General features: G+C 46.3%; 1 protein-coding gene across 3 annotated transcripts; it reads left to right on the top strand.

Moving 5' to 3' along the window:
- The first annotated feature begins 34,789 nt into the window (after positions 1-34,789).
- On the top strand, positions 34,790-111,544 carry LOC140211864 (zinc finger protein 687-like). 3 transcript variants are annotated; one of them, XM_072282056.1, is made up of 10 exons: positions 34,790-35,243; positions 46,290-46,392; positions 73,797-75,874; positions 77,887-78,065; positions 79,126-79,302; positions 92,028-92,190; positions 92,285-92,548; positions 95,396-95,508; positions 98,395-98,527; positions 108,469-111,544. In XM_072282056.1, the coding sequence occupies exons 3-10, from the start codon at positions 73,817-73,819 to the stop codon at positions 108,907-108,909; spliced, it is 3,528 nt and encodes a 1,175-aa protein (XP_072138157.1). In that variant the 5' UTR covers positions 34,790-35,243; positions 46,290-46,392; positions 73,797-73,816; the 3' UTR covers positions 108,910-111,544. The 3 variants fall into 3 exon arrangements, with proteins under 3 accessions (XP_072138157.1, XP_072138149.1, XP_072138165.1); XM_072282048.1 differs by lacking the exon at positions 34,790-35,243 and adding an exon at positions 35,716-35,828; XM_072282064.1 differs by lacking the exon at positions 34,790-35,243 and adding an exon at positions 35,965-35,985.
- The last annotated feature ends 5,372 nt before the right edge of the window (positions 111,545-116,916 follow it).

The raw sequence follows: 116,916 nt of genomic DNA, 5'->3' as shown, positions 1-116,916 counted from the left end.
CCATTCTGACATGTCTATCCACGGCCTCCTCTACTGTAAGGATGAAGCCACACTCAGGTTGGAGGAACAACACCTTATATTCCGTCTGGGTAGCCTCCAACCTGATGGCATGAACATTGACTTCTCTAACTTCCGCTAATGCCCCACCTCCCCCTCGTACCCCATCTGTTATTTATTTATATACACACATTCTTTCTCTCTCTCTCCTTTTTCTCCCTCTGTCCCTCTGACTATACCCCTTGCCCATCCTCTGGGTTCCCCCCCCCTTTCCTTCTCCCTGGGCCTCCCATCCCATGATCCTCTCCCTTCTCCAGCCTCGTATCCCTTTTGCCAATCACCTGTCCAGCTCTTGGCTCCATCTCTCCCCCTCCTGTCTTATCCTATCATTTTGGATCTTCCCTCCTCCTTTCAAATCTCTTACTATCTCTTCCTTCAGTTAGTCCTGACGAAGGGTCTCGGCCCGAAACGTCGACTGTACCTCTTCCTAGAGATGCTGCCTGGCCTGCTGCGTTCACCAGCAACTTTGATCTTCTGAGTCAACTACTTCCATATCTGAGAATGATTCGGGATGCAGAGGTCTCGGAGAGGGGGTAGAAAAGGTTTATCAGGATGCTGTCTGGATTGGAAAATGGGTTATAAGAAGAGGAGGGCTGAATGGGTTGTTTTCTCTGGTGTGGTGGAGGCTGGGGAGAGACCTGACAGGAGTTTATGAGGGGCACAATGAGAGTAGAGAGTTTGAGTCCTTCTTCCCCCAGGGTAGGAATGTTAAATACTGAAGGACATCAGTGTAAGATGAAAGGAGGGTAAATTTAGAGGTTCCTTGGAATGTAAGGGAATGAGAGGTGTTTATGGAAGTGTTTACAATCATGAGAGGCAAAGATAAGGTAGATGGTAATTGTCTTTTTCATAGGTTCATCATTATGACAGACGATTATGGTCTTTTGACCATAATAGTTCTTGGGAAATTTTTCTACCCAAAGTGGTTTACCATTGCCTTCTGGGCAGCGTCTTTACAAAGTGGGTGGCTCCAGCCATTATCAATACTCTTCATAGATTGTGTAACCAGGACTTGTGATATACACCAGCTGCTCCCATGGCTTCACATGACCCTGATCTGGGGGGGCGGGGGGGTGGTCATAAGCAGGTGCCCAAGGGTGACCTGCAGACTAGCGGAGGGAAGGAGCACCTTACGGGCATATCTCCACCCCGCCACCAGACTCCCAGTTTAGGGGAGCCTAGGACTATGGGATATCGGTTTAGGGTGAGAAGGGTAAGATTTAAAATGGGGCAACTTCTTCACAAAGAGGGAGGTGAGCGTATGGAACGAGCTGCCAGAGGAAGTGATTGAAGCAGGTATAGTATGTTGTTTAATAAGCATTTGGAAAGGCAGTTGGAGAGGTGGGATAGGGGGATATGGGCCAAATCCAGGCTATTGGGACTAACTGGTCGGGTGCCAAGTTTGGCATTGACTGGTTGGGCGGAGTATTAGTTTAACTACATTTTCCTATACCTGGGAGACCAAGACTCCAAGGTGTAGCCTCACCAATATTATACAACCAATTCTTCTACTCGATAAACATAGAAATTCTGCAGATGCTGGAAATCAAAAGTAACACGTACAAAATGCTGGAGGAACTCAGCAGGTCAGGCAGCACCTATGGAGATGAACAAATAGTCAACGTTTTGGGCCGAGACCCTTCTTTAGGACCTGAAGGGGGGGGGTCTCAGCCCGAGGCGGCATCTGTTGATTCGTTTCCATAGATGCTGCCTGACCTGCTGAGCTCCTCCAGCATTTTGTGTGTGCGTGGCTTCAATACTCAATACCTTGACTGATGAAGGTCAGTGTGCTAAATGCCTCCTTCACCACCTGTCAACCTGTGATGTCACTTTCGACAAGCTGTGTCAATCTCCCCCAATAATTCAGGCCTCCTGGCAACTTCCTCGTAAACCCTTCCCGCATTCTTTCCAGACTAATGACATCTTTCCCATAGAAGGACGACCCACACCACACGTGGAATGGCTGGTGGTGAAGTGGCATCAGGACTGGACCTTAAAGCGGTTGGTCCTGAGTTTGAATCTGGCCGGGTCCCGTCGTGCGGAAGAAAGGCCTGGCTATCGACTTTGTATCTTGCCATGAATACCCAGTAGACACCTACACTCTCCATAGGGTCACCATGCGCTGATGATGACTCAATGGCATTCAACAACAACAACATGTATTCCACGGACCAGCAAATCCCAGCCGGTTTAGCGAGCAGAGCGGCGGACACCCCTGCTGAAATCTGGAGGAAAACACACAGAGGATGCAGAGGGGGATCACAAAGCCGAGAAAAGAGGACCGGGTCGAGACAACAGAGACTTTTGGAGAAGAGGAGTTCGGTGGGTAATACCGTTCCGGCTGACCGGAAGTGCACTGAGAGCGGTAAGCATAAAGGAGTTGGGTGCTTACTGTTCTGGCTAACAACAGATGGTGCAATCTGGGTCATATTACGATTGAGGAACGTGTTTGCAGACTGGATATTGAACTTTTTACTGTTGGACTTCAGCCACATTCCACCAAGGTACAACACTGGGCGGCACGGGAGGTTGTTCCAGCCTGTGGCCATCGAACGTGCAGCTCCTCCCGTGGAGGGTCAGACACCCTGAGCAAATAGACTGGTCCTGGACTTATTTTCCATCTGGCATAGTTTGCATTTTGTTGTTTGATTGTTTGTGGTTTTTGTATTGCTGTATTTACGCTCTATTCTTGGCTGGTGCGGCTGTAACAAAACCAAATTTCCCTCAGGATTAATAAAGTATATCTATCTATCTATCTATCATTACACAGTACTCCCAGTTCAGGTATATCAGTAGCTTATTCAACTGCAGCATAATGTCCCAAATATAACCAGTGCCTTAACTGGTGAAGGCCATGAGCACTACACTTTCTACATAAGAAACCATCTTCAACAAACTGTGCGCTTGTACTCCTAAGTCTCCCTGTTGCATTATGCTCCAAAGTGCCCTGCCATACATAAGTTTAAGCCCTATACTGGTTAGACTTTGTAAAATGCATCAGCTCATATTTATCTGGATGGAAATCCATTCCCCACTCCTCTGCCCACTTCCTGAACTGGCCAAGATCCGTCTGTAATCTATAATAATCTTCTTCACCATCATCACCACTTGCTAATTTTGTGTCTCCTACAAACTTACTGATTAATTGTGATTCACATCCAAATTATTATGATCTATTCTACAGTTAATAGATGGCATTCCAAATAGCATTCTATTGGGAATACATAGTGGCCATTTTATTAGGCACACCTGTTCACCTGCTCATTAATGCAAGTGTTTAAGCAGCCAGTTGTGTGGCAGCTCTCAGATGCATAAAAGCATGCAGATGTGGTCAAGGGGTTCAGTTGTTTTTCAGACCAAACATCAGAATGGGGAAGAAATGTGATCACAGTGACTTTGACCGTGGAGTGACTGTTGGTCAAGCAGGGTTGAAGTCGGCAAAGACGAGAGTGGAGGACGGGCGGATGTTTGGCGTCATCTGCCTGCATTTGACGGTTGTTGGAGAGTGAAGGAATCTTGGAACCCATGTACAGGGTTTGATCGGCGAGGCTCGAGACCGTTAACACATTCTGGGGGACTTTGAGGTTCACGTTGCATGAGTCTTTGGATTCTGGTTGCTCCTTGTTTGCTGTTTTTGAGCAGTTTGATTGTGGCCAGGATCCATTAAGGCCTGGGACTCTTTGGCAAGGACTGGTTCTGCGGACTGCAGTCGGCTACTGGCATCAAACTGAACTAAAACAAATACTCCTGGGCTCCTGGTTCGACGTTTGCTGTTCTCTGTGTTGTTTGCACACTCTTTGCTGTTTGCGCAATTTGTTCTTTCTTTTGCGTGTTGGACGGCTGATGTTTTCTTGAACGGGTTCCGCGGCGTTTCTTAGTTTCGTGGCTGTCTGTGGTAAGATGAATCTCAGAGTTGCATTCTGTATACATACTTTGATAATAAATGTACAAGGAATCTTTGGTGCCAGACGGGGTGGTTTGAGTATCGCAGAAACTGTTGATAATCTGGGGATTTTCATGCACTATAGTCTCCAGAGTTTACAGAGAATGCTGTGAGAAACATCCAGTGAGCAGCAGTTCTGTGGGCAAACACATCTCATTAATGAGACAGGTCAGAGGAGAACGGGCGAGCTGGTTCCAGCTGACAGGAAGGTGACAGTAACTCAGGTAACCAGGTGTTGTAGGTGGTGTGCAGAAGAGCTTCTGTGAACACACAACTTTAAAGTGGATGGGCTACAGTAGCAGATGACCGTGAACATATACTCAGTAGGTATATACAGTACATTAGGTACAGGAGCTACTTAATAAAGTGAGCCTGCAGACAGGTATATGGAGGAATTTAAGGTGGGGGGGTTGTATGGGAGGTAGGGTTTAAGGGTCAGCACAACATTGTGGCCGAAGGGCCTGTACTGTGCTGTACTATTCTATGTTCTATGTTCTTATGCCCGTTCAATTGGTGGCATTCCGAATACCAAGGCATAAGGAAACATTGATAGATGTGAACTCAACCCTCACTATCATCATCCATTTTCCCTGCCCTCAAGTTTACCTGGTCCATTTTCCCTGCCCTCAAGTTTACCCGGTCCATTTCCGACACCTCCCTCCCCTTTCTAGATCTTTCTGTCTCTGTCTCTGGAGACAGCTTATCCACTGATGTCTACTATAAGCCTACTGACTCTCACAGCTATCTGGACTATTCCTCTTCTCACCCTGTCTCTTGCAAAAACGCCATCCCCTTCTCGCAATTCCTCCGTCTCCACCGCATCTACTCTCAGGATGAGGCTTTTCATTCCAGGACGAGGGAGATGTCTTCCTTTTTTAAAGAAAGGGGCTTCCCTTCCTCCACTATCAACTCTGCTCTTAAACGCATCTCCCCCATTTCACGTACATCTGCTCTCACTCCATCCTCCCGCTGCCCCACTAGGAATAGGGTTCCCCTGGTCCTCACCTACCACCCCACCAGCCTCCTGGTCCAACATATTATTCTCCGTAACTTCTGCCACCTCCAACGGGATCCCACAACTAAGCACATCTTTCCCTCCCCCCCTCTCTCTGCATTCCGCAGGGATCGCTCCCTACGCGACTCCCTTGTCCATTCGTCCCCCCCATCACTCCCCACTGATCTCCCTCCTGGCACTTATCCGTGTAAGCGGAACAAATGCTACACATGCCCTTACACTTCCTCCCTTAGCACCATTCAGGGCCCCAAACAATCCTTCCAGGTGAGGCAACACTTCACCTGTGAGTGGGCTGGGGTGATATACTACGTCCGGTGCTCCCAATGTGGCCTTTTATATATTGGCGAGACCCGACGCAGACTGGGAGACCGCTTTGCTGAACACCTATGCTCTGTCCGCCAGAGAAAGCAGGATTTCCCAGTGGCCATACATTTTAATTCCACATCACATTCCCATTCTGACATGTCTATCCACGGCCTCCTCTACTGTAAAGATGAAGCCACACTCAGGTTGGAGGAACAACACCTTATATTCCGTCTGGGTAGCCTCCAACCTGATGGCATGAACATCGACTTCTCTAATTTCCGCTAATGCCCCACCTCTCCCTCGTACCCCATCTGTTACTTATTTTTAAACACACATTCTTTCTCTCACTCTCCTTTTTCTCCCTCTGTCCCTCTGAATATACCCCTTGCCCATCCTCTGGGTGCCCCCCCCTTGTCTTTCTTCCCGGACCTCCTGTCCCATGATCCTCTCATATCCCTTTTGCCAATCACCTGTCCAGCTCTTGGCTCCATCTCTCCCCCTCCTGTCTTCTCCTATCATTTCGGCTCTCCCCCTCCTCCTCCAACTTTCAAATCCCTTACTCACTCTTCCTTCAGTTAGTCCTGACGAAGGGTCTCGGCCTGAAACTTCGACTGTACCTTTTCCTAGAGATGCTGCCTGGCCTGCTGTGTTCACCAGCAACTTTGATGTGTGTTGCTTGAATTTCCAGCATCTGCAGAATTCCTGTTGTTTTTCCTCACCATCATATTCACTTATATTTGAAATTCACCTTTACAATATTTAAACCTCTTGCTGTCTAAACTCAAAGGATTTGAAGTACATTTATTATCAAAGAATGTATAAATTATGCAACCTAGAGATTTGTCTGCTCACAGGCAGCCACAAAGCAAGAAACCCTGAAAGAACCCAATTTAAAAGAAAAAGACTGACCCCCAATACACAGAGAAAGAGAAAAATATACAAATCATGCAAACAATAGAAGCAGGCATCAGAATTCCAAACCAAATTGAGCCCATGGATCTGAATGACTGGAGCAGTCAGAGTAGGCCCAAAGCCTCAGTCTCGGTTTATCATATAGCGGTGCAAATCGCTGCGAAGCTCACTGTGCTTATTCCAATGAAACCAAATCTTTACTCAGCTTATAACCAAAATAAAGACCTTCATTTTAATCTTTTAATCATTTCAACTGTTCCTTCATCAATATTTATAATTTGGTGTTGCTCTTTTAGATTTGGATCATGAGGACACTCAGTCCTCGTTTATTGTCATTTAGAAATGCATGCATTAAAAAATGATACAATGTTCTTCCAGAATATCACAAGAAACACAGGACAAACCAAGACTAAAACTGGCAAAACCACATAATTATAACATATAGTTACAACAGTGCAAAGCAATACCATAATTTGATGAAGAGCAGACCATGGGCACGGTAAAATAAAGTCTCAAATTCCCGATAGCCCCATCATCTCACGCAGGCGGTAGAAGGGAGAAACTCTCCCTGCCATGAACCTCCAAGCGTCGCAAACTTGCCGATGTTGCACAATTGGAAACACCAGACCGCAGCGGACTCTGAGTCCATCCGAAAACTTTGAGCCTCTGACCAGCCCTTCGACACCGAGCACCATCCTCTGCCAAGCGTTTTGACCCCGCCCCGGCCACCAAGCAACAAGCAAAGCCGAGAACTCGAGGCCTTCCCCTCCAGAGATTTCGGACCACACAGAAACAGCAGCAGCAAAGCAGGCATTTCAGAAGTTTCACCTGATGTTCCTCCATGCTCTGACATCCATCTCCAGCAAATCAGGATTGTGCACGGCACCCTACTTGACAAATAACAGACATCACCACTGGAGTGTCCGCTGCGATCTGCGTCGTGCTGCCATTTTCTCCTCTCCTTTAGCTTCTTAACTAAGATCAATTTGAATATGGCACAATACTGAGGTCATGTCTCAGATTTAGTTTTTTTTGTAGGTTTTTAGCCATGGTTTTGGGTATAGACTCAGGATGCGAGTACGCGGGTAGCGGTCAAAATATCCCTCTAGTCTAGCGTTTGTAGATCTCGTACTGGAGATGCAGTATCACTTCACCCTGCCATTTTGTTTTTGGCCCACGTTGTCATCATCTCGGTCCCCGACTTGCCTTTATTGGGATCTTCCTCCTGGTTAACCTCCGTTCTGGAGTTTATTTACAGTGGTGGAGTTATTGCCTGTGGATAGCATTGTGTGGGGGGGGTGGGATTATAAGGAATGGCTGCTGTGACCTGGGGGTTGTGCAGTGACTGCTTGAGGGCTGTTGTGGGTGGGACAGGACCCGGGGTAGAGTTAGGTAATGAAGGGTGGAGGTTTCACGGCGATAGGAGGTGCGGTGGGAACTGGCATTGCGGGTGGGGGTGGTTTGCAGGACCTTGCAGCAGGGGGGATGGCTGAAGGGGGAAACGAATTGCTGGTGATGTTGGGTGAATTTGGCCCCTTGGTGGGGTGAGGGCTTGGGTTTATGGGGGTGTGTAGGAGGGTCAGAGATGTTAGGTTTAGGGGTAGGGCTGAGGACTGGGGATGCGATAGGGGATGGTGAGGGCTGGTGTAACTTAAGCCCCTTTGTGGGGTGTGGTTATTTGGGGTGCTGTCCGGTTTAGTTGGGGTGCACGGTCCATTGGAATTTAGGATTAGGGTGAAGGGTAGGGTTAGGGATAGGGATGTTTGTGGGGTGGCGCGGTAGTTTTAAACTGGTGATGTGGGGGTGAACTTGGCTCCCTTGTGGGGAGAGGGCTCGGTTTTATGGGGGAGTGTTGGAAGGCTGGAGGTGTTAGGTTTTGGGGTATGGCTGGGAGGTGAGGCTGCGGGACCTTGCCGTGGAGAACTTGGCTCTCCAGTGGGGAGAGGGTTCGGGTTTATGGGGGAGTGTAGGAGGGTTGGAGGTGTTAGGCTTAGGGGTATGGCTGGGGGGTGGGGGTTAGGGGTCAGGTTAGGGTTTGGCCACAGGGATGGTGATGGTGGAGAGTTGGGGGAGTTAATAATCAGGCTGGAGTCTAGGCCTCTGCTCCTGTGGACGAAGACCAGCAAGGGCGAGGGCTGCTGACCCTCCTGACTGACGAGTCCCTCCCCTACCCTGCTGGGTCCCGGGATTGGAGGCCAGTATGGACAGAAGGCACAACTGCAAATATTGTAACATCAGAACAAGCTCACACGAGTATTTTTCTCCATAAGTTATCTGGTCTTCAGCTCTTCACTTCTCCGCTCTCTTAATATTTCTGTGGACACAAACAACATTCAGTCACCTCAAAATCACCTTCCCACTCCTGGTGAACTATTAATAATTCTCTGCCCAGAGAAGCAATAGAGACTGCCTCGTTACACATAGTTAAGACACAGTTAGATCGATTCTTGCGTAGTGGGGAGTGGAGGGTAATGGAGAAAAGGTGGAGCTAAGTCCGCGGTCACATCAGCCATGAACTTACTGAATGGCGAAGCAGATTTGATGGGCCACAGGGCCGACTCCTGCTCCTATTTCTTATAGTCAATGTCAGTTCTCGAGTTCGGAAATTTCACACCACGTGCATCTTCCTGTCAGATTTCCAACGAACACTGCAGGTTCCTCCAGCGACATCAGGCAATCCTTCTAGGCTTCCGAGTCTCCGTCACTGAAGCCCTGCTACCATCCTGACTCCTCGGCCGCGACCTTACTGAATGGCAGAGCAGGCGCACCGAGCCAGGAGGCCAACTCCCGCTCCTGTGTTTGTCTGATATTACATACTGGTGGGGACAGAACATCAGTTAAATAAAGGCTGTCCAAACCCACAAACAAGTTTGCAAGCCAGTTCATTCACCCCCACCCCAATACCCGCCTGTGGCTAACCAGACTATTTATAATTAAGGTAACCGCTGCTCTACAGTGCGCATGCGCTGGTCGTGCATGCAGCCTGTTACAGCCGTTCCGACCAGTATTCCTACTTTTTTCTTCTTACTTTTTAACTTACGTTATTTTTTGTATTTTTTTTCACGGTAAGACGTCAAAGCTGCACCCTCTCTAACGTGCTGGTGGAGAGTTTTATTTGGGTTTTTAGCGCTGGAAATAGTTACATTCGGACACGTCTCATTAGCGGGGCAGCAGTATGGTCGCATTGTTTATTCCAGGGACCAGCTGATTGTGCTTATGCCGGCCGGTTTAGCGAGCAGAGCAGCGGACACCCCTGCTGAAATCCGGAGGAAAACACACAGAGGATGCAGAGGGGGATCACAAAGGCGAGGAAAGAGGAAAGAGGACCGGGTCGAGACAACAGAGACTTATGGAGAAGAGTTCGGTGGGTAATAAAATGGACGAGTTCACGGTGCTAGCCAGGTGTCAGAGAACGTTTCGGGAGAGCAGTGTTATGTGTTTCACTGGAACCTGGCTGCACGAGGACATACCTGATCAAATCTTTTCCATGGATGGCTTCCAGACTGTTCAGGCTGACCGGAAGTGCACCGAGAGCAGTAAGCGTAAAGGAGTTGGGGGCTTGCTGTTCTGGTTAACAACAGATGGTGCAGTCCGGGTCCTATTACGATCGAGGAACGCGTTTGTGGACTGGATATTGAACTTTTTGCTGTTGGACTCCGGCCATATTCCACCGGAGATACAACACTTGACGGCACGGGAGGTTGTTCCTGCCTGTGGCCATCGAACTTTGCAGCTCCTCCCGTGGAGGGTCAGACACCCTGAGCCAATAGGCTGGTCCTGGACTTATTTTCCATCTGGCATAGTTTGCATTTTGGTGTTTGATTGTTTGTGGTTTTTGTATTGCTATATTTATGCTCTATTCTTGGTTGGTGCAGCTGTAACGAAACCTAATTTCCCTCGGGATCAATAAAGTATATCTATCTATCTATCTAATGAGATCCACTCTGCCCTCATTCTGGTATATCCAGCTTTTAACTGTCCGAGTCTCTATTACCTTATGACATGTGTTGATGAACTTATGACACGTTAAATCTTTGGACTTGATCACTCCAACAGTACCTTTGCTTTCTCCATTCTGTAAGATTGGCCAGGTAAAGCTCTAACAAGACAGAATCATCAGATGCTGGAAATCCAAAGCAACCCACGCAGAATGCTGGAGGAACTCAGCAGGCCAGGTAGCACCTATGGAAAAGAGTAAACGGTTGACGTTTTGGGCTGAGACCCTTCTTCAGGACTGAGAAAGAAAGGGGAAAGATGCCAGAATAAAAAGGGGAGAGGAGGGGAAAGAGGCTGGATGGAAGGTGATAGGCGAAGCCAGGTGGGTGGGAAAGGTCAAGGTCTGGAGGAGAAAAAGTCTGATAGGAGAGGAGAGTGGGCAATAAGAGAAAGGCAAGGAGGAGGGGACCCAGGGGGAGGTGATAGGCAGGTAAGAGGGTTAATTTGGGGAAAAGTCAGAGGGGTAAGGGTCTGCTGTTTTTGACCTGTCGCTCACCCTCAGCCTGCAGGCATTCTCACCTACACTCTACCCTGTTAAGCAACACCAGTTTTAAAGTGTTCACCCTGTCCTCACTCCAGCGCTGGTTCTCACCTCACTGGATTGCGGGCAGAGAGCAAGTTTCATGGTGAACCGTCTCCAAGGTGCTGCCCTGTGACCAGACTGCACATGGACTCCAGCTGTGGCCCAGCTAACACTACTGCAGGGTCACTCCTCTGCTCTTCACCAGGATACCTATCCCTCCTCCGCTCCTCGCCAGGATACCTATCCCTCCTCCGCTCCTCGCCAGGATAACTATCCCTCCTCCGCTCTTCGCCAGGATACCTATCCCTCCTCGGCCCTTCGCCAGGATAACTATCCTTCCTTCGCTCCTCGCCAGGATACCTATCCCTCCTCTGCTCTTCGCCAGGATACCTATCCTTCCTCCACTCCTCGCCAGGATACCTATCCCTCCTCCGCCCTTCGCCAGGATACCTATCCCTCCTCCGCTCCTCGCCAGGATAACTATCCCTCCTGCACTCTTTGCCAGGATACCTATCCCTCCTCCGCCCTTCGCCAGGATACCTATCCCTCCTCCGCTCCTCGCCAGGGTACCTATCCCTCCTCCACTCCTCGCCAGGATAACTATCCCTCCTCCGCCCTTCGCCAGGATAACTATCCCTCCTCCGCCCTTCGCTAGGATACCTATCCCTCCTCCGTCCTTCGCCAGGATACCTATCCCTCCTCCGCCCTTCGCCAGGATACCTATCCTTCCTCCGCTCTTCGCCAGGATACCTATCCCTCCTCCGCTCCTCGCCAGGATACCTATCCCTCCTCCGCTCTTCGCCAGGATACCTATCCCTCCTGCGCTCTTCGCCAGGATACCTATCCCTCCTCCGCCCTTCGCCAGGATACATATCCCTCCTCCGCCCTTCGCTAGGATACCTATCCCTCCTCCGCCCTTCGCCAGGATACCTATCCCTCCTCCGCCCTTCGCTAGGATACCTATCCCTCCTCCGCTCTTCGCCAGGATAACTATCCCTCCTCTGCTCCTCACCAGGATACCTATTCCCCCTCTGCTCTTTGCCATGACTGATGAAACCATGTATCCCGTATGCCTTATTAACTACCTCTACTCTTCCCTTCAGAACTCATTGTCATAGAGCACCACAGCACAGAAACAGACTCTTCAGCCCATCAGCCTCTGCTAGCCTGGTCTTCTGCCTAGCCCCATCTACCTGCACCTGCACCATATCCCTCCATACCTCTCTCAGCCATAAAACCACAAGGTCATAGGACAGGATCAGAATTAGGCCATTCAGCCCATCGAGTCTACTCTGACATTTGACCATGTCTGATTCATTTCCCTCTCAATCCCGTCCTCCCGCCTTCTCCCCGGAACCTTTCATGCCCTGACTTATCAATAATCTATCAACCCCGGCCTTAAATATACCCAATAACCTGGCCTCCATACTGACCTGTGACAATGAATTTCACAGATTCACCATCCCCAGGCTGAAGGAGTTCCTCAATCATCTCCTTTCTAAATGAGTGTCCCTCTATTCTAAGGCTGTGCCCTCTCCTAGCCTCATCCACCATATCCACATCCACTCTATCTAGGCCTTTCAACATTCGATACGCTTCAAAGATTCCCCCTCACTCTTCTAAATTCCAGTGAGTACAGGCCCAGAGCCATCAAACATTCCTTACAGATGAGCCGTTCACTCCCAGAATCATTTTTGTGAACCTCGTTTGAACTCTTTCCAATGTCAGCAAATCCATTCTTAGATAAGGGGCCCAAAACTGCTCATAATACTCCATGTCTCTACTTTCTGCGAAGGCTGAGAAAAATCCATCTCCCATCCTCACCACATTCTACAGAGGATGTATCGAGAGCATCCTGAGCAGCTGCATCACGGCCTGGTTCGGGAATTGCACCGTCTCGGATCGCAAGACCCTGCAGCGGATAGTGAGGTCAGCTGAGAAGATCATCAGGGTCTCTCTTCCCGCCATTGGAGACATTTACTCCACACGCTGCATCCGCAAAGCAAACAGCATTGTGAAGGACCCCATGCACCCCTCATACAAACTCCTCTCCCTCCTGCCATCTGGCAAAAGGCACCGAAGCACTCGGGCTCTCACGACCAGACTATGTAACAGTTTCTTCCCCCAAGCCATCAGACTCCTTAATACCCAGAGCCTGGACTGACACCTACCTCATTTATTATTATATTGTAATTTATCCTCTACTGTGCCTATTGTCTTGTTTATTAATTATTGTACTGCCCTGCACTGTTTTGTGCACTTTATCTAGTCCTGTGCAAGTCTGCAGTCTAGTGCAGTTTTTATGTTGTTTTACGTAGTCTAGTGTAGCCTTGTGCTGTCTCACATAGTCTAGTGTAGTTTCATATAGCACCATGGTCCTGGAGGAACGTTGTTTCGTTTTTACTGTGTACTGTACCAGCAGCTTATGGTCGAAATGACAATAAACTTGACTTGTGAGGCCTCACCAGGGCCTTATTAAGCATTACATTCTTGCTTTTATATTCTAGGCCTCTTGAAATGAATGCTAACATTGCATTTTCTTTCCTCACCACACAGTCAACCTGCAAATCAACCTTTAGGGAATCCTTTGCAAGGACTCCCAAGTCAGATTTTTAAATTCTCACCCCATTGAGAAAATAGTCTACACTTTTATTCCTTCTAGCAAAGTGCATGATCATACACTTCCTGACACTGTATTCCATCTGCCACTTCTTTGCCCATTCTCCTCATCTGTCTAACTCCTCTGGCAGACTCCCTGCTTCCTCAACACTACCTGCCCCTCCATTTATCTTCGTATCATCCGCAATCTTGGCCACAAAGCCTTCAATTCTGTCATCCAAATCATTGATATACAATGTAAAAAGAAAGAGTTCCAGCACCAAACTGAGTCGAACACTGCCAGTCACTGGCAGCCAGTCAGAAAAGGCTCCCTTTATTCCCATTCTTTGCCTCCTGCCGATCAGCCGTGCTCTATCCACGCTAGAATCTTTCCTGTAATACCATGGGCTCTTATCTTGCTACGCAGCCTCATGTGTGGCAGCTTGTCATAGGCCTTCGGATAATCAAAGTACACAACATCACCAATTCTCCTTTGTCTATCCTGCTTGTTATTTCTTCAAAGAATTCCAATGGATTTGAGAGGCAAGGTTTTCTCATAAAGAAAACATGCTGACTTTGGCCTATTTTATTGTGTGCCTCCAAGTTCCCCGAAACCTCATCCTTAACAATCAACTCCAACATCTTCCCAACCATTAAGGTCAGGCTAACTGGCCTACAATTTCTTTTCTTCTGCCTCCCTCACTTCTTGAAGAGTGAAGTAGCATTCTCAATTTTCCATTCCTCCAGAACCATGCCAGAATCTTGACAGAGCTTTACTAATGCCTCCACATTCTCTTCAGCTACCTCTTTCAGAACAGCTGGTCCGGGTGACCTATCTACCTTTCAGCTTCATAAGCACCTTCTCCCCAGTATTCACTTCTGCCCCCTGGCACTTCCGAATTTCTGGCTGGTGTCTTCCACAGTGAAGACTGATGCAAAATATTTATTCTTGTTCCCCATTACTACCTCTCCAGCCTTGTTTTCCAGCGGTCCAATATCTAGGCTCACCTCTCTTTTACACTTGATACATCTGAAGAAACTTTTGGTAACTTCCTTAATACTATTGGCTAGCTTACCTTGATATTTCATCTTTTCCCTCCTTTTGGATTTTTTAGTTGTCTTCTGTGGTTTTTTTAAAAGATTCCCAATCCTCAAACTTCCCACTAATTTCTGCTCTATTATAGGCCATTTTTCCTTTTGCTTTGATGTTGGCTTTGACTTCTCTTCTCAGCCTCAGTTGTGACATCCTGCCTGTAGAGTACTACCTCTTTGGGATGTATATATCCTGCCCCCAGAAACTACAGCCATTGATGCTGTCAGGTCTGCTGGTGTCTCCTTCCAGTCAGCTATTCTCTGAAGCCTCTGTAATTCCCTTTACTCCACTGTAACACTGATACGTCTGTCTTTAACTTCTCCCACTCAAGTTGCAGAATGAATTCTATCACATAATGATTATTGCTTCCTAAGGGCTTCTTTACCTTAAGCTCCCTAATCAAATCTGGTTCATTACACAACCCAATCCAGAATTGCTGATTCCCTAGTGGGCTCGACCTCAAACTGCCCTATAAAGCCACCTTATAGGCATTCTACAAATTCTCTCTCTTAGGATTCAAAATCAGCACTCCGATTTTCCAAATCTACCTGCATATTGAAATCTCTCATGACTATCATAAAGTTGCCCTTTTGACATGCAATTTCTATCTCCCATTGTGATTTGTAACCCACGTCCTGGCTACTGTTCAGCCTGTATATAACTCCCATCAGAGTCTCATTAATGGCTAGAATCAACTCCTGCCTCAGCAAGGACCTGGACCCACTGCAGTTTGCCTATCCCCACAATAGGTCTATGGCAGAAGCAATCTCACTGGCTCTCCACACTGCCTTGGATCATCTGGACAACACAAATACCTAAGTCAGGATGTTCTTTATTGACTATAGCTCGTTATCTAACACCATCATTCCTACAATTCTGATCGAAAAGCTTCAGAACCTGGACCTCTGTACCTCATTCTGCAACTGGACCCTCAATTTCCTAACCCGAAGACAACAATCAGTGCAGATTGGAAATAACATCACCTCACTGACCAGTGAGAATGGCACACCTCAAGGACGTGTGCTCAACTCTCTCTACACCCATGACTATATTGCAAGGCAAGCTCAAAGACAATCTATAAATGTGCTGATGATACAACCATTGTGGCAGAATCTCAGATGGTGATGGGTGGGCATACAGGAGCAAGATATACCAGCTAGTTGAGTGTATATAACTATCACTTGGCAGCACCAGCCTTACACTCAGCTCCAGTAAGAACAAAGAACTGATTGCGGACTTCAGGAAGGGTAAAGCGAAGGAAAACACACCAGTCGTCATAGAGGGTTCAGAAGTGGAGAGAGTGAGCAGTTTCAAGTTCCTGGGTGTCAATATGCTCTCCGGTGAAATCGTATTTGTTAAATAGGGACTGTGGACAATTCTGATTTGATGGAGACAGACGTGAAAGCACAAAGGAACATCTGGAGAAATATCTGAAATGCCAGTTAGCAGCCGCTGTTACTGTGTGATCGAGAATCTTCCGAGGGTGTCTGTATCAGATGGGAAATTACCATCCAAAAAGCTTCGAGCGGCAGTTGTAGAGTGGAAGACACGACGATTTCCAGCGGGAAGAGAGATTCTGAGACGTGCAGGGTAAAATAGTGCCGGTTTGAGATTTTTTTGATAGCATTCCGACATTAGAGGTTCAAAAGTATAACCCTTTTCCCATAACCCTTTTTTCTTCTTTTGGAAGTGATTTTTTATTTACTCGCTTATAATTAACTAATTATATGTACTGATACTGTTTTTTTAATTTCATATATTTTAGTAATTTTTACTATGTAGACTAATTTACTATACTGTTTATTTTTTACATATATTAGTCTTCGGGAGGTCACCTATTTAACATATATTTTTGGAGTTGCCCCCTGCAGAAATGGGGTTAAAGTTAGTATTAGTTAGTGCTTTCTTCAGCCTTCTCTGGCTTAGTTCGGGGTTCTTGGGGTTGGGGGATGGGGTAGTCTTTTTCTTTTCTAATTTTTTCTATTGGGCTGATTCAGAACTACAAAGATGTCCGCAGTGTCGAGATTTCCGGTTCCTCTCTAATCATGTATTCCTCTTCCGATTTCATGAGCTCACATTATGGTTAACCCCTTACTTACCAAAGGGTTAATTTTCAGTTATGGCTCATACTATTAATTTTGTCTCTTGGAATACAAATGGTTTAAACCATCCAATAAAACGGAAAAAGATTTTCAAAGTGTTCCAAAGACTGAATGCTCATATTATTTTTGCACAAGAGACTCATGTAGGGAAAGAGGAAAATCAACGCTTCTTTAAGTTTTGGAAAAAACAACAATACCATTCAAATGCTCAAGCCAAAATTAAAGGCGTTTCAAATTTTTATTGATCCCTCAATTACATTTATTCATCAAGACATTATTTCAGATCCCAATGGCAGATTTCTGTTAATTACTGGGGTACTTTTTAATAAAAAGGTCGCTATGGTTGATGTTTACGCTCCGAATGTGGATTATCCTGAATTTTTTAAACACTTACTCACTTCCTTTCCTAATTTAAACGAGTATATGTTGATAATGGGCGGTGATTTTAATTTATGTTTGAATCCCATGTTGGACAGATCCATAGGTAGTCCGGCTTTACCGAATAAGTCGGCTACTATTATTAACTCTTTTATGTTGGATTCTGGGATTTAAGAAATTTGGAGATTTCTACATCCAAATGATAAGGAATTCTCCTTTTTTTTCATATGTACATTGTTCTTTTTCCCGAATTGATTATTTCCTGATTGACTCTCATTTGATTCCATATGTAGTTGATTGTAATTATGACATTATTGCTATTTCAGATCATGCTCCAATGAAACTTTCCATCAAGTTAATGGAGAATCTTCCGAGGGAAGGTCCCCAAATCCCCGGCTTTGCCTGCTCCTGGCGACCAAGGCTGAGGTCGAAGCGTTCGGATAGAGATGGTGCTCGGTACTCTGTGTCGGAGGGCTAATCGGAGCTTGAAGTTTTCGGGCGACTCAGAGTCAGACTGTGGTCAGGCATGGCAGGGAGAGTTTTCTTCCTTCTCCCGTCTGCGTGAGATGTGGGACTTTTGAGAGACTTTGAACTTTTTTACTGTGCCCATGGCCTGTTCTTCATCAAGTTATGGTATTGTTGCACTGTTGTAACTATATGTTATAATTATGTGGTTTTTGTTAGTTTTTCAGTCTTGGTCTGTCCTGTGTTTCTGTGATATCACACCAGAGGAATATTGTATCATTTCTTAATGCATGCATTATTAAATGACAATTAAAGAGGACTGCGTGTCTTCATAATCTAATCTAAATCTAAATATCTGTGAGGACCTAACCTGGACCCAACATATCAATGCAGCTGTGAAGAAGGCAAGACAGTGGCTATATTTCATTAGGGGTTTGAGGAAATTTGGTATGTAACCAAAAATACCCGCAGAAATCTACAGCATTCTATCTGACTGCATTACCATCTGGTATTGGAGGGAGGGGGAGACTACTACACAGGATCGAAGTAAGCTCAAAGTAAGCTGCAGAGTTGTAAAACTAATCAGCTCCATCATGGGCACTGGCCTCCATTGTACCCGGGTCATCTTCAAGGAGCGATGCCTCAGAAAGGTGGCATCTATCATTAAGGACGCCCACCATCCAAGACCTGCCCTCTTCTCATTGTTACAATCAGGAAGGAGGTACAGAAGCCTGAAGCCACACACACAGTGATTCGGGAACAGCTTCTTCCCCGCTGCCGTCCGATTCCTGAATGGACATCGAACCCGTGAACACCACCTCACTACTTTTTTTTATTTCTTATTTTTTGCTCTACTTGTTTAATTTAACTATTTTATAACATATATACGTACTTACTGTAATTCACAGTTTTCCTTCATCTCTATTATCATGTATTGCATAGTACTGATGCCACAAATTTAACAAATTTCCTGACATATCCTGGTAATATTAAACCTGATTCTGCTTTTACCCTTGAAGATCCTTAACTCTTCCCACAAGGTTTCTACAGTTTCCAATCCTATGTCACCTCTTTCTAAGGATTTAATTTAATTTGCTCCAACAAAACCACACCATCCCTTCTGCCTACCTGCCTGTCTTTTTGATACAATGTGTGTCCTTGGATATTAAACTTACCAATGACAATCTTCTTTCAGCCACAATCCAGGACGCCCACAACATCATACCTGCCAATTTCTAAATGCACTACAAGACCATCTACCTCATTCCGTGTGCTGCGTGCATTTAAACATAACACCTTCAGTCCTGTATCCATCACCCTTTTTGATTTTTGTCCTGTTATACTTCCAATCATCCCACTGACTGCAAAGTTGCCCTATCGTCTGCCTGTCCTTCCTGACAGTCTCACTATGCACGGCCTCTGCTTGTATACCAACTGCCCCATCACAGCTTCCCGTCCCCTTGCCAAATTAGTCTAAAGCCTCCCCAACAACTCTAGCTGACCTGCCCACAAGGTACTGGTCCCCCTCAGGTTTACCTGTAACCAGTCCTTTTTTGTATAGGTCATAGCTTCCCCAGAAGAGACCACTACGGTCTAGAAATCTGAAACCCTACCCACTGCACCAATTCTTCAGCTACACATAAGACCATAAGACAAAGGAGCAGAAGTGGGCCATTCGGCCCATCGAGTCTGCTCCGCCATTTTATCATGAGCTGATCCATTCTCCCATTTAGTCCCACTCCCCCATCTTCTCACCATAACCTTTGATGCCCTGGCTACTCAGATACCTATCAATCTCTGCCTTAAATACACCCAATGACTTGGCCTCCACTGCTGCCCGTGGCAACAAATTCCATAGATTCACCACCCTCTGACTAAAAAAATGTCTTTGCATTTCTGTTCTCAATGGGCGCCCTTCAATCCTTAAGTCATGCCCTCTCGTACTAGACTCCCCCATCATGAGAAACAACTTTGCCACATCCACTCTGTCCATGCCTTTCAACATTTGAAATGTTTCTATGAGGTCTCCCCTCATTCTTCTAAACTCCAAGGGATACAGTCCAAGAGCGGACAAACGTTCCTCATGTGTTAACCCTCTCATTCCCGGAATCATTCTAGTGAATCTTCTCTGTACCCTCTCCAACGTCAGCACATCCTTTCTTAAATAAGGAGACCAAAACTGCCCACAGTACTCCAAGTGAGGTCTCACCAGCGCCTTATAGAGCCTTCATCATCAGCCAAATCATTCTATTCTTACCCTGACTGGGAGCAATCCAGAGATTACCGCCCTGGAGATCCTGCTTTTCTGCTTTCTATCTAGCTCCTGAAATTCTCTCTTTAGGACCTCCTCCCTTTTCCTATCTATGTCATTGGTGCTGTTACAAGCATATACGCCTTAGTAATAATGATCAGAGAGGCACAGAGAGAATCTGTGATTAACAACAAGCACCTTTATTGTCTCAATAGAAGAGCATGTGAACTTTCACAACCAAATGCCTGTGTGTACACCTACTAAGCTTTCCCAAACCTCCATGAACAGTCAGAGAATAGAAAATGTAAGACCATTTAAAGGAGCTTATACTGGCCATTGTGTTCCTCATGGTCCCGCTCTGATCTCCACATGTTCGTGGGGTCCTCCACATCCGCGCTGGGGGTCTCTGGGGCATCTGCTTTTATATTCATTCCTTACCAGTTCAAATGTTGCACTTCAGTGTTATTGGCTATCAGTCATCCCAGCATCCATTTATTGTCCTTCTCCTGCAAGTGACAGCTGGCTCTTTGTTCTAAATCAGTTACCAAACCAGTAACTAGCTTGAATCGCTCAGGACAGACACTCACCCCATCCATTCACAAACCTGCATGCTATATCTAACCAAAGAACACCTCACAAATAACTTCTTACTCAGAAAAGATCTCTAGTCCTGCAGATTACCTGGAGCATCTACTTTAAAAGACTAATCGAGCCAAGCAACTCTAGTTCACAAAATGGAGGATGCACAGCAGCTTCACAAAATGGCAGCCTCCATCGCCTTCAATCATGTGACAAAACCAAAGACCATTGGTTTGTCTACTTCCAATGTCCTTGGTTCATTTGAATTTACTGATTTGTAGACTGCAGTTCATTCTGGCCAATAGTGCCAATATATACAAGACCTCTGGCTATTCACCTTCCTCTTTTAGAATGCCATGGATCCGAGCCATGATGCCTCTGACCCTGCCACCTGGGAGGAAATATGCTATCCAGATGTCTCTATTGCGTCCAGAGAATCTCATGTCTACTCCTCTAACTATGGAATTCCCTATCACTACTGCAGCCCCCTTCCCCCTCCCACCCCCCACTTCCCTGCTGAGCCACAGTGCCAGAGACCTGGTCATTGCAGCTTCCCTCTGGTAGCTGGTTTCCCTCTACCACCCCCCTCCCATGGCAGTATCCAAAACAGATCAATATTATTGAGGAGAATGGCCACAGGGGTATTCTGCTCTGGCTGCCCATTTCTTTTCCCTCTCCTGATAGTCATCCAGGTACCTACCTAGGGGTAACTACCTCCCTGTAGTTCCTGTCTATCACCTTCTCAGTTTCCCATATGAGCTGAAGGTCATCGAGCTGCAGCTCCAGTTTCTTAACGTGTTCTCTGAGGACCTGGTGCAGATGTGATTATCTGGCAGGCTGGAGGTCTCCCAGAATTCTCACATCTCACTCAAAGAGCATAACAGCCCCAGGAGCCATCCTCACTGTTCTAACTATGTACTAACAAATGAAGAATGAAGAAGAATCTTACCAGATACATACCTCGCCCAAGCCTGTTATTGCTGAAGCCTGATGAACCAAAACCTCCCCAGTCTAACAGTGGTCTGCTCCAACAATGGCCGCTCCATTTGTCCCTAATAATTGCTAATGAATCGCAATTTGATTGGACCAAGGGAAAAACAGCAAAAACCCACAAATGCTCCTTTTTAAGATCCCATTCATGGACCTGTGAGTTGCTTCTTCTATTGTTCCTGATTCGATTGGGCCACTGAAAGCCCACAAGCTCTCCTTTTTCCAAGTCTCACTCACGGACCTGTGAGTGGCCTCTTCTCTTGCTCCTGATTCAATGTGGCCACAGATAAAATGTACTGTGTACTTATCCAAACGTCTTAAAAGTTGAACTAGAACCCACATCCGCAACTTCTTCTGGCAGCTCATCCCACACTCATACCACTCTCTGAGTGAAGCAGCTCCCCTCCAGATTCCCTTTCAATATTTCACCTTTCACCCTTAACTTATACCCTCTAGTGCTAGTTTCACCCAACCTGAGGGAAGAAAGTCTGCAAGCACTTTCCCTATCTATATCCTTCATGTGGGTGGTGGGGTGGAGATACATCTCTACCAAAGGAGGTGTAAGGCACTCCTTCCCTCCACTAGCCTGCAGGTCACCCTTGGGCAAGGTGTAGCACCTGCTTAGACCCCGGATAAGGGTCATGTGAAGCCATGGGAGCAGGAGCAACTGGTGTCGATCACAAGTCCTGGTTATGCAACCACTGACGCCAGGCAGACAATCTCTGAAGGGTACTGATAATGGCTGGGGTCACCCATCTTGTAAAGACACTGCCCAGAAGGCAGCAATGGCAAACCACCTCTGTAGAAAAATTTGCTGAAACAATCATGGTCCTGGGACCATGATCACCCACGTCATACGACAGTGCACATAATGATGATGTCATACCACACAGCACATAATGATGATGTCATACCATACAGCGCGTAATGATGATGACTGAATGAATGAATACTCCTTATAATTTTGTATACTTCTGTCAAATCCATCATTCTCCTATGTTCCAGGGAATAAAGTATCCCTTGACTTATTCAACCTACCCCCGTAACTCAAGTCTTGGCAACATTTATGTAAAATTTTCTCTGCACGCTTTCTGGGTTATTGATAAAATTTCATGTAGCTAGGTGACCAGAACTGCACACGATACTCTAAATGTGGGCTCACCAATGTCTTCATAACATAACATCCCACCTCCTGTACCTGATATCTGGATGTATGAAGGCCAATGAGGCAAAAGCTCTTTTCATAACCCTATCTCACTATGATGCCACTTTCAAGGAATCTTGGATCTGTCTCCTCAATGTCCTACTGTTCACGGTGTAAGTCCTACCCTGGTTTGTCCCCCTAAAGTGCAAAACCTCGCACTTGACTCCATTAAATTCTATCTGTCAGATGTATAATCATCAGACCTCATTGGATTAGGGTGCCAAAGAGCTTTGCACGTATTTGTCAATGTGGAATGGAGAGCAAAGGATGTTGGGAATGGCGAGGGTGGAGCACCACGGGAGAGGTGTGGGACAGGTGGCAGAGAGTGCCAGGGGAGGGGGGTTGGCACTTGTGCCCAGCCCTGAGACACCAGACAGGCTCATTTGATTCCAAGCAATTGGTTTATTGACCATTACAGAATGTCTCTCTGGTGCTTCCCTCTCCCAACCGTGATTCCCCTCTCCCTGTCCAACTTCCCACTCTCAGTCCACAGTAGAGACCCATATCAGAATCAGTTTTATCATCATTCATATGTCTTGAAATTAATTTTTTTTTGGCAGCAGCAGTATGGAGGAATCCATAGGTCAGGATCGCAGGTGGATGTTATGTCTTAGCTGTCTACGTATGCAAGCCAGGCCACTATAATATGGTGTAGCAGGCTCCCCCTCTCCACGTAACTGATGGTCTCAAAGAAACGGCAGAAACCAAAGCAGTTTGGCACCCGCAGCATCGCAGCTATCACCAGTCAGCGTTGAACTCAATGTCGGAATGCCTTAGGGACTCCAGCTCTGGATTTTTCCCTCAGGGTTTACTCCCGAAACCTTCCCCATGAGTGGGTACAGCCGCAAGGCAGCGGAGGTTTGAGATCAGAGTCTTCCTTCTCCTAGATGAGCTGCCAACCACGGCTGACGAGCCCCATCTGCCTGAAGCAATTGGTCTTAAGGTGCCACTAACCCACCTTTGCCCCCTCTCCTGTCAGTAGAACTAGGTCAGTCAGGCTCGGTAGCTGAGCCACACACGAAGGCCAGGAGTTGGACTTGGTTGTAGGAGGGAGCTTGCCTGTCATTGGCAGCATTTAGTAGGTAGTGGGATCTCACCACACCCGACTACATCAACCTTAAGGCAGCAGTATAGTGCAATACACAAAATTACTATGTACTATGCAAAAGTCTCAGCCACCCTATATATGCACCTAAGATTTTTCTGTATATGCTGAAGTTGTTCAGTGAATTTTCCAGTAACTATGGTACAGTTGATCCTGTATTTTTCCAGACTCTTCGGAAGCAGGTGTCACAGCACTTGAATCTGGCAATTCCATAGGTTAATTGTTATCACTGGAATGCTGTTTATCTCCAGACTGGAGATGAGATGATCATGACCTCCCTGCTCAATCTTTGGCTTTTCTGTTCTTCTCCAGCACTTCTTTCTAAGTATGCTTCTCGTTCTTACAACACTTAATAAAGCAACCGAAAGCATCGGGTTTCACACCTCTTCCTCGTTTTCTGAAGAACCTCCAGATCGCAATGACACCAGGATCCAATGGAACACCCAGTCTTCTCTGTTGCTCTAAGGAAACGGCGGTATGGCGAGGGTTAAGGTAGCGTGCAGCTGTATGGAGCAGGGGCCTTGATAGGACAGCTTGTCTTTGTACAGCATGGACCCTCAAGGACACAAGCAGACCAAGGCAAGATAAAGATGCTAATATCGACTTGGAAAGTACATACAATCTACAGGACAATAACCCTGACTGAAACTAAGGTACAATTGGTCAGATTAACAATAGTAATAATAACTTACTTATAGACCCTTTTTCATACAGACAATATAGACCATAGTGCTTTATAGTGGGATAAAGTACAAACATGAAAATAAAAGACAGAAAGGTATTAGTTCAAAAACAAGGTTGAATAAATGGGCTTTAAGCTGGTGTTTAAAAGTGTCAGCTAAGTCTGCATCCCTTATAGGCTTTAGGTATTGAGTTCCACCGTGTAAAAGCCTGGTTCAAAAAAGCAGACTTGCCGATTTTCTTTTGAGGGAGATTGTTTAAATTTAAGAGACTGGTGGAGGAAGACCTGAGAGCTCGAGCTGGATTATAAACCGAAAACGATTCTGCGACGTACTCCGGACCCAGACCATCGAGAGCTTTAAAAACAAGTAAGAGAACTTTATAATCAATTCTAAAAGATGCAGGAAGCCAACGCAGTTAGGATGGGAGTGGTATGCTTCCTCGTCCTCGTTCGGATTAAAAATCTAATAGTGGCTTTCGGAATGAGTTGAAGCTTGTCAGTAGATTGCTTTGAAAGTCCAGCAAGAAGTGCATTGCAGTAATCTAGTTTATTCAACATAAAGCCGTGAATTAGTTCATCAGCGTCATTATGTGACAGAAACGGACGTACATTTGCAATATTTCTGAAGTGTAGAATTGCTGCCCTGGTCACTTTCCTTAAGCAAATAAAGGATGAAGTAATGCGTAGTTTCATTGCAATCAGAATCAGTTTATTGTCATAAGACATTCTGAGACAGGAGCAGAGTTAGGCCGTTGAGACCATCAAGTCTGCTCCACCATTCAACTTGCCTTGAAGTTTGTTTTTTTGCAGTAGCAGGTACACACAGTGAAATACATTAAAATGACTATAAATTACAATAAGAAAATATAAAGACTAAACAGACTAAAAATATAAAGACGCCTTCACGCCCCGTTCAGAAATCAGAGGGAAAGAAGTTATTTCTAAAACATTGAGTGTGAGTCCTCGGGCCCCTGTATCTTCTCCCTGATGGTAGCAACGAGAAGAGGGCATGACCTGGATGGTGAGGGTCATTCAGGACGGACGTTACCTTCATGAGGCATCGCCTTTTGAAGATGTCCTCAGTGGTGGGGTGGGGGGGGGGAGAACTAGTGCCCATGATGGAACTGGCTGAGTTCACATCCCTCTGAATGTATCAGGAACACAACGTGATTGGCATTTGGTGTATGCTAACTAGAGATTAGGAAGGGGCACATGATTTGTTAGTAGCATTTGTATAAAATTTACAAATCTGAGCGAGGGTTTTGCAGCTGGGCCCTAAAGTGTTCTCCTTATCCACAAGACCTGAGGAGAGCTAAGGTACTGGTGACCCCTGTTTTCATCCAGGGGGTCAGTGTGGACATGGTGGAGGATTACAAATACCTGGGGATACGAATTGACAATAAACTGGACTGGTCAAAGAACACTGAGGCTGTCTACAAGAAGGGTCAGAGCCGTCTCTATTTCCTGAGGAGACTGAGGTCCTTTAACATCTGCCGGACGATGCTGAGGATGTTCTACGAGTCTGTGGTGGCCAGTGCTATCATGTTTGCTGTTGTGTGCTGGGGCAGCAGCCTGAGGGTAGCAGACACCAACAGAATCAACAAACTCATTCGTAAGGCCAGTGATGTTGTGGGGATGGAACTGGACTCTCTGACGGTGGTGTCTGAAAAGAGGATGCTGTCCAAGTTGCATGCCATCTTGGTCAATGTCTCCCATCCACTACATAATGTACTGGTTGGGCACAGGAGTACATTCAGCCAGAGACTCATTCCACCAAGATGCAACACAGAGCATCATAGGAAGTCATTCCTGCCTGTGGCCATCAAACTTTACAACTCCTCCCTTGGAGGGTCAAACACCCTGAGCCAATAGGCTGGTTCTGGACTTATTTCATAATTTACATATTACTATTTAACTATTTATGGTTCTATTACTATTTACTATTTATGGTGCAACTGTAACGAAAACCAATTTCCCCCAGGATCAATAAAGTATGACTAAATCTGGTGAGCTTCGGAATCAAGTGGAAGTGGTCAGGCCCAGCTGATTGGCAACACCACTCCCCAGGGCCCACCTCTTAATTGTGAGCGTTCTCCGGAACAGTAACATCTCACCTTTTCCAAAGAGAGCGATATTTTGTTTTTCCAAAGGTTGGCTTCATTTCTCACACGCACAGAGACGTACAGTGACAGGCGCCATTCGCGGCGACGGCCAACACAGTCCGAGCATGCGCCCGCGAGTGTAGCCATGCTTCCGATCTAACAACTTTCTACAGGAGCGCCATCGATACTGTCCTGTCCGGCGGCATCTTTGTGGGGTACGGACGCTGCAAGGCATCCGACCACAAGTCCCTACAGAGGATAGTAAAGGCTACCAAGAGGATCTCCGCAGACTCCTTCCCCCCGCCCCCACCACCACGGAGGTCTCGTCACTAGGACAGCGAGCTGTTGCTGTTTGATCTTTACTTGTGCCACACACTGCATGCACTAATGTGAGGATTTTTACTCCTCATGTATCTGAAGGATGTAAGAAATAAAGTCAATACAATTCAGTAAACCCTCACCTGTTAATCTGGTTGTCCTTCACCCAGTTTGATTCCTTCTACACCCATTTCTGTTTCAGTTAACCAGTTTAGTTCATTCAACTCATTACGTCATTGATCATTAGCACCTGTTTGTTATCTTTGTTTAATTGTGCACTGAGCTGTATGCCTACAAAGTAATCAAGTTTTTATTTGAAAAGTGACCTTTTACTTAATATGTTACCTTCTTTAACAAACTTAGATTTTTGATAAATCAGAGCATGAAAGGCTACTGGGAGAAGACAGGAGAATGGGTTGAGAGGGAAATGGATAGTGGACTTGTTGGACACTGTGCAGCATCCCACTGCAGCCACCCAGGGAAGAATGCGTCAGAAGGGGTGTGTGGTGCAACAAACGGAGGAAACGATTGGCTTGGCTGTTTTTATAGTGAGCGCAAGACCCTGTTGGACGCTGGTAGTGAAGAATACTGCGAGTCTGATTCAGTGGTGAGGCTGACAGCGGGGGAGCTGCATGGCCTTGGTTGTTGTGCGGACCGGGCCCTCGTGCCTCGGCGTGTCACCAGGCAAGGAGACTCCGGAGCTGGCTGTGTGCCACTAGATTCCGTGCTCAGCTGGGAGCCGGCCCCCTCCCCTCGGAGCTGCCCTCCAGTGCTCGCTCGGTGGAAGACAAGTTGGATTGTGTTCATCTGTGGCTACACATGTGTGGGATGAGGTACTGCTGTGGGATTGTCCTTGCAGAAACATGGCTCCACGGCCATATCCAGGCACTATCAATCTACAGACAATGACACTTGGGGACTTGGCTCTATTATTAATTTCTTATGTATTTTTTTCTGTTTCTATTCCCTACTCTGACCTCTTACCTGTTCTCACCTCCCCCTGGATCCCCTCCTCCTTCCCTTTCTCCTATGGTCCACTCTTCTCTCTATCAGCTGCCTTCTTCTCCAGCCCTTTACCTTCCCCACTTACCTGGCTTCGCCCATCACCTTCTCACTATCCTTCTTTCCTTCCTCACCCCCCCCACATTTTTATTCCGGCATCTTCCCCCTTCCTTTCCAGTTCTGATGAAGGGTCTCGGCCTGAAACCACGACTGTTTGTTCACTTCCATAGATGCTGTCTGACCTGCTGAGTTCCTCCAGCATTTTGTGCGTGTTCCTTTGGATTCCAGCATCTGCAGACTTTCTTGTGTTTATAACATATGAGGAGCATTCGATCTCTCTGGGCTTGTACTTGCTGGAGTTTAGAAGAATGAGGGAGGATCTCACTAAAAGGCCCAGAGGGAATGGCGGTGCAGCGGATGGTTCCAATAGTGAGCACATTTAGGACCAGAGGGCACAGCCCTCCTTTAGAACAGAGATGAGGAGTTTTTTTTTCTAGCTAGAGTGCAGTGAATCTGTGGAATTCATTGAGACAAGTCATTGGGTACAGTATATTTAAAACAGAGGTTGATAGGTTTTTGATTAGTCAAGGTGTCAAAGGTTACAGGGAGAAGGCAGGGCAGGAGAATGGGGCTGAGAGGGATAATAAATCAGCCATGAACGAATGACAGAGCAGACTTGATGGGCCAAATGGCCTAATTCTGTTCCCATGGCCTTATTTGCAACAGTTTTTAAAGGAAAGCAGCCCCCTGCCAGACATCCCAATCTTCACTGTACACAATTGCCACCACCGTGCAGGAACTCCCCAAAGTTTTGTCAATATACAGTACTGTGCTGTATACTGGCTCAGGCATACATATGTGTGTACATATATACATACATACACATATGCCACCAGGGAAGGTGTACGTGTGTGTGTACATATATATAAATACATATATATAGTATTTATTTATAGTAATATATTTATACTTATTTGCACAGTACTGTAGTAATTTTATGCATTGCACAGAACTGCTGCCGCCATAAAAAACAATTCATGACAGCTGCGAGCGATTATATGAGCTGTTTCCATCCAGGGGGTCAGTGTGGACATGGTGGAGGATTACAAATACCTGGGGATACAATTTGACAATAAACTGGACTGGTCAAAGAACACTGAGGCTGTCTACAAGAAGGGTCAGAGCCGTCTCTATTTCCTGAGGAGACTGGGGTCCTTTAACATCTGCCGGATGATGCTGAGGATGTTCTACAAGTCTGTGGTGGCCAGTGCGATCATGTTTGCTGTTGTGTGCTGGGGCAGCAGGCTGAGGGTAGCAGACACCAACAGAATCAACAAACTCATTCGTAAGGCCAGTGATGTTGTGGGGATGGAACTGGACTCTCTGACGGCAGTGTCTGAAAAGAGGATGCTGTCCAAGTTGCATGCCATCTTGGACAATGTCTCCCATCCACTACATAATGTACTGGGTGGGCACAGGAGTACATTCAGCCAGAGACTCATTCCACTGAGATGCAGCACTGAGTGTCATAGGAAGTCATTCCTGCCTGTGGCCATCAAACTTTACAACTCCTCCCTTGGAGGGTCAGACACCCTGAGCCGATAGACTGGTCCTGGACTTATTTCCTGGCATAATTTACATATTACTATTTAACTATTTTTGGTTTTATTACTATTTAATTATTTATGGTGCAACTGTAACGAAAACCAATTTCCCCCGGATCAATAAAGTATGACTACGACGATAAACCTGATTCTGATATGGGACTCTATTGTGGACTGAGAGTGGGAAGGGGCAGGGAGAGGAGAATCATAGTTGGGAAAAGCAGGAGGGATCGGGAAGTACCAGCGGGACATTCTGTAATGATCAATAAAGCAATTGTTTGGAATCAAATGACCTTGCTTGACGTCTCAGGGCTGGGTGTGTCTGCGCCAACCCCTGCTACTGGCACTCCTCCTCTGCCGCCTGACCCACACCCTTCCCATGGCGCTCCAGCCTCACCATTCCCGACATCCTTTGCTCCTGCCAGATTTACAAACTCACTCTCTGCTACACTCTAACAAATATTGTACTGTGCAAAAGTCTTAGGCACCCTAACTATATAAGTATCTGTGGCTAAGACATTTGCATCGTACTGCGTGTCTTACAAACCTACTTAGGAAAAGGGAGCAGCACCAACTGAAGGCCTGAACACAGTGTGACTAGGTGTTACGTTGCCATAATTTGCGATGTGATGCCAGGGATCCGAATCCGAATCAGGTTTAGCATCACCAGCAAATGTCATGAAACTTGTTAACTTTGCAGCAGCAGTACAGTGAGATACAGGATAAATAAATAAAGAGAAAAAAACTGAGTTACATCAAGTATATAAAGCTCTATTAAGTTAAAACAAACAGTGCAAAAAATAGAAATAAAAATAAGTGTTGAGGTAGCCTTCATGGGTTCAATGTCCATTTAGGAGCATTTAGGAATTGGATGGCAGAGGGGAAGAAGCTGTTCCTGAACCGCTGAGTGTGTGCCTTCAGGCTTCTGTACCTCCTTCCTGAGGTAGCAATGAGAAGAGGGCTTGTCCTGGGTGGTGGGGCATTCTTAATGATGGATGCCGCCTTTCTGAGGCATCGCTCCTTGAAAATATCTTGGATACTATGGAGGCTGGTGCCCATGATGGAGCTGACTAGTTTTATAAGTTTCTGCAACTTGAAAGCTGATTTACACTTCTATGTCAACTGCGGCATCGCCGTGAACCCTACGCAGTGCCTACGCGGATCCCTACGCTGTAGCCTGATGCGCACCTCTCCCAAAATGTCACTATGCGTCGCAGCAATGCAGACCGAACAACTGTGATTGGTCCGCTTGGTAGCATCGCATTTCCTCCTACGCTGCAATAGCTTCCCACTGGGCGACTGAAGGGCAGGGAAGGAACTCTGGCTGCAATGCTTTCCATAAAGCTTTACAGACCTCCGAAATTATGGAGGACACATTTCGCTTTTACGAAAAAAGACGCTCGCTTTAAACTTTACCCCTAGAAAGACTACCATGACCATGAAGCCTTGCACGGGCAGGTGTGTGTGCATGTGCAACGTGCACGAATTGCAGAGCGATGCAGACACAGCAACGCACAAATATAAATGCTCACAACACGCGTCAGCCACTTGCGTAGGTTACAGCGTCGAGTTGACGCACAAGTATAAATCAGGCTTTACTTTGATCTTGTGCGGTAACACCCCACCCCCAGACACACACACTCCGTACCAGATGATGATACAGACAGTCAGACTGCTCTCCATGGTACATTTGCAGAAGTTTTCAAGTGTTTTAGTTAACAAACCAAATCTCCTAAACTCCTCATGAAATATAGCTGCTCCTTTGCCTTCTTTATAGCCCTCTTCCCACTGCTACCATCAAGGAGGAAGTACAGGAGCCTCGTGACACGTACTCATTTTGTTAAGAATAGCTTCCTCCCCTCTGCCATCAGATTTCTGAATAGACAATGAACCCACCTATACTTCCTCACTAATTTTTTGCTCTCTTTTTGCGCTACATATTTAATATATTTTTATTGTAAACTATATTTTTAATTATTATATATTGCAAAAGAACAAATTTCATGACATATGCCAGTGATATTAAACCTGATTCCAATTCTGATTCTGATTATTTAATGCCCTCTCCTCATTTGAAAATCAAAAAGACTGCATCCATCATTAAAGACCCTCCCCATCTGGGACATTCTCTCTTCTTATTTTAACCACCAGGAAAGAGGTACAGGAGCCTGAAGACCCAGACTCAACATTTAACAAACATTTTTCCCCTCTGCCATCAGATCTCTGAACAGTCCATGAAGCCATGAACACTACCTCTTTTGCATTAGTTATCTACAGTATTTTGTCACGCATTGTTATTTTTTAATGTCCTGCACAGTGCTGCTGCAGCAGAACAGTAAAATTTGCAGCAAATGTCAGTGATACGGTGTTTGGAAACACAAAGGCCATTGAACAGAAAACCCTACAAAAGTAGTGGATTTGGCCCAGTCCATCACGGGTAAAGCACTCAGCACCACTGAGCACATCTACATGAAACACTGTCAAGGAAAGCAGCATCCCTCATCAGGGACCCCCACCATCTAGGCCCTGTTCTCTTCTCGGTGCTGCCACTGGGAAGGAGCCTTAGGTCCCACACCACCAGCATCAGGAACAATTATTACCCCTTCACTCACTCCATCGCAGAATTGTTCCCACAACCTCCAGACTCACCTTCAAGGCCCTTTATCTCATGTTCCCGATAGTTAATGCTTAATTATTATTATTATATTTATTTTTTCTTGGTTCAGGCTGGTAAAACCAGAGGTACGGGCAAAGCCAAGCACACTCATTTCTCAATTGCTAGGAACTTTCGGATTATTCTAGTGATGTTTAGTACTGTGGCTTTCTGGAGGTTTACTGTGCTGTGTTGTTTAATGCTGTCGTGTAGCGACTTTGGGATGATACCAGTTGTAGATATTACTGAATGTTTGATTTTGAGAAAGGACGGGGTTCATTTGCTCATTACTATCATTTAAGTTAATTGATAGATTTCCTCCACGATCTAATTATAAATTTCTGGTACTTTTTTTCTTGCTGGCGGTTTGACATAGTCATAGACATAGACAAACTTTATTGATCCCGAGGGAAACTGAGTTTCGTTACAGCCGCACCAACCAAGAATAGAGCATAAATATAGCAATACAAAAACCACAAACAACCAAACAACAAAATGCAAACTATGCCAGATGGAAGTAAGTCCAGAAGGAAATAAGTCCAGGACCAGCCTATTGGCTCAGGGTGTCTGACCCTCCAAGGGAGGAGCTGCAAAGTTCGATGGCCACAGGCAGTAACAACCTCCCATGATGCCCAGCGTTGTATCTCGGTGAAATATGGCCGGAGTCCAACAGCAAAAAGTGCAATATCCAGTCTACAAACACGTTCCTCGATCGTAATATGACCAGGATTGCATCATCCGTTGTTAACCAGAACAGTGAGCACCCAACTCCTTTATGCTTACCGCTCTCAGTGCACTTCTGGTCAGCCCGGTTTGATATTTATCTTTAGAAGCTTTTTGTATGACGCATGGCTCCAGGGTTGAACACCTAATGGTTTTTTTTTCCTGACTTTTCTTTGCTTTAGTTGAGTTATTTTTTCTTCTTTTTTTGGTCACCAAAATTTTTTTGATCTTTAAAACAATGTTTTTTTCTCTCTCTTGAGACATTGTAAGTGTTGCCTACTTCGATGTACCCTTGTTAATTTTGGATAATAATAATAAAAAGATTTGAAAAGAAAAAGTTGCAGATATTACTATTGGGACAATGAATACCCTGGTCATGATCTGTAGTTTTTGTTTCCTCTTTTAATTTAGCATATTTCTGGTGGTTTTCACTTATTGATTTCTGTAAGTTATGTGTGTTTGGAATGGCTATATCTTTTAAATAGTAAGTTTTTGTTTGTCTTTCCTGTATTATTATATCCAGGCTGTTTCTATGGATTGTCCTATCTGTGATAATAGATCAGTCGTCATATAGTTTGTAGGTCTCTGACGCAAAAACTGGATCAGGCTTGTATTTATAGTAAAGCCTTTTATCAGTTTGTATTTTAAAGCAAGATTTTGGTGAATGATGTTTGCCACTTGATTGTGCCTGTGTAAGTAATCAGATTGAGTTAAACCGCGACAGGATCCTGTAATGTGTTGGATTGTTTCTGGTTTCTCCTGGCACTTTCTACATTTATCATCTTGAATTTGTTGGTCTTTTATTATGTATTCTTGATAATGTTTTGTGTTAACCACCTGGTATTTTTGAATTGGCACAGTTTGTTGTCTTTTGCATATATTGACCGTTGGGTGTGGCCTTTCACTGGTTCTATTCTGCTTCTGGTATTTACTGTGAATGCCCTCAAGAAAACGAACCTCAGGGTTGTAAAAGGTGATGTATATGTACTTCGATGATAAATTCAATTTGAACTTTAATAAACTTGATTCAGATTCATTACAACATCTGGGTTGAGATCTTAAGCAGTCCCTCGGGTTTGAGGACTACTAGCTTCCACTCCAGATTGTTGCCTTATAGGTGACGTCTGGTGGGGTTTGGGAGGTGGACCATTCATCCTGCATCATCCACAGGGTGGAGAGTTATTCAGAGACATCAACCCAAGGTTCTCAATCCCAACTAGAATGCTGCCTCTCCACGATGTGCCAGGGATTCCAAGCAGTCAGTTGGAATAAAACATTTTGTCAGAGAACAGAGATGTCAGGGATAAGTTTTTTACGCAGAGAGTGGTGAGTGTGTGGATATGGCTGCCGGCAGCAGTGGTGGAGGTGGAAACAATAGGGTCTTCTAAGCGACTCCTGGATGGATACATGGAGCTTAGAAAAATAGAGCACTATGGGTAAGTCTAGGTAGACAATAGACAATTGATGCAGGAGTAGGCCATTCGGCCCTTCGAAAGTTCTAAGGTAAGGACATGTTCAGCACAGTTTTGTGGGCCGAAGGGCCTGTAATGTGCTGTAGGTTTTCTATGTTTCTAAGCCTGAAGTTTCCTGTCTCTGTCTGCTGATCTCTAAGAGTTACAGACCTTGGAACTGACGGCCTCTTCAGCAAACGGCTTCCAAACATTTCAATTGTGTGGCCCACTGAGTGTCCATGAAAACTCTTACCCCTCTTTCGCGCTACATTTTTTTTTGTAACTTATAGTAACGTTTTATGTTTTGCTTCCGCAAATCAACAAATTTCACGATCTGCACCAGTGGTGCTTTGGGTGACACGTCTCCACCGAAAGAGGTGTAAGGCACGCCTTCCCTCCACTAGCCTGCAGGTCACCCTGCAAGATGTAGTTCGTGTTTAGCCCCACCCCACGCCCGATCAGGGTCGCACGAAGCCACAGGGGCAGGCGGTGGATGGTCGTATGAGTAGCTGGTGCTTATCACCACGTCCTGGTTATGCGACCCCTAACGCCAGACAGACGATCTCCGAATTGTATTATAAAGACACTGCCCGGATGAAGGCATTGGCAAACCACTTCTATAGAGAAAAAAGCGCAATCACATCATGGTTGGCCACGTCATACGACACGACACATAACGAACGAACCAGTGATAATAAACCTAATTCCGATTCTTCCTCTTACTACCCTTGAGGCGGAGGGACGGGAGCCTGAAAACTCACATTCAACGCTATAAGAACAGCTTCTTTCCCTCTACCGCCAGATTTCTGAACAGTCCATGAACGCTACCTCGTTATTCTTTGCTCTATTTATTTATGTTGCAAGTATTTTTATGTATTTGCACTGTATTGCTGCTAAAGGAACAAACAAATTTCCATTCCCAACTCGAACAGGATTTGCCCCAACCCTCTGCCAACACATTCAACTGGTCTTCCACTACTTCCGGGGTGCCCTGCGCAAAATGATTGACAGTTCGAACCCAGCGGTGGCCCAATCGGAGTGGAATATCGCCCATCTGTGGGCGGGATGAGCAACTACAGGCATCATTTTTTCGTGGGACTAACGATGAGAGATTGAACGCAACTACGATGCATATAGATTGAATTAAAGGAGATGCTGATCGCCGGGATTTCGGAGATAGCGGGTTGTTAGGTAAGTGATGGACGCGAGGGATAACCCAATCAGAGAGACCGAATTGGAAAAAGGCCGTCTGGAGCAGCCAATCAATTGGCGCCATTGGGTATCAGGATTTGACTGCGTTTTTGCAGATAGTCAGGGCTGGAAAATAAATGTAGTAATTTTGATTGGAATTTAATACAGGGTAGGAAGAGAAGAAGGAGAACCATCGACTAATTTTCTTCGTGAAAGGCGGATTTAACCATCTCTAGTCAAGACAGGCAACGTATCGGCCACCCTAGATAGGAAAAAGTCAGAGCCAAAGCCAAAAACTTCCTTGACGACGGCAGGTGGGAGGAACCGCCAGTCCCGATCACGTGGCGGACGGCCAGTGGTGCAGGAGATGACGGACAGTGTCAGTTGACGGACGGACGGTTTGGCCAACAGAGCGGGGGATTTGCATGATGGACTGGCGGCGGGACCAATGAACAGCCGGCTTGTCCCTCTGAGCTTGGGTGCCGTGTATGGTTGGGGGGGGGTGAAGATTTATATTTTTAAATAAACAGGAAGCGCCTGGGAGGAAAGAGATGGAGAAAAGTGATTGAAGATAAATAATCACAGGTTAAAGTTTAATCTATTTACCCCTGTCTACGGGAATGTGGATGGGCTGGGGAGGCAGGCTGCTGATATTAATGGTGTTGCTTTGCCTCGCTTCTGAGCAGGCCTCGGGGCCAGGGAGTCACCTGACTGCAAGCCTCAGGCCTGGGGGTGGGTTGAGGTTGGTGATGTTCGTTGGTCTGGTTATCACCGAGATCTAGGCAGGAGGAGCAGCAGCAGCCTGAGTAAAATACGGGGGTGGGAGTGGGAATGGGAATGTGGTGCTGGATGTGGATGTGGCCAAGTGTTTCACCTGCCTGCAGCTCCCACGGGGTTTTGGTTCCTTGTGGGCCACATCCAATGGGAGTCCCCAGTATCTAAGGCAAGGAGTATGTGACCAACTGTTTAATCTGCTTTTCAGCTGCCAAGGGTTTTTGTTGTATGTGGAATACCTGTGGGCCACATCCGGTGGGGGGTCCCCAATATCAAAGGGGAGGGAGGTGTGTGGCCATGCGTTTTATGGGCAACATGCAGTGTGGAACGCCAGTATCTCGGGAGGTAGATATATTGTGAAATTTGCTGGTTTATGATAGGAGTATAGTGAAAATATGTAAAATAATCATTTACAGAATCATCATCATCATCAGGTGCCGTGCCCAGTTTGAGCTTTGACTGCCATGGCCCACACACTCCTGTTTCAGGCTGAGTGAATCAATTCATTGGTATTCATTTCCAGTTCTCTGGCTGCTGTCTCCATCATCATTTGTCTTTGTCTTCCTCTTGCTTTCTTCCTTTCAATCTTTCCCATAATTACTGTGCATTCTAACTCTGCTTTCCTAATCACATGTCCAATGAAGTCAAGTTGCCTTTTCATGATCTCATACATTATTTACAGAATAAATAGTGCAAATTATGAACGAGGAGGAAGTGTTCATGGACCATTCAGCAATCTGATGGCAGGGGGGAAGGAGCTGTTCTTGAATCATTGAGTGTGAGTCTTCAAATGCCTGTTTCTTCTTCCTGATGATAGGAATGAGAAGGTGGTATGCCCTGGATGGTGAGGGTCTTTACTGATGGATGTTGTCTTGAGGTACTGCCTCTCGAAGATGTCCTCGATGGTGGGCAGGGTTGTGCCTGTGATAGAGCTGGCTGAGTCCACGACCCTCTTGCAATCCTGCATGCAACCTGTCAGAATGTTCTGCATGGTACATCTGTAGAAATTTGCAAGTCTTTGGTGACATGCCTAGTCTCCTCATGGAGAGGATGTCTCTGATAATAGGAAACTCTAGCAGTGGAAGGCATGGCCTCAGAATAAAGGAGTGCACCATTCAAAACTGAGGAACAGGTTCTTCAGCTGGAGGGCTCTGAAAACCGAGTCATTGGGTGTGTTGAAAGTAGAGGTTAATAGGCTCTTGATTGATAATGGTTTTTAAGAGTTATGGAGAGAAGGCAGGTCATTGGGGTTACAAAAATCAGCTGTAATTGAATGGTGGAGTGGACTCGATGGGCTGATTGACATAATTCTTCTCCTGTATCTTATGGTCTTGGCTCCCGTCTGTGAGTTGGTGATGATGGATCACAGTCACCTGGTTGAAGTGACCACGTTTCAGGAGTTTGTGGTGGTACGCAGCTGGCCCTCTACCTTCCTGCTGGTTGACTTGTCGATGGCTGCCATCCTCTTCCTCTGGGGGGGGGGGTCCCCATAAAATCCCACTCCTCTTGGGCGCCTTGTGCCAAATGGTTTGGTGGTCCCACCGGAAGAGATGGAGCGATGTGGGCACAACTCAAGGTGATGTGATGTTGGTGGTTCTGGCAGGCAAGGATTGGGTGTTGGGAGCTTTACTTGGTGGTGTGGGTTTTTTGAGTTTGCAGGCTGTAAAGGGAAAAAGGAAGTTTTCTTTTTTTAAAAAAGGCAAGTATTGTACAAGAACTGGGAATGTAGAGCTCTGTAGATTCATTGAAAGGGTTTTCATATTGTAATGCAACAAGATTAAGAAGCAAGACATAGGCTGAATGGCTTATTTTTGGTCTTGTTGAGTCTGTGCCACCATTTAATAGTGGCTGATTTATTATCCCTCTTATGCCATTCTCCTTCATTCTCCCTATAACCTGTCAACCCCTGCTTTAATATATACAGTAGCCTGGCCTCCATAATTGTTTGTGGCAATGAATTCCACAGATTCAACACCCTCTGGCTAAAGAAATTCTTCCTCCTCTCTGTTTTAAAGGGATGTTCTGGTACTCTGAGGCTGTGCCCTCTGGCCCTCGACTCTCCCGCTATCGGGAACATCGTCTCCATGTCTACTCTCATCTAAGCCTTTCGATATCTGAAAGGTTTCAGTGAGATCCCCCTGTAAACTCCACCGAGGTTTGGTAAGCTTTTGTCTGTTGGCAATGGAATTTTACATTTTATGTGGGAGATCTGTAATCCAAACTCCCACTCTCCTGTCTCAGTTGGGATTGAGGGCTGAGTACGTGTCTGTCTGGAGAAGGTGCGGTGGAGATTCACCTGGAATTCACTTGGGATAGAACGGTTCAGCTCCCTCTCCCCTTGCATATGTCTATTGTCTCCATCCCAATAATGTCCCAAATGTTGACAGAGGGACATTTGACTTGGGGTTGACTATGAGTCTAACTGACTGGAGAAGGTGCGAGGTGCTTCTCCAGGATGTTGCTCGGGATGGAACATCTCGTCTGTGAGGGCAGACTGGATTGGCTGTGGCTGTTCTCCCGGAACAGAGGAATTTGAGGTACGTCTCTATTGAGGGGATGGATAGGGTAGAGAGTTAGAGGCTATGATTAGAGCACCACTTACTGCCTATTAGGCCACTGGCCCTTAGGACAGCAATGAAGGTCCTCCATCTCTGTCTGTATAGAAGGACTTTTCGTTGCTTTTCCGTAACAATTGTTTTTTGACTAGTCATGGTTGCTAGACCTGGGCTGAACCCATAACCTAGAGGACTGGTGGGCAACTCTTAGTTTAGCCTCTACCTTTTATTCCTGTTTGGCATAGGTGACCCTACCAAGACCCTGATTCCAGCCAACATAGCTCTCCAAGACGTTGAGGCACGCAATCCTCCAAACCCTATGACAAGGTTGTGGTCCTCTTAGAGCAAGAGTGCCACCCGCCATCATAATCACAAGGGATCCCGTGTTTTGCTGGAAATCATGAACAACACACAAAATGTTGGAGGAACTCAGCAGGTCAGGCAGCACCCATGGAGGGGAATAGACCATTCATCTTATGGGCTAAGATCCGTCACTAGGACAGGTCCTGATGAGTGGCACATGGCTTTCAATACAGGTGTGCGTTATGGAAAGCCACATCAGTGAAGGACATGCCCTGTGAATGGCAGGGCACCAGGGAGCATACTGGAACAGAGGGACTTAGGAGTGTATCTGCATAGTTTATTGAAAGCAGCAGCATAGATAGATTGGTGAGAAGGCTATTCAGCATACTGGCCTTCGCCAGTCCAGACATTTGAGTATAGGAGTTAAAACATTATATTCTCATTGTACAAGTTGTTGGTAAGGCTGTGCTTCAAGTACTGTGTACAGTTTTTGTCCCACTGTCATAAGAACGATGTGGTCAAACTGGAAAGAGTGCAGCAAAGATTTACGAGGATGTTGCCAGGGCTGGAGAACCAGAGTCATAGGGAGGGCTTGGCCAGGGAAGGTCTTTATTCCTTGGAATGTAGCAGAATGAAGGGCAGCCTTCTCGAAAGGTTTAGTATTTTGACAATATTTTCCCCAGGGTAAGGGAGATGAAAATTAGGAAGCATAGGTTCAGGGTGTGTGGGGAGAAAGATTCAAAGGGGACCTGAGGGGCAATTTATTTTTCGTGCAGAGGGTGATGAGTGTATGGAACGAGCTGCCAGAGGAAGTGATTGAGACAGATACAATAGTATTGTTTCCGAAGCACTTGGATAGGTAATTAGAGGGGCAGGCTGAGGAGGGATACGGGGCAAATGCAGGAAACTGGGCAGGCACCATGTTCAGCATGGTCTGGTTGGGTCGAAGTCCCTGTATCCCTTTCACATTGCTTTGACTCTTAACACGTATAATTCTAAGGGTCTCGGCCAGAAACATCGTCTGTTTATTTCCCTCCACAGATGCTACCTGACCTGGTAAGCATTTTCTGTGTTGCTCAAGATTTTCAGCATCTGCATAACCTCTTGTGTTTACGGTGAGAGCACAGAATTTGTAAACTCAGAGGGGATTTGAAGATTTATTTTCACCCAGTGGATGATTGAAATGTGAACGTTGCAGCCTGAGGATCTGGTGGAGGCAGATATTCTTGGGAAAATTTGGCTATGTACTGGAGATGCCAAGGTATAGATGACTGTAGGCTGAGCACTGGAAACTGGTTTATTCTGGATGAATAATTGGTGGTTTGTGTGGACACGGTGTGGGCCAAGGAATCTCGATGACTGACTGGGAAGCCTATTAGATGAGTGAATTGCATGAGGACCGTCGTCTCAGTAAAGTGGCCTTTGGTGCAGGGAGTAACATTTTTCACTCATAAATGCAGTGAGGACCAGAGAGAGCAGTCAAGCTTAGCTGTATATCCAGTCTCACCACAAGGAGCAGAGTGATTGTTCCACAGAACACAGGCAGAAACGTAAATACAGGAGATTCTGCAGATGCTGGAAATCCTGAGCAACACACACAAAATGCTGGAGGAACTCAGCAGGTCAGGCAGCTTCTATGGAGGGGAATAAACAGTCAATGTTTTGGGCTGAGATCCTCCATCAGGACTGACCTGCTGAGTTTCTCAGGCATTTTGTGTGTGTCAGAAACAGCTGGGTTAAAAGATTTGAGAAGTTTAGACAAGTAGAGTGCAATTTGTGTTCAGCTAGTATCAAGAAATTTCTTTGCAGGTGTTGGATTTGGATCCAAGCTTGTTTTTTTTTAAACTGAGTTTTCCTTATGTGTTTACCATTCCCTAAGCTTGCCTCATTAGAGGATGTTTCCTATAGTGGGGGAGTCTAGATCCAGAGGACAGAGCCTCAGAATAAAGAATGTCCCTTTAGAACAGAGATAAGGAGGAATTTTTTTTAGCAGAGGAGTCTGTGGTGGTGAATTTGTGGAATTAATTATCACAGACAGATGTGGAAGCCAAGTCATTGGGTATATTTAAAGGAAGAGGTATGAACGAAGGGTCTCGGCCTGAAATGTCGACTGTACCTCTTCCTAGAGATGCTGCCTGGCCTGCTGCGTTCACCAGCAACTTTGATGTGTGTTGCTTGAATTTCCAGCATCTGCAGAATTCCTGTTGTTTGGGTATATTTAAAGTTGAGGTTAATAGGTTCTTAACTAGGAAGGGCATCAAAAGAAATGAGGTTGAGAGAGATAATAAATCAGCCATGATGAGATGGTGGATTGGCCTAATTCTGCTCCTATCTCTTATTTTCACCTCATTCTTGACTTGCGCAGAACCTTCTAGAAAGCATTGTTTCCGAATCTCACATGGGAATGTTACCTGAACTAACAATGCAAACTCCTCTCTGAAAATGCTGAATGGATTTTCAGAATGTGAGGTGGCAGAATAAAATTTAATGTTCTGTGGTGGTCAAATCTCAGGGCTGTAAATGCAAGATTAAGATTGGCTTTATTTGTCACGTGTACATTGAAACATACAGTGCAATGCGTCATTTTGCTTCAAATCGGCAAAGATTGTGCTGAGCACCCCTCGAGTGCTACTGAACTTCCGGCGCCTGCGTAGCATGCCACAACTCACCAACCCAAACCCCTGCGTCTTTGGGACGTAGGAAAACGAGTACGTGAAGGAAGCCCGAGGAAAATGTACAAGTGCTTTACAGTCAATGGTGGGGATTGAACCCCGATCCTACACCTAACGCTACACTAATAGCGTTACACTACCTCCTCCTACAAGTGATAAATCACTTGGAGCTTCATTTGCAAATTCAGAAGAGGCTGCTTTATCCAGAGTGTGATGTACGTAAGATCTTGGGGTCCAAGTGCAAAGCTTTCTGAAAGTAGCTACACGTGTTGATAGGCTGGTACAGAAGGCATTTGGCATGCTTGCCTTTATTAGTCGAGGCACTGAATTCAAGAGTCGTGAAGTTAAGGTTTGGCATTATAAAAGTCTGGTTTGGCTGCATCTGGATTATTGCATTCAGAATTCTTTGAGAAGTCCAGGTACTAACTACGGAAGTCCATCGTGAGAGCAGAAAGGCAATTCCATGTGACACAACAGCTGTGGCAGGGTTTGCATTCTGTTACTTCCTGTAAGGCGAAACTGAACAGCATAAATGACAGTGATGCTCCACTCCCCAATGACTCGATGCTTTGAAAAGCAGAATAACATTACAGCTGTGCAGATCTTCACAGCATCCTGTGATCTCGGTCACAGAGGCCGACGTAAGAACGCCCTTCATGAAGGTGAATGCTTGCAGGGCATCAGACCACGATGGTACCCAGCAGGCCGCTGAAAACCTGTGCCAAATACCTGGCTGAATTATTCAAGGACATCTTCAATCTCTCCTTGCTGCAGTTTGAGGTTCCCACCTGCTTCAAAAGGGCAGCAATCGTACCGGTGTCCGAGATGCCCAGGGTGAGCTGAGCTGCCTAAATGACTCTCAACTGGTAGCACTCACATTTACTGTGATGAAGCGCTTTTTGAGAGTTTGATCACGGCTAGCGTTAACCCCTGCCTGAGCAAGGACTGGAGCCCATTGCGGTTTGCCTTCTGCCACAACAGGTCTGCAGCAGATGCAATCTCACTGGTTCTCTGCTTTGTAGCCCCCGGACAAGAGCAAAGCACGCATCAGGCTGCTGTTTATGGATTATTCAATGTTGTAATCCTCTCAGTATTACTCAACTAAACCAGCACCACTGTACCTTCCTCTACAAAGGGATCCTCGTCTTCTTCTCCTCCTCACTAACAATCAATACTGGTGCACCTCAAGGATGCGTGCTTAGCCCACTGCTCCACTCTTCTGACATCCAGGGCTGTGTGGATGAGCACAGCTCAAACACTATCTGTAAATTTGCAGTTGACACCCCTGTTGTTGGCAGATTCTCAGATGGTGACAAGGAGACACATGGGAGTGAGATAGATAAACACCGAATTGCTGCTACAAAACACCAAATTTCACTGTGGATGTCAATGATATTAAACGTGCTTCCGATTCTGGTAGAACTGCTCAGGAGCTTCTTGTATAGACATGGGAATGTGTGGAGAATGGTGGAACATGAGAATTGTGTCAGTAGAAGGGGTTTGTTTAATTAGTTTGGCACAGCATCATATTACAAGAACTTGTTTCTGTGCTGTACTATTCTGTGTTCTTAGATAGAGAAGTTCAAAGTACATGTATAATCACCATTTACAGCCTCGAGATTCATTTTCTTGTGGCATACATGGTAAATCGAATAACCATAATAGAATCAATGAAAGACTACTTTTACCCAATGGGGTGGACAGCCACTTTGCAAATGTAAAAAGAAAGAAACAAAAAAAAACAATAAATGAGCATTAAATATCAAGAACATGAGATGAAGAGTCCTTGAAAATGAGTTTGTAGGTTGTGGGAACATTTCAGCGATGGGACAAGTGAAGTTGTGAAGTTATCCCCTTTGGTTCAAGAACTTGATGATTGAGGGGTAATAAATGTTCCTGAACCTGGTGGTGTGGGTCCTAAGGCTCCTGTACCACCTTCCTGATGGCGGCAGCAAGAAGAGAGTATGACTTGGGTGGTGGGGGTCCTTGGTGATGCATGCCTCCTGCAACAATGCTTCTTGTAGATGCGTTTAATGGTGGGGAGAGCTTTACCTGTGATGAACTGGACGATGTCCAGTACTTTTTGTAGGGTTTTCAGTCCAAGGGCTGTGGTGTTTCTGTACCAGGCCGTAATGCGGCCAGTCAGTATAATCTCCACCACATATCTAAAGAAGTTTGTCAAAGTTATAGATCTCTTGCTAAATCTTTGCAGGCTCCTAAGGAAGTAGAGACACTGCCATGCTTTCTTCGTAATTGCATTTGTGTGCTGGGCCCAAGACAGGTACTCTGATAACACTGAGGAGTTTAAAGTTTGAAGTGAATAAACAGAAACTCAGTGAAGGGGAAAAATAAAGGAATGCTTTTGGGAGGGAGGCCATTTTGAACATGAGTACTGACAAAATATCCTGTTATCTTTTTGCAAATTTTATTCCTCTTTTGATATAACAATCCCATCTATGAGCCACAGGGTGATCTGTAAACCATATTCCTACCTGAAGTGCTAGTGTGACTCACTTCATTTCACACTGTGCTGAATGGTGGGATACCGACCAACACACACAAAATGCTGGAGAAACTCGGCAGGTCAGACAGCATCTATGGAGGGGAATAACCAGTTGTTGTTTCAGGCTGCGACTCTACATCAGCCTTCATCAGGGTCTCGGCCCGTAACATCTACTGATAAAGTGAGATTAGACTGTAATATATACATCAAAAAATACAGTGAACTGCATTGTTTGTGTCAATAACCAGCACACTCCAAATATGTGGGGGGGGGGGGAGCAGCCCGCAACTTACTAACCCTGACACCTACGTCTTTGGAATGTGGAAGGAAAGCAGAGAATAGAACGGACATAACAATCAGTATATATATGTTATCTTAAGTATTTATATTTATTATTTTTTTATTACTATTGTGTTATTTATCTTGTGATTTTTCTTTTTGTTTGCTGCATCGGGTCTGGAATAACAATTATTTTGTTCTCCTTTACCCTTGTGCACTGGAAATGACATTAAAACCCATGTAGTTATGGGGAGAACATACAATCTCTGTACAGGGAGCAGCAGGAGTTAAACTCTGATTGCTGGCACTGCTACGTGTTCGTGTTGTGGTTTCTGCCCCTCCATAGAAACTGCCTGGCCTGCTGGGTTCCTCCAGCACTTTGTGTGTGTGGTGCTCAAGATCCCAAGCGTCTGCAGAATCTCTTGTGTCTGTGAGATACTGAGTAGCTCGTCTGTGTGGGGAGTGACTGATAAGAAGACCCTCCTTCAGATGTGCCTTAAAGTGTTGTGACAGAGATATGTAGATGTCAGTTGCCCACAGGAAGATCTGTTGATGAAGTAATACGCAGGAGAGGTGCAGTAGAACTGGGGAACTGCTGTCATTGCGCTGCTCCTGTTTGAGTGTGAAGTTGTATCATGCGATCACTTGAACTTGAGAACAGAGTCTTGGCGTCTTGAGGGCACTTTCTTTCCCCCCAAGCTGCAGGGCAAGTTTTGGGAGTGGAGTTCACGCGTGTTGCCTCTGTACAAAGTCACGGAGTGCCCTCTCTGTGTTTGCCCTCAGTTCAGAATTACGTTGGTGCCACCAGCACTGCAGGTAGAGTGTAGCAACTGTACCCCCACTTCCATCTGTGATCTCGGGTGCTTCCTGTGTGGAGTGTGCAAGCTCTCACCATGACCGCGTGAGTTTCTCCCCCCCCCCCCCGCATCCTAAAGAATAACCAGCTGGTGGGCTGATTGACTGCTGTAAATTACCTCCAGTGTAGATGAGTAGCAGGCAAATGAAGGGACTGCTCATGGGCCACTTGTCTACACTGGAGATAATTTACACAGCAGGTTACAGGGAATGTTGAGGGGGGGGAGCTTCTGAGAACTGGGATTGACATGATGGGCTGAATGGCCTCATCATAGGAAAATGTGGCTGCTGTTGAGTGGGGCGGCTGTGTAGCATTGCAGTTAATATTATGCTGTCACAGTGCCAGCGACCTGGGTTGCTGCTGTCTGCAACTTTGTACGTTCTTCCCAAGACTGCACGTGTTTCCTGCAGATGCTCCAGTTTCCTCCCACGTTCCAAAGACATATGGAGTAGAGTTAGAAGTTGCTATGTTGGTGCCGCAAGTGTGGCAACACTTGCAGGCTGCCCCCAGCAAAACCCTGGACTGTTGGTCACGCATAGTGCCTGTGACAAAGCTATTGTTTTGGTATCGGTTTATTATTGTCAGATGTACTGAGGTATAGTGGAAAGATTGTCTTGCATACTGTTCATGTGGATAAGATCATGTTGCGCTCTTGCAGCATAGCAAATTGGGTTCAGTTACCGCCTCTGTCTGTAAGGAGTTTGTATGTTCTCTCTATGACCGTGTGGGTTTCCTCCAAATGCTCTGGTTTCCAATTACATTGCGAAGTTGTACAGGTTAGTTGGTTAATTGGTCACATTGGGCACCATGTGCTCATTGTCCACAAGGGCCTGTTACCATGCTGTGTCCCTAAAAATAAAGATGGTATCTTTCTGAACCATCTTGTTACTGCTTACTGAAGTTGTCCCCTTGTTCGTGGTGATGACACTCCCAGAAGTGGCTCACTGGGTGTGAAGCACCCTGGAGTTTGCAGATCACTATAGAATTGCACAGTTGACACAGAATGGTTTGTGCTCATCAGGGAGGAGACTGGTGGCCAGACAATGGTGACAGGTAGCTTGCATTTCGGTTTAATTTCACTGATGATTCCCCGTTCCGTTCCAGGTGTGGCTGTAACAGAATTGGGAGATGTGTCACCTATGGACCTGAAGTCGCCTTGCTCGTCCCCTGTTTTCCGCACCATCCTGCGCCTGCAGTTTTTCTTCAGGTACCCTTGATCCGATTGTGTACAGCATGTCTTGCTTTATCCAGGGCGGCACGGTTAGCGGAACACTTTACAGTGCCAGCGATTAGTGATCGAGGTTCAAATTCTGCCACTGTCTGTAAGGAGTTTGTACGTTCTCTCTGACCATGTGGGCTTCCTCTGGGTTTTCTGCTTTCCCACCATATTCCAAAGGTGTGCTGGTTAGAGTTAGTAAGTTGTGTTGGTGCCGAAAGCGTGCTAAAGCGTGCACACTGCCCCACCACTTCCTTTGACAGTGGCCACTATTTTTACAAATATACAAAAACTTCATTCAAGTATAAAATACGTACAAAGGTTAGGTGTACAAACCTGTTAATGATTGCAAATTAAAATATGGTTACTACCATTTATAAAATACTCAATTCCCGGGGGGGGGGGGTTACTGTTCCCAAAATCTCCCACTGTACCCATGGCAATTGCATGCTCCCTCTCAAAGGACACCCGGGCATGAACATAGCCGTGTTGGTCATTAACGCAAGAAATACATTTCACTGTATGTTTCAATGTACATGTGACAAGTAAAGACATTTGGGTTAGTAAGTTGTGAGTATGTTTTGTTGGCCTTGGAAGAATGTAAGAATGTAACTCAGTACATCTTCAGATGGTTGGTTGTTGACACAAATGTCATGATAAGTGAAGTTAATCTTTATCCCTGAAGCTCACAGGTGCTATTAAGACCATGGCTGAGGCAACATGCTGTCTGTTTTAAATTCTATAATAAGTGCTCACTGTATTTTGTGCATGTCTGAGCTAGGAGTGTATGAAAGTTCTTTTTCTAAAGAAAAAACAATTTTGAAGATTTCACAAAGAAATGTTGATTGGGACCCAGTGAAAGTTGGGATGAATGAGCCGTGAGTATAGTTATGTTTATAATGCATTTAACAAGATGTTCATATTGCAGATAGCAACAAGCAGCAGATTACATGGGGTGATGAATCTCTGGAATTCTTACCCTGGGGGTTGGTGGAAGCTGCATTAGAAGCATTTAAAGTGGTGGATGAATATTTGATGGATTGTGGTTTAGAGGGAAATGGAGAAATGGCATAAAGGTGAAGTTGAGGCCAACATTAATCAGTCATGGTCATTCTAATTGGCAGAGGAGGCTTGAGTGTGCCTAATGACCTGCTCTTTGTCCTATTTGTGATGTTGACTGAGGGAGAAGATTAGATTTAAAGATTAGCTTTATCTGTCAACACGTACATCGAAACGTACAGTAAAATGCATCATTTCGCATCAATACCCAACACTGTCAATGATGTGCTGAGGGCAGCCTGCAAGTGTTGCCATGCTTCCGGCGTCGACCTAGCGTGCTCACCCACAACTCACCAGCCCTAGCCCATACATCTTTGGAATGTGGGAGGAAACTGGAGTGCCTGGAGGAAACCCGCACGGTCACAGGGAGAACTTGAGGTCAGTACTGATATGTTTATGAGAAGTTGCTAGTTGAATAATCCAAAGGCAGGATGGAAAGAGGCACATGGAACCATGATTCCTGTTACCTTGGTTTAATCTGACATGAGGTATGGTTAGAGAGCCATGTTAAGTTGAGTTCAACTTGAAATTTAATAGGGAGAAATTTAAGTCTGATATAGCAGTATTTCAGTGGAGTAAGGGAAATTACAGTGGTATGAAAGATGAGTTGACCAAAGTAAATTGGAAGGAGCTGTTGGCAGGGATGTCAGCAGAGCAGCAATGGTGTGTGTTTCTGGGAAAAATGAGGAAGGTGCAGGACATGTGTATTCCAAAAATGAAGAAATATTCAAATGGTGAAATAGTACAACCATGGCTGACAAGGGAAGTCAAAGCTATTGTAAGAGCAAAAGAAAAGGCATACGACAAAGCAAAAATTAGTGGAAAGATAGAGGATTGGGAAATTTTTAAAAACCTACAGAGACCAACGGAATAAAATCAGAAGGGAAAAGATTAAGTATGAAAGTAAGCTAGCAAATAGTATCAAAGTGGATAGTAAAAGTTTTTGCAAGTATGTTAAAGGTAACAGAGAAGTGAGATGGACGTAGGACCACTAGAAAATGAGGCAGGAAAAATAATGATGGGGGACAAGAAGATGGCTAATGAATTAAATGAGTATTTTGCATCAGTCTTCACTGGAAGACATTAGCAGTATGCCTGATGTTGTACTGTATGAAGGAAGAGAAGTGGGTGCAGTTACTATTACAAGAGAGAAGGTGCTCAAAAAGTTAAAAGACCTAAAGGTACACAAGTCACCTGGACCAGATGAAGTGCACCCTAGGGTTCTGAAAGAGGTAGTGGTAGAGAATAGTGGTGGCATTAGAAATGATCTTTCAAAAATTATTGGACTCTGGCATGGTACCAGAGGACTGGAAAGTTGCAAATGTCACTCCACTCTTTAAGAAAGGAGGAAGGCAGCAAAGAAACTTATAAACCAGTTAGCCTGACCTCAGTGGGCAGGAAAATGTTAGAGTCAACTGTTAAGGATGAGGTGATGGAGTACTTGGTGACATACAACAAGATAGGATAAAGTCAGCATGGTTTCCATCAGGGAAAATCCTGCGTGACGAACCTATTGGAATTCTTTGAGGAGATTACAAGTAGGATAGATAAAGGGGATGCAGTGGATGTTGTATATTTGGAATTTCAGAAGGCCTTTGATAAGGTGCCGTGCATGAGGCTACTTACTGATTTAAGAGCCTATTGTATTACAGGAAAGTTAGAGCATTGGTTGTTTGGTAGGAGGCAGCAAGTGGGAATAAACGGATCCTATTCTGGTTGGCTGCCAGTGACTCATGGTGTTCCGCAGGGGTTAGTGTTGTGATCGGTTCTTTTTATGCTGTATATAAATGGTTTAGGTGATAGAATAGACGACTTTGTTGCCAAGTTTGCAGACTGGTGGAGGGGCAGGTAGTGTTGAGGAAATGGAAGGACTTAGACAGATTAGGAAAATGGGCAGAAAAGTGGCAAATGAAATATAATGTTGAAAAATGCATGGTCATGCACTTTGGTGGTAGAAATAAATGTGAGGACTATTTCCTAAATGGGGAGAAAATCCAAAAATCTGAGATGCAAAGGGACTTGGGAGTCCTTGTGCAGAACACCCTGAAGGTTAACTTGCAGTTAAGTCGGTGGTGAGGAAGGCAAATGCCATGTTGGCATTCATTTCAAGAGGTCTAGATTACAAGAGCAAAGATGTGATGCTGACGCTTTATAATGCATTGGTGAGGCCTCACCTTGAGGTTTGTGAACAGTTTTGGGCCCCTCATCTTAGAAAAGATCTGCTAGCATTGGAGAGGGCCCAGAGGAGGTTCACAAGGATAATTCCAGGAATCAAAGTGTTATCATATGAGGAACGTTTGATGGCTCTGGGTCTGTACTCGCTGGAATTCAGAAGGATGAGGGGGGATCTCATTGAAACCTTTCGAATGTTGAAAGGCCTGGACAGTAATGTGGAAAGGATGTTTTCCATGGTGGGAGAGTCTAGGACAAGAGGGCACATCCTCAGGATAGAGGGGCACCCTTTCAAAACAGAGATGCGGAGAAATTTCTTTAGCCAAAGGGTGGTGAATTTGTGGAATTTGTTGCCACATGCAGCTGTGGAGGCCAGGTCGTTGGGTGTATTTAAGGCAGAGATTGATAGGTTCTTGATTGGACATGGCATCAAAGGTTACGGGGAGAAGGCTGGGAACTGGGGTTGAGGAGGAGAGAGAAAAAAAGGATCAGCCATGATTGAATGGCGGAGCAGCTTTGATGGGCCAGATAGCCTAATTCTGCGCCTATGTCTTATGGTCTAAATTCCTAGTCTGACACAGACACTATAGCAGCCATCTAATCCTGAAAGAGGAAGCTTGGGTATAGTAGGGAAAGTGCTGCTTGTTCGATGTCTGCTCTTCTGGCTGCCCCAAAAACCTCATGTTTTCCTGGAGGGGAATAAACAGTCAACGTTTTGGGCTGAGACCCTTGGTCGGGACTAGAAAGGAAGAGGGCAGGAGCCACAGTAAGAAGGTGAGGGAGGGGAGAGGAGTTCAAGCTGGCAGGTGAGAGGTGAGGAGGAAGGTAGGTGGGTGGGGGAGGGGAATGAAGCAAGAAGCTGAGAGGTGATAGGTGGATGTGGTGAAGGGCTGAGGAAGGAGGAATCTGATAGGAGAGCACAGTGGACCTTGTTTTTAAAAAAAGCGAAGGAGGGAGGTGACGGTGAGGAGAAGAGAAGGAGTGAAAAAGGGTAACCAGAATGGGGAATGGAAAAAGGGCCCTTTCCCCCTCACCTAGTCTCGCCTATCACCTGCCAGCTTGTACTCCATCCCCCCCCCACCCCCACACCACATTATTATGGCTTTTATCCCCTTCTTTTCTAATCCCGTTGAAGAGTCTGGCCCAAAATGCCGGCTGTTCATTCCTTTCCATATTTGCTGCCTAACCTGCTGAGTTCCTCCAGCATTTTGTCTGTGTGTTGCTCAAGATTTGTAGCATCCACAGAATCTCTTGTGCTAATATTTCCCTTGTGTCTGTGCTCCCTGGCAGATTCGGGTCTGACTCACTGCAGAGTCATTCGGTGTATGTACAAGGCATATGCTGCCTTCCCACATGTTTAAAATCAATGAGAAGGCCAGCATTAATTGGACCTTAAGAAGCTGGTGATAAACATGTGAGAAATGTAACTCTTTCCCCCCTTATCTGTAAACTTCTGTAATCCTGCCAAGACCCTGCTAAATGCAGCGTTCCCAGGTTACACGTCTATCTGTTTAAATGTTTCATTAGCTACACTAGATGCCAGAACTTGAATATTAATGTCTAAGATGCTGGCCACTAACTATGTGTCAAAAACTAATTGTGTTTTTCAGTGCTAAACCCAGTACATTCATTGTAAACTGTGAAAGAGGTGTATCGTATTGAGTTTTGTGTATTTTACTTCAGTGTGTTGTGTATAGGACTGCGTATTACCAGTCCTAAAAACCTAAATTTTCAGCTCCTCTGGAGAGTCATAGAGTACTACTACACAGAAATGGGCCCTTTGACCTATGTAGTCAGTGGCAAACTAATATTCTGCCTAGACCCGTCGACCTACAACCTGGACTGTAGCCCTGCACAGCCCTCCCATCCATTTACCTATCCAAATTTCTCTTAAATGTTGCAATCCACCACTTCCACTGGCAACTTGTTCTACACTCTCACCACTCTCTGAGTGAAGAAGTTCACACTGGCATCCATTCTTATTGATTTGGAGTATTGTGTGCCTTTCTGGTTGTGTTACTACAGGAAAGCTATCGATCGGGTTGAAAGAGTACAGAGAGTAATTGCAGGGATTTTGCCAGTACTTGAGGACCTGAATTATAGGAAAAAGTTGAGGAGTTTAGCTGTTTATTCCCTGGTGCACGGCAGAATGAGGGGAGACCCTGTAGAGGTATACAAAATTATGAGGGGTAGAGAGAGGTGAATACTTAAAGGTGTTTTCCCCTCAAGTTTGGTGAGACTGGAACTGGAAGTTGTAGGTTTAGGGTGAAAGGTGAAATATGGACTTTTGGTAAGATGGTGGTGCATTTAAATGCAGCTGTTTCGGCAGTGTCAACCAAAGGTGATAATGTCCTTTTTAAGAGCATTCTTTACGATCACAAGACCCTACTGGGCTTTAAGAACTTAAATTACTGCATGTCTACCCCATCAGCGAGTTGCTTATTGGCAGAGTAAATGCAGGAGCTGGATTTGGTGTGGATCGTGCTGCTGCTGCACCGGGGAGGTGAGCAGTCTAACAGTAATTCACTGTCTCGGTCACCTTTCTTGTGATCGCAGGACTCCGTTGGACATTGATAATGTGGAATGCTGCGAGTCCAATTCACTGACTTTTTGGTGGACGGCGGGGAAGCTGTGTGGCCTGGGTCATAGCGAGGAGTACACCTCTAGCTGCGGTGTCCCCTGTTTTACAGCTGCTCAGGAGTGAGATATCAGGTCAGTGCACCTCCACTAGGGGTGGAGTGGCATGGCATCCAAGCTAGAGTAGGTGCTGCCCCCATCCCCCAGTGTATCCTCAGCAGAAGCCCAGCTGTATTATGGTCGATTGCAGACTGTTGCAACATTCATGCACCTGGGGACTTGGACTATTTTTTTTGTGTGACTGTATTTTACCGATATCTTGCATGTGCTTCATGTGCCTTGTGCTGTGTGTCACTGTACTGCGTTTTGCACTTGGCCCTGGAGTAACGCTGTTTTGTTTACCTGTATTCATGTGTTGTGTGGGCACGTGGCCAAGTGGTTAAGGCATTGGACTAGCAACCTGAAGGTCGTGAGTTCGAGCCCCAGCCGAGGGAACGTGTTGTGTCCTTGAGCAAGGCACTTAATCACACATTGCTCTGCGACGACACTGGTGCCAAGCTGTATGGGTCCTAATGCCCTTCCCTTGGATAACATCGGTGTCGTGGAGAGGGGAGACTTGCAGCATGGGCAACTGCTGGTCTTCCATACAACCTTGCCCAGGAGAGTGAAGACTTTCCAGGCGCAGATCCATGGTCTCGCAAGACTAACGGATGCCTTTACTATTCCATGTGTGGTTGAATGACAATTAAACTTGAATTCAAACCTGAATTTAAGAGGAACCTGAGGGAGAACTACTTTCACTCAGAGTGTGGTGCAAGCTGCTTGTGGAAGTGGTAAATGCGAGTTCAAGTAAAGATGAAGACTACCCTTATTTGTCACATGTACATTGAAACATACAGTGCAATGCATCATTTGTGTCAAATCAAATCAGCAAGGGCTGTGCTGGGCAGCCTGCAAATGTGGCCACACTCCTGGTGTCAATATAGAAGGCCGACAACTCCCTAACCCTAACTGAATGTCTTTGGAATATGGGAGGAAATCAGGGAGAACGTGCAAACTTCATAGAGATGGCGGTGGGAATTGAATCACGATTGTAGGTGATGTGAAGTTTAAAGTTTTATGCTCACTGCTACATTAATAGTTAGGAGAAGTTTAAATTGTGTATAAATGAGAGGTAAGTAGAGATATAGACAACAGGTGCAGGAGTTGGCCATTCGGCCCCTCGAGCCAGCATTGCTATTCACTGTGATCATGGCTGATCATCCACAATCAGTACCCCGTTCCTGCCTTATCCCCGTTCCTGCCTTATCCCCACAACCTTTGATTCCGCTATCTTTAAGAGCTCTATCCATCTCTTTCTTAAAACATCCAGAGACTTGGCCTCCACTGCCTTCTGAGGCAGAGCATTCCATACATCCACCACTCTCTGGGTGAAAAAGATTTTCCTCAACTCCATTCTAAATGGCCTACCCCTTATTCTTAAATTGTGGCCTCTGGTTCTGCACTCACCCATCAGCGGGAACATGGTTCCTGCCTCCAAAGTGTCCAATCCCTTAATAATCTTATGTTTCAATCAGATCCCCTCTCATCCTTCTAAATTCCAGTGTATACAGGCCCAGTCGCTCCAATCTTTCAACATATAACAGTCCAGGATATGCTCCAGGAGCATTTCAACATATGCTCCAGGAGCAGATGGAACTAGGCAGAAGACCAGGTGGCATGATCTCAGTGGGCCAAAGACCCTGTTTTTGTGCTGTAATATTCAGACTAAATGCAGGCTAAGTTTATACACTGGAAGCATCTGAAAGTGAACTGTAGGACTGCATTTTGCCGCCCTTTTGTAATTTTCCTGTAGCATCCCTTGCAGCACCCGAGGGGACAGGCAGAGGTTGGTTTAATGCCTTGTGCAAAGGCAGCTCCAACAATTCAGGGCTCCAGACCCATTAACTTGTCAGCTCTGTGTACAGCTCTCAAGGGAAATCCAGAGCAGCGGGGTTCAAACACGTCAGTGGCCATGTGCAGTGTCCACCACAGCTCAGTGGGGCACTTCAGAAACGAGCACACAAACCTAAGCTGTCTCTCCTGTGACGAGATAATAAACTAGTCTGTCTGCTTTTTGTGACACTCTGAAAAGGGTATAATATTGAAGAGAGGTGGGGCATTTGACCCCGATGTTCGGGCCAATGTTTGCATTGCAACGAACAAAACAATCTGTGAATCATTGCCATGTTGTCCATGGGAATTGGCTGCGTCCAGTATGCCTGCTGCGTTTAGAAAGTGGCAATGGCAACCTCCTTTTGGAGCTACTTATTGACTGTGAATCCTTTGGGACCTTCTGATACAGCAGAAGGTACAATGGGAGCTACAGATAGGGAGGAGTTGGTTGGGTGGGGAGAGGGAGGATCTGATGCTAGTATCTTGTGTTCCATTCTCCATGTTCACTCATGACTTGCCCTCTAACCAGCATCAACCAAGCTTGCAGCTGCATGAAGCCGAGAAATGCAGAGGTCATTTCTTTCCCGGCTTCCATGAGCATCTGCTGTTCCGGGCAGATCCAAGTACTTGCTGGGGAAGCTATCATCTGGTCACAGCCCAGATAAAGTGGGCAGCATTAATGCAGGGATAGTTTGGAGGGGGATCCTGCGTACTGACTGAGCTGTGGAAGTGTGCACCCTGTTTTAAAGTTCAAAGTAAATATATTCTCAAAGTATGTATATGATACCACATACTACCCTGAGATTTATTCTCTTACAGGCATTTACAGTATAATTGTATAATACAGTATACAATATAATCTAGGAAAAAAAACATAAGGATTGATAAGCAACCAATGTGCAAAAGAAGACAAATCGTACAAAACATAATAATGAGCATATGAATTATAAGGAGTCCTTGAAAATGAATCTATAGGTTGTAAAAATCATTTCAGAGTTGTAGTGAGTGAAGTTATCCTTGCCAGTTGAAGAGCCTGATGTTTGTAGGGTAATAACTGTTCCTGAACTTGATGGTGTGGGATCTAAGGCTCTTGTACCTCCTACTGATGGTAGCAACGAGAAGAGTACATGGCCTGGATGGTGGGGGTCCTTGATGTACGTTGCTTTCTTGTGCAGCGCTCCACATAATAAACTCAAAGCTGGGAAGGCTTTAACTGTGATGGACTGGCCTGTATCCCCCACTCTGTAGTGTTTCCCATTGGTTTTTCTATACCAGGCTGTGATGTAGTCAGTCAGGACACTCTCCGCTGTGCATCTATAGAAGCTTGTCAATAACTTTGGTGACATGCTGAATCTCTGCAAACGTGTAAGAAAGTAGAGGAGTTGTTGTGCCTTTTTTGTGATGACACTTAGGTGCTGGTAACTATTTCCGGTCCACTGGCTATTAGATGTAACCATGCTGCCTTTTAATCTCCAAGCAGAAAGAAGTAACATACTCACAGCAAGCTGCGTAGATTCGATGTGTCACCAAAAGCTTTGACCGAGTTCTATAAATGCACATGGGAGAATATCCTAACTGGTTGCCTCATGGCCTGCTGTGGAAACACCACTGTGCGAGAACTCCAAGGCAGAGTTCAAAGTAAATGGCAGGATACTTGGTAGTGTGGAGGAGCAGAGGGATCTTGGGGTACATGTCCACAGATCCCTGAAAGTTGCCTCACAGGTGGATAGGGTAGTTAAGAAAGCTTATGGGGTGTTAGCTTTCATAAGTCTAGGGTTAAGAGTTTAAGAGTCGCGATGTAATGATGCAGCTCTATAAAACTTTGGTTAGGCCACACTTGGAGTACTGTGTCCAGTTCTGGTCGCCTCACTATAGGAAGGATGTGGAAGCATTGGAAAGGGTACAGAGGAGATAAACCAGGATGCTGCCTAGTTTAGAGAGTATGGATTATGATCAGAGATTAAGGGAGCTAGGGCTTTACTCTTTGGAGAGAAGGAGGATGAGAGGAGACATGATAGAGGTGTACAAGATAATAAGAGGAATAGATAGAGTGGATAGCCAGCACCTCTTCCCCAGGGCAGCACTGCTCAATACAAGAGGACATGGCTTTAAGGTAAGTGGTGGGAAGTTCAAGGGGGATATTAGAGGAAGGTTTTTCACTCAGAGTGGTTGGTGCGTGGAATGCACTGCCTGAGTCAGTGGTGGAGGCAGATACACTAGTGAAGTTTAAGAGACTACTAGACAGGTATATGGAGGAATTTAAGGTGGGGGCTTATATGGGAGGCAGGGTTTGAGGGTCGGCACAACATTGTGGGCCAAAGAGCCTGTACTGTGCTGTACTATTCTACGTTCTATGTAACAGAAAAGCTTTAGAAAGTGGTGGATACAATTCAGTCCATCATAGGCAAAACCAGTCCCACCACTGGCTATATTTGCATGGAATGCTGCCTCAAGAAAGCAGCATAATCACCCCCCCCCAACCCCCCCATCCAGGCCATGCTGTCTTCTCATTGCTACCATCAGGCAGGAGGTTCAAAAGCAGGCAGGAGGTTCAAAAGCCTTGGGTCCCACGCCACCAAGTTCAGGAACAGTTATTATCCTGAACCAGTGAGGATGACTTCTCTCACCACAACTCTGAACTGATTCCACAACCTGCAGGCTCACTTTCAAGGGTTCCTTACAACTAGTGTTTCAGTACTTTTTTATTTGCAGTTCGTCTTCTTTTGCACGTTGTTAGTCAGTACTTTTTTTGTAAATTCTATTGTATTTCCTCTCTCTTTCCCCCCCCCCCCAGTAAATGTGCAGGACAAGGTAGTAAATGCTAACATACATATTCAAAATAAATTTATTATTGAAGGATATGTATGCCACCGTATACTACCCTGGGATTCACTTTCTTGTGGACATTTACAGTAGATGCAAAGAAATGCAATAGAATCAGTGAAAATGTGCAAGATGACAAACTGTGCAAATCAAATGTAAATACAAAGGTAAAAACCTTCTGACCTTTGTGTTCTTTGATAATAAAATTATTTTGAAATTTGTACTTATTTCAGGGCTTGTGAACTGCTTCAGAAGGCAGGGAGTGTGGAAATGTAACTCTCAACCACCAGCCCTCTTATTTCTTCAAACGCTTTCCCATTGTTGCTTTGTACAATGTGTGTGCTAGTTAGTTGTCGAAGGAGCTCGTGGAAATAAACATCACAGTTGTTTTATACAATGGCAGAAGCAGCTGTGTTTTCCGTGTCGAGGTAGCCACAGATATATTAAGCACTGATGCAGTACAAGTCATGCCATGTTGCTGAGTAACTGGTCGAGAGTATAGGCCTTTTGATTTAGGCATATCTTGCAAGGAGCATAATTGCTAACGTAGATCTTGTTTTGTTCTGTAAATTGAGTGAGTTACAACATATTAACAGACCTTTTAGCCCAAAGCCTGCCACAATCATCCAACAGCCATATTCACACTAATCCTATCCAAACTGATTTATTCTCCACCCCCCCCCCACCTTCCCATCAGCTACCCCCTAGGTTCAAGGATTAAGGGCCAGAGCTAGGTACAAAGATGCAAAACAATCTCATCTCCTGTTATTCCTTCGTACAATGGCCCTGCACATTGGATGGATGGTTAGAGACATGGATGGATGGGTAAGGGTGCAGGGTGAAGTGAATGTGACTGATAGGAGAGAACAAGTCACTTCTCCTTCTGTCATGTTAAAATGCTGGCATGTTGTGGCCGCACAGTAGCGTAGCGGTTAGCATAGCGATTTACAGTTGCAAAATCAGCATTCAGTTCCCAAAGCTGTCTGTAAGTTTGTACGTTCTTCCCATGACTGTGGGTTTCCTCTGGGTGCTCCAGTTTCCTTCCACACTCCAAAGACATGCAAGTTAGGCCTGATGACAGTGATGCCTGTGGGCTGCTCCCAGCACATCCTCGGTATGTTGGTCTTTGACGCATTTCACATATGTTTCAATGTACATGTGACAAATAAAGCTAGTCTTCTGATCTATGGCTGTGAAGGGTAATGCAAGGAAACTGGCTAAGAGTGAGAGAAACTAAGACATCTGGACATAGAAACATAGAAAACATAGTCATACTTTATTGATCCCGGGGGAAATTGGTTAAAACATAGAAAATAGGTGCAGGAGTAGGCCATTCAGCCCTTCGAGCCTGCACTGCCATTCAGTACGATCATGGCTGATCATCCAACTCAGAACCCTATACCAGCCTTCTCTCCATATCCCCTGATCCCTTTAGCCACAAGGGCCATATCTAACTCCCTCCTAAATATAGCCAATGAACTGGCCTCAACTGTTTCCTGTGGCAGAGAATTCCACAGATTCACCACTCTCTGTGTGAAGAAGTTTTTCCTCATCTCAGTCCTAAAAGGCTTCCCCTTTATCCTCAAACTGTGACCCCTCATTCTGGACTTCCCCAACATTGGGAACAATCTTCCTGCATCTAGCCTGTCCAATCCCTTTAGAATTTTATACGTTTCAATCAGATTCCCCCTCAATCTTCTAAATTCCAGACAGTATAAGCCTAGTCGATCCAGTCTTTCATCATATGAAAACCCTGCCATCCCAGGAATCAATCTGGTGAACCTTCTTTGTACCCCCTCTATGGCAAGAATGTCTTTCCTCAGATTAGGGGATCAAAACTGCACACAATAGGTGTGGTCTCACCAAATAAATTATCTTGCAGGTTGCCCTCAGCACATCTTCAGACTGTGGTCATTGGCACAAACAACACATTTCATGATGTTACAATGTACATGTGACAAATAAAGATGATAATCAGTCTCTGGTTTGGATCTGATATTACCTGGTGTGCGACACCCGTAAAGTTCATAGAGCAAAGCTTAAACTAAGGCCAACCTGGATTAATGTTTCTCAGTCTAGGCAGTACTCTTCCTGCAATTGGGGGCACATCAAGGAATAGTACTGGTCAAATGTAAACAGGCACTTGGTGATCACGTGCAATGTGTTGCAGTAAAAATCACCCAGCTGTTGTCTGGCACAAGTTGTACAACACATAATTTTGACAGCGTTCTGGCAGTAGTTAAATTGCTTTGAGTGTTGTTAGATGGCTCGTGAAAGAGTTTGAGTATGTGCATATATAATTATCTCCTTTCCCAGCCGACCTGCTTCTTCAAATATTCTCGCTAAGATGATTTTGTCCTGGGCTGTTGTCCTCTCTTCAACTGGCGGGTTCAGTCCTGGGGTCCCTGTTTACATCCACATGTGACCACTTCTTTAAGTAATTAAAAAGTGATCAGAATTGTGATCCTATCGCAAACAAGAGAAAATCTGCAGATGCTGGAAATCCGAGCAACACACACAAAATGCTGAAGGAACTCAGCAGGCCAGGCAGCATCTAGCAGGACAGGAGGGAAGAAAGATGACGAGTCAGAGTAGAAGGTGGGGGGAGGGGAGGAAGAAACGTAAGGTGATAAAGTGAAACTGGGAGGGGTGAAATAAAGAGCTGGGAAGTTGGAAGTTGATTGGTGAAAGAGACACAGGGCTAGAGAAGGGGGAATCAGGAGAAGACAAAAGGCCATGGATTGAAGAAAAAAGAGGAGTTATTCCCCATCCCCTTTTTCCCCCCTCACCTTATCTCCTTGCCTGCCCATTGCCTCCCTCCAGTGCTCCTCACCCTTTTTCTTCATTTCATGGCCTTCTGTCCACTCCTATTTGATTTTCCCCTTCTCCAGCCCTGTATCCCTTTCACCAATCAACTTCCCAGCTCTTTCCTTCATCCCTCCTCTCCTCCCACCTCCTGGCTCTGACTGCTCATCTTTTTTGACTCTGGTCCTGATGAAGGGTCTCGACCTGAAACGTCGACTGTACTCTTTTCCGTAGATGCTGCCTGGCCTGCTGAATTCCCCCAGCATTTTGTGTGTGTTGCTCAGAATTCTGATCCTTACGCCTGCATGGATGCCAGTATTAATGCCAACGGTATTGGTCCTGACCACAGGCTGTCCCTGGATAACAAACTGGCTCCATTTGTACAGATGTCCATGTCAATCTTGTCCTGAAGTCAGCAATGTAATGAAAATCACTTGATTTGCTGGCCTCACTCCATAGTGTTGTAATACAGTAAATGGCATTTAAAGTACATTGTATTGGTAAGGACAATTACTAATGGTGGAGATGAAGAGGAAGCTAGTTGGACCATTCGTAGCTATGAACATGAGTGTGTGTATTGGACTTCTGAATTTAATAATTTTATGGGAGTTCTTTTGTATCAGAACCAGGTTTAATATCACTGGTGTATGTCGTGAAACTTGTTGTTTTGCTGCAGCAGTACATTACAATACATAATAAACAAAACAAATTACAAGAAGTAAATATATATAAAATTTTAAATTAGATAAGTAGTGCAAAAAAACAAATGAGGTAGTGTACATGGATTCATTGTCCATTTGGAAATCTGATGGCAGAGGGGATGAAGTTATAGTCATAGTCGTACTTTATTGATCCCGGGGGAAATTGGTTTTCGTTACAGTTGCACCATAAATAATTAAATAGTAATAAAACCATAAATAGTTAAATAGTAATATGTAAATTATGCCAGGAAATAAGTCCAGGACCAGCCTATTGGCTCAGGGTGTCTGACCCTCCAAGGGAGGAGTTGTAAAGTTTGATGGCCACAGGCAGGAATGACTTCCTGTGACACTCTGTGTTGCATCTCGGTGGAATGAGTCTCTGGCTGAATGTACTCCTGTGCCCACCCAGTACATTATGTAGTGGATGGGAGACATTGTCCAAGATGGCATGCAACTTGGACAGCATCCTCTTTTCAGACACCACCATCAGAGAGTCCAGTTCCATCCCCACAACATCACTGGCCTTACGAATGAGTTTGTTGATTTTGTTGGTGTCTGCTACCCTCAGCCTGCTGCCCCAGCACACAACAGCGAACATGATAGCACTGACCACCACAGACTCGTAGAACATCCTCAGCATCGTCCGGCAGATGTCAAAGGACCTCAGTCTCCTCAGGAAATAGAGATGGCTCTGACCCTTCTTGTAGACAGCCTCAGTGTTCTTTGATCAGTCCAGTTTATTGTCAATTCGCATCCTTAGGTATTTGTAATCCTCCACCATGTCCACACTGACCCCCTGGATGGAAACATTAACATGGAAGGAAAAGTTGACATTGAGAGTGCGTCTTCAGGCTGTTGTACCACCTTCTTGATAGCAGCAATGAGAAGAGAGCATGTCCTGGGTGACAAGGCACTTTAGTGATGGATGTTGCCTTTTGAAGATGTCCTGGATGCTGGGGAGGCTAGTGCCCATGATGGAGCTGGCTGAGTTTGCAACTTTTAGCAGCTATTTCTGATCCTGTGCAGTAGCCCCTTCGTACCAGTGATGCAACTAAGGCTGATTTATAAGCAGGTGTGCATAACCCAGAGACACCTTTATTCTGTGTTTTCAAAGGAAACTACTATGGCCTGTTCTTGTTGCTTGTTCTGCTGAATATGGTAGGCATGCTATGTTGATTCTAGAATGTGTTGTCATAGCAGAAGCAGGCCTTTTGGCCCATCTAATCTGTGCCAGTCTGGGCCCATCTACCTACATCCTGACCATAGCTCTCCATATCTCTCATTCATGTACCTATTTAAACTTCCCTTAAATGTTACAACTGAACCTATATCCACCACCTCCACTGGCAGCTCATTCCACACTCTCACCACCCTCTGAGTAAAGAAATTTCTCCCTCAGGTTCCTGGTAAATGTTTCACCTTTCACCCTTAACCCTTAACCAATGACCTCTAGTTCTAGTCTTTCCCAACCTGGATTAAAAAAAGTGTGTATACATTCGCCTCTATCCCCCTCATAATTTAGTATACCTCAATCTAGTCCCCCCTTATTCTTCTGCACTCTGGGGAATAGAGTACTTAGGGCAGAGATTGATCGGTTCTTGATTGCTAAAGAGGGGGTTAGGTTTAGGGTTAGGGAAAAATGAATCAACCACGATCATAGCACACCCAGTAGGGCGAATGGCTATTTCTGCTCCTGTTCTATACGCTGTGATTGTCGGTGTCAAGTCCCAAGGTGGGAAGAGGCAGGCTCCTGGAGGCTGGGATTGGTGGTGTGTGGAGGAACGCACTCCTCGGGTCAGAGGTGGTCATTCTTTTAGTTGTTAATGAAAATGATGCATCTCACTGTATGTTTCAATGTAAATGTGATAAATGTAGACTCTGACGAGATGTAATTGAAAAGTCAAAGGGGCCCTTCATATCCTGCCTTTTTTATTATTCCTTTTGTGTATGTACTTTTAATAGCTACAGTCAGTTCCCTCAGATTAGAGCTGCCTCGCCTTCCGTCTACTGTCAGTCCTGTTCCTGCTGTATTAAATTTTGTGCCTGTGATTCTGAGAAAGTGAGAGGGGTGGTGTATGTGTCAGAGGGTATATATATATATGGGAGAGGGAGAGGTCATCTCCCAGGGAGGGAGGGAGGGAGGGAGGGAGAGAGAGAGAGAGAGAGAGTGTGTGTGTGTGTGTGTGTGTGTGTGGTGTATGGGGGAGGGAGAGACCCATCTCCCAGCCAGGGTCAGAGAGAGAGAGAATGTGTGTGTGTGAAATGGAGAGAGCCTCAAGGCTCCTAGGAACAAATGATGTCACAGCTCATGTATTCAAAATGAAACCTGGGAGCGTGGGGAGTGAAAATTCCCACATAGCTGTATACAAGTTTGGTGTGAAGTGTGTGTCATTGGCATGTGAAGGTATCCCCTCCGACAAAGCTTAAAGATGGAGATAATAAAGAGCACAGTCTGTGGGAGTAGGCCTCTTTTTTTTTAATATTGCTTGACTAAATGCATTCTGCTTCCTGCTCTTTGCAATACTCCCTTTCTAAAGCTGTCAGGAGCAGGAAGCCCCACACACTCGAGGTGTGATGTGTACGTGAGTCCTCCATCAGGAATTTGGGGGAGGGGGGGAAATTCCAAAAGTTCTTCCATAATAGATTTCAGATTTGGATTCAGTTTTATTTATCAAGTGTATAGCGTAATATAAAGTGAAATTTACAACTACTTGCTCGAGGTTGTGCTGGGGGCAGTCTGCAAGTGTGGCCACACATTCCAACACCAACGTAACGTACCCATCGTGCTTGGCAGAGCAAACGCAGCAGCAGCTATTCCTTCCTCCCACCCACTCACCTGTCTACACAGTTCTTTAATGCCAGGATAGGCCATCGTCGGCCTCCACCTGCCAGTGGACTCTGTTTCGCAGACAGCAGGTCTTTGGCTTTTCTGTCATGTCAATCATGCATGGTGTAAGACTGAGCAGTTATTAGATTGCTGCAAAGCTGCATATAGCTCATGACATCAGAAGAGTAATGTTTAAGTAATTTGTGTTCTTTGAGAAAACAGAATGTGATTAGTGTTTTTGATAGTCAGGAGTACTTGGGCTGAAGGGCCTTTCAGTGCTGTGTGGAGCAGCTCTGAAAGGAGAGACTAAACAAGCAAAGGTCCCAACCACTAACCACAGCCACTGCTTACTCGTGTCCACACTGCACCATGATATGTGGATCCCTGATCAGTCTCTACAGTCACCTGAAGACCCACCAATAGACAATCCCTCGGGAGAATATCATGCTCGACTCGAGTGATTGCACAATGACTACCACTACTGAACCATTGGGTGCTTGACCCTCAGGGAATTTGTCAGTTTAACAGTATTTTCAAGAAACCAATCTCCTCTGGGCCTCTGATTTTCCATTCCCCCTTTTCATTGATGTGGTTGCTTGTTTGATGAGAATTTTTACTCAGGGTAGTGGAAATCTTTAAGCAAAGATTCTCCATTTCTCTCTCACACCTATTCAAGCAAATCACTTTCAAGACTTGGGTGTTTCAACAGTGACACTAGAATTCAATCTGACTTCTTGTCACCTCAGGGGAGGCGAAATTATGCTCTACTGGGAGCCAGTCATTATCGCTGAGAATCCTTGAGAACATCCTGTCGTAGGTACCCAGTGTAGAAATATCCAATGTGTGGTATTCTATCCAATAGCGCTTCCTAGTTCTCCTCAGCCTGAATATCTGACCAGGTGATGGTAGCATAGTGGCTAGCGTAACGCCATTACAGTGCAGGGTTCTGGTTTCAGTTTCGCAGTTGTCAGTAAGGAGTTTGTACGTTCTCTCCGTGACCGTCTGGGTTTCCTCTGTGTGGTCTGGTTTCCTCCCACATTACAAAGGTGTACAGGTTGGTAGTTTAATTAATTACATGGATGTAATTGTATGGTCCAGGCTGCTTGGGCCAGAAGGGCCTCTTACTGGGCTGTATCTCTTTAAGTGACGTTGGCTGCAGAATGTAAGATATTCTAGGGTATCCAGAATCAGGAAAGAACAAGCATGGCTTGAAAGACTAAATGGCTCACTTTAAATTGTTAGTTGATTAAGCCTATCGCCCCTACTGCGGCTTAGACCACAGACAGCAGCTCGCCAGAGTCCTCTGTCCTGCGCCAGTCTTTGAAGTTGTTCCCAGGTGTAGCCCATCTAGGTGAAGCAACACACATCAAAGTTGCTGGTGAACGCAGCAGGCCAGGCAGCATCTCTAGGAAGAGATACAGTTGACGTTTCAGGCCGAGACCCTTCGTCAGGACTAACTGAAAGAAGAGTGAGTAAGAGATTTGAAAGTTGGAGGGGGAGGGGGAGATCCAAAATGATAGGAGAAGACAGGAGGGGGAGGGATGGAGCCAAGAGCTGGACAGGTGATTGGCAAAAGGGGATACGAGAGGATCATGGGACATGAGGTCCGGAAAGAAAGACAAGGGGGGGGGGACCCAGAGGATGGGCAAGGGGTATATTCAGAGGGACAGAGGGAGAAAAAGGAGAGTGAGAGAAAGAATGTGTGTGTAAAAATAAGTAACAGATGGGGTACGAGGGGGAGGTGGGGCCTAGCGGAAGTTAGAGAAGTCGATGTTCATGCCATCAGGTTGGAGGCTACCCAGACGGAATATAAGGTGTTGTTCCTCCAACCTGAGTGTGGCTTCATCTTTACATTAGAGGAGGCCGTGGATAGACATGTAAGAATGGGAATGGGATGTGGAATTAAAATGTGTGGCCACTGGGAGATCCTGCTTTCTCTGGCGGACAGAGCGTAGATGTTCAGCAAAGCAGTCTCCCAGTCTGCGTCGGGTCTCGCCAATATACAAAAGGCCACATCAGGAGCACCGGACGCAGTATATCACCCCAGCTGACTCACAGGTGAAGTGTCGCCTCACCTGGAAGGACTGTTTGGGGCCTTGAATGGTGGTAAGGGAGGAAGTGTAAGGGCATGTGTAGCACTTGTTCCGCTTACACGGATAAGTGCCAGGAGGGAGATCAGTGGGGAGGGATGGAGGGGACGAATGGACAAGGGAGTTGCGTAGGGAGCGATCCCTGCGGAATGCAAGGGGGGGGGAGGGAAAGATAGATGTGCTTAGTGGTGGGATCCCGTTGTAGGTGGCGGAAGTTACGGAGAATAATATGTTGGACCCGGAGGCTGGTGGGGTGGTAGGTGAGGACCAGGGGAACCCTATTCCTAGTGGGGTGGCGGGAGGATGGAGTGAGAGCAGATGTACGTGAAATGGGGGACTGAGCTGGTGTGATATACTGCGTCCGGTGCTCCCGATGTGGCCTTTTATATATTGGCGAGACCCGACGCAGACTGGGAGACTGCTTTGCTGAACATCTACGCTCTGTCCGCCAGAGAAAGCAGGATCTCCCAGTGGCCACACATTTTAATTTCACATCCCATTCCCATTCTGACATGTCTATCCACGGCCTCTTCTACTGTAAAGATGAAGCCACACTCAGGTTGGAGGAACAACACCTTATATTCCGTCTGGGTAGCCTCCAACCTGATGGCATGAACATCAACTTCTCTAACTTACGCTAGGCCCCACCTCCCCCTCGTACCCCATCTGTTACTTATTTTTATACACACATTCTTTCTCTCACTCTCCTTTTTCTCCCTCTGTCCCTCTGACTATACCCCTTGCCCATCCTCTGGGTCCCCCCCCCCATCTTTCTTCCCAGACCTCCTGTCCCATGATCCTCTCGTATCCCTTTTGCCAATCACCTGTCCAGCTCTTGGCTCCATCCCTCCCCCTCCTGTCTTCTCCTATCATTTTGGATCTCCCCCTCCCCCTCCAACTTTCAAATCCCTTACTCACTTTTCCTTCAGTTAGTCCTGACAAAGGGTCTCGGCCTGAAACGTCGACTGCACCTCTTCCTAGAGATGCTGCCTGGCCTGCTGTGTTCACCAGCAACTTTTATATGTGTTGCTTGAATTTCCAGCATCTGCAGAATTCCTGTTGTTTCCATCTAGGTGAAGATCCTTCTTCCAAGGGTGAGGTCTTTTGGCATTTCTGTAGCTCTAGGTTTTTATAGGATGAGGCTACTAGCCCATGCCCAGATCTCCTCCTTTTGGATCTGGGCTTGGGACTGTCCATGGTGAAGTGTTAAATTGACAGCTTCCCTTTATTTCCTTTATGCGTGTGTCTAAACCCTGTACCTCATTGTGCACACTTGTGGAGGACCTCCATTGGTTGGAGTTGACCATAGGTGTTGCATCCTAGCTCTGTATGCAAGGCAGTATGATAGGGAGAGCAAGCTGTTGCCCATGCTCGATGCAGCTGATGAATCCTAAGGAACAGCAGTGACTGATACAGTTTGGTGTTACAGGAGTGCCAGTCATTATTGACCTTAACGTAGGACTGCCTAAAGGACACTGGCTCAAGATTTACTCCCAAAGCCTCCCCATGAGTGGGTGTAGGTGCAAGGCAGTGCAGGTTTGAGATCAGAGATTTCCTTCTAGATGAGCTGCCAACCACGGCTGACGAGCCCTTCTGCTCAGACTGACTGATTTTAAGACACCAGTACCACTGGTTTTACCCCGTCTCCTGTCAGTAGAAATGGTTCTGCCAGGCTTAGTAACTAGGTCACAACATGAAGGCCAGAGCTGGACTTGATTGTCAGAGGCAATTTGAGATGCATGAAATTGGGAGCATTTAATAGGTAGTGGGAGCTTATCCCCACTATCACCTTCCTCTACCCCTTCCCTGCCCTCACCCAGGTGTGGCAACCTTAAGGAGCCTTAGTGGAGTACTTTCACTTTAAAAGCTGGAGTGGTTCAGTAGGGTGGCATTCCAGATGGTGAGTATTCAGTACTGACCTTCCCATTGATACCATGTGGCCCCTACATTTTTCTCTCAACAGTCTCCAAATTCTGATCTCTCCCCTGCCCCCACTGGCTTGGATTGTTGCTGTGGCCAATTCTGGCATTTCTGATAGTTTTATATTTCAATTCCATTCTATTAAGATTTGCTGGTTCATGGCAATTGTCACTAGGAGCTACTAATCAGTCCTAACCTGTGATATTTTTAGGAATTCTTCTTGGCGGGGGATCCAATGGACTTGGGCTAGCTAAGTATAATATAAATCCAACCATTAGGGGGCAGCACAGTGTATGGTTTTTACAGTACCACAACCCGGGTTCCGTTCAGCTGCTGTGAATACATACATTCTCCTTGTGACCGCGTGGGTTTCCTCTGCGTGCACTGGTTCCTCCCACATCCCAAAGACATGCAGGGTAGCCAGTCACACAGGTGTAATTTGGCGGCATGGGTGCATTGAGCTGGAAGGGCTCCAAGTGAAAGAAAATAAATAGATTCCATTTATTAAACTTGTTTCTCTCTGGTTACCCTGAAGGAGTGAGAAGGTATGTTTCCACAGCTTTTAAAAGTTATTCTAAGATAGTTTTCTTTAATTTACCTAGCACCCTTCAACAATCCAAACCCCAATGAAATGCTTTTCCAGACTGGAACCAGTTTTAGCAAAGGCCCCTGGTCCTAAAACATTATCTGTGTGCCTCTTCCAATAGATGCTGCCTGACCACCTGAGTTTTTCTGGATTTATTTTGAAGCACCTGCAGTTTTTAAAAAAAAAAAAAATAAATAAATTCTGAGTGGTCACTGCTAATAACAAGAATTACAACTGCCAGTCTATGCAGAGCAGGTTCTTACAAAAAAAAATACTGGGAGCCAACATGGCGTTAATACAACTCAAGGTGTTGGAGTTTCTTTCCGGCATCCTTTGTAAGAAAGTTTCACATTCTCCCCATGTGCATGTGGTTAGTGGGTTAATTGGTCATCGTAAATTGTCCTGTGATTAGGGTAGGGTTAAAATAGTTGGGTTGCTTGGTTGTGGGTCCGGAAGGGCCTGTTCCATCTGTACAGTTTCACTAAATAAAAATAAATATTTAATGCTCTGTATTAATGTGACAAAGCCCTGTCACTGACTACGGATGGCACATGGCACACTCGGTAAAACACTCATCCCCAGCAGTAATAGTGACCGGCTCTGAACCAGAGCTGCTGCATGGAGCTGTCTCATGTAGAGGCAGCAGCAACCTGCACAGGTGTGCTGATGGTGGAGGATACCATCTTTAATTGGATAATTGAGTTAATTACCTTTTGGTTGGTCTAGGGGAAGGGGCTTAGCAGTTATAAGCCTCAGGTTACCAAGGCTTTGTGTTTTGGATATAGGTAGGTCACTGTTTGTGGATGATGGGGCCTTGTGGAAAAGAGGCAGGAACATGGACCATATAATCAGGAAACTACAAGAAGCAATTGATGAGGTGGTGGAGTGGGGTTATGATTGGGGATGTAGATTTTCAGTAGGTAGAATTCAAACTGTATTTTTTACCAGGAAAAGGGTTGAGGTAGGGAAGAAGTTAAGGATGTATGGGGTTGCATTAGAAAGGGTTGCATCATTTAAATTTCTGGGAGTTATATTTGATTCACGATTAACATGGGCAGACCATATCAGGAAAGTTGAGGAGGAATGTAAAAAAGTAATAAATGTGATGAGATGTCTGACTGGTAGGGAATGGGGAGCAAGTTGTTCAGCTTTGAAGAGAATGTATGTGGCTTTAGTAAGATCTGTATTGGATTATGGAAATATAGTATATGGATCAGCAGCTAGGTCTCTTATAAGGAAACTGGATGTGATTCAGGCTCAGGCCTTGAGAGTGTGCAGTGGGGCTTTTAAAACGTCACCAGTGTCAGCCCTACAGGTAGAAATGGGAATAATGCCTTTGGAACTAAGAAGGATGCAACTGATGGCAAACTACTGGGCTAACTTGCAGGGGCACAGTGATTCTCACCCTACTAAAGGAGTGTTGCAGGAGTGCTGGGAAAATGGGAGGTTTCAGAGGGATACCTTTAGTCGGGTAGGGAATGATATCGCGAAAGAATGTGGAGTATTTGATCTGAGGATAAGTCCTTTAGTTTATCCAGTTATAGCTCCATGGAAGCTTGTATGGCCTGACATAGACTGGCATTTGTTAGAGGTAAAAAGGAAAGAAAGATATAAAACAGATTTGGTAAATGCATTTAACTGTCATGTGATGGAAAAGTATAGTGATTATACTCACATTTATACGGATGGTGCGAAGGAACCTGAAACAGGAGTGACAGGGTTTGGGGTGGTAATACCAGCAAAAGAAATTGGAATCAGCAGAAGAACATCTAATAAGTTAGGGGTGTTTACAGTGGAGATGCTGGCAGTGTTGGTTGCGTTGCAATGGGTGCAGAAAGCCAGACAAGCCAAAGCATTGATATGCTCAGATTCATCCTCAGTTCTAGCAAGTTTAAGGTCTTTTCACACAAACAGTCGGCAAGATGTACTTTATGAAGTCCTTCAGTTAGTTACAAGAATTGCAAATCAGGGAGGTCAGGTAAAATTTCTATGGGTTCCAGCACATGTAGGGGTGAAGGGGAATGAGAGGGTGGATGAGTTGGCAAAGAGGGCGTTAAAGAAAGAAAATGTGGAAATGCACATTAGTATCAGTAAAGCAGAGGTTAAGTGTGTAATCTGGGAAAAAGTTAACCAAATGTGGCAAGAAAGATGGGACAGGGAGGGGATAGGGAGGCATTTATATCAAATACAAAAGAGTGTGGCAGTTACTAGGGTAGGTAATGGAAACAGAAGAGAGGAAATTGTGTGGACTAGGTTAAGGCTGGGGCATTGTGCATTAAACAAAACATTGAAAATGATAAGGAAACACCAGACAGGATTGTGTGAGGAATGTCAGGAAGAGGAGTCAGTAGAACATGTAGTTTTGTGTTGCAGGAAGTATGGGAGACACAGAAAGATGATAAGAAATAAATTAAGGGAGTTGGGGGTGCAGAAATTCACATTAAAAGGGTTGCTGGGCATGGGTGAGAGAGCACGTCCGGGTATTTTTAGCGTTTTTAAGGGGTACAGGGGTTTTTTATAGAATATGACGAATAAACAGGAATAGGATACTAGAATGGTCAAAGATGGGAGGGTGAAGTAAGTGTGTGTGTGTGTGTGAGTGATTGGGTGAAGGGATTTAGAATGTATGTCTAGTGCACATTCTGGAGCAGAGGGTGGCGGTAATGCACCATTAAGCTGAATACCAACTGCCGTAAAACAAGATACAGACAGACAGACAGGCTTTGGGTTTTTTTTTCCTTTGTGTTTAGTCTGAGGGTGGGTATATAATTACTGTATTTTTTTTCCCCAGTGTTTTTCTTGTTTTGAGGTAAATAAAAGCACCTCAATCTATTTTTGCGACTCAAGCCATCTTGTTATTTTTCTTAAACAATTGACCCACGGTTTTTTGTGACAATTTCCTTATGAGCATTTGATTTGTCAAGGCGTGGTAGGCTACAAACCAAGTGGTTGCAAACACGATTTGTATAGATATGAAGCTTTGGAGAGGGTGCAGCATCAATCAGTCTGTGGCCCAGAGCAGGAATGCCTAATATGGGATGGTGTGGCTTTAAGATGAAAGGGGGTAAGTTTACAGGAGATAGAAGTACAGGGCATTTTTTTAAAACATAGAATAGTGGGTGCACTACCAGGGAGGGTGGTGGAAGCAGATGGAATAGTGATATTTAACAGGCACTTAGCAAATACATGGGGAATGAAGGGATGTGGATCACAAGCAGGCAGGTGGGATTAATTTAATTTGGTATTGTGGTTCAAATTTATTATTTATTTAGATATACCGCACGAAACAAGCCTTTCCTGCCCAACAAGCTGCACTATGCAGCAACCCACCTATTTAACCGTCGCCTATTCACAGGGCAGTTTACTATGACAAACATAGATTACGACCTTGAGATTCACGTTCTTACAGGGATTTGCAGGAGAAAGGGAATGCAATAGAATTTTTTTTAAACTATATGTTAATAAAGCTTAGCACAGACGATGTGAATAAAAGGCCTATTCCAGTGCTCAAGGTGTTATGTGCATGCTCGAGGAGTGTTTATGATAGAGAAGCAGGTATGCCTATACGTCTATATGAAACCTATGGTACACTCTGGGTGGCTAGAAGGTAAAATAGGTGATCTTGCTCCTTGAAGATACAGAACAGAGTTGGGAGTTAGAAGTGTTCTGAGCCGCATTAATTAATAGGGGAATTTTTGATTTATTGGACATAAGCCAAGCTCTTGGCTTGCGTTTGATTGTCAATTGACTAAACCTAAAAGCTGGGGAGAACAGACAAACAGCTGGTTCCTTAGTAAGTGTGTTTTTAAATTAAGACATAGATGGTGTGAAAACTTAACATCACTGTGTTTAACCTGCCTGCTGATGCAGTCGGTCATTTAGATCTGCATAACTTCAAGCTTAATTTTATTGTTAACATATGCATGTACAATGCAACTCTGATATTTGTTTTCTCCAAGTAGCTATGAAATACACATGAAAAAGTAAAAGAAATAAAAGAAGACCCCAGAATCCCCCACTCCCTCCCATCAGAAAGAGAGCAAAAACAATCCCCGACCCCCTCCTCCGTAGAAAAACAAACAGCAGTAACTTGGACCACATTGGTTTCGTATTACGAACCTGTCATGGCCAAGCAGAGAGAAGATTGGAATAAATTTGTCTCTGCCAACGGGAAGGCAGTGATGTGGGATGGAAACTGATGAATACGTTTGGTCATCGCTGTTATTAGGCATGTAAGATAACTACAAAATATTGGACAAACTCAGAAGGTCAGGCAGCATCTATGGAGCAGAATAAACAGTTAATGTTTCAGGCCAAGATCCTTCATCAGGACTAGAAAGGAAGGGGGCAGAAGCCAGAATAAGAAGGTGGCTAAGGAAGAGGAGTATAAGCTGGAAGGTGATGGGTGAGACCAGGAGGGTGGGTGGAGAGTTGGGGTAAAGTGAGTAGCTGGGAAGTGATAGGTGGAAGAGGTAAATAGTGAAAGGAGAAGGAATCTGATAGGTGAGGAGAGTAGACCATGGAAGAAAGGAAAGGAGGAGGGGCACCAGGGGGAGATGATAGGCAGATGAGAAGAGAAGAGATGAGAGGGGAACCAGAAGGGGAGTGTGGAAGAAATTACTGGAAGTTTGAGAAAACGATATTCATTTGGTGTTCATATAACAGTAATATGAGAGATACAAGAGATTCTGCAGATGCTAGAAATGCAGAGCAACACACAGTAATAATTTAACTAGACTTGTATGAACATACTGAAAGGACTGGGACATTGTCACATCCTGCCATCAATGTTTCAACAAACACTTGGGCTTCATCTCCTAATCCAGAGGTTTGGCCACAAAACCCCAGGTTGAATTTCCACTTGACTGCTGAATGGAGTGTCAGAAGCACCACCTTCTGAGTGAAGGCCGGCTGCTTCGGGGCGAGGTAACTATCTCCTCAGAACTGTTTTGCAGACTCCCCACTCCCCCTGCCATCCTGGATTAAGACTTGCCTCTCAATCGATGTCACAAAGCCAGTGTTCTGGATGTTAACTAGTTGTTGGATCTTGCTGTGTTAGCAAACACAAACAATTGGCTAAAATTGGAATGACTGAGGTATTTTTCATTCAAACCCTTCCCAGCTCTGTAACTTCTGTAGTTGGCACAGTCTGGAAGGTTAAGGCATGTTGGATCCAAGGTGGGCAGGTTAATTCGTTCCATAGCGTAGCACTGTTGCAGGACCAGTTTCCTGGGTTCAATTCCCACCACTGTCTGTAAGGAGTTTGTACATTTTCCCTATGACCGTGTGGGTTTCCTCCAGGGCGCTCCAGTTTCCTCCCACATCCCAAAGGTGTGTGGGTTAGGGATAAGTTATGGGCATGTTATGTTACTGGAAGCGTGGCAACATTTGTGGTCTGCCTCCAACACATTCTTGCACTGTGCTGGTCATTGATGCAAACAATGTACCTCACTGTATACTCAGTGACCACTTTATTAGGTACACCTCATTAATACAAATATCTAATTACCCAATCATGTGGCAACAACTCAATGCATAAAAGGAAGGAGACATGGTCAAGAGGTTCAGTTTTTGTTCAGACCAAACTCAGAATGGGGAAGAAATGTGATCTAAGTGATATTGACATGAAATGATTGTTGGTGCCAGATGGGGTGCTTTGCGTATCTCACAAACTGCTGATCTTCTGAGATTATGATGCACGGTACTCTCTAGAATTTTCAGAGAATGATATGAGAAACAAAAATCATCCACTGAGCCGCAGTTCTGTAGGTAAAAATGACTTGTTAATGAGAGAAATCAGAAGAGAACAGACATTTTTTAGGCGCAGGAAGTACCTGAGTGTATGTTTCGACCTCTTCCTCTTTTAATCTTCCTTCTCTCCTTCTCTCATTCTCTCCCAGGTTTAACTAGACTTCCTACGATGGGCGACATGACAACGCCTGACTTTGATGACCTGTTGGCAGCCTTTGACATCCCTGACCTGGATCCAAAGGACACCATGGATTCGGGCCAGGAGGATGTCCCAGTGAAGCAGGCACCGGTGGCTGCCAGTAAGGCTCCACCCATTGAATCCACAGCAGCCCCACCGGAGGAGCCAGCAGTCAGCGTGATTGTCAAGAATAGCCTCAGCCCAAAGCCGTGCGACGCTGTTCCCCTTCCCGTTCCCACCGGCAGCGAAGACGCCTGCCACTTTGATGCCGCTCCCATGCACAATGGCTTTGAGTTGGCCTCGGTTCCCAGCTCGCCAAAGCTGCCATCACCGGCCTCTGACTGTGACAGCTGGGTAGGCAGGCCAGGGCGAGTTGGGGCAGCCCACAGGGAGGAGGAAGCCGAAGGACCTCCCGTACTGAGTCCGGCTGCCGTGAAGACCGAGGAACATTCAGACGAAGAGAGGGACCTGCCTTTCTCCCCGTGCTCAACCCTCTTCCCTGTAGCTCCGGACCCCGAGACCACAAATCCCGACGAGGAGGTAGCTAAGGACCTGGCTTCGGGATACCCCCGGGAGTTTGGAGCAGGTGTCAAGAAACAGAGGCAGGAAGGATCATCGGAGGAAGAGGAGGAGGAGAAGCCGTCGGACATGGAGTCAGAGGAAGTCGGCAGTGAGCCGGAAGGCAGCCCACCAGAAGATCCCAGGGAGGCGAGAAATGACCCTCCCTCCCCTCCTGCCCCTGTCTCCCCTGAGCTGCCGTGGCCGGCCACCATGGGGGGTGCCTCCCCTAGATCCCCAGAGGAGACAGCTATGGATCTGGGAGATCCCAAGTCCCCCTCACCTCCCATCCCATGCCAGCCCATCAAGGAGGAGCCCGAGAGCCCACACAGTGGCTTAAGCGAAGGGTCACCTTCCACCGGGACGTCCCGCCCGCTGAAGGTGCGGATCAAGACCATCAAGACTTCCACAGGGGGGATCACCCGGACGGTGACCAGGGTCTCGTCCGACGGTGAGCTGCGGTCCAGCGGGGAGTGCGAAGATGAGGAGGCGGAGGAGGAGGAGGCAGATGAGGAGGAGGAGGGGGGCCAGGTTAGACGGCCCCCAGTCGAGGAGGAGGAAACCCCCCTTCCCTCCCAACATGAAGGGACAGAGGCCCTGAGCAGAGCCGCCCTGGCAGAAGGTCCCGTCCTGCCCACTTCCACCTTCCAGGACGCCAGCTCTGCCATGCTGATGGCAGCCAGCATTGCCCAGAGGGCCACCCAGCTCCCATCTAAGGGGGCGGCCAAGGCCGTCTCCAAGAGCGTCCACCTGGCCAGCCTCAACCTGGTGCCCCAGTCCCTCCCGGCGCCAGTGGTGGCCGCTGGGACACCCTCCAAACCCCTGGCCCTGGGATCTAGCTACCTCACCAGCACCACTCCCCAACTGTGCAAAGCAGGGCCAGGCGCTAATGGCTCGGCCGTCCGCAGCCAGACCCCTTTAGTAGAGGCTTTCCACCGTCTCCTCAACGGGAAGAACCCACTGCCCACTTACAAGCCTGACCTGAGCCCGCCGGCCGACAGCTGCCTGGCCCTGCCGCCAAGTGGCTACCGATGCCTGGAGTGTGGCGATGCCTTTGCCCTGGAGAAGAGCCTGGCCCGGCACTACGGGCGCCGCAGCCTGCGCATCGACGTCACCTGCAACCACTGCGCCCGCCGCATTGTCTTCTACAACCGCTGCAGCTTGCTGCTGCACGCCCGCGAGCACAAGGACCGAGGGCTGGTCATGCAGTGCTCCAACCTGGTGATGAAGCCCATCGCCCTGGACCAGTTGGTGGGGCAGCCTGACCCGACCTCCCCCACCCACGCGGCAGCCATCTCCTCCCAACCGGCCACTGGTGCCGGCAACAGGGGCGCCGGGGCCGAGCAAGCCTTGCCAGTGGTGCCCCCCATCCCTGACCCGGCCCTCGTGGACTGTGACACCTCCTCCTGCAGCGAGTGCGGCCAGCTTTTCCCCGACCGGGTGGGTCTGGCTGCCCACTTCCAGCTGGAGACCCCCAGTTCGGCTGCGCAGGTAACTCAGAAGTGGTGGTGGGCGTTTGGGGGGGGGGTGCGGATGAGGGTGGGTGTGGGTGGTTGCGGGCACAAAAGACAACCGCAGTTGGCCTCTGGAAGATCTCTGCAGGTCGATCAGTATTTCTGGGGCGGGTGGGGGATATCGCCCTGATGCAACATTTTGTCCAGACGTGTTGTACCCGTTATAGATGCTACTCGACCCACTGAGTTCCTCCAGCAGATGTATGTTGCTCTGGCTTGTATTTATTTATTGTATTTTTATTTACAGACACAAAATGGTAGCAGGACCTTCTGTCCCTCTAAGCCCATGCCACCCAATTATACCCATGTGATCAATTGACCTACTAACCCCTATGTCTTTGAGATGTGCAAGGAAACCCACGCGGCCGCAGGGCGGGCGAGCGTGCGGACCCACACGGCCGCGGGGCGAGCATACAAACGCCTCACGGGCAGCAGCGGGAATTGAACATAAGTAGCTGGTGCTGGAATGGCATTACACCAACCATTACGCTACAGTGCCGCACCACCCTCTTTATCCTCTTCCTTCCCTAACTGCAACACTCCCCCTCCTCTCCTCCATGCCCATGTGTAGAGACAATAAAGCACAGAAAAAATCCCCTTGGCTCACCATGTCTCTGTTAATCACCAAGGACCCATCTACCCTAATCTCTTCTTCTCTCAGCTCTGGCCCCTTGGCTTCCAATGCCTTGGTCATCCAAGTGCTGGAAAGATTTTCCAGGGTGTTGCCTGGACCTGTGGTGTGGAGCCACAGTCATCAAGTTACAGAGAGAGAGGTTGCTTAGACTCGGACATATTCTCTAGAATCTAGGAGATTGAGGGGTAACCAGATGGAGGTCTGTAAGAACGTGAGGGGCTCAGACAGGGTGGAAATAGTCTTTTTCTCAGAGCGGGAGTGTTTAAAATAAGAAGGCATTAGTTTAAGTTCAGAAGTGAAAGATTTAAAATGGATATCAAGAGCAGATTCTTCACGTGAGGAGTGGTGCATATTTGGAATGAGCCGCCAGAAATAATAGTTGAGGTGGCCACATTAGCAACATTTAAACACCATCTGGATTAGTGTGAGGATAGAAGAGATCGAGGGTGCTGTGGACCAAGTGTGGGCTAATGAGGCTAGTTCGGTGGACCACGCGGTTGGCAGAAACCATTCGGGCCGAAGGACCTGTTTCCATGCTCTTCCGGTGTTACCCGCACCTGCTGGTCTTGGCGCAGACCGTGGTGCCTTTCGTGATATTGTTCGGCGATGCGATGCCTCCTCTATCGTCTACCATTCGGCTAGGTCTTCTAATATACAGTAACAAACTACAATAAATTTAGAGTGGATCAAATTAGTGCATTTATTACTTGCAAGGGAAAATAGCTCCAATCTTACATCTCAAAACAGACCATTTTATTATATTTACAAAGTTGAGTACTTCATCAACTTAATGACATTCCTCTTTCATCTGCATGTAGCGTCGGTTCCTTTAATCAGTCCATTTATCTTTTGAGGCTTCTTCCCCCATGACAGCTGTGTCCTGGTTTTCTCTGTTGTGAAAATAGTCCTTGTCATAAGTACACTCCCTGCCATAAAACACAGAAAGACTTCATGTAAATCCTCCATCCAAACCAGTGAAGCACTCTGGGATCTCACATTACATTTTAGAATAAATTATAAATTCATAAAGACTTCAGGGTTACAGATATATCTCTGCATTTGCTCCATCTCCTCACAGTTATGTGCAGGTCAATGGGACTAGGCAGAACAACAGATCAGCACAGACTAAATGAGCCGAAAGACCTATTTATGTGCTGTAATGATCTATGATACCCCTGTCCACCGAAGGCATTGTATCCTCCACAATAATTCAGCTTCACATTCGGTTCACCTGTAACATGTCAAGGTGCTGCATCCTATCTGGTACCTGCAGAGAGGTTTTGCCCTCTGGTGGGGTGGTGATTGGTCTGCACAGTGTGACAGTTAATACCACTTTCCCTTCTTTCCCTGGCCAGGTGTGTCAGCTCTGCCAGATGTTACTCCCCAGCAAGTGCAGCTACTTAGCTCATTACCGGCTCCACAAGAACAAGTCGCCGTACATCTGCCCGGAGTGTGGCGGGGTCTGCCGGCCAGCGCACATTCAAGCTCACGTGAAGGAAGTCTGCTTCCATTTCACCCGCAAAGTCGGATACAAGTAGGTGCCTGCGTCCTTCCCAGGGTCTCGTTCTCATCTCCGTTAGGTTCTACCCAAAGGTTACAAAACTTTCTTATTAAGACAGAATAGCAAGCATGAAAACACATATCTAGGTGTGTATGGGCCCCTGTCACTACATCACACCTCCCATTCGATCCGTGGCACCAATACACTAGTATCAGCTCAAACCACTGAACCAGTCGTCGTGTGTCACTGCACTTCAAGAGTCCCGCCCCTGTTTTCAAGTGACTTCCAAGTTCTCAGTATGCCAAGGTTGCTGTAATATTTTTCCCATAATCAAAGCTGCTTCAGCTAGTTCATGTACACCCAAGGCCACAGTGGTGAAGACACTTGGCAAGCACAGAGTTTAACCCGTTACAATGCAGTATCCCCCCACTTTTATTTTCACATTTATCTTGCAATTCTAGCGTGTACACTGTTCTGGTTTCAGACTGGGGTGTCCTGTCTGCAACTAAATTCACCAGAAGATTATTTCATCCCTCATTGTGGGAGCTTGCTGTGCACCAAGGAAAATCTGCCCTGCGTCATGTGTTACAGCACCAGTAGTGCTAGCATTCCTGTGGTGATATCAACACCCAGAGGCTGAGCCTTATGTTTGGAGCCCTGTTTTATCACCCCCACCATCCAGGCCATGCTCACTTCTCACCGCTGCCGTTGGGCAGGAGGTACAGAAGCCTTTGGTCCCACACCACTCGCTTGAGCAACAGTTATTACCCTTCAATTATCAGGTGCCTGAAGCAGCGTGGAGAGTGGTAAGTGCATAGAACACTCTGCCCAGGGTGGTGGTAGAGAAAATTACTGTACATTAGGGACATCTGAGAGACTCTTAGATAGGCACGTGGATGAAAGAGAACAGGAGGGTTACGGGCTGTGTAGGAAGGAAGGGTTAGATTGATCGTGGAGTAGACTTGTATGGATTGGCACAACATCGTGGGCCAAGGGACCATACTGTCCTATACTGTGTGTTCAGTAACAGCCTGAAGTGAGTTAAAATACAGTCATTTTTTCTCCCTCTTTTATTCCCCCCCCCCCTATAAAGGTGCCCCCAGTGTGGAGTGGTGTACGGAGGAATCAACACGATCAAGTCCCACATCCAAGACGTGCATTGCGAGGCTTTCCACAAGTGCCCGATATGCCCGATGGCTTTCAAATCTGCGCCGAGTGCCCACTCGCACATCTACACCCAGCACCCAGGTGTCGTCAGTCAGCAGGCCAAGTAAGTAATAACAGGGGCGGGGGTTCTGTGCAAATGCCTAGGCTTAGGGTGGCAACTCAGCACAAGCAGCCAGTGTCATTGTGACTCTTGGGCCAAACTCCCATTGTCCCTTCCAGCTTGTTTAGCTGTGCACCCCACATGTCCCCTTCCTCGTCCCTGAATCCATCACAGGAAAAGCCCTCCCCATCACTGAGCTCATCTACAAGAAAGCAGCATCCACCATCGACAACCCCCACCATCCAGCTATGCTCTGTTCCTCGCTATTGCCATTGAGAAGAACGTACGAGAGCCATGGGTCCCACACCACCGGGTTCAGCAACAGTTACTACCCTTCAACCATCAGGCTCCTGAACCGGTGTGGATAACTTCACTCACCCCAACACTGAACCGATTCCACAACCCACAGGCTCAAGGACTCTACAACTCATGTTCTCAGTATTATTTATGAGCTTATTTATTTATTATTATTGTATTTGCAGTTTGTCTTTTGCTCATTCGTTGGTTGTCAGCCTTTCTGTGTAGTTTTTCATTGACTGTTTTATTTCTTTGTCCTACTGTGAATGCCCACAAGAAAATGAATCTCAGAGTAGTAATAGTGACGTATACAGTGCGTACCTTGATTATAAATTTGATTCCATGCCTGTTTATGGAGGGTGACGTATATGACCACTGCCCAAATCAGTGAGGGGGGGCACATACACTCTCACACTGGACGGGAGCACACAGCTCAGGTTGTGGTACGCCTCAGGTATTGCAATTGGTTCATTATTGCCATGTATCGTGCGCTACAGTGAAAAGCTTGTCTTGTGCTGATATAGGTATTTTAGGTATTTGTATTATCCAGGCCATCCACAAGACAAGACAAAGGAGCAGAAGTCGGCCATTCGGCCCATCGAGTCTGCTCCGCCATTTTATCATGAGCCGATCCATTCTCCCATTTAGTCCCACTGCCCCGCCTTCTCACCATAATCTTTGAGGCCCTGGCTACTCAGATACCTATCAATCTCTGCCTTATATACACCCAATGACTTGGCCTCCACTGCCGCCCGTGGCAACAAATTCCATAGATTCACCACCCTCTGACTAAAAAAATTTCTTCGCATCTCTATTCTCATTGGGCACCCTTCAATCCTTAAGTCATTCCCTCTCGTACTAGACTCCCCCATCATGGGAAACAACTTTGCCACATCCACTCTGTCCATGCCTTTCAACATTCGATATGCTTCTATGAGGTCTCCCCTCATTCTTCTAAACTCAATAATCTAATATTGGTACAGCATTATCTAACGTTCATGGTTTAATGCAAGAGGAGCTCATGATCTAATGCTCTTTCGGTTCATACAGCTCAAATCGTTACATAGTGCATTGAGGTAGTACAAGGTGAAACAATAACAGAGTGCAGAATAATTTCCAACAGCTACAGAGAATGCAGTGCAGGTAGACAAAAAGATGCAAGGTCATAACAAGGTTAGATTGTGAGATCAAGTCCTTTTAATACTGTTATAATATAGAAGCTGTCCTGCAGCCTGGTGATGCATGTTTTTAGGCAAGTGAAGGACTTTCATCTATAGTTTTTAAAGTGGAAAAGCCGTCGCAGTGGAGCAGTTCTGCTCGCTTGACCTTGAAAGTCCGGTTCCCATGGTACAAGTGGATGTCACAACTGAGGTCTTCCTTGGTCGCAGTGGATGACCGTGATGTCATGCCCTTTGCTCTCCACGGAGCATTGCACAGCCACCTTCCTGACCATTGGATCTCCTCTGCCCTGTCCGCTGGAGCTAACTTTGCAGGCTAGGGCAAAATGACTCTATCTCACTGGGGTATAGTGTGGCACGTGGTCAACTGGTTAGGGCATTGGGCTCACGATCTGAAGGTCGCGGGTTCGAGTCTCGGCCAAGACAGCGTGTTGTGTCTTTGAGCAAGGCCCACACACACCGCTCCAGTCCACCCAGATGAAAATGGGTACCGGCAAAATGCTGGGGGTTAACCTCGCGATAGACTGGCGTCCTATCCTGGGGGGAGTCTCGTACTCTCAGTCGCTTCACGCCACGGAAACCGGCGTAAGCACCAGCATGATGGGCCACAAGGCTCGGGACAGACTTTAACTTTAACACTGGGGTACAAGGCCCGGCAGCTACCCTCACCTGGTTTAACGCACCTGTCAAAGAGGTATACTGGGGTGTGACTGCTGTCACATGCAAACAGTTACTTGGAGCCACAGGTGAGAGCTGAGTGTCCAATGGGGACCAGAGATGAGTGTGCTGCCCCACATTGGACACGACAAATCCCTTTGTCAGAGGTGCTACCTCTCCCTGGACATCCCATACACCCCATCACATTAATACATTAAGGTAACAAGAAGGGGAAAAGCAGTAACAATGCAGAATGAAGTGTTACGGAACACTTGCAGTGCAGGCAGAAAATGAGGTGCAAGGGCAGCACAAGGCAGATTGTGAGGTCTTATCATGCAAGGAATCCGCTTAATAGTCTCATAACAACAAGGAAGTTGTCCTTGAGCTTGGTAGTATGTGTCTTCAGGCTTTTGTACCTTCTGTCCGTTGGGAGAGGAGAGAATATCTGCGGCAGTGAGAAGGTAGATAGAGTCCACGGAGCGGGGTCTGGTTTCCATGATGAGCTGAGGTGTGTACACAACTCTGCAGTTTCTTTCGGTCACGTATAGAGCAGTTGCCGTACCAGGCAGTAATTCATCCATGCTTTCTATGATGCCTCAATAAAAGTTGGTAAGGGTAGACAGGGACATGCCGAATTTCTTTAGCCTTCTGTCAAAAAGGTGTTGGCGAGTTTGCTTGTCTTAATGTCTCCATGGCTGGACCAGAAAAGGGCTATTGGTGATGTTCACACCTAGGAACTTGAAGCTGTCAACGCCCTTGATGTAGACAGAAGCATGTACACCATGCCCTCTTCCTGAAGTCAGTAATCGATTCTTTTGATTTGACACTGAAGGCAAGTTTGTAATGCTTACACCGTGTTCCTAAGCTCTCTACCTCCTTCCTACGAGGAGGAGAGGGGAGAGATATGGGACCATGAGGACAGAAATAGGCTATCTGCGCAGCGAGAATAGTTTCCATCGTCTCACCTCATTACCTTATCCACCTACCTCTTTCCCAATCCAGGCTGCTTTTAAATGTAGCTCTGCTATTCATCTTGCTCACTCCATGTGAGAGTTCTCACTCCTTTTGAGTTGAAGTAGATCCTCAAGTCTTTGTTCAAATGTATTTATAAATGTCGCAAATTGCATCAGTTTCTACCGCTTCCTCTGGCAGCTGATGCCTTAAGATGCAGTGCCTCTGTGTTGAAAACGTTGCCCCATGAGATCCTTTCAAGCCTTCACTTTATGCCCTCTGGTTTTTGACCACCCTACACCGGGGTAAAGGCTGTGACTGACCAGAATTGGGTTTATTATCACTGTCCTATCCGACATGAAATTTATTTTGTTGCAGCAGTGCAGTACAAGACGTAGAACATAAATCATGCAAAATACTGTAAAAGGTAGTGTTTGAGTTAATAGTACATTCAAATTTATTTTACAATTTAATTTGGAGATACAGCATGGAGTTGGCCCTTCCTGCCCTTCAAGCTGAGCAGCCCCAGAAACCCTAAGAACTTGATTTAACCCTAACCTAATCACAGGACAATTTACAATGGCCAACCCTACCCAGTACATCTTTGGTCTGCGGGAGGAAATTGGAGCACTTGAGGAAACCCCACACATTTCGCAAGAACGACGTACAGAGACTCCATACAGAGGAATTGATCTCTGATGCCCTAAGCTGTGGTAGTGTTGCATTAACTGCTACACTACTGTGGTACCCCACCTGATGGCAGAGGGGAAGAAGCTTTTCCTAAAGCATTGTGTGTGTGTGTGTGTGTGTGTGTGTGTGTGTGTGTGTGTGTGTCTTCCGTCTCCTGTAACTCTTCTCTAAACCAAACTTATCTTAAACGTTGAAATTAAGTTCACATGCACTACTTGCTCTGGCGGCAGTTCATTCCACACTCTCACGACCCTCTGAGTGAAGAAGTGTCCTTGCATGTTCTCTTTAAATTTTTAACCTTTCACTCTTAACCCATGACTTCTAGTTGTAGTCCCACCCAACCTCAGTTGAAAAGGCCTGCTTGCATTTGCCCTATCTATACCCTTCATATTTTGTATATCTCTATCAAATCTTCCCTCAATCTTCTACATTCCAAGGGATAAAGTCCTAACCTATTCAATCTTTCCATATAATTCAGGTCCCCCAGTACTGGCAACATCTTTATAAATTTTCTTTGTACCCCTTCAGCCTTATTTACATCTTTCCTGTACATAGGTGGCCAAAACTGCACACAATACCCTGAGTTAGGCCTCACCAACATCTTATACAATTTCAACACAACACCTGATCTCCTGAACTCAATAATTTGATTTATGAAGGCCAGCGTGCTTCTTTGTGATGAAAGGTCTCGGCCTGAAACATTAACTACACTCTTTTCCGTGGATGCTGCCTGGCCTGCTGAGTTCCCCCAGCATTTTGTGTTCCCTGTGTATCCAAATACTTATATCGTCGTCATCATCATCAGGTGCCGTGCCCAGTTTGAGCTTCGACTGCCATGGCCCACACACTCCTGTTTCGGGTCAAGTGGATCAATTCATTGGTATTCAGTTCCAGTTCTCTGGCTGCTGTCCCCATCATCATTTGTTTTTGTCTTCCTCTTGCTTTCTTCCCTTCAATCTTTCCCATAATTACCGTGCATTCTAACTCATGGTTCCTAATCACATGTCCAATGAAGTTACGTTGCATTTTCATGATCTCATACATTATTTCTCATTTTGTGTTTGCTCTATTCATGACATCCTCATTAGATATTGATTTCGTCCATGATATTCTTTGTATCCTCCTCAAAAACCACATCTCTGCTGCTACAATTCGTTTCCTCATGTTACGAGATATTGTCCAACATTCTGAGCCATATGACATAACTGGATAAACATAACATTTCAGTACTCTGAGGTGGGTTGTCATGCCTAGTTTAGTATTGGTCAGTATATTCTTCATTCTCGTAAAGGTGTCTTTTGCCATCCCTATTCTTCTTTTGATGTCCAAGTCGCACCTGCCGTCTGATGTCACCCAGCTTCCTAAGTAGCAAAAGTTCTGTACTTGTTTTATGTCTTCCCCATTTATTCTCAGCCTGCAGATAGGATTCTCCTTTTTGGATATCACCATACATTTTGTCTTTTTGCAACTGATAGATAGACCCATTTTTGCACTTTCTTCAACAATTATATCAATTAAGTTTTGTAGTTCTTCCTCCGTACTTGCAATTAACACAGTGTCATCTGCATATTTGAAATTAGTGATGTTTTCACTGCATACTTTGATGCCCAAGATGTCTCTTATTTTTTTTGTAATATTGTTTCACGGTACAATACTTGTATACCAGTCCTTTAGAGTACATTTCAACTTTACCACTACTGATGTCAGGCTCACCGGCCTATAATTTCCTGGTTTATCTTTATTAGCCTTTCTTAAACAGTGGAACAACATTAGCTATCCTCCAGTCATCCGGTACCTCACCTGTTGCTAAGGATGATTTAAGTATCTCTGCTAGGGCCCTGGCAATTTCTGCACACTTCCCACGGAGTCCAAGGGAATACCTTATCAGGCCCTGAGGATTTATCCACCCTAATGTGCCTCGAGACTGCAAACACCTCCTCCTCTATCATCTGTACAGGGTTCATAATCTTGCTGCTGCTTCGCCCCACATCTATTGACTCTGTCTGTCACATGAGTAAATCCAGATGCAAAAAATCCATTTAAAATCTCCCCATCTCTTTTTGGCTCCACACATGGATTACCACTCTGAACTTCCAGAAGACCAGTTTTGTCCCTTGCTATCCTTTTGCTTTTAACATAGCTGTAGAAGCCCATAGGATTCTCTTTCACATTGTCTGCGAGGGCAACATCATGCTTGCTTTTAGCCTTGCTGATTTCTTTAAGTGTTCTCTTGCATTTCTTATACTACTCAAGTATCTTATTTGTACCTACCTGCCTATACCTGATATGCACCTTTTTAGTTCTTTACCAGGGCCTCGATATCTTGAAAACCAAGATTTCCTAACCCTGTTATCTCTACCTTTTATTCTGACAGGCACATACAAACTCTGCATTATCAAAATTTCATTTTTGAAGCCCCCCCCCCCCCAACTTACCAAGAACACCTTTGCCAGAAAATAGCCTGTTCTATTCCACACTTACCAGATCTTTTCTGATACCATCAACATTGGCCTGTCTCCGATTTAAAATCTCACCCATGAGCCAGACCTATCCGTTTCCATATTTACTTTGAAACTAATGGCATTGCAGTCACTGGATGCAAAGTGTTCCCCTGCACAAACTTCTGTCGCATGCCCTATCTCATTCCCCAATAGCAAATCACTCTGTCTAGTTGGGACTTGTTTGCACTGATTAAGGAAACTTTCATGAGTACATTTGATAAACTATCCCATGTAGTCCTTTTACAGTATGGGAGTCCCAGTTAGTATGTGGAAAGTTAAAATCGCCTACTATACAAACTTGTGTTTCTTCCAACAGTCTGCAATCTCTACAAATGTGCTTCTCCAAACCCTGCAGACTGTTAGGTGGTCTGAGGTATAGCCTCTTTCTTTTTCTTTTTAAATCTTTTTATTGAATAAGTATACAAAAAGGTAAGCCATATAGGCACTAATACACTGTTAGAATATAATAAAATTACAGGAGATATTAATACAAAAAAAATGGTACAAACAATGTAATTTAAACATAACGTACCAAGGTAACATAATAGTATACTAATTTTTATATATATATCAATAGAGAAAAGGAAAAAAAAAACCCCAAAAAAACCACCGTGCAACTAACTAAAAGCAAAGCAATGGGCTAACTTGAAACCAAACAGAGTTAAAAAACTTAAAATCACATCCTCAATCCCGACCTCCATTAAAAACAGTAAAAAAAAACAAGAAGGGTATATATTACATTAAATGAAAATATTGAATAAAAGATCTCCAAGTCTGTTCAAATTTAAATGAGCAATCATAAAGATTGCTTCTAATTTTCTCCAAATTCATGCATAATATCGTCTGAGAAAACCAAAAAAAGGTAGTTGGAGCATTAAGCTCTTTCCAGTGTTGTAAGATACATCTTTTCGCCATTAAAGTAAGAAATGCAATCATTCTACGGGCTGAAGGAGAAAGATTACTGGAAATTTTAGGTAGTCCGAAGATAGCAGTAATAGGGTGAGGAGAGATATCTATATTCAATACCTTGGAGATAATATTAAAAATGTCTCTCCAAAAAGTTTCCAGAGTAGGACAAGACCAAAACATATGAGTTAAAGAGGCTATCTTCCCCAGACATCTATCACAAAAAGGATTAACATGAGAATAAAAGCGAGCTAATTTATCTTTGGACATATGTGCTCTATGAACAACTTTAAATTGAATTAGGGAATGTTTAGCACAGATAGAGGAAGTATTGACTAATTGTAAAATCTGCCCCCAGTCATCCACGGAAATGATAAACCCCAATTCCTGTTCCCAATACCCTAATCTTATCAAATGGAGCTTTCCTAAGTTTCATAATAATATTATAAATCATAGCCAATGCACCTTTCTGACATGGATTAAGGTTAATTATAGTACCTAAAATATATGTAGGAGGAAGCATTGAAAAGGAGGAAAGTATAGTACTTAGGAAATTTCTAACTTATAGATATCTAAAAAAATGTGTTCTTGATAAATTATATTTATTAGATAATTGTTCAAAAGACATAAGGGAACCATCTAAAAATAAATCCAAAAACCGTGAAATACACTTAGTCTTCCAAATTTGAAAAGCACGATTCGTAAAAGAGGGAGGAAAAAATATGTTAACTAAAATAGGAATCGCTAGCCCAAATTGGTTAAGATCAAAAAATTTTCTGAATTGAAACCAAATACATAAGGTATATTTAACTATCGGGTTAGATACCTGTTTAAGGCGTTTCAAATCAAAAGGAAGAGAGGAACCTAAAATAGAGCCAAGTGTATAACCCTGAACAGATTGTAATTCCAATGCTACCCATTTAGGAATGGATAGTATATTCTGGTCAAGTAACCAAAATTTCATATGTCAAATATTAATTGCCCAATAATAAAATCGAAAGTTAGGTAATGCTAAGCCTCCATCTCTCTTAGCTTTCTGTAAATGTATTTTACCCAGTCTCGGGTTTTTATTTTGCCAAATAAATGAAGAAATTTTGGAGTCAACTTTATCAAAAAAAGATTTTGGAACAAAAATTGGTAATGCCTGAAATATATATAAAAATTTTGGCAAAAAAAACATCTTAACTGCATTAATACAACCAATCAAAGTTAATATAAAGGAAACCATTTAGATGAAAGTTGAATAATATGGTCAATTAAGGGTAAAAAGTTAATCTTAAATAAATCTTTGTATTTAGAAGATATGAAAAATAATTATTAATCAATTTAAATGGAAAGTTATGATATAAGGGAAGTTGTTTATTAATCGGGAAAAGTTCACTCTTACTAAGATTTAATTTATAACCTGAAAAAAGACCAAATTGTGCTAATAGTTCTAAAACAGCAGGGATGGATTTTTGGGGATTAGAAAAATATAAAAGTAAGTCATCAGCATAGAGTGATATTTTATGGGACTTTAAGCCCCGAGTTATCCCAGTAATATTTGGAGATTCTCGAATGGCAATTGCAAGAGGTTCTAATGCAATATCAAATAATAAAGGACTAAGAGGACAACCTTGTCGAGTACCTCGAAAAAGAGGGAAAAAAGGTGAGCTTAGAGAGTTAGTACGGACCGAGGCTACAGGAGAATGATATAACAGTTTAATCCAGGATATAAATTTCGAGCTAAAATTAAACATTTCAAGCACCTTAAATAAGTAGGGCCATTCTACTCTATCAAAAGCTTTCTCAGCATCTAAAGAGATAACACACTCAGGAACAATATTTAACAGTGTGTGAATGTTATAAAAAGAGTAACGACCTTTAATAAAACCCGTTTGGTCTTCCGAAATAATAAAAGGAAGTACTTTTTCTAATCTGTTTGCTAATAACTTAGAAAAAACTATAGTATCAACATTTAATAAAGATATTGGTCTATAAGATGCACATTGAGCAGGATCTTTATCCTTCTTTAATATTAGAGAGATTGACGCTCTATTGAAAGATTCGGGAAGTTTACCAAGTTTTAATGAAGCCTCAAAAACCCTACAGAATCAAGGGATTAATGAAGGTGCGAAACATTTATAAAATTCTACGGTAAACCCATCAGGGCCAGGAGCTTTCCCCAAATTCATAGAGAAAATAACATTCTTAATCTCATCCGTGATAATGGGAGTATCTAACATAGAAGACATATCCTGTGAAATCTCAGGGAAGTCTAGGTTATCTAAAAAATCATTCATATATTTAGAATCTCGAGGAGACTCTTGATTGATATAAGGAAGAATAAAAATCACAGAAGGTTTGATTAATCCCCGCATGATCAAGTATCAGTCGGTCATTTTGGTTATAAATCTGATTAATTTGAGATTTAACATAATTAGACTTCAGTTGATTAGCCAACAGTTTGCCAATTTTGTCAAGGTATAGCCCCTTTAATGTGGTCATACCTTTTTTTTTTATTCCTCAAATCCACCATAAAGCCTCACTAGGTGAGCTCTCCCGTCTGTCCTGACTGAGCACTGCTGTGACATTTTCACTGACTAGTAATGCCACCCCTCCCCCTTTAATCCCTGCCGCTCTTGTCACATGTAAAACAACAGAACCCCGGAATATTGAGCTCCCAATCTTGTTCATCCTGTAACCAAGTCTCACTAATGGCTACAATATCATAATTCCATGTGTTGATCCATGCCCTGAGCTCACCTGCCTTTCATACAATACTTCTTGCATCCAATAACTCAGAGCATTAGTCGCACCCTGCTCAATGTTTTAATTCCTGACCTTGTCTGAGATCTTAATATCTTTCTCCACAATTTCTCCACTATCTGTTCTGACACTCTTGTTCCCATACCCCTGCAATTCTGGTTTAAACCCCCCGTGCAGCACTAGCAAACCTTCCTGCTAGGATATTAGTGTCCCTCCAGTTAAGATACAAACTGTCTGTTCTGTACAGGTCTCACCTTCCCTGGGAGAGAGTCCATTGATCCAAAAATCTGACACCTCCCTCCTCCTACACCAACTCCTTAGCCGCGTGTAAAACTGTATGATCTTCCTATTTCTGACCTCACTAGTACGTGGCACAGATAGCAATCCTGAGATCGCAACCCTGGAGGTTCTGACCTTTAGCTTAGCACTAACTCCCTAAACTCACTTCACAGAACCTCATCACTCTTCCTACCTATGTCATTGGATCATGACCTCTGGCTGCTCACCCTTTCACTTAAGAATGCCGGGGACTCGATCCAAGATGTCCTAGACCCTGGCACCTGGGAGGCAACATAGCATCCGGGAATCTTGTTCCCATCCACACACCCTCCTTTCTGTTCCCCTAACTAGCGAATACCCTATGACTGCAGATCACTTCTTGTCTCCCCTTCCCTTCAGAGTCAGACTCAGTGGCTGAGACTTGACCGCTGTGACTCTTTCCTCTGCTAGGTCACCCCAGAACATGGGACCCAGAAGAGGACAGCACAGGAACAGGCCGTTCAGCCCAGTGCTGTGCAGAACCAACTAAAAAACAAATCAAAGCCACCCAAACACTAATCTCTCCTACCTACACCATGTCCATATCCCTCCATCTTCCTTACGTCTATGTCCTTATCCAGACTTCTTGTAAAAGCCTCCAGTGTATCCAAAGTGTATACCTGGTGTTGAGGGGGATGGCCACAGGGGTGGTTAACCCCTTCCCCTTCCTGACTGTCATCCAGTTTCTTGTGTCCTGCACCTTGGGTGTAACTGCCTCTCTATATGTCCTAGTTATCACTCCCTCAGCATCCTGAGTGATCAAGCATCCTTCCAACTCCAACTCCAACTCCAGCTCCAACTCCAACTCCAGCTCCAACTCCAGCTCCAACTCCAACTCCAACTCCAACTCCAGCTCCAGCTCCAGCTCCAGCTCCAGCTCCAGCTCCAGCTCCAACTCCAACTCCAACTCCTTACAACAGAGTGTTAGAAGCTGCAGCTGGATGCACTTTTTGCAACTGTGGTCATCAGGGACACTGGATGTCTCCCTGCCTTCCCACACCCCTCAAGCGGAGCATTCAACTATCCTGCCTGTCATCTCTGCTGTTCTAACTGTGCAATTATAAAGAAGGGAAACAACGAATAAAATTGGGGGTGGGAGGGAATCTACCTACAACTTTTTCCACCTTCTCTCACACAAGCCTCTCCTCGCTGAAGCCTCAAATAACCATCCTAACGCTGTGGGAGTGGAAGATGTGGGGTGTGAGTGGAGGGTTGAAGATTCTTTTTTACAAGAATGGTGGGTGCTTGGAGCGGGCTGCCAGAGGTAGTCATAGTCGTAGTCATACTTTATTGATCCCGGGGGAAATTGGTTTTCGTTACAGTTGCACCATAAATAATTAAATAGTAATAAAACCATAAATAGTTAAATAGTAATATGTAAATTGTGCCAGGAAATAAGTCCAGGACCAGCCTATTGGCTCTGGGTGTCTGACCCTCCAAGGGAGGAGTTGTAAAGTTTGATGGCCACTGGCAGGAATGACTTCCTATGACGCTCTGTGTTGCATCTCAGTGGAATGAGTCTCTGGCTGAATGTACTCCTGTGCCCAACCAGTGCATTATGTAGTGGATGGGAGACATTGTCCAAGTCCAAGGTAGTGGTGGGAACAGATATAAAAGTGGTGTTTAGGAAGCTGTTGGACAGATGCATGAATATGGAGAGATGTGGATCACGTGCAGACCGAAGGGATCAGTTTCATCTGTCTTCACCATTGGGCTGCACTGTTCTGTATTTTGATTTTATCTCATTCAGAAGCAAAGGGAGTGGCATTTGTTCAGGCAACAAGATGTGGGCCATCCCGTGCCATGTTGCGTGCGGGTTGCGTTAGAGTTGCTCTGAAGTAACTGTGTGCAGTTCTTATCACATACCTACAGGGTAGCTGTTTGAAAGAGTTCAGAGAAAACTTGCAAGGATGTTGCTGGAACGAAGATCTGGGTTATAGGGAAAGGTTGAATCAGTTAGGACTTTACTCCCTGGTGTGTGGGAGATCTTATGGGAGTATACAAAAATGAGGGGTATAGATAGGGTCATAGCCAGCTGGTGGTGTAGAGACATCCACACTAGACTTCGAGGTGAGCAGCCCTGGGGTCGGATCTGGCCAGCTTCTTGCACGTTTTCCATCTGTGCTGGGTTGAGTGTCAAGTTGGCAACTGGGCTTCATAAAAAAAAAACAAAGAAACGGCAAAAGTTGCCGCCCAATGCTCCACAAGGTGCGGAAAGGAACGAAAGCAAAGGTCACTCACAGGATGGTGAGAGCTGCCAGCAGATGTGGTGGATGTAGATTAGATTTGATTGCAACATTTAGGAAAATTTTGGATAAGTACATGGATGGGAGGTGCACAGAGGGCTGTGGTCTGGGTGCAGGTGTATGGGGCGGGGGGGAAGCAGAATAACAGTTCAGCATACACTAGGTGGGCTGAAGAGTCTGTTTCTGTGGTCTATGACTCAAGTAAGTCTTCTCCCTCTCTTCTCCCACCCTCACAGGGTGATTCACAAGTGTGCCATGTGTGACACCGTCTTCACCCACCAGCCGTTGTTGAGCGCCCACTTTGACCAGCATCTGACGAAGCAGCGTGTCGCTGTCTTTAAATGCCCGCAGTGCCCGGTGCTTTATGCCCAGAAACGGACAATGATGGAGCACGTTAAGGTGAGCCGGGGTGGGTGGTGGAGGTAGGGGGGTGGCCAGGCGGTAGCTCTGTTTGTCTAGTGCAACCTGTGAATGTGGCTTTCTTCCCCTCCAGAGCACCCACTCCAGCCTGAAGAGCGAGGAGCCCGTGCAGAGCCAGCCGGCCACGCCCGTCAAACCAGCGCCAAAGTCAAGCCCAGACTCGGTGGACTCGTTAACCGACGAGTCGTCCTCCAGCCCCAAGGACGTGCTGAGCTTACAGCGGCGGAAGGAGATGAGGCTGAAGCTGAAGAACGCCGGCTGGACGTGCAGCCAGTGCCAGATGTGGTTCCCAGAGCGCGAGGAGTACGTGACCCACATGAAGAAGGATCATGGCAAAGTGAGTGACCGAGGGCAGGAGCATCCGCGGACCTGGGCTGACAAGCAACCCGCGTGCTTTGAGCTCTCACCAAGCCCTCCCAGGGCAGGCACAGCACCGATTAGTTGAGGAGAAAAGGGATGAAAGGAAAATAGAGGGCTCTGTGGGAGGGAAAGGTTGGAATGACCTTGGAGTAGATACAAAGATCAGCACAACATTGTGAACCAAAGTGCCTGTACTGTGCTGTAGCTCCCTCTGCACTGTCCCAGGTCAGAGAAAGTACAGAGTAAGCCTCCCTCTACATTATCCTATCATCTACTCCCAGGGCAAGGACAGCATAGTTGCAAAAGCCTTAGGTCCACCAGATTTGGGAACAGTTATTACCCTACAACCATCAGGGTCCTGAGCCAGCGGTGGATAACTTCAATCACCACAACTCCGAACTGATTCTACGACCTTTCACTACTATTCACTTTCAAGGCTTCCTTACAGCTCTTGTTCCCAGCACTGTGGATTCTGGTCAATTGGGACACACAGCTTGCGCCAAGAGATTTTAAAAAGGAATATTAGATTAGATTATGGGGACACTCAGTCCTCGTTTATTGTCATTTAGAAATGCATGCATTTAAAAATGATACGGCATTCCTCCAGAATGATATCACAAGAAAACACAGGACAAACCAAGACTAAAACTGACAAAACCACATAATTATAACATATAGTTACAACAGTGCAAAGCAATACCATAATTTGATAAAGAGCAGGGCACAGTTTAAAAAAAAGTCTCAAAGTCCGGATAGACTTATAATCTCACGCAGGCGGTAGAAGGAGGAGCTCTCCCTACCATGAACCTCCAAGCGCCGCCAACTTGCCGATGTAGCACCATCGGAAGCACCCGACCACAGCAGACTCTGAGTCTGTCCGAAAACTTCGAGCCTCCGACCAGCCCCTCCGACGCAGCCTCTCTGAGCACCATCCTCTGCCGAGCTCTTCGACCCCACCCCGGCCACCGAGCAACAAGCAAAGCAGAGGACTCCGGGCCTTCTCTGGAGATTCTGGACCACACAGTAGCAGCAGCAGCGAAGCAGGCATTTCATAAGTTTCACCAGATGTTCCTCCGTGCTCTCACATCCATCTCCATCAAATCAAGATTGTGCACGGCATCCTACTTGACAAATGACAGACATCACCACCGGAGTGGCTGCTGCGAGCTGTATCGCGCCGCCATCTTCTCCTCCCTCCTTATTTGTGGTCTTTCAGCATTTTCTAGCAGCCTAATCGAATCACACACAATTCATTAGCAAGGGCGATTAAAAATGAGGAGAGGCCATTGTGTGAGTGAACCAGTGTTAGAGTAGGGGCTTGGGCTCAACAAACTCGAATGAGGTACATTTCTGGTTAGTTTCTTCTTCGTTCTTTGTCTGTTAGTTCATAGTTAGTGCAGTGAGATTGGCTCCAGGGGCTGTGTTGTGATCTTTGTTTGAAATGTGGAAATTCCAGAAGATTGCCAGTCTCCCAGATAACCAGGTGCACTGAGCTGCAGCTCTTCAGGGAACACGTTAAGGAACTGGAGCGCTGTCCCGGTGACCTTCGGCTCATACAGGAAAATGAGGTGATAGATAGGAGTTGCAGGAAACAAGTACTTGGGTGACTGTCAGGAGAGGGAAAAGAAATGGACAGCCAGTGCAGAGTACCTCTTTGGATACTGTTGAGGGGGTGACCTACCAGGGGAGAGCCACAGCGACTGGATCTCTGGCATTGAATCTGGTGCTGTGGCTCAGAAGGGAAGAGGGAAGAAGAGAACTGCAGTAGTGATAGGGGGTTCCATTGTTAGAGGAGCAGACACAAGTTTCTGTGGGCGTTAAGGAGACACCTGGGTGGTATGGTGCCTGGTTTAGGGTTGTCTCAGATCAGGTCCGCAGCATTCTCAAGGGGGAGGGGAGCCAGAAATCTTGGTATTTTTAGCAGTAACCAACTCACTGTCACTGTAAAGAGGGAGAAAAAGCAGAGGAGGAGAACAAAGAAAAGGCAAAGAAATTGTGGTCCTAAAAAAAACTAGCTCAGCGGAAAGATGAAGCACATTCCAGTGATAACATGCGGCCTATGAAATAGTCAGATTCGAGAGGTGTGACACCTGATGTAGAAAATCTTGGAAGCTTCTAGAAAAATACAGAATCAGCAACACTCCAATTACTGAACAAGTACACACGGAGGTGATCATATAATAATATGAGCAGCATAGAAAAAGTTAAACTACGAGAAAAATAGCAACTCTAAGAAATATAATGAGTACTGCAAAATGGTGAGATAGTATTCACAGGTTCGTGAACCATTCAGAAATCTGATAACAGGGATGGGAGGGAAGAAGCTGTTCTTCAGACGTTGTGCATCTTCAGGCTGCTGTACCTGCTGTCAGATGGCAGTAATGAGAAGGCTGCCTTTCTGTCGTTAGTGGCGGGGAGACGAGTGCCCATGATGAGTCTACAACGCTCAGCAGCTTTGCTCAGTCCTGTAAAGTGGAGCCTCCATACCAGGCGATAATGCAATCTGAGAGCATGCTCTCTGCAGTATATCTGTCGAAATTTGCCGGAGCCTTTGGTGACATACCAAATTTCCTCAAACTCCTAATGAACGATAGCCACTGGCCTTTGGGATTGATCAATATGATGTGTTCAGGGTGAGCTGTTCCATGTAAGGAGGCATGAAATGAAATGCAGTGAGATATTCCCCTGCCAAAAGTATTCGGTGGTGCTTTGTAAAAAGGTTTCAGATGCCAAAATGGAAGGGGGTGCAGTATAAATGGAGCTTTGTGAATCAGTGGCGAATTTCTTTTCCTCCGCCACGTCTCATGCTGGATGTCGTCAACAGGCGATGAAGAAGTTCCCATGCCGTCTCTGCGAACGGTCGTTCTGTTCGGCGCCCAGTTTGCGAAGGCACGTTCGAGTGAACCACGAGGGGATCAAGCGTGTTTACAACTGCAGGTAACTGAGCCTACTACCGGCCGGAAAACCTCTTCCCCCAGAGACTGGAGGCGGGACTGGTGACAGTTTACCAGGGAAACGCAGCCGTTGTCCACTGGACAATATAGAGGGGAGAGAGATGGAAGGGTGGGGTGGAGAGAGAGAGATAGAGATGGAAGGGAGGAGAGAGAAAGACAGAAGGGAGGGGAGAGAGAGATGGAAAGTGGGGAGGAGAGACTTGAGGGGAGAGTTGGAATGGCAGGAGGGGTGAGGGAGAGAAGCGAGAAAGATGAGCGAGAGGGGAGGAAGGGGTGGGGGAGAGATGGAAAGGCGGAGTTTGAGGGACTGAAAGGAGGTCTAGGGGAGAGAGACGGAAGGGCAGGTGGGGTGGGGTAGAGAGAGGGAGATGGGAGGGTAGGCAGGGGTGGGAAGTGAGATGAAAGGGCAGGAGGGACGGGAGGGAGGGGTGGGGTGAATGAATTGGGAAGGTGAGAGAGACAGGAGGGAGAGGGGAAAGTGGCAGGGAGAGACGGAGGAGGGGGAAGAGAGACTGGGGGAGAGTCGGAATGGTGGCAGGAGGGGTGGGGTGAAGGTGGAATGGAGGGGTGGGGAGAGGGACGGAAGGGGACACACCATTAGCCTACAACTAGCATTCTCGCAAATTTGGAAGGAGAAGCTTCATAATGGAGAGGTTGCAATCTTTCCATTATGAAGCCTCTCCTTCCAAATTTGCGTGAAAGGGAAAGGGAATCAAAAGCTAGTGGACCAGGTTTAAGGTAGGTGGGGAAAGATTTAAAAGGGACCTGAGGGTCAACTTTTTAATGTTGTGGACATGTGGAATGAGCAAGTGAGCTGCCAGAGGAGCCTCTCGGTGACTGCGGAGGAGGCTGCAGGCAGACCAGTAGAATGGAGAGCTGGAGCGGCAAATGATAGTAAGGCCAGAATTAAGCACAGATTTCCACAAACTTCTCACCCAATTTCTGTTTGGTTTGACAGTTTGGGTAGTTTTGACTTCGGTTGTTTCCTCGGGAGAGGCTGAGAGGAGCCCTGAGGAATATAAAAGTATGCAGGGCACAGAAAGTCTCTTTCCTGCCTGTAAAAATGTCAAATTCTGCAGTTCATGCCTTCAGGGTGAAAAGGGGAAAGTGTAAGAGAGATCTGGGGGTAAATGTTTTCTTACACAGAATGGTGAGTGCGTGAAATGGGCTGCCAGGGATGCTGGTGGAAGCAGATACAATAGAGCAGTTTAGAAGCTCTTTAGATAGACACATGAAATGAATATGGAGGAATATAGATCATGTGCAGACAAAGACATTTATTTTAATTTGACCTTATATTTAGCCATTGTGGACCAAAGGGCCTATTCCTGTACACAGTTGTGACCTCCTGCCTGTCTATTTTAACCATTTCCAAATACCACGGTCACTTCCTCCTCCATATCAGCAGCAACTCCTTCCTCAGCACTCTCCTTTGCTCCTAAAATACCTTGTGTTTTGAAGACTCTTTAAATGTTTACAAAGAATTCCCTCTGTTTATTTATTTAGCGATACAACAGTGTAACAGGTCCTTCTGGCCAAACAAGCCCACGTTGCCAAATTACCTGATCTTCTGCCTGGTCCCACCTTCTTGCACCTAGACCATGGCCCTCCATCCCTCTCTCATCCATGTACCTACAAACTTCTCTTAAATGTTACAATTGAACCTGCTGCTACCACTTCTGCTGACAGCTCGTTCCACACTCGCACCACTCTGAGTGAAGAAGCTTCCACTTAAATATTACACCTTTCACCCTAAACCTTTCACCTCTAGTTCTAGTCTCACCCAACCTGAGGGGCAAGCGTTCCTCGCTGCGTGTTGTTTGGCGCACGGGTGGCAACCTGGCTGCTGCTTTACCGTTTGTCTGTTTTACAAGGGTAGCACAACGTTCAACCCAGCACAGATGGAAAGCTCGCAAGGAGCCGGCCAGTGACGAACCCTGGACCTCATGTTCCAAGTCGGAGTCTAGAAACCAGATCTCCGGGTAGCCACCCACTTCAACTCTGCTTCCCATTCCCATTCAGATATGTCCATACATGGCCTCCTCTACTGCCATGATGAGGCTAAACTCAGGTTGGAGGAGCAACACCTCATATACCGTCTAGGTAGTCTCCACCCCCTTGGTATGAAGATAGAATTCTCCAACTTCTGGTAATTCCCTCCCCCTCCCTTCCCCTATCCCTATTTCACTCTACCCCCTCCCCCAGCTCCCTCATGGTTCCGCCTCCTTCTTCTACCACCCATTGTTTTCAGGGCTATGATGTCAATGCTTCCCCTCCCCCACCCCTTTGTCTTTCAAATTACTGGTCTTTCAACTGAAGCTACAAGCATTCTTCAAATCCTTCCCCATCTTTCATTCTTCAGTCCTGACAAAGGGTTCTGGCCCAAAACATTGACTCATCGTTTCTGACTGATGCTGCCCGACCTGCTGAGTTCATCCAGCGTACTGAAAGTGTTGCTTTGATCACAGCATCTGCAGATTATTTTGTGTTAACCACTACACTGCCAGCACGAACCATTTCACTCTACCTACACCTCTCATAATCTTGTATACCTCTAAGATCACCTGTCTGCACTCTTTGAAGCTTCTTGTGAGCAATTAACCTGCTACCCCGTATGTCTTTGGAGAGAGGGAGGAAAGCAGAACACCCGGAGGAAAGTCACGGGGAGAACGTACAAACTCTTTACAGACCGCAATAGGAATTTAACTCACATTGCTGGTGCTGCAATAGCGTTACATTACTGTGCCACCTCGTAAGTGGTGCACACAGTCACCTCACGTGAGCTGCTATCACATCCCGAGTTTAAACACCCTGTTAGAAGCATGCGATCAGGTACGACTCAGTAGTGACGTGCAGCCTCCTGTTTCAGACACTGCATCAAGGGCAAGCGGACTTTCAGCAGCCGTCTGACATTAGAGAAGCACCTGCAAGTCATCCATGGCATTAACTTGGCCGACCACATCCAGGACCAGGAGAACCTCTTCGAGAGAGTCAGCATTAAGGTAAGATCAGCCGAGACAAGTGCACACAGCAGAACTGCAATGTTAGAAGATGAAGTAATGGCCCTGTTTAATTTGCATTACAGGTAGAACTCAGACACTGCTACAGTATAGGGGTAACTTACTTCAGTTATTAACCTTTCAGGGTAATTTCGGGTACTTGAGTTATGAGGGAAAACTCCATTTAATTGAAAGATGTATTTGGTTAGAGTCATACAGAAGAGAAACAGGTCACTTGGCCCACAATCTGTACCAGCTATCTATTAAAACTAATCTTGCTCTCTTCCCATTTTGTTCTTTGCACGTTCTCAGCAACCCCTCCCAGATTTCACTTCTCAGTCACTTAGTCGGGCTCGTTTGGACTCTGTTGGACGCAGCCAGAGGAAAAATTTACTGTGGTCAGTTAACCCAACAACCTGCATGTCTTTGGAATGCAGAGCCACAGTCGTGCTGTGGCTCAGAAGGGAAGTGGGGGAGATGGGTGCAGTAGTGATGGGGATTCCATGGTCAGAGGAGCAGACAGGAGATTTCTGTGCTCGTGAGGGAGATACCTGGATGGTATGTTGCCTCCCAGGTGCCAGGTTCAGGGATAAAGGGGGGAAGGTGAGCAGCCAGAAGTCTTGGTGCAATTGGTACCAACAACATGGGTAGGAAAGGCGGGGAGGTCCAGAAGAGAACATAGAGGGATTTGAGTAACGCTGAAAAGCAGGACCCCCAGGGTAATAACCTCTGGATTGCTGATTGTGCCACGTGCCAGTGAGGCTAAGGATAGGATTATTTGGCAGATGAATGCGTGGCTGAGGAGCTGGTGCGGGGGCCAGGGGTTCAGATTTCTGGATCATTGGGATCTCTTCTGAGGAAAAAGGGACAGGTTACACCTGAACTCGTGGAGGACCATTATCCTTGCAGACCGGTTTGCCAAAACTGTTGGGGGGGGGTGGTATTTAAACTAATTTGGCAGAGGCTGGGAACTGGAGTGATAGGACTGAAGATGGGGCATTTGATATAGAACTAGATGCAGTGTGTAGTGAGACTGTGTGGAAGGACAGGCAGATGATAGGGCAAAATTGCAATCAGTGGAATGAGTTGAAGTGTAATGGGGAGGGGATCGAAAAGGGTGATGAATACAGGACTGAAAGTGTTAAATTTGAGTGCATGCTGTGTATTAAATAAGGTAGATAATCTAGTAGCACATCTAGAGATTGATGTTGTGGGCATCACTGAGTCGTGGCTGGAAGTAGATCATAGTTTGGACCTTAACATCCAAGGATACACATCGTATCGAAAGGACAGGCAATAGGGTGAGTCTACTGGTAAAAAATGAAATCAAATCCTTCGAAAGAAGTGACATAGGATCGGAAGATACAGAATCTTTGTGGGCACAGTTAAGAAACTGCAAGGGTAAAAAGACTGTGATGAGAGTTGTATATAGGCCTTCGAACAGTAACCAAGATGTGGGCTACAAATTATAACAGGAGATAGAAAAGACTTGTAAAAAGGTCAATGTTACCTTAGTTATGGGAGGTTTCAACATGCAGGTAGATTGTGGAAAATCAGGTTGATGCTGGATCCCAAAAGAGGGGATTTGTAAAATGCCTATGAGATGGCTTTTTAGAGCAGTTTATGGTTAATCCCACTAGGGAGAAGACAGTTCTGGATTGGGTGTTGTGTAATGAACCAGATCTGATTAGGGAGCTTAGGGTAAAGGAACCCTTAGTAGACAGTGATCATAATATGATAGAATTCGCCCTGCAGTTTGGGAGAGAGAAGAAGAAGTGAGATGTATTACGGTCAAATAAAGGGAATGGCAGGGGCATGAGAGAGGAGTTGGTCGGAGTTGATTGGAAGGGATGATGGCGGAAGTTTCTGGGGGCAAGACAAGGCACAGGATAGATACATACCAAAGATGCAGTATTCCAAAGGGAGGATGACATCACCGTAGCTGACAAGGGAAGTCAAAAATTGCATAAAAGAGAGTGGATGTAATATAGCAAAATTAGTGGGGAATTAGAAGATTGGGATAAAAACCAAGAGAAGGTAACAGACAAAAGCCATAAGGAGATTAAAAAAATGAAATATGAAGGTAAGCTTGTCAATAATATCAAAAGAGGATACCAAAGATTTTTTCAGATATGGAAAGAGTAAAAGAGAGGCGAGAGTGGACATTAGACCACTAGAAAAATGACACGACAGAAGTTGTAATGGAGGACTAAGAAATGGTGGACAAACTTAATAAATATTTTGCATCCGTTTACTAACAGCGTGCCAGATATTCGAGAGTATCATGGGGCAGAAGTGAGTGTTGAGGCCTCTGTCGGTCAGGGTCAACAATGGATGTTGCGTCCTAGCTGTCTAGATATGGAGCCCTGGGCAGTACAAGCTGTTGCCCATGTAGTGAGCTCTCTCTGTCCGCACATCTGATGAACTGGAAGGAGCAGTAGAGACAGATACTGTTCGGCACCAGCAACATTGCAGGAGTTACCGGTCAGCAATACGCTCAATATCTTTACTGCCAGTTCCGGATTTTCCCTCTGGGTTTACTCCCAAAGCCTTCCCCATGAGTGGGTATAGTCGCAAGGCAGCAGAGGTTCAAGATGAGTTTTCCTTCTCCTAGATGAGCTGCCAACTGTGGCTGACAAGCCCCATCTACCCGAAGCAACTGGTTTTAATGCACCAGTAGCCCACCTTTGCCCTTTGTCCTGTCAGTAGAAAAGTTTCCGCTGGGCTTAGTGGCTATGCCACACGTGAAGGCCAGGAGCTGGACTTGGTTGTCAGAGGCTATTAGAGGCCCACGCCATCGGAGCATTTAATAGGGTAGTGGAAGCTTGTCCCCATTTCCAACCCAACCCGCCCCAGCTATGACAACCTTGAGGAACCAGAAGTAAGTGTAGTAGATATTAGCCAGAGAGTGGTGAATCTGGAATTCTTTGCCACGGGCAGCTGTGCAGCCCAAGTCTTTATATATTTAAGACAGAGGTTGATAGATTATTGATTGGTTGGGGCATGAAGAGGATACAAGGAGAAGGCAGGAGATGGGGCTGAGAGGAAAATTGGATAAGCCATGACGAAATGGTGGAGCAGACTAGATGGACCAAATGGCCGAACTCTGCTCGTATATCTTATGGTCCTGTATTTAGAAAGTGCTTGGGAAGTTGAAAGGTCTGAAGGTAAATAAGTCACCTACACCAGATGAACTACGTTCCAGAGTTGCTGAAGAGATTGTGGAGGCATTAGTAATGATCTCTCTAGAATGTCTAGTTTCTGGAATGGTTCCAGAGGACTGGAAATTGTCACTCCACTCTTTAAAAGGGAAGGAGGCAGAAGAAAGGAAATTATAGGCCAGTTAGCCTGGCCTCAGTGATTGGAAAGATGTTGGAGTCGACTGTTAATGATGTGGTTCAGGGGTTCTTGGTAGCACATGATAAAATAAGCTAAATTCAGTATGGTTTCCTAAGGGAAATCTTGCCTAACAAATCTTTTGAAATACTTTGAGGAAGTAACAGACAGGATAGACAAAGGAGAGTCAGTGGATGTTGTTTACTTATATTTGCAGAGGGCCTTTGATGAGGTGCCGCAATGAGGCTGCTTAACATGCAGGCCCATGGTATTACAGGAAAGATATTAGTATGGATAGAGGCAACACACATCAAGGTTGCTGGTGAACGCAGCAGGCCAGGCAGCATCTCTAGGAAGAGGTGCAGTCGACGTTTCAGGCCGAGATCCTTCGTCAGGACTAACTGAAGGAAGAATGAGTAAGAGATTTGCAAGTTGGAGGGGGAGGGGGAGATCCAAAATGATAGGAGAAGACAGGAGGGAGAGGGATGGAGCCAAGAGCTGGCTCGGAAACGAATCCTAAAGCTAACTGGTGTAAGTTGGCGATGGAGGCATGTTCCAAGAAAGGATATATGGCTGTGATAGCGAGTCTGAGTCAAAATGTGGTCGAAAAGTTGAAGAGCTGAAGAAATTACAGATGGGGAGCAGTGAGAGATGGTTTCACTGAACTCCCGTCGAAGAGAGGATCTAAACTTCTTCGGTGTAGGCATCACCGGAAGAGGCTTCGCAGTAGTGAATTTAAAAACGCAAACAACAGGAATTCTGCAGATGCTGGAAATTCAAGCAACACATCAAAGTTGCTGGATTGGCTGACTGACAGGAGGCAAAGAGTGGGAGTAAATCAGGCTTTTTCTGGTTGGGTGCCAGTGACTAGTGGTATTCCACAGGGGTCAGTGTTGGGACTGCTTTTCACGTTATGTCAGTGATTTGGTTGGCAGATTTGATGGCTTTGTGGCCAGGTTTGCAGGCAATGCGAATATAGGTTGAAGGGCAGGTAGCGTTGAGGAAGCAGGGAGCCTGCAGAAGCACAGATTGGGAGAATAGGCAAAGAAGTGGCAGATGGAATATAGTGTAAGGAATTGTATGGCCATCCACTTTGGTAGGAGGAATAAAGATGAAGGCTATTTTCTACAGGGGGAGAAAATTTTTTTTAAAATCAGAGGTACAAAGGGTCCTGAGATTCCTTAGGCAGGATTCCCTAAAGGTTAACTTGCAGGTTGAGTTGATGGTAAGGAAGGCAAGTACAATGTTAGCATTGATTTCAAGAGGACTCAAATAAAAGAGCAAGGATGTAATACTGAGGCTTTACAAAGCATTGGTCAGACTGCGCGGAGTATTATGACCAGTTCTGGGTCCTTGTTAAGAAAAAATGTACTAGCATTGGAGAGGGTCCAGTGGACGTTCACGAGAATGATTCCAGGAATGAAAGTGTTAATGTATGAGGAGGCCTGTACTCACTGGAGTTTAGAAGAATGAGGAAGGGATTTCAAACCTTTGAATTCAGTGGTTTCTGGTTAATTGGGCCACCAGTTAATTGGGACAACTCTTAAAGAACAAAAACAAATTGAGAAAATAGCCAGGATTCTCTTTGTTTATTTGGGACACTATGTTGCTTAATTGGAACAGGACACGGTCAGTCGCACACACTCGTGTGACTGTTGGACACTACACCGTGCTTAGAGCAAACATTTGCATCGGTTACATGTGCTTGTGGTATGTTATCCATGCGTGCAGACAAACACCGACTCAAAAAGCAGTGATTTGTGATCATTTTGCTTTTTTATTTTGACTTTTAAAAAAAAACTTGAGACCCTTGCCAAGATGCCACGAGAAGATTTGACACTAGCTGAAAAAAATTATCCTACTAGACAAAATTGAAAGCCATCCACCTAACACCACTCGTCGTCAGCTGGCAGTGACAACTGGAGCAGTGAAATCCTCAACTGCACACTTGATACATCAGCAAGATAAACTGCAAGACAAATGAACATTATGCGAGGGACAGCAAGGAACACTCCCTTTGCTCCAAACGCGCAACACACTCAGGTTCGAAGAAAACAATGGATCATGTAACTGTGCTGCGTTGTGCAGATATGTCAGCAACTGTTACTGGGAAGTGCGCTAAACCTCACTGCTCTAAGTGGCTGAGTTTGGATAGTTTGCTGTGCTGGTAAGAATGCATGGATGACATCTGAAATTTTTAGGAAATGGCTGATGAGTTGAGATATGGAGCTACAGCAGAAATCAAGCAAGGGAGGGAACGTCAACTCAGACCATGAGAGGCCTGCGTCGGGCATTTTCACGCCTTACGAGGTGCAGATTGGAAGTCCGTGTGGGGCGCCACTCCTCGCACAGACACTAGAGCAATGTGTGGTTAAGTGCCTTGCTCAAGGACACACACAGGCTGCCACAGCTGAAGCTCGAACCGGCGACCTTCAGATCACTAGATGAACACCTTAACCACTTGCCCACGTGTCCACATCAAGCAAAACTCTTGACAATTGTGCAGCACATCCGAATGTAGAATGTTTGAGAGGCATCCCGCTGTGATTTTTGCCAGACAATGCTGTACAACATCCTTGGTACAATAGAAATGGGAATAATAAAAAAAAATTAAAGTTGTATCGCAGAAAGTTGGTGAACCACCTTCTCCAAGCAATTGAAGAAAACCTACTTGCATCTTCGACAGCCAAGGAAGTGAGTGGAAGGGTTAATCTTTCACAGACAGTAGAGTTTGTCACTGATGGTTGGCAAGAAACAAGCAGCAAGGCAATACAGAATGGTTTTCCTCACTGAGGTTTCAAACAGTCAGGCTTGGAGATGCCAAGTTAGGAACTACAAAGAATTTGAAGATATTGACAATCATCTTGAATGTTACAATGAGAATGAAGATTTGGAGGATGCAATCACTGAAAACATTTTATCGCAACACCAGGGCGGGGAATACGAAGACGAGGAAAGTGATAAGGACACAACAGACCCTGAGCTAGTGACTACACAGAATGCTAGGCAATTTATTATTGGATTACATCACTTCAAGCAGGAAGGCAATGTAGACAGTCCATTAGCTGTACTGTATGCGCTGATTTTGTTCATTTATAGTCAATCAAAAGAACACAGCAGCTCATACTCAATGAATTCCTCCGTCAATAACCATTACCAACTAATACACAGTTTTATAGTACTGTAGTATTGATAGTGTTCTCATTTGTTCCTTGCTTCATTTAAATACATAATTTATTAGTTAAACGGTAGTTTGTCTTTTTTTATATATTTTTAACTACTTCCATGAAACTTCAATAAATTGCTGCTTAATAGAAAACATACTGGTCCCAATGTGTCCCAATTAACCGGAATCCACTGTATTGAAAGGCCTAGATAGACTGGATGTAGAGAAGGTGCTTTCTATAGTGGGCGAATCTGGGACCAGAGGGCACAGCCTCAGAATAGAGGGATGTCTATTTAGAACAGAGATGAAGAGGGGTATCTTTAGCCATAGGATGGTGAATCTGTGGATTTCATTGCCACAGGCGGGTGTGGAGGCCAAGACTGGGTTTATTTAAAGTGGAGGTTGATGGGTTTTTGATGAGTAATGGTGTGAAGTTACAGGGACAAGGCAGGAGAATCAGGTTGAGGGGGATGGAATGGCAGACAAGACTCGATGGACTGAATGACCTAATTCTGCTACTGTGTCTTACAGTCTTATGCAAAGTCTTGGGTCTGGAGGGACTGAGTTATTAGGAGTGCATAGGCGGACTAGAACTTTATTTCTTGAAGTGTAGAAGACTTAAGAGGTGAACTTGCAGAGGTGTATAAAATAACGACGGGCATAATCATGACTTGATTATGAATGCCCCCAGTTGAGGTAGCAAGAACTGGAGGGCTTAGGTTTCAGGTAAGAGAGTAAAGATTTAAGAGGGAAGTCTAATGCCTGTGTGGAATCAGCTGCCAGAGGAAGTGGTTGAGGGCAGGTACAGTAACACCCTTTGGACAGACACGCAGTTGGGAAAGGTTTTATTTATTTAGGGAAACAGTGCAGAATGGGTTCCTTCCGGCACCACCCAGCAAACCTTGACAACCCAATTGACCCTGACCTAATGATGGGACAATTTACAATGGCCAGATAACCTACCCAGTACCCCGGTACGTCTTTGGACTGTGGGGAGAGACGGGAGAAAACCCACACATTCCACAGGGAGGATGTACGGAGAGGACGCTAGGATTGAACTCTGACACCTGAGCTGTAATATCGTCGTGCCTTACTGAGACGCCCTAGAGTTTAGAGAGTGTGGGGTCAAATGGGACTAACCTGGATGGAGCACCTTGGTTGACATGGACCAGAAGGCCCAAATGTCCTGCTCCCATGCTCTGTGAAAACCAAAGCACTTGGGGGAAACAGAGAGCATGTCCACCTATAGTACTGGAGACTGGGGCTCTGACCCTGGGTTCCTGGTGGCTCGAGGCTGCAGTTTACCCTGCTGAGCCACTGTACTACCCATTTGTGAGAAGTTTTTCAACTCCCTATGCTGTTACATGCATATGGTGGTCACTTTATTAGGTACAGCTGTACACCTGCTCATTAATATAAATATCTAATCAGCCAATCATGTGGCAGCAACACAATGCATAAAAGCATGTAGACATGGTTAAGAGGTTCAGTTATTGTTCAGACTAAACATCAGAATGGGGAAGAAATGTGGTGTAAGTGACTTTGACCAGGAAATGATTGTTGGTGCCAGACAGGATGGTTTGAGTATCTCTGAAACTGCTGAACTCATGGGATTTTCATTCACAACAGTCTCTAGAGTTTACAGAGGATGGTGTGAGAAACAAAAAAAAACAGTGAGCATCAGTTTTGTGGGTGAAAATGCCTTGTTATTAAGAGATATCAGAGGAGAATGGCCAGACAGATTCAAGCTGACAGGAAGGCAACAGTAACTCAAATATCCATGCATTACAACAGTGGTGTGCAGAAGAGCATCTCTGAATGCACAACATGGAGTCGCAGGAGTTCCCAGTCAGCGTGAGGGACTCCAATTCTGGATATTTCCCTGGGGTTGATCCCCAAAGCTTTCCCCGTGAGTGGGTATAGCCACAAGGCAGTGTAGGTTTGAGATCAAAATTTCCCTTCTAGTTGAGATGCCAACACAGCTGACGAGCCCCATCTGTCTGAAGTGATTGGTTTTAAGGCACCAGTAACCTGCCTTTGCCCCTTCTGTCAGTGAAAACGGTTCTGCCGGGCTAAGTAGCTAAACATGAAGGTCAGAGACTATTTCAGATGCATGCCATTGTGAGCCTTTAATAAGTAGTGGGAGCTTATCCCCACTACCTCCCCTAACTGTGATAATCTTAAGGAACTGTACTGCACAGAAAGCAAGCCCTTTGGCCCATCTAGTCTGTCTTGATCTAGTCTTCTGCCTAGTGCCGTCTACCTACACCCCAGTTACAGTCCTAAATACCTCTCTCAATAGGCCATTCAGCCCTTCGAGTTTGCTTCATCATTAGACTTTTAAATAGAAAATAGGCCTCCGTTAATCTCATGGGACCATGGATTTGCGCCTTGGAAGGTTTCCAGGGTGCAGGCCTGGGCAAGGTTGTATGGGAGTCCAGCAGTTGCCCATGCTGCAAGTCTCCCCTCTCCACACCATCGATGTTGTCCAAGGGAAGGGCACGAGGGAAGATGCAACTTGGCACTGGTGTCATCACAGAGCAATGTGTGGTTCAGCGCCTTGCTCAAGGACACAACACACTGCCTCAGCTGAGGCTCAAACTAGCGACCTTCAGATCACTAGCCCGATGTCTTAACCACTTGGCCACGTGCCAACATCATTAGATTATAACTGATTTATTACATCTCTCAACCCCATTCTGCTGCCTTCCCCCTGTAGCCTTTAACACCCTTGCTGATGGAGAACCTGTGATCCTCTGTTTTAAACATATCCAATAACTTAGCCTCCACAGTGGTCTGTGGGAATGAATTCTGCAGACTCACCATGCTTCGCCTAAAGAAATCCCTCCTCATCTCTGTTCTAAAGCAGCAGAGTGGACCCTCTGGTCCTAGACTTGCCCCACCACAGGAAAGATCTCCTCCATGTCCACTCTATCTATGCCTTTCAAGTGCTTTAGCGCCTAAGGGATGGGAGCAGCTTTAGGACATTTGAGTCTACTCCACCATTGAGGTAGTGCAAGGTACAACTCTCAGGCTGCAGAGTAAATTCAACAGCGACAGAGAAAGTGCATTGCAGTAAACAGTAAGGTGCAAGATCATAACGAGGTAGATGGTGAGGTCAAGAATTCACGTTATCGAACAAAGGACCATTCGGTAGTCTTACACCAGCAGAGTGGAAGCTGTCTTTGAGCCTGTGTGGCAGAGGTGTGTCTGTGTCTGCCTGTCTGCATCTGGCTCTCTCTGCTTCTGAGTCTTTCCAACTTGACGCATGCGTGCACGTCTCCATCTTTGCCGCACTCGTGTGTGTGTGTGTGTGATCCCACCCACTGGGTGTTGCCTGGCCCACTGTCTGTATCTGTCTCTATGTAGCTCTGTCTGTATAGATGCACACGGATGTCTGTGCATCAAGCTGACTCTGCCCGTGTGTCTTGCCCCACCACAGACCACCATCCGGAAGCGAACTGCCTCGCGGGACGGTCTGGAGCACTGCGCCTCGGAGGGGGCCAAGAGCCGGAAGGTGAACGGGAGCTCGCCGTACCGCTGCATGAAGTGTGGCTACACCACTGGCAGTTTCTCCGACTTCCACCAGCACATCCCCCAGCACCGGACTGCCGCCTCCTCCCACCAGTGCCGCCAGTGCGGCCTTTGCTTTGCCGCCCACCCTTCACTCACCCGCCACCTCTTCATCGTGCACGGGCTAAAGGAGTCCGAGGGGCCCAAGAGTGGTGTGCAGACGGGAGAGTCCGACAGCCTGCACCTGGAGGGCAGGGTCATCTGCGATGTGTGCGGAAAGCTGTTCGACAGTGAGCCGCTGCTAAAGACCCACTTCCGGACTCACGGGATGGCCTTCATCAAATCCAAGCAGAACGGCCTGGATAAGTAACACCTTCATTCCTCTTCCCCCACCCACCTCCCTCCACGCTCTCACGGGAGTTCCACTGGACCGGTCTCGGAAAGAGGGTGGGTGGGAGGGCACCTGGCAGAAGTGAGGTGTTTGTGGGCTGAGGAGTGATGCCATTGACTGTGACATAATCTCAGGGGGCAGAGGGCTGAGGGCTGTGGCCCCTGTTCCCCAGGGTTACTGGAGCGAAGGCCCTGGGGTAAAGGAACATGAGGAATTAGGGATTGACCCACCAAGATTTCCCCTCGTCCATCCCCCTAAAAAATCCACTTGAGTTGATATCTCTTCCCATGGCTAGCCAACTAACCAGCCAAGTCCGTAGATTCTAATGGAGCGGACGGTGAGGTGGGTGAGCGGGTTGAATCGGCCGTGGCCCTGAAGGATGGGGAGGGCAGGCTGGTGCTCACCCTCAACACCATTGGTATATTCCAACAGACAAGCAACCCAAAACCATCCCAAATTTTGATCTGCTTCCTCGCTCCGATCCCAAAAACACTGGGTGGGTTCCCTCGAGCACCGGGCCGTTCCATCTTCCCTCCAGGCTGGCAGGGAGAAGTGGGGTGGGGGGAGCACCCACCAGCTTTTCGATGTTGCCTATTTCAAGGGCAGAGTTAGCCTCCCCTCATTCACCCACGATCACCTCAAGGGAACAGATGTGGCAACTTTTACACTTGAAGATCATTCCCATTTTTCAATTGCATCCCGGAGGGAGGTGCTTTTGGAAAGATACCCAGTGAGGGCACTCAGCTCGCACTACCCTGGCCTGCTTTATATTCCCCACACCCCGTGTCCCTTCCCCTTAAGTTGGGTCTTCCCCAGGACCCCACTCCTGTCCCTTCCCAAATCCCTGTTTCGGGGGCTTGGGTGTTTCCAGCCTCTTGAGGAGTGTGGTTTTCCGGGGAGTGAGGCAGATAGATTTGGAGAGTGGCCAGGAGCTGAAGGTACAGCATTTTTCTCCCTCCCTCTCTCCTGGTGCGTCTAGTCAAGTCTGAAGGCGCGAGGGGTAACAGTGATTGGCCAGACACTCGAGTCACTCAGGCTGATTTCTCTAAGGCAGGAAGTTTCCGACAGTTCTCCTGCCTCCCCTGCGGATGCTGCTCGACCTGCTGAGTCCCTCCAGCAAATCGCTTGTTCGCTAGCGTGTGGCCCTGCAGCACCCCACAGCACCCGTTCAGTCGGGGGCCGAGGGATGGGACACCAAGCTGCGATGTGGGGGCAGTTCCTGAGCTCTGTGTCCTCCTCCCTACAAAGAAACACTTGTATACCCACCCCCCTCCTCCCCCAGGCCCCGGACACCACTGTTAACCGAATCCTTACGCACAGCGTTGGGCTGGATCTGACCTTGGCGAAAACACATGGTTAGACAGCACACACCAGCTACTGGGCCTCACAGTTGGCCCTGATGGGAGCGGAGGGTGGCGGAAATCGACTTTTATTTTTTATAAATTTTTGTGAATCATCTTGAACTTGCAAAGCCCCAATTGTTCAGGGGCATTCTGGCTGGTTTCTGGATGTGAAATCCCCAGGCCTAGTGGCTGAGGTGGTTGGGGGGTGGGGGGGCAAAAGGTGATGATCTGGGTCACTGGGATCTGCACTATTCCCCTCTCACTCTGATCCCCCAATGCCTCCCGTGATTAGAGAGTCTGGTGTACAGGGGGTAGACAGAGCCTGTGTGGCAGGAGGTAGGGTAAGAGAGCCTTGTTTGGGGGGGGGCAGGGGCGTGTCAGTTACTTATGGAAGAGTTGAAATTTGCACAAAACACAGTCTCCTGAGACTTTAAAAGGGGCGCGAGGGAGGGTAGAGTTTCTGATTTCTGTGAGACAGCGGGGTCCACATCCTTCCCGGCAGTTTGCAGGGAAGCTGTGGATTCCTGGCGACATTGGAAAGTAGACCCTGGACGTGTCCCCGCCTGCCATTCTTCTGCACTGTTCTTTCAACGTTAAACCCATTACCCTTCTCCACCCCCCCCACAAACCACTGCTGCCCCAACCACTGGCGATTGGAACGGCTGCTCGGGACCAATGCCTTCACCCCCCACAATCAGAGGGCGTACCACTCGTGACCTGCTTGCTTTCCGGGGACATGGGGCCAGGACCAAGAATTTCCCGGCAATCGGCACCCTCACCCACCCCCTTTCATTGCGTGACTGCTCGTCTCCCGTCCTGTTTAAGGTGGGGGCTGTTACCGCTGGCCCCCACATCTCTAAAAACCCTGGGGGAGAATAGGTGTGGCATTCTGCAAGCAGGGACGGGGGGTAGGAGAGACCCACCGCGCCTGCGGGGTGCATCTCATACACCCGAGGAGACAGCAAGCGAAATTTACCGTCAGTGTACGTAATCGATCGATGTGTCCCCCTCCTCTATGTGAAATGAGGGGTAGAGCAGCGCATGTGCCTAGCCCCTTCCACAGCACTGTCGAGATTCTGGATTTCAGAGGTCTATTCTTTAAAGGAGCAGTTTCCTTCTCACTTTGCAAAGAAATAAATTGTAATTTTTATTTAGAATTTATTTATATATTGAGATTGTAGTCACAGAGAATAAAAAGATTTCTACTGTTTGATTTTGGTGTTGAAGGTGAAAGAGAATGTAACAAATTTGCATTAAAACTTTCACAAGAATTGTTTAAGTTATGTTGGTATTTGTTGTATTGCCCAAGTCATCTTGATCTTCACATGGTGGACGTCAGACCTGTACTCTCCTGAAAGCACTGAATCTAGTGTCTGTCTGTACATAGAGACTTTCCAATTAATTACACTGTACAGAATCCCCTGCACTCTCCCATCACACACCCCCAGCATATAGACACAGAGAGTCATACACTCTCCCATCACACACTCCTGGGACAAGAGCACCAGAGGTTGGAACAGGGCAGGTAATGCACAATTAGGTGTTAAAATTCCCCCTGTAATTAGACTTATTGTCTGCTATTTTCCCGTTTGCTGAGAGCACGAGTTTGTGTTGTTGCATCTTACATTTCCATCTCTTGTATGACACTGAATAGAGTGGAAAAGCAAATTGTGTAAGAGATGCGGAGAGATATAGGTGAGTGGGCAAGGATCTGGCAGACTGACTGCAATGTGCGAGGTCATGCATTCTGAAAGGAAAAATAAAAGCTTTGGTTATTTAAATGGTGAAAGATTTCAGCTTGCGTTATGCAGATGGCGTGGGAGTGCTTGTGCATGAATCGCTGAAAGGTGGTTTGCAGGCGCAACAAGTTACCAAGAAGGCCTTTATTGCTAGACGGACTGAATTTAAGAGCAGGGTGGTTATGCCTCCCAGGGTACCGTCGTCATCTGCATCAAGTGTACAGGCAGACAAACGATTGAACCAACATACAAGCGAGTGTAAGCGAAGCTAAAACGACGAGGGGAAATCCCGCAATGAAAACAACAGTCGGGACCTTAATCCAACATTGTGCAGTTGCCAGAGTATGCTGAACGCCGGTATCAGTGGCATTCCAGATGGGATAACGAACAGATTTACCGGGATGAACTCGTTTACTCATCCGGCTCGCAATCGGATGTGTTAACCGCTGTCTTAGATAACGTGAAATTTGTTGTTTTGCAGGAGCAGTTCCGTGCAAGGAGATACAATTGCTCTGAACTACAAAAGAAATAAATAGTGCCAAAGCAAAGGCAGTATTCAGGGACCGATCAGAAAATCTGATAACTGAATTGTTGAGTCCTCGGGCTGCTGATGGTACTAACAAGAAGGCATGTTCCCCATAGTTCACGTTTATTGTCATCTGACTCTACATATACACAACCGAACAACAGCGTTCCTTTCGACCACGGTGCACACACAGCACGTGAAACGAAATATGACCAGAAACAACTTAATAAAATATAATTGTAAAATGCATGTACTGTACTGTGCAGCACAGGTAAGTAGCTGGCAGCGCCAGTGACGAGACCCGGTGGTGGCAGGGTGTTCGTTGGGCTCACAGCCTGAGAGAAGGAGCACTTGGTGTCCCGCGCGTCCTCCGTGACGAGAATTGCCGGCATTCACACACCCTCTGCGCGAAATCGTGTTTGTTCCACGCGTCTGTCCCGCATGGCGCCGGTGCTCCCTGGTTCAGAGCCCACAGTGCGGATGTACACGCTGTGTTCACGCCGCCGTGCCCCGATTCTGTCTGTCTCGGTGAATTAAGTGAGCGGTCCGGGGCTTCGAGAAGGGCGGGACAGAAGCAGCGGGGATACGACGCCTGAATGGGATCGGAATCAGGTTTATTAACGCTGAGTTCTCTGACCTAAAAATGTTGTTTTTCGTTGGCGGTACGGTGCAAAGAGATTAAAGCTACAATCAATTACAAAGATAAAGGGACGACACGGTGTTCACGGGTTCAGGGACCGTGATTGCGGAGGGAATGAACGGTTCCTGAATCGTTGAGTTTGGGTCTCCAGGCTTCTCGCTGCCGGTAGTAATGAAGCGTCTTGGGTGGTGAGGGTTCTTAGGATGGATGCCGCCTTCTCGAGGCGCCGCCGGGTGCAGATGCCCTCGATACCGGGGAGGGGCTCGCTGACTCTCCCTGCGTTTTCCGCCCCTGTCGACGCGCTGTCTCCTGCTACAGGGTTCGCAGGTGCTGTCCCTCCCCGAGTGAGGCGCCGGTAGCCGCCAGTGGAGTTTCCTGCCGCCTGGAAGTGAGAGCTGATACCTGTCTCGGATAAGCGGCTGCCTCCCGACAGGACATTCACACCGTCAGTCTGGTTGGTGCTAGGAGCAGGGCAGAGCAGGAGTTTGCCGAAACATACGGGGTATCTGACCCCCGGAGTGTGTGGGGAAAGGGGGAATGAGTGGCGGATTTCAGAAGTGGGCTCTTCGAGGTTAACCTGGTGCATTTCCATCTTTGTCCCAAGTTCAGGAGTTACCCGTGACACACAAGTTTTCTCCACCGTCTTACCACACATTCAAGCAGAAAGTGAAGCTCCCTCGTTTATATTGACCCATCACACACTCCTGGGGTTAGACACAGAGTGAAGCTCCCTCTACATTGTCTCATCACACACTCTCAGGGTCAGACACAGAGTGAAGCTGTGTCGTCTACACTGTCCATCACACACTCCCGGGGTCAGACACAGAGTGAAACACCCTCTACACTGTCCCATCACACACTCCCGGGGTCAGACACAGAGTGAAACTCCCTCCACATTGTCCTATCACACACTCCCGGGGCCAGACACAGACTGAAACTCCCTCTATACTGTCCCATCACACACTCCCGGGGTCAGACACAGAGTGAGGCTCCCTCTACACCGTCCCATCACACACTCCCGGGGTCAGACACAAAGTGAAGCTCCCTCTACACCGTCCCATCACACACTCCTGGGGTTAGACACAGAGTGAAGCTCCCTCCACATTGTCTCATCACACACTCTCAGGGTCAGACACAGAGTGAAGCTGTGTCGTCTACACTGTCCATCACACACTCCCGGGGTCAGACACAGAGTGAAGCTCCCTCTACACTGTCCCATCACACACTCCCGGGGTCAGACACAGAGTGAAGCTCCCTCTACATTGTCCTATCACACACTCCCAGGGCCAGACACAGACTGAAACTCCCTCTATACTGTCCCATCACACACTCCCGGGGTCAGACACAGAGTGAGGCTCCCTCTACACCGTCCCATCACACACTCCCGGGGTCAGACACAGAGCGAGGTTCCCTCTACACCGTCCCATCACACACTCCCGGGGTCAGGCACAGAGTGAAACTCCCTCTACACTGTCCCATCACACACTCCCGGGGTCAGACACAGAGTGAAGCTGTCTCGTCTACACCGTCCCATCACACACTCCCGGGGTCAGACACAGACTGAAACTCTCTCTACACTGTCCCATCACACACTCCCGGGGTCAGACACAGAGTGAAGCTGTCTCGTCTACACCGTCCCACCACACACTCCCGGGGTCAGACACAGAGTGAAGCTCCCTCCACATTGTCCCATCACACACTCCCGTGGTCAGACACAGACTGAAATTCCCTCTACACTGTCCCATCACACACTCCCGGGGTCAGACACAGACTGAAACTCCCTCTACGCTGTCCCATCACACACTCCCGGGGTCAGACACAGAGTGAAGCTCCCTCTACATTGTCCCATCACACACTCCCAGGGTCAGACACAGACTGAAACTCCCTCTACACTGTCCCATCACACACTCCCGGGGTCAGACACAGAGTGAAGCTCCCTCCACATTGTCCCATCACACAGTCCCGGGGTCAACACAGGGTGAAGCTCCCTCTACACTGTCCCATCACACACTCCCGGGGTTAATTTTAATTTCCCTCCCCATTCCCACACCATCCTGTCTGCCCTCGACCTCCTGTGCCGCTAGTGTGAAGATAATTACAAACTAGACAGGGGTAGTATGCGGGATGGGGGTTTGGTGAGATGGAGGTAACTGGAACGAGACGGGGCGGCACGGTAGCGTAGCAGTTTACGCAACTCTTTCTAGGGCGGCAGCTGTAAGATCGCGGCTCAATTCCCGCTCTAATTAGTTTGAAGGTCCCGCGATCGATTGGATTTCCTCTGGGTGCTGCGGTTTACTCCCACATTCCATAAATATATGGGTTAGGGTTAGTAAGTTTTGGTCATACTATGTTGGCGCCAGAAGCACGTAGACACCAGCACAATATTCGCTGACTTGATTTGTCTCAACAGCGCAGTTCACTGTGTTTCAAACATGTAACAAATATGCTGATCTTCTTTAATGTACAGTTGACCCAAAGTCTCACTTTACTCCACGCAGGCCCGAAAATCTCCGGGTGCCGAAGCTGCGGAAGAATGTTGCAAATTGCAGACACCGGAGTCCGCGGTTGCATGAACGAAGGTTACGTCTTGGCTACACTGCATTCCCTGTCCCCCGTGTTCGCGGAGTTCCCCGCAACACGGGAACTTCTCAGCGGGTGTAACCCGGACACCTCCACCAGGTGGAGCTGTATCGCCAGGTTGGGGCTCCCTTGCGCCGGAGCGACGGCAGCCAGCTGGGGCTCGGTGCTGCCTCCTGGTGGCGTGTGTCAGGGTCGTCAATCGCCTCGGCCGATCACAGTTGGCGAGGTGACCAAAGTGACTATTGTTTCCAAGTGGAATTTATCCTGGCTGCCTGTCACAGCAGAATTACGGGAATTCTGGGGTAACGGCTTCGTCGAGCACTTTTGCACCATCCTCCATAAGTGGGACTTTCCGGAGGCCAAACATTTTAATTCCCATTCACGTTTCGACATGTCGATCCATGGCCTCTTGTGTAAAGATGAGGCCACCCTCAGGGTGTAGGAGCAACACCTTATATTCCGCCTGAGTACCCTCCAACCTGGTGGTATGAATATCGATTTCTCCTTCCGGTGAACAAAATTCCCCCTCACCCACACACACATCTCTTCCGTTCCCCACTCTGACCTTTTACTTCTTCTCACCTGCCTGTTGCTTGCAGCTGTGTCCCCTCCCCTTCCCTTTCTCCTATTGTCCACTCCCCCCTCCTATCATGTTCATTTTTCTCCAGCCCTTGACCTTTCCCACCCACCTCCCTCATGGTTCCGCCTCCTTCTACTACCCATTGTATTTTCCCCTATTCCTCCTTCACCTTTCCTGCCTATCCCCTCCCCGCTTCCCCTCCCCCATCCCTTTATCTTTCCCCTTACTGGTTTTTCACCTGGAACCTACCAGCCTTCTCCTTCCCACCCTCCCCCCACCTTCTTTATAGGGCCTCTGCCCCTACCCCCTACAGTCCTGACGAAGGGTTCCGGCCCGAAACGTTGACTGATCGTTCCCACGGATGCTGCCCGACCTGCTGAGTTCCTCCAGCGTGATGTGAGTGTTACGGATCCCCGTGAATTCACGAACTAAAGTCGGTAACTAGCTTCGAGGTCTTCACCTTACTTCGTGCTTGATCGGTACTGAATCCACTATCGCATGCCAACGAGGTAGAGGGAGACAACATTTTGTGCGCAGTTTACATTCCTTCGCGCACACTTACAGAGAACTTCGGCTGT

The sequence above is a fragment of the Mobula birostris genome, chromosome 2, assembly GCF_030028105.1.
Source record: "Mobula birostris isolate sMobBir1 chromosome 2, sMobBir1.hap1, whole genome shotgun sequence".
NCBI classification, from domain to species: domain Eukaryota; kingdom Metazoa; phylum Chordata; class Chondrichthyes; order Myliobatiformes; family Myliobatidae; genus Mobula; species Mobula birostris.
The sequence above is the reverse complement of the archived record's forward strand: the minus strand, read 5'-3'. Positions and strand labels throughout refer to the sequence as shown.

What these genes read in the sequence shown, in the direction of transcription:
- LOC140211864 (XM_072282056.1), top strand. Translation starts at nt 73,817, where the DNA reads ATGGGCGACATGACAACGCCTGACTTTGATGACCTGTTGGCAGCCTTT. An exon ending in TGAAGAAGGATCATGGCAAA is followed by an intron (nt 92,549 to 95,395) that starts GTGAGTGACCGA and finishes TGTCGTCAACAG; the next exon opens with GCGATGAAGAAGTTCCCATG. An exon ending in AAGCGTGTTTACAACTGCAG is followed by an intron (nt 95,509 to 98,394) that starts GTAACTGAGCCT and finishes CTCCTGTTTCAG; the next exon opens with ACACTGCATCAAGGGCAAGC.